The sequence below is a fragment of the Schistocerca piceifrons genome, chromosome 2 (genome assembly GCF_021461385.2).
Source record: "Schistocerca piceifrons isolate TAMUIC-IGC-003096 chromosome 2, iqSchPice1.1, whole genome shotgun sequence".
Lineage (NCBI taxonomy): Eukaryota > Metazoa > Arthropoda > Insecta > Orthoptera > Acrididae > Schistocerca > Schistocerca piceifrons.
Genome location: NC_060139.1, coordinates 161,296,491 through 161,440,669, shown reverse-complemented (window position 1 = coordinate 161,440,669; position 144,179 = coordinate 161,296,491). Strand labels below are relative to the sequence as shown.

Sequence of the window (144,179 nt, the reverse complement as noted above, 5' to 3'; positions counted from 1 at the left end):
ATCTTGCTTAAGATCTGGGTGTGACAGTATCGGTGCTTCCGCTAAGCCGTACTTGTCTGTACTCCCCTTCTTTTCCTGTGACCGGTATTAGACGTATTTTGTCAGTTAATACTACTGAAACCTGGTAAACAAGGGAAGGCAGGATTCAGTTACGGTTGTGGACGGCGCCGGAATCAGTTACCATTGGTGGTTGCCTTTTACAGCTACACACGATGTATTTTAAACCAGTAATTCCAGACTCAACAATAAATAAAAAATGCCACACGTTGTTATTGCAGGTATTAACAAATGTGTAAATAATAGTGTTTTCAGTGAGTTACAATTTAGCAAATCACCATTAAATACAGATACAGCAGATAGTGTTTTGAAAGCAAGCCACCGTGATCTTGGCAGAAGGACTTACACGCCAGGAATAGCAATAAATTAAATATTGTTTAAAACTTGCTGCAACTTACAAATTACAGTTATTGAAATATTAAAGGCAAGTCGCCACAAACACAGCTGTCCGCATCAGAGCCAGGAATGGCAGTAAATAAGGTTTTAAAGGCTTACTGCGGAAATACAAATACTAAATTAGAATTTTAAGGCAAGTGACCACAAACACGGCTGAAGGCCTTACACACCAAGAATGGCAATAAATTAAGAATTGTTAAGAACTCGCTGCAATCTGCAAATTACAGGTATTGAAATACTAAGGTAAGTAGCCACAAACACAGTAAAAGGCATCATACGCCAGGAATGGCAGTAAATAAGGTTTTAAGGCTTACTGCTAAATTACAAATACCAGATTAGCATTTTAAGGCAAATGACTACAATCATGTCTGAAGGCCTTACACGCCAGGAACGGCAATAAAATAGAAAAATTTAGAAATCTGCTGTAAAACAGCAAATACCATAGCGAAGGTTAATTAAAGAAAAACAAACAACTGATTACCTAACGGGTGACACAAGCTGATGGCAAACTTTGTAACACAACCCTTAACATACACTGAACACTGCACTGTTAGATTTATCCCAGGAGGCGACTACATCTATTAACGAGGCATATATAACCTTTAATGCAGGCATTACAAGGTATTGTTATAAATAAAACACAAATAAAACACAAGGATCAGTATATAAGTTCCTTGAAGGGAACTGAGGCAGATTATACCCGCAGAAGTCGAGGACTGAAGCAGCTTTACACTGAACTACTGGTCATCAGACCTCCTTTTACAACACACATGTCTTAAAAGAACCAAGGGGCCACAGACGGTGCTCTAGGAATCGACCTCTGAGATGGTCCAGCAACAAACACTTTCGCGAGTGATGAGATAGGCAGCCAAGAGCTGCATTCACTTCACAAGACGGTAACTCAGACTAGTGGCAGTCTAACGAATGACTAATGATAATCTTGCTGAAGCTACCTGACGTCCGATAAACCAAATGCAACGGTGGAACAATACCCCAAAGGTGGAACCGGTGGTCTGCACTACGTCCCCAGAATACTGTGTTTAGAGCACCCAGAATGAGAAAAGAATCGCTACCACCAGATAGAAGAAGCACCAACCAGTCTACAGTCAAGAAAGCTGTCGTAACCAAACGCCTTACTGGATAGCAGCGGCAAGGCGAGGAAACCTACACTGCCGTTAATACACTAGTCCCAAGGCAAGTAACTGGGGCGTTAGTAGCTACCAGGCAAGAAATATTACAGCTGGTTGAACTTAGCAAAATTCTAACAAGTTGAACGCAGTAAACAGTAATAAGAAGTCGAGGAAAGCTAATCAGATCCGTCATCCTCAAGCACTCCACTCGCTGCTCTTCGCCTCAGCGACACTACGAGCAGCAACACGAACCAAAGTCACTGGAGAATCCTGAGAGATCACAATGGGGGAGGTTTCTATACTTGGATGGAAATGCACTCATCTTAAAACTTGCTGGATCCGGTTTACGATGAGGTCGTACACCCTCTTGACCACAGCCATTGCATCCGGGAGTCCATGCGTGCCGCCAGCGGCCCTGGCGTGTTCTGGCACTGTGCGGACCTGGCAGCTCTTGAGTCCCCAACCGAACTGGCCCACTCACACCACCCGGAGAAACAACGACGTCGTTCCAAAGATAGGGCGGCAGCTACTACATACCGATAACCGCCGCTGCTGCTACCAGCGGACAGGCAACGCTAGCGAAACCGAGTGGCCCCAGTCAGCACGAGAAGAGGACAAACAACCGAAACCATGCCAACCAAACGATACCGTCTGACTTGCAACAGAGGTCGTAAACCTACAAACAGCAGCCTTGTCGACTGGCCAATGTAGGACATGCCACATTGGCAAGGTATATTGTAACTCCCTGTCTCCGTGAACCCAGGTCGTCCTTAACATTTCCCACCAGTCCCCCAATCTTGCTGAATGGACAGAAAACACACTTCATATTGTTTTTACGGAGGATCCTACTAATTCTGGCAGAAATAGAGGGAGCATAGGACAAATACGCTCTGCTTCTGGAACTTGTGGTGTACTGGCTTGTTGGCTTGCCATCTCAATTTGTTTCAATGTATATCCATTTTTGCACAACACTGTTTTGAGATGTTCTATTTCTGTCGGTGGACTTTCTTGGTCTCACAGAACATGTGTTCCATGGACCAATGTCTTAAGAACACCGTTCTTCTGTGCAGGGTGGTGACAGCCACTCGCCTGCAGATATAAATCAGTGTGTGTGGGTTTTAGATACACACTGTGGCAGAGGAAGTCCACCGAGAGACTTGTAGGGCACTCACCAACGCCACGCCTCCAAAATCGAACATCACATCTAAGGAGAGGCTTGCACTGAACAAGCTCCGGGAAGACATCGATATGGTAATACTTCCAGCAGACAAAGGGAACTCTACAGTCATTTTACAGCGGGTGGGAATATGATGAGAAAGTACGTCAACTTCTGGAGGACGCAGCATATGCAACTTTGGGGTGTGACGCCACTGACAAGGTGGACGAGAAGACCAGGGCTCTCCTGAAGGAGAAAGGTATGCCTGAGAAAATCATCAGACAACTTTGGGCAAAAGCATCAGAGGCACCTAGACTGTATGGTCTGCCTACAATACACAAGGAGGGCGTGCCTCTACGCCCTATTGTCAGCTATACTGGGGCACCTACGTATGAAACATCCAAGTATTTGAAAAATCTGCTCTCTCCAAAACTAAGAAGACTTCCTGCAACGCGTCGAGCAACTACACATCACAGATTCGGACATCATGGTTAGTCTTCATGTGGTATCAGTGTTCACCAGGGTCCCACTGAGAGACTCACTAGAACCGATTGCAGAAAAATTTTACGGTTCTTTGCTGGACCTGTTCAGGCATTCACTCATATCCACGTGTTTCCTGTACGGGAACCAATATTACGAGCAAACTGAAAGTGTAGCTTTGGGTAGTCCACTGTCACCTGTGGTTGCTAACATGTTCATGTAGAGATTTGAGGAGAGGGCATTAGGAACACCTAGATATAGACCCACATGATTCTTCATGTATGTGGATGACACCTTCGTGATCTGGCCTCATGGGAAGGACAGGATCAATGAATTTCTGGAACATCTTAACTCGTGCCACCAAAATATCAAGTTCACCATAGAACAGGAGAATAATGGCCAACTGCCGTTTCTGGATGTACTAGTGAAAAGAAAAGCAGATAGATCAATTTGCCACAGCGTGTATCGAAAACCCTCACACACCAATTTATATCTGCAGGTCAGTAGCGGTCACCACCCTGCACAGAAGAACGGTGTTCTTAAGACATTGGTCCATGGAGCACGTGTCCTGTCAGACCAAGAAAGTCTACCAACAGAAATTGAGCATCTCAAAATAGTGTTCTGCAAAAATGGATATACACTGAAACAATTTGAGTTGGCACTCCAACCAGCCACTAAACAACAAGTTCCAGATGCAAAGCGAGATGAAGGAAAGAAGGTGACGTATATGTCCTATGCTCGCTCTATTTCTGCCAGAATTGGTAGGATCCTCTATAAACACAATATCAAGTGTGTTTTCTGTCCATCCAGCAAGATTGGGGGACGGGTGGGAAATATTAAGGTTGACCTGGGTTTACGGAAACCAGGGATTTATAATATACCTTGCCAATTTGGCATGTCCTACATTGGCCAGACGACAAGAATAGTAGATATCAGATGCAAGGAACATCAGAGGCACACACGATTAAGACAGGCCACAAAATCAAACATTGCTGAACACTGTCTAGAACTACGTCATGCCATGATTTATGAAGAAACCTAGTTTCTAGTACAGACGCCCAGATTTTGGGACTGTGTTATAAGGGAGTCAATAGAGATAAAAGTGACCGATAATATTACTAACCGTGACAAAGTGTACCAGCTAAGTAGAGCCTTCGATCCTGCTCTGGAATTGCTGAAGAAACAGCGGGGACAGCTGCAGCACTCCACAAATAGAGGAACTGAAGGCGTGGACATGGAGAACGATCCCCATATAGTGTTCCAGGCGCACCAGATCGAAGATGGATCGCCCAGGGTCGGGTCCGATGGGCGCGGACTGCAGAGGGAACATCTAGAGCCACAGCGGACCGAAAATGGAATGGCAACACTCCAACAGATCACAGTGAGCCAGTGAGCGGGAGAGGAAAACAGGTGGAGTGCCTGGTACCACAGACGGGATTCCAAACGCATCAGACTGAAGATGAAACGCCCAGGAGCGTGTCTGGCGGGCTCGGACCGCAAAGAGAACACCCAGCACTGTAGCGGATGGAAAAGGGAACGGCAATGCTCCAGAACATTGGAGCGAGCGGGCGCGGACCGCAGAGGGGGCGCCTGGTGAGGGAGGAAGGCCACAGGCATAAATACTGGACCAGGTCCACTCGAGGAGAACAAAAAATAGAAAAAGTAATAATAAAAACAACATTCAGCCAATGTTTTTTTTAATCATTTTAATGCAGAAGAAAGTAAGACAACCAAAAAGCTAATGCTTTAATTTCAATATGTTATTATTGAAGGTGTAGCCGCAAGGCTTGAACTTCTATTTTCAGATTGAACAATCCAAGCTGCCCCAATAACTTCAGCAGCGGCAGTGGCGACTCGAGGAGTAGTCTCAGGTCGCACCTGATGAAGGTAACGAGCTACGCTGCCGAAATATAGAAGTACGACGCTGATAACAGGCATAACATCCGACAACGCAAGAGAAATTTCTTACTTAGGTGTCGGTAATCAACAACAGGCCGGAAGTACCGCCCCTGATCCTTAGGGACGTGGAACATAGGGGGAGGCATTAGCGGATGTAGAAGGCCTAATAACTCGCTGCTCAAGCATTTTGGAGATATTTCCCCTTAGTACCTTCATCTTAGGTGGTGAGAGACGATTTGCGGACTGCCTGACAGGAATATGGTCAGACAGACGAATATGGCAGTCAAGAACATTAGTAACCCCCAACATATCACAGAGAAGCTCTGGGAACCTCTCCAACAAAGACCCTAGTTCAGAGGCCTGCTGGGAAGAAAGATGGGTGAGATCAAACTCACTAACCTTAGCATCAACAGCCAGCATTACCGCATCTCGATTCACCTTACGTTTAGTACACTCACAGCACCCAAATTTCTGACCAGAAGCGAACTTACAGAAAAAGGTGTACTGCAAATAATAAAAGACAAGACCAGTTTTACCGATAAAATCACACCCCAAGATCAAACCGACCGTCAGTTCCTTAACCATGGCCAAACACAAGGGCCACGAGAAATCCGCAACTGAGATACTCCCTCGGACCTAACCATGCAGAAGCAACACCTGCCCATTGGCAATCCGACATCTCTGCACTGAAGAAGGGCCCGGCCTGTCTCACAAGATGACGAAATTCAAGAAACCATTCCAAGCTCAACAATGAAAACGAGCTAGCAGAATCCAAAAGAGCACAAATAGGTTAGCCACCTACTCGAGAACAAATACAGGGCAGTGGGGATGAAGATCAAGCAGCGACACGGGCGCACCAGCGGGGTTGCTGCCCAGCCGGGCGTCATTTATTGACTCTGGGTGTCCGCGGCTGAGCGCAAGTACGAGCTAAATGCCCTGTTCGACAGCACCAGAAACAACGCCGCGATTCCCCTACATCAGACTCAGCTGATGTTGATAATCTGGAGTTCCCCTCGGTGACGCCCACGGGCTGAACTTTAACCTGGCAGTCTCTATCGTCCGAGAGCATCAACGCGGATATCGCCACAACGGCGGCACAGAGTTCTTCCCAAGAGGAGGGAAGACCACGAAAAACAAAATGTGGTTTTATCCGCCGCTCGCATACACCTCAGGACAATTGAAACTAACTCCCGTCCTGGCAAGTCGACTAACAAGGGCCGGCCGAAGTGGCCGTGCGGTTAAAGGCGCTACAGTCTGGAACCGCAAGACCGCTACGGTCACAGGTTCGAATCCTGCCTCGGGCATGGATGTTTGTGATGTCCTTCGGTTAGTTAGGTTTAACTAGTTCTAAGTTCTAGGGGACTAATGACCTCAGCAGTTGAGTCCCATAGTGCTCAGAGCCATTTGAACCGTTTGACTAACAAGGCCAACCAGACCGTCTTAACTCTTTGCACGTATTGATGCAACTCCTCTCTATCTTGCTGCATCTGCCAAATATAGCGACACTCGAGCTGTTTACGAACTCCCGTGGTCATTCTTTCGCTGATCACAAGCTCCCTCAACTTCTGCAGTGAAAACCCTTCTGCCACGTCCCTGGATACCAGAGTCCTCAATTCCCTCTAGTTAAAGGGTACAATAGAGACAATATTACCTGATGCGAAACACCAAATGCATCAGCGTGTTCCTCAAGGCGAACCAAGAACCATAACAAACTTTCAATTTCCTCGAGTCGGTCTATAGCTAATTCTGTGATGTCTTGAAACAGATGCACCAGGCGATTAGGTAATTTAGCAAATACCTCGGCTAACCCGTCGGAGGACATAATAGCGTTATTCCGGGGATCGCTAGTGCACTGCCCGGAAGGTAACAAATCCTGCTCCCCCATCCTCTTCCCATCAAGCTCTAAACATGTGACCTTAAACTGCAATTTATTAACCAAGGACCACAACTCAACGGTTGATTCCTTATCATGATCCTCTAACTTTAATGCCCCTAAATCAGATATCTGTTTGGCTAAATGTATCAACTGTGCCCGGAGCCTCTCTAACTTCCACTAGGTTGAGTGCCCTCTAAAAAGCCGATGTTGTCCTCAAGTCTCCTAACAGCTTTAAACAAAAACCAAACGGCTGCCTTTGTCTCACCCTCAAAATCCGGCGTGACGTCAATTGGCTGAAGAATGGTAGCACGCAAGCAGGCTGCTGCTTCTTAAATACTACCCTCAATAGGCTTGTGTCTTATCGCCAGCTCATAATAGAGGTGGTCCTTCCTCAATAGGCCGATCTTGGGGCACTGTGTGACCGCCAATACAGAGTTGATCACCTAAAACAGAACACAGTACCAAAGGTAGAAATCGTACAACACTAACACAGTTTAACAAATCAAACCAAGAGCAAGTGAAATGGCGATATTACAATAGTAACCACGCTCTGCTACAAGTAGAAACCTGGTAGTAAAGGGTAGGTACGAACCGGTTACGATTGTGGACGTGAGCACTTCGATTTCCTGCTGCTAATAAGGCGAGTACACCGTTCGCTTGTTACACATTTTTACGAGCTTCAAACAGGTACAACTTATTTTCAGTTATCTGGGTAGTTACTATTTTATTTTTGTAATTTCTTGCGTGTTTGAGTGCCTACTAGACACAACCTTTTATTTTAATAACAGTGTAGTGTACAGTATCGCCGTTGCTATCGACCCTCGTATCGTACAGGCTTTTGTTTGTTTGGTTAGAACAGCTCAGTGTCGGTTAGACCGTCAGTGAGAGAGCACTTCGATTTCCTGCTGCTAATAAGGCGAGTACACCGTTCGCTTGTTACACATTTTTACGAGCTTCAAACAGGTACAACTTATTTTCAGTTATCTGGGTAGTTACTATTTTATTTTTGTAATTTCTTGCGTGTTTGAGTGCCTACTAGACACAACCGTTTATTTTAATAACAGTGTAGTGTACAGTATCGCCGTTGCTATCGACCCTCGTATCGTACAGGCTTTTGTTTGTTTGGTTAGAACAGCTCAGTGTCGGTTAGACCGTCAGTGAGAGAGCACTTCGATTTCCTGCTGCTAATAAGGCGAGTACACCGTTCGCTTGTAGGGTAAACATAGTCATGTGTAGGGACTGTGGTTGTTGTGAGCGGACGCAAGGAGAATTGGCCACTCTTCGGGGGCAGGTGGAGGCTTTGTCTGTTAGGCTCATCGAGCTCGAGGCGCAGGCGTCGGCTCGTAGTGGCGTTGGGGCAACTGTGGTGAGACCTATGCCTACTTCGGTGGCCTTGGAATCGCATGGAACCCCTGATGTCGCTGCGTCCTCCGGCAGTGAGCATCTTACCGGTCAGCCATCACTCCAGGGTGAATGGCGGACAGTGGTGGGCTCGCGCGTGCCTGGCCGAAAGGCGAAGGTGGGATCTGGCCGCGTGGCAGCTGCCTTACCCCTTTCCAACAGGTACGGGGTGCTTCCTAGTGGTGATGACATCGTTTCCGAGCCACCACAGGATGCCTCGCCTGTTGGGCCAGTGGCCGATTCTCCGGCAAGGTCCCGACAGTCACAGAGGGCGGGCCTATTAGTTATAGGGAGCTCCAACGTTAGGCGGGTTATGGAGCCCCTTAGGAAAATAGCGGGTAGGTCGGGGAAGAATGCCAGTGTGTACTCGGTGTGCTTGCCGGGGGGTCTCGTCCGTAATGTGGAGGAGGCCCTTCCGGCAGCTATTGAACGCACTGGGTGTGACCGGCTGCAGATAGTAGCACATGTCGGAACGAATGACGCCTGCCGCTTGGGTTCTGAGGCCATCCTTGGTTCCTTCCGGCGGCTGGCTGATTTGGTGAAGACAACCAGCATCGCACGCGGAGTGCAAGCTGAGCTTAATATCTGCAGCATAGTGCCCAGAGTCGATCGCGGTCCTCTGGTTTGGAGCCGTGTGGAGGGTCTAAACCAGAGGCTCAGACGGCTCTGCGACTATAATGGTTGCAAATTCATCGACCTCCGTTATTGGGTGGAGAACTGTAGGGCCCCCCTAGACAGGTCAGGCGTGCACTACACACCGGAAGCAGCTACTAGGGTAGCAGAGTACGTGTGGCGTGCACACGGGGGTTTTTTAGGTTAGAGGGACCCCCCTTGGGCGAAACGATAAAATACCTGACGGCTTACCAGAGAGGACATTATCATCGTTGATAAAGAACGTCCGTCCTCAGAGACCAAAAACAGGAAAAGTCAACGTAATATTGGTAAACTGCAGGAGTATCCAGGGCAAGGTTCCTGAATTAGTATCTCTTATTGAAGGAAATAGTGCGCATATAGTATTAGGAACGGAAAGTTGGTTAAAACCGGAAGTGAACAGTAACGAAATCCTAGACACAGAATGGAATATATACCGCAAGGATAGGATAAACGCCAATGGTGGAGGAGTATTTATAGCAGTAAAGAATTCAATAATATCCAGTGAAGTTATTAGCGAATGCGAATGTGAAATAATCTGGGTTAAGTTAAGTATCAAAGGGGGTCAGATATGATAGTCGGATGCTTCTATAGACCACCTGCATCAGCAACCGTAGTAGTTGAGCGCCTCAGAGAGAACCTGCAGAACGTCGTGAAGAAGTTTCGTGATCATACTATTGTAATAGGGGGAGACTTCAATCTACCAGGTATAGAATGGGATAGTCACACAATCAGAGCTGGAGCCAGGGATAGAGACTCTTGTGACATTATCCTGACTGCCTTGTCCGAGAATTACTTCGAGCAGATAGTTAGAGAACCAACTCGTGAAGCTAACGTTTTAGACCTCATAGCAACAAATAGACCGGAACTTTTCGACTCCGTGAATGTAGAAGAGGGTATCAGTGATCATAAGTCAGTGGTTGCATCAATGACTACAAGTGTAATAAGAAATGCCAAGAAAGGAAGGAAAATATATTTGCTTAACAAGAGTGATAGGGCACAAATCGCAGAATATCTGAGTGACCACCATCAAACGTTCATTTCTGAGGAAGAGGATGTGGAACACAAATGGAAATAATTCAGAAACATCGTCCAGTACGCCTTAGATAAGTTCGTACCGACTAAGGTCCAAAGCGAGGGGAAAGATCCACCGTGGTATAACAATCATGTACGAAAGGTACTACGGAAACAAAGAAAGCTTCATCATAGGTTTAAGAGTAGTCGAATCATAGCTGATAAGGAAAAGCTGAACGAAGCGAAAAAGAGCGTAAAGAGAGCAATGAGAGAAGCATTCAACGAATTCGAACATAAAACATTGGCAAACAATCTAAACAAGGACCCTAAAAAGTTTTGGTCATATGTAAAATCGGTAAGCGGATCTAAATCCCCTATTCAGTCACTCGTTGACCACGATGGCACCGAAACAGAGGACGACCGAAGAAAGGCAGAAATACTGAATTCAGTGTTCCGAAACTGTTTCACTGCGGAAAATCGTAACACGGTCCCTGACTTCAGCCGTCGCACGGACGCCAAAATGGAAAATATTGAAATAAACGATATCGGAATTGAAAAACAACTGCTATCACTTAGTAGCGGAAAAGCATCCGGACCAGACGAGATACCCTTAAGATTCTACAGTGATTATGCTAAAGAACTTGCCCCCTTTCTATCAGCAATTTATCGTAGATCGCTGGAAGAACGTAAAGTACCTAGCGACTGGAAGAAAGCGCAGGTCGTTCCCATTTTCAAGAAGGGTCATAAATCAGATGCGAATAATTATAGGCCTATTTCGCTTACGTCAATCTGTTGTAGAATAATGGAACATGTTTTGTGTTCTCGTATTATGACGTTCTTAGATAATACAAATCTCCTTCATCATAACCAACATGGATTCCGCAAACAGAGATCATGTGAAACTCAGCTCGCCCTATTTGCCCAAGAAATTCACAGTGCCGTAGACACTGGCGAGCAGATTGATGCCGTATTCCTGGACTTCAGGAAGGCATTTGATACGGTTCCGCACTTACGTTTAGTGAAAAAAATACGAGCTTACGGAATATCGGACCAGGTTTGTGATTGGATTCAGGATTTCCTAGAAGAAAGAACACAACATGTCATTCTTAACGGTTCAAAATCTGCAGATATAGAGGTAATTTCGGGAGTACCGCAGGGAAGCGTGATAGGACCTTTATTGTTTACAATATACATAAATGACTTAGTTGACAACATCGGTAGCTCCGTGAGGCTATTTGCAGATGACACGGTTGTCTACAAGAAAGTAGCAACATCAGAAGACTCGTACGTACTCCAGGAGGACCTGCAGAGGATTAATGCATGGTGCGACAGCTGGCAGCTTTCCCTAAACGTAGATAAATGTAATATAATGCGCATACATAGGGGCAGAAATCCATTCCAGTACGATTATGCCATAGGTGGTAAATCATTGGAAGCGGTAACGACCGTAAAATACTTAGGAGTTACTATCCGGAGCGATCTGAAGTGGAATGATCACATAAAACAAATAGTGGGAAAAGCAGGCGCCAGGTTGAGATTCATAGGAAGAATTCTAAGAAAATGTGACTCATCGACGAAAGAAGTAGCTTACAAAACGCTTGTTCGTCCGATTCTTGAGTATTGCTCATCAGTATGGGACCCTTACCAGGTTGGATTAATAGAAGAGATAGACATGATCCAGCGAAAAGCAGCGCGATTCGTCATGGGGACATTTAGTCAGCGCGAGAGCGTTACGGAGATGCTGAACAAGCTCCAGTGGCGGACACTTCAAGAAAGGCGTTACGCAATACGGAGAGGTTTATTATCGAAATTACGAGAGAGCACATTCCGGGAAGAGATGGGCAACATATTACTACCGCCCACATATATCTCGCGTAATGATCACAACGAAAAGATCCGAGAAATTAGAGCAAATACGGAGACTTACAAGCAGTCGTTCTTCCCACGCACAATTCGTAAATGGAACAGGGAAGGGGGGATCAGATAGTGGTACAATAAGTACCCTCCGCCACACACCGTAAGGTGGCTCGCGGAGTATAGATGTAGATGATGTAGATGTAGACTGTAATCAGTTACTGTTGGTTGTTTTTTACAGTCACACACAATTAATTTTAAACCAGTAATTCCAGACTCAACAGTAAATAAAAAATACCACATGTTATTAATGAAGGAATAAACAACTGTGATTATAATGGTGTTTTCAGTAAGTTACTATTCAGCGAATCACCATTAAATATAAAAACAACAGATAATGTTTAAAAAGCAAGCCACTGTGATCTGGGCAGAAGGCCTTACACGCCAAGAATGGCAATAAATTAAACATTGTTTGAAACTCGCTGTAACTTATAAATTACAAGTATTGAAATACTAAAGGTAAGTCGCCACAAACACAGTAGCCGACATCAGACGCCAGGAATGGCAGTAAATAAGGTTTTAGGCTTACTACTAAAATACAAATACCAAATTAGAATTATAAGGCAAATGACCACAATCACGGCTGAAGGCCTTACACACCACGAACAGCAATAGTATAAAAAAATTTAGAAACATACTGCATAACAGCAAATACGATATCGAAGGTTAATTAAAGAAAAACATGCAACTGATCACCAAACGGGAGACATAAGATGATGATAAACTTTGTAACACAAAGTGAGGCAGATTATACCAGCAGAAATCGTGGACTGAAGGAGCGTTACACTGAACTGCTGTCCATCAGACCTCCTTTTACACCACACATGTCTTACAAGAACCAAGGGGCCACAGACGGTGCTCCAGGAATCGACATCTGAGAAGGTCCGGCAACAAACACTTTCCCGAGCGATGAGATAGGTAGCCAAAGGTTGCATTCACTTCACAAGATGATAACTCAGACTAGTGGCAGTGTAACGAATGACTAATGATAATCTTGCTGAAGCTACCTGACGTCCGATAAACCAAATGTAACAATGGAACAATACGCCAAAACCGGAACCGGCGGTTTGCACTACGTCCCCAGAATACTATGTTTAGAGCGCCCGGAACGAGAAAGGAATCACTACCACCAGATTAGAAGAATCATCAACCGGTCTAACATACACTGCCGTTACATACACTAACCCAAAGGCAAGTAACTGGAGCATTAGTGGCCACCAGGCAAGAAGAATTACAAAATTGTAACAAGTTGAACGTCGTAAATAGTCATAAGAAGTCGAGGAAAGCTAATCAGATCCGCTTCCCTTAAGCACTACACTCGCTGCTCCTCGCCTCGGCAACACTATGAGCAGCGACACAAACCAAAGTCACTGGAGAATCGCGAGATATCCCAATGGTGGAGGTCTCTCTACTTGGATTGAAATGCACTCATCCTAAAGCTTGGTGGATCCGGTCTACGACTAGATCGTACACCCTCGTGACCACAGCCGTTCCATCGTACCATGCGAGCCTCCAGTGATACGGGCTTGTTCTGGCACTGCGCGGACTTGGCTCCTCCTGAGTCCCCAACCGAACTGACCCACACACACGAGCTGAAAAAACAACGACGTCGCCCCAAAGATGGAGCAACAGTTGCTACCTATCGATAACCACCGCTGCTGCCACTAGCAAACACGCAACGCTTGCGAAACCAAGTGGCGCCAGTCAACACGAGAAGAAGACAAACAACCGAAACCATGCCAACCAAACGATACCTTCTGGCATCCAACAGAGAGCGGAAACCTACAAACAGCACCAAAGCGAGCCGCAGCACGACTAAACTATCGTCTTGATCAATCACAGCGTCAAGATTACAATAGGATATGTATTATGCTGCTGAAAATCGATTTTCGTCTATGTACAATGAAACATCTTCACCATATACATTAATCCTTCGTCATAATCAAATAGTACATTATTAGGTATTGCTGGGAGTTCATCCTCATCGTGAACGTCAGTAGTACCCACCTTGTCCCAACACTTGAGTTATGACATCCTCCGAATTCGTAGTATCTGTGCGGATACATGTGATGATCTTTCTGTCGTTCCTGTTACCAATTCCGACTCTTGTACGTCACACATTAAATTATTTATTGCTGGGGACGCCTTTTCATCAGTTTCTGCAGAAAGTGTGTTACATGCTTGAACTCCTGCAATACCTAACGTCAGTCAATCCTCACGCTTCCCAGGATTTGGTAGTCTTGATTCAATCTCCATCTGTGGTTCGTTTCTCTGGTAAATACCTGAAGTATTTTCCTGTGGCTGCGTTCTCGTACCACCTCCCCATCTACTTTCTCTCCGAGGACCTGGAGATGCCTGATTAAATTCAGCCTGTCGGTTATCCCGAGTTCTGCAGTTTCCTTTCCTTTTTTCGTCTGTAATCCGCCTGTTCCAACCACTATTGAAACCACATCCATTACGCTGTTGTCTAGTGTTTCCACTACTCCCATCTGCGTAATTATTCCCATTTCGTCCGAAATTCAATCCCAATACTAGCCTACCATTGCTACCGTTATTGATATTTTCCTTACTATTACGCGTTCTTTCAGAATTACTCTGTCTTGAATCGCGACGTGTTTGAGCGTCGTTTTCATACCTGAATGCTACTTCTCTCAAAACACCTTTGAAAGTTTCTCCATTATCACTTCCAAGTCCTATCAAGCCTTGTAGATACTTCATTCATAGTTCCGTTTTGAATATTTGAATCAGTTCTCCGTCGCTATATGGGTTATCTAAGTATAGTTTCCTTTTAACCATATTCTCAAAGAATCTGACTGCTGATTTCTCATGCGAATTTTCGAATGAGACATTTTATTCTCATCTGAGCCTCAGGAGACCACTATCTTGCTATAAAGGCAACTCTTAACGGATCATACGAATCGTAAGTTTGTAACCTCCCCGTGAAAATACGAAAGTCAATAACAGTGAAAGTGTAACCTCCCCGCAAATTAAAAGACAACGATAATGTTAATGAAAATGTGGGTGATTTAGTCTTCTCACAAAATTGAATAATAAAAATGAGCCAAGCGTAACCTCCTTGCAAAACTGAATGATAATGCAAATAGAACCAAATGTTAGCTTCCCACAGTAATAAAGCTCAATGATGATAAAAATGTGCAAAAATGTTAAGTCCCCACAAAATTAACGTTAAGATGAACCTGATAAATTTTATAAGGGCAGCTGCGTTGACCTTCGGCCCTGTGCAATAATTAAACCTGAACACAAAACCAAAATTCTGACCTCAGTAAACTGCATCTATATCTGCTCTTATTTTTCGGCACAGCTCCGTGCAATGCTGGCCCGTATTTAATTTTGATTCTTGGAGGGAATGCATAGGAAATATTATTTAACTTGAAATGAATCCTTTTGTTTTAAAACAGTTACTTTAAAAGAAAATTATTATTAGGGCAATTCTTGAACAAATTAATTACAATTAACATATGTTATTAGCTGAGCGCAATGCTGCTTCATTACCTTCGATAACAATATACCTCGTCCAGAACCGTGACCAGAGACCCTTGTCGACGCCCGCTCAGTACAACCGTCCATTCGTTACAAGTGCTGCCGACTGAGTGCAGCTCGCAACTGACAACTCGCTCTGCCGACTCCACACACACAACTTCCGACAGAGTCCAACTCACAACTGAACACTCGCGCGGTCAAGCGCAGACTAGCAACGATAAATAACTCTCTGGTCAGAGATTCTGTCATGCCTCGCCATCGCTGGTATTGTTTCAAGTTTCTGCTATCTTCTGCATAGTTTCAGCAACACATCCATCCATATGTGCGCGAATAAAATCTAGTTATGTTTCAGTGGCCAATGTGTCAGTATTCCTACTTTAAATTGGTCAATAAATGTGCGGGGGTGGAGAACATTTGCATCTTCCTTATAGTGTTGGTATTTCCGCACTGTAAGAAAGTGGTTTTCATCATAACCTCTCGCTTCTCTCTGTGATTTATCTGCTGGGTTTTGAAGACTCGAATTCTGTACTTGGTTTGCGGCAAATCTACGCAACCGTGTGTAACTTGGTTAATTCTGTGACATTTGTGCCGTAGATTCACTTGCAGGTCTCATTGTGCAACATGGGTGCATAACGAGCGCTACCGGCTCTGTCTCTTCGCGTGTAAGCAATTCTGGCTCTTTAGACACCGTACTGCAACCTTCGGTATTCGTTCTACTGGTTGCGGCGTTGCGTAATGCGTCACCATCTGTAATCAATAAAGGAAATAATTTTAGGCCTGAGTTCCAAGATGGATTTCCCCACGGCTCCAAAGTCCACATGAACCAAAAATCTGCTTATATAAACAAAGAAATATTTCTTAAGTGATTTAAGGAAGTGCTTCTGTATCGGAAAGTGCAATGGCATAATATCTTAATTCTCGATGGACATTGTTCCCACGTCACATCAATCGCGCTCCTTAAACTCGCAGATGGTCAAAATGTCTCTTTGCTCTGTTTACCCCCTCACACTACACACAATCTCCAGCCTCTTGATAAATCATTCTTCGCCCCATTCAGAACTTATTTCAAAGCAGCAAGCAACACCTGGGTTGGGCTGAACAAATTGTTGGCCGGAAGCTGACTCGGTACCAGGTTGGCCCTATACTTTGTGGGGCTTGGGGACAAGCAGCCTCCGTAGGCAACGGGACCAGTGGATTCAAGGCTACAGGAATTTACCCTCTAGCCAAGAATATTCTTCCGGATTACCTCTTTTCGATATCAGATAACACTGAGCCTAATCCCGAGGCGATATCTTCACAACCTCAAACCGCTTCTTCATCCACGACTTGCATCTCACAACCATCTGACAGCGAACCATAACCAGGTTCCAGCAACGACAGCGTCGGACCTGAGCCCGAGGGAATTCCTTCATTATTTCTAGCTGTCATTTACCCCATACGTAAACTAAATCAAGAGAAACCCAGGAAAGGAAAGAAGAAGCGGCAGGTTTGTTAACTTCGAAAGAAAACAGAGATGAGGTGAAGAAGAGGCTAGCTGAAAAGGCTAAGAAAAGAAAACTATTCTAAGGCTAAAGCTCAGATTGGGAAAAGGAAATTAAATCTGGAAAACCTCGATTCAGATCCCGACGGTCTGGATTACGACAAACATAGGCCTAGGCCTACATAAAAAAAAGCTCCTCTTGATAAGGCATCATGTCTGGAGTGCAAAGAATTGTATTTTGAAACCATTAAAAACGTGACTGATTATGCTGCTTTGCATGTAAACTTTGGGTACACGAAAATTGTACAATCTTTGATACTTATTGTGTCGACTGTGGCTGAGAAAATAGCAATAAAAGCTAATGATGGAGATAACAAAATTAACAAAAATAAAGGATTTGTTTGCCAATTCTTCAGTGCTGATTTTTAGTCCTCAACTTTTTAATCATAAACTAGCATTTTAACCATACTTTTATTAAAAAAATTATAAATTTCAACAAATATCATCATGCGGAATGTCACCCATAAGGGCGCGGCGTCTCACCCTTAGTGTAAGGGATGGATGCCGCAGTGTGAGGTCTTCTTAATGGTCAAATATGACGAATGCGTGTATGAAAAACTCTCAAAAAATTATATTTTAAGAAAAACTGGTTTATTCACTTCTACAATAAATTATGTTGACTTAAGTGCATCATGGGATTTTTTATGAATAATTTTGAAAATGTGCGCCATCTTTCCTGGATTTACTATAACTCTTAATTCCTTAGTACTTCCGTGTGCCACTTCCTTGCGCATTGATTCTTCCTCACTAGTCTCTTAAACTTCAGCCTACTCTTCATCAATTCTAGACTCAGACCTGGGTGTATATCTGCTCCAGGGTACCCCTTGCAATCCAAAATCTGAATTCAGAATCTCTGTCTGACCCTGATGTAATCTAAATGGAATCTTCCCGTATCTTCTGGCCTTTTCAAAGTGTACCTCCTCCTCTTGTGATTCTTGAAGAGAATATTCGCATCTACTAGATGAATTTTTTTCCAGATCCCAATCAGACCTTCTCCTCTCTCAGTCGTACTGTCAAGTTGATATTCCCGGGTAATCCTTTATTCTAATTGTGCCCCTTAACAGCATTCGAATCCCTCATGACTGTTAGGTTTTCATCTCCCTCTGAGTGCTGAACTGCCGTTCAGTACCCTCATACACTTTCTCTGCCTCTTAATCATCTGTTTGCGACGTCAGTTTGCTCACCTGAACTACTGCTGTCCACATTGATTTGCTGCTGGTTCTGATGGAACCACCTTAGTACCTGAACTGTTCTCAGCAACTCACTCTCTGCCCTGCCTTCCAATTCATAATGAGTCCTACTCCCATTACAACATTTTCGGCTGTAGTTGATACTACACTGTACTCGTCTGCCTGAAATTCTGTTTTTATTTCCATTTCACTTCATTGAAGAAACATGAGAAGAAATATTTCACTTGACCGACGATAGAAGGAATCACAAAAGTGTGCAGGAATATAGAAATGCAAGTCACTCAGGAATGAAACGCATAGGACATAAGTCAAGTGCCAAATGACTGCATGGAAAATGTGAAGAAATCGAAAAAGAAATTATTGTTGGAATTGCTGACTCAGCATACAGAAAGATCAAAACAGTCCTCGGTGAAATTAAAAGCAAGAGCGATAGCATTAAGAGTGCAATGGGGATTCCACAGTTAAATGCAGAGAAGGTGAAAAGAGTACGTAGAAGGCATCTCCGGGGGGAAGGTCTTGTCGGATGAAGTGAAAGAAGGAACAGGAGAGAACAGGGAAGCGATAGGGTATCCAGTGGTAGTATCAGAATTTAAGAGAGCCTTGGACGACTTAAGACCGAATAAGACAGAAGGGATAGATAACATTCCATTAGAATTTCTAAAATAGTTGGGGGAAATGGCAGGAAAACTACCTTTCACGTTGGTGTGTAGAATGTGTGAAACTGGCGATATAGCTTTAGACTTTATGGAAAACATCATCCACAGAATTCCGAAGGTAGTAAGAGCCGACAAGAGCATGAATTATGTCACAATCTGCTTAAAACCTCATGCATCAAAGTAGGTGACAGTGATATATAGAGAAGAATGGGAAAGTAACTTGAGGTTCTGTTATCTGATGAGTTTCGCTCTATAAAAGTAAGGGCACGAACGAGGCAGTTCTGACGTTGCGTTTGATAATGGAAGCAGGACTGAAGAAAACTTCATACACATTCATAGGATTTGTCTACCCGGAAAAAGCATTCGACAATGTAAAGTAGTGTAAGAGGTTTCAAATTTTGTGAAAAGTAGGGGTAACATAAAGAGAAAGGCGAATAACATATAACATGAACAAGAACGAGGAGGGAACAATGAGATTGGTAGACCAAGAACGCAGTGCTCGAATTAAAAAGAATGTAACACAGGGTTGTAGTCTTTGACTTCTACTGTTTTATATCTGACAGACGTAAAATAAAGGCTCAACAGTGGTATTAAAATTCAATTTGATAGAACATCAGCGATAAAGTTCGGTAATTACATTGCTACCTTTACTGAAACTGAAGAGTGAAAGTGCTGTTCAACGGAATGAACAGTCTAATGAGTACCGAATATGGAGAGTAAATGAAAGAAAGACGAAAGCATGAGAAGCAGCTGAAATGAAAACAGCGAGGAATTTGACATCAGAACTAGGGATCACGAAGCAGACTAAGTTAAGGAATTCAGCAGACTAACCCATCAGTTATGGAGGAATATCGATAAAGACAGTAACATACGGAAAACATAAACAAGAAGGAGCAGGATGGTAGGACATGTGTTAAGACGTCAGTGAATAATCTCTTAGTACTAGAGGCAACTGTAGAACATAAAAACTGCAAACGAGGGCAGACGGAATACACCAGCAAATAACTGAGAGCATAATGTGCATGTGTGACAGTGAAATGAAGAGTTTGGCACGGGAAGGGTATTCGTGGACTGCCGTATGAAATCACTCAGAATTCAGATGTCTCAATAATGTGATCATGGAGCGGAACGATGAAAGGACACCATGGAGTTCTTGGAACGATGGAGGGTCACCATGTGATTCACACGTTTCCTCCCTGTCGTAATAGCCATTTTTCTTCCTGTCCCTCTGGAGATGAATGTAGTACATCTTTGATACAGGAAGTGATACAGTTAGCTTCTGGCGCACAATACGTATCAGTTCGTCTCAATTAAAAGTTTATTGCGTATTACACCTAGCTCTCTATAAAACATAGAGCGATTACTGCATTACTTCGACGGCCCTGTGAAAGGGATTTTCTGCTAAATGTTGGATGTGCTATGGAGGCTGTGTAACAGTTACTAGAATTTTCATTTTCCTATGTAAGGACAACAACGATATACAGGTTGGCAACCGTCACTATTGATTTAGTTTTGCATCATTTGTTTTCGTTCATGCTGTACTGTTGGCAATGTACGGAATACATTAAAGAAATATCTGCATTCAGGAACAGAAATATGCTTTCGTTCTCGCAGGTAGAAATTGTTTGCGGAAAACGTTAATAAAAGCTATTCGGTTTTTATACGTAATTTTGTCGCACATGATCTATGACTGTGTTCAGAGCCTCTTGTGGGTTCCGAGAAACTTTTTGTCAAACGTATAACAGTCGTGTTAATGGTGTTTACAAGCTGACAGAAACGGCAGAGTAATGGGTTTTATTAACACGAGCGCAGCCCGGGGTTAGCCGAGCGGTCTTAGACGCTGCATTCATGGACTGTGCGGCTGGTCCGGCGGAGATTCGATTCCTCCCTCGGTGTGTTTGTCCTTAGGATAATTTAAGTTAAGTAGTGTGTAAGCTTAGGGACTGATGACCTTAGCAGTTAAAGTCCCATAAGATTTGACACACATTTGAACATACTAACACGTGAGGTTGCAACTAGTTTACGTGAAGTTACAGTTGTACATACTTTGCAACTGGTCGATGTCCTTTCAATACCTAATCACGAACGACACATATGGGACAGTTCAGCTGACCCTACCGACGGATTTTTTGCAATCTGCAATGTCTTCAAAGGCGAGGCACAAACTTTTCATAATCTCTCGCTCGCTATGGGCAGACTGCTAGTGCTACACACAATATTAACGTGACTTTCTTGTATGTAATTTAATGTAGTTACATTTTGTGCTGTGTTAAGTTTCTGCTACAGGCTGTAGTCTTTGAACAATTCAAGAAAAACGTAACAGTGACCTTCACACTCGTTTTTATTGAATAACTCGAAAACCATTGCTTCCACGAAAATGCATATCATTACAAAATATAACTACATTATATTTCCCACAAACAGGTCCTTCTCATTTTTTTCTGTTGGATTTACATTTTGCACATAGCGAAGGAGAGAAAATGAAAATCGCGCATGCGTGGTTTCTGAATGCGTTATGGGCTTCATAAGATCAATTAGGAGGGCCTGCTGACTCACGCTATATATGGCCATTTTCGATACTTAATTCCACAGTTTCGAGCTGAGGTATCCGCTTCCAGTCTTTGTCGAATTATTTAAGACTTACTCAAAACAAAACAAAAGCATTACAGTTACGTAGATGGTGTACGTTATAGAACATTGTAATATGATTAAAAATTTTAGTTGACTAAGCAATTATCTTCAGATCTGAGAACAAGCAAAGAACAGGAAATTGACACAAATTGTACAAATCCCGATTTTACAAAAGTATGAAAATGAAGGAATCAAACGTGCAATGTACCACTCATGATAAATTTATATGTAAGTTCGAGGTTTAGCTCGTAACATTTAACATCAGGTAACTTTCTATTCTTTGCTTTTTCTCAGACCTGATGATGGTTGTATGGGCAACCGAAAGAAGTCATCACATTTTAATGGTTTAAAATGGCTCTGAGCACTATGGGACTCAACATCTGAGGTCATCAGTCCCCTAGACTTAGAACTACTTAAACCTAACTAACCTAAGGACACCACACACATCCATGCCCGAGGCAGGATTCGAACCTGCGACCGTAGCGGTCGCGCGGTTCCAGACTGAAGCGCCTAGAACCCCTCGGCCACACCGGCCGGCACATTTTAATGTCTTATAATATAGGCGATCTACATATTTATAATTTATTTTTAACTTTTTAATTGTAAGAAATGTATATTTGGTCATTTTTCCCCGCTCTGACAGTGAGATGTAACTAACTTCCGAATTATCGTCAGCTGGAGTTAATTAACGTAGTTGACAAGTCATTCGCCCTTAGTTTTGAGAGTACGTTAAAATATAATTTACCTTCGTTCTTCACCCGTCCTTTTCATTCCTGAGTATCTGCAATCACAGTGAATATGACACCGCTGTTCATAATAGGTAAACAGTGTCATATATTGCCAGTCTGGGGCCAACAAGCAGTCATGAGATTTCCCAATGAGGGTGATGTACTGATTCTTCCGAATCTGGTGTGTGTATTCACAAAAATGAGACATTTTTCATCGATATTTACTTCAGTTAAGGAATATGGTATGGAGTTGGCCGATCCAATCAGTAACGACCGCGTTTTTGACAGCCTGCAGCCGTTACAGACGTGAAAACGGCACGCCATCAGCGAAACTGGAGAAGGTAAACTGTGCAACAGCATCGAAGGTATTGGGCGCGCCCTTAAGGGAAACGTGCTCAGCAAGCCGGAACCCTTCACTACGTTAAAGCGCTTCCGCGTAAAAACTCCCGTGTGTTTTACCCGGCGGTGGAACAGCGATACTTAAAACTAAAAGCCCTATTCTGCAAACCCTCGGCTCCATCAGCTCGGCGGACCGTACGTGCCAACGGCGTACCAGCCATTCGAGCAGCCGCGGCCCGCAGGTTGCCGGCCGCTGCCGCTAGATGGCACGGAGGGCAGCGCGGCAGAGGGCAGCAGCGGCGCCGCCGCCCGGACATCGACTAAAGAGGGCTCAGTGCGGTGACGGCCAGCGACCGGTAACGGTGTCGCGCGGTGCAACAAAACGGTGCACGGAAAGGGGAAAAAAAGGAGTGTTACAGGAGGGGCTCGGCGGAGGACAAGGTGCTGCAGCGAAATGTTTGTCGAGTGCGGGTAGGCGCGACAGAGCGGGCCATGCGCAGCGGCCGGCCCGGCCGAGCAGCGCGCGCCGGGTCAACGGAGTGCGTAAGATCGTCGGCGGGCGGTTGGATGCTGCGCCTCGACTGACACGTCCACGGCTGGACCGCCATGTGACTCGACGCCGACTACGAGCGGATAGCTCAACAGCGATCTCGTACGCCTCATCGTTAAAGCTTTTTCGTGAGAACACACAACACCATCGAATGACTGCATTCCACTATAAACACATTGTTTATACTTCTGATCCGGTGATTCAGATGGACCACAGCTCTGAAACCCACCAGTGTTACACCACAGGTTGCCTCGATTGTCGCCCTACCACTTTTCTGGCAACAATTCTGTGTGTGAAGCCAACAATGAGCCCCTCTAACAACTGTGTTGTAGAAACTGAATCTCTTAATTCGTTGCTTCCCATAAATATTACCGTCGGCGTGTGATATGACGAACACAGTAATGGAGCTTACCTTGAAACATGTGCGTCTGGCGCTCTATAGTCAACAATGGTATTGTTGAAATGTACTGCTTAAATCTCTATTTCAAAACTAATACCTCTCTTCCTTCAGTTGGTCATCCTAAATGGGCAGAGAATACCTTTCCTACAGCGGCGCTATGAATAACGTTAGCATTTCTTCTGTAACGAAAATATACCGCTGGGGGAAGAAATGGCCGCCATACCACATAAGGCGACTTCTGTCATGTTCTGTAGTGCAACTTATTCAGGTTTTGCGTTGACAAATGTGTGACTATCAACAACTATCTCAAAATGCTTCTAAAGCATGAGAGATGAACACTGAGCAGAAACAAAAAACAAAACAAAATGTAGATATGTTGGCGTTGCGTAAACAGTCTCCTCGTGGAACCAAACTTTCATTATAGATGTCGCATTTCTAATGCTGTATCATCTTTTTACTTTGTACATTTCAAAGCTTATGAGTACACGGCTGCTCCCGCAAAATTGGCGTGTGCAGCATTCAGCAAGGTGTTTTGAGTTGCGAGTAGGTGTTTTCTTAATTTGTGGAACTGTGACTAAGAGATTCTGAGAGAATTATTCCGAACGAGGCCGTCAAAAGTTTCACAGTAATTTTGAATTTGCGGAAATGTACGGTCTCGTTTTGAAGATAGTGTGTTGAATCTCGGAGCGTCTCAAATATAATCGCCTTTGTTAACCCGCATCACAAGAGGAAAGCAACGTGTGGCATCGTTGGAGGGAGACAATGAAGAGTATGTCACTAATTGTTAAGCCGTTGAAAGTTTTTATTTTGCGGATATGAACAGTTTCGTTCTGAGGAGTGTGTGGTTGTGCTAGAAGGTACTGAGTGTAATTGTGCTGCTTAAGCGGTATTACAGAAGGTACTGACTGGAAAACCGTCTTGTGGGTATATGTGGATGGAGACTGTGGATACTGGCCGCTTCTGAATTGTTGAAGCATTACGTGTCGTTCTGAATAGTGCGTTGGGGCTCGAACCGTCTTGAGAATCCTCGTGACGCACACAGGGAGGAGGTGAACTTTTAGGCAGCTGCCAGATGGCGAGGGTCGATTTCTGGATTTATATTGCCTGATTCTGAGGAGGGTGCGTTATGGTTCGAAACGTCTTCAATGTGTGGCAGTTTGTTACTAGAGACATGTGTTACTTCGCATAAGGCGTGTTTTGAAGTGTAAGGGTTCGGAAGAAATAAAGAAAAAAATTGAGGCGGCAAACCGGTTGTGTCATCAGACAAAAAAGGAGCTTTTGGTGGAAGGAGCGTCGTGATAGCAAAGATAAGGATTCGTAAAGCATGGGAGTCCGGATTTTAGAGAGGTGGCAGAGAGCAAGATGGTGCAGAAACACGCGGGTGCTCTTCGTGTGGACAACGCTTGCGATGCTGAGCTGCCTCGACGTCCCGGCGACCGACGCGACGGCGTCGGCGGCGGCGGCGCCCGGCTCCGTGTCCGGAGGGCCCCAGCCCGACCCTCTGCCTGCTGCGAGTCCGGCCGCGTCTTCAGCTGCCTCCTCGGGATTCGCCGGTAGCGTCGGCGGCGGGTCCCCAGGAGGCCCGGCGGCGGCGCCGGGGGCGGCGTCGGCCTCCGCCTCCATGGTGGCGCCGCCGCCCCCTCCGCCCCCCGTAGCCTCGGCCGCCGCCCAGACGCTGAGCTCGCGAGTGGTGCGCACCAAGTACGGCGACGTGAGCGGCCTCATCGTGACGTTCGACTCGCGCCACCTGGAGCCGGTGGAGGTGTTCCGCGGGGTGCCGTACGCGTCGCCGCCTAAGGGCACGCTGCGCTTCATGCCGCCCGTGTCGGGCGCGCGCTGGAGCGGCGTCAAGGCGGCCGACCGCTTCGGCCCCGTCTGTCCGCAGCGGCTGCCAGACATCAGCAACGAGACGGCGGCTCTGCGGCGGATGCCGCGCGGGCGCCTCGAGTACCTCAAGAGGCTGCTGCCCTACCTGCAGAACCAGAGCGAGGACTGCCTCTTCCTCAACATCTACGCCCCAGCGCAAGGTAGGCTGCGCTGTGCTACTATGCGGAGTCTCACCGCTAGTACTCACCCGACGCCTGATTCTCAGGCTGCCCCCAGATCTTTAGTGATACCATGGATTGTTCGGTGTAACCATTACGCTGGCCAAAAATGTCAATATCACTGCGAACAATTGGGAACATATCGCTATTCACTTAAGAAACATTCGAGTACAGTTTAGTTCCAGACAGAGAGATGGTAATCAGCCGATGGACTAAAGGGACGCCGAACTATACGTTTCTAAGACATTCAGCGACGTGTACTGCATTGTTGCACTGTTGTTTCAACTTCCACACTCTCCCCAACCCTCCCCCCCCCCCCCCCCCACATCCTGGCGAATGGCCACGACTTCTCCTGTCTCGCCTGTTGGTATTGCATTTACGGGTTTGAAGTGTGCTGAAGCTTGTCAAAAATTTCTTACTACCAGCATAATTTTGGTCCTTCTGATGAACAAGGAGACAACTGTTGCAGAAGCCTACGAACACTTCGAGCCACTCATATACTTGGGAACCAATCCCGTATGCTCGTACCTTAGTTAGGAGTCTGCAGTGGGGCACCGAGTCAAACGCTTTCTGGGAGTCAAGGAATATGGTATCCGTCTGATACCCTTCATCCATGGTTCACAAGATATCATGTTAAAAAAGGGCGAGTTACGTTTCGCAGGAGCAATGCTTTCTAAATCCGTGATGATGCATGGACAGCAACTTCTCTGTCTCAAGGAAATTCATTATATTCGAACTGAGAATATGTTCGAGAATCCTGCAACAAACCGATGTTAAGGATATTTGTCTGTAATTTTGAGGATCCGTTCTTCTACCCTTCTTATACACAGGCATCATCTGCGCTTTTTTCCCGTCGCTCGGGACTTTACGTTGGGCAAGAGATTCGCATCCAGTACTCGAGAGGAGAAAATCTCCGACCGGCCCAGGAACCGAACCCGGATCTCTCACATGGCACTCCGCCGCGCTGTCCACCCAGATATGGAGGCAGACAAAGACGTCAGGATTTACCACCAAGAGCTACTGATAACATTTCTTTATTGCACATACGGTTCCGATCCATGGACCATCATCAGGATCGTAAAAACGTTTGCAACGCCGGACTAGGCTACGTAAAATCAATGGCGTCACATAATGAAATCGATGAACACATCATTTTTTTAAATTATGTGACGCCATTGATTTCACGTCGCCTATAATGGCGTTGCAAATGTTTGTATGAATTCATGGATTGTGTTTTGTGATCCCATTGACCTTATATCACCTAGCCCGATGTTGTAACTGCTTTTATGACTCCGATGATGATCCGTGACCTGAAAGAAATTGTTCACTATAAAGAAATTGTATCAGCAGCTCTTGGTGGTAAGTCATGACGTCTTCAAATATTTACGAGCTGAAGGACACCATGGTTTTAAAATTGTTCACTACACATTGTAAGGAAACATTTTCGTCTTCTTTGTTTTATATTTTTATGCACCTATTTTTATGTACCACCATTTTTTTTTAAATACACTTATCACCTTAAAAATGGATTAAAAACTGTCTCAACAGCAGTAAAATATTAATTTGCTGTGGTTATTGGTTTCGGTCAAAATGTGACGATCGTCAGACCATTTATACCATGATGGTAGGCGGTGGCAGTGAACGGAGCAGGTATTCTGACTTCACCAACGTCAACAGCAAGTGCATGCCAAACTGTACATTTCAAAAATAGTCACCCACGTTTGTTGAGTTATTACCATCACACCTCTGTGTTAAGAGCAATGTTTCAACTTACACTCCCGTTCAGACCTATCTCCTGGCCACGAGTTTTGGTGTCTCACCTATTAGTAGTGCTTTCACTTTGTTTACATGTGCTGAAGCGTGTCGGAAACCCTTTACCACCTGCCTAATTTTCTTATTTATGATGAACAGCCCCACAACTGCATTACAAGTGTACAAACATTGCTCGTTATGAAGGATGGTACGATTCATCGGCAAGAGCTGCTGATAAAATTCCTTTACTGAGCAACCAGTTTCGCTCCACAGCTTCATAAAAACGTTTACTATGCCATACTAGGCGATATAAAATCAGTGGCGTCACATAATAAAGTCGATGACTTGTCACGACATTCATCGATTTCAGTATGTGACACCATTTACTTTACATTACCTAGGATGGTGTTGTAATGGTTTTTATGAAACTGGTGATGGTCCGTGGACCGAAATTGGTTGTTCGGTAAAGAAATTTGAATAGCAACCCTTGGCGGTAAAGCATGAATTTCTTCAAGTATTTACGAGCAGCCTTCAATTGTTCATTATGTATTATAAGGAAGTACATATCTAATGATCGAAGAATTTTGTCTTCTTTGTTTTGTATATATATGCGCCTATTTTTGGGTATTTACAGCGCCGATTTTGTAGATATACTACTGAATCCTCGCATATTAGGCTGGCTAACGCCGTTGTTTGAGGATTCACTGCCCTCACCGACGCCTCAACGGTCGTTATGAAACGGCTTCACATTTTGTCGCTCTATATTAGCCACATCTACTTTTAAAAAAATGAAAATTTATGCCGGACCGGAACTCGAAACCGGATTTCCCTCTTGTCATGAGCAGTCGCCTTAACTAAAGCGGCTGTCCGAGCACGCCCCGAGTGTCAGTCAAGATCTCCATAAGTCACGTAGTCACAACCTTAATGCTCGCACATCCCTGAAACTAAGAACAGGAAGACCTCATTTATGTTATGTCATTGAAGCAACGTCCGGTGTGATTATATCATTAACGGCGACGGTGTCTGAGTTTATGCTTACATCTATGAAGAACATCGTACTGTAATAAACGCAGTTGCTGCATAAACACAGACACTCTCGCTATTAATCATTTCAACGGTCTTCTGCTTACTACTGTAGGCGCAATGTAAGTTGACACTCGGCGCGGTGGCTGGTGGGAGTGACCATGGAGGCATTTCCCATTCACAGTCGCTCCCATCAGCCACCGCGACGAGTCACAACTTATTCTGTGCCGACAATGCAATGGTTTTCCGACATTCGACCACATCATGAGGCTCAACAGAGACCAACGTTTCAGCTACTGTGGCAGACCGACTTCACGAGGCTGGCTGTTGTGTTATTTTATGATTACAGTTTTTAGGTAAAAATTTTAGTAGCAATGGATGTTTTGACACGATACATTTTCTGAGGACATACTACTGCACTGGCTGTAATTGGTTGGTGTCACATTTACGCTATGGCGCATATTAGGCTTCCTTACGCTGTTACGCTAGGATTTACTGCTCTCACTAATACATCAACGACCCATTCCTCACTCAGTAAATGTGTTTTTCTACGTTAGATCAATTTATGATGGACATCATAGGATGGCTGATATCGCTGGCTCAACCCTTTTCGGTTGTAACGGTTTTTTAAGTCTCCAGTTTAACCGTACTGTTCAAACTGTTCAAAATAACCAGATTCAGAAATAACCGATTTTCGGTTTTTTGTTGCTGTTATTTCCAGTAAGAAAAGTAGGCTGCGAGCAAAGATTGCCACAAAATTAAGAGTTCACGTATTATCCCAAGTTAATAGCACAACAATAAAATTACATGTATATCAGTGAAATTTACCTTCTGTTCCAAGAAACGTTATGGATGATTTCTCCTTATTTGATGTCGCAGATTTGTTATGTCTCTTCCCGTTTCTAATCTTTTAAAGAAAATGCACCATTTTGCTTCACTGCTACAACATTTTGTAAAATATAGTATCATTCTCCTATACAACACATGTCCGAGGATGACAGCGAGAAATTAACGTGTAGACCACGCAGGGGAAAATGTTGTACACTGCGCGTAATCGTGTACCGTCTAAAAGGCCACGTTACACGGCAGCAGATACGTTACTGTCTCAGCAATGCTATACCGATTACTATGTCATGTGTTTGTTGCTAATTTCTAATGGTCGGCGACCTTTTTAAAACAGGACTCTTCGCTTTTCGCCATGTTCTGTAATAAACCAGTATTTAATATAAATGGAAATTTTAATGAACAAACATTACTTGTTTAAAAAAATACTTTAAAACCAAAAAGTCTAGCGCTGCTGCTACGGCAAATTAGTATGTCAGTTTTCTTACCCGGTTATTAGTGAAAAATATAAAAACATGTTATAACCGAGACTGAACACATACCGAAAAACACTGGCTGTTTAGAACTAAACACCGATATCTATTTTAGCCGGTCGCTTTTTCCCGCCCCTAGGACATCGACGCCCGACGTTTAGGTTATTGTCGCATACATTATTCATGGGACTGATTATTCACTTTCTTTGTGAGTGCTGTTTCTACAAAATTGTACTGGCTTTCCAATAGCTAGACCGTTGTCGGTAAGTGTTCAGTGTAGCGTCTGGCAGGATGATCAGTAACCAGGATGGTTCAATATACGCCGGTCCCGTGACGCCATAAAGTAATTTCTCTTTTTTGTTGCTCGTCTTACAATTAACATCAGATTTGAAACATGTTATGCATATATTCTAAAAAAAAATCATGCATTATACAACAGCTGTTATGTCAGCATCAGTTTCGGTCAAACAACCATCATATGGCACAAAGAAACACCATTAATTACCAAACGTGGTTTTTTGTAGCTGAGGCTGTTCTGTTAGTTGAGGAAATCTGGCAGCGTCAATAAATCAGCAATAGCTATTCCGCCAAATCATGATTTTTCAGAAATACTTAAAAGCTAAGTTGACGACAATGAGGAACGATTTTAATGAGAGTTGCAATAGATTTAGAATTTTAACGCAGTCCAGACCACCCTCAGTCTCCATAGTTAGGATAGCTGACCTGCCATTTTAATACAGTTTTGGGAAATTATATTTTTGTAACTGTGAATGCAATAAATATGTATAACGTTTCCTTTGAATAGGTGAAACCTGGTTTACATAATCTTAAAAATCTTGTTGTGAAATATTTAAAAGTAGTAGACATATGAAATGTACCTTGTACACGCTATTGTTACACACAGTTTGCCAGTGTGTGGTATTATTTGAAACATCAAGGGCAAGAAGAGCTACATCACAATCTGAACACCATCAAGATATTTCTTAACGGCACGATTTACTTTCTGGCTCGTATAACATCGGAACACGCTTTGCAGAGACGAGTTTTTTACAATCTATAAGAATAAAAATGAAATACTGTTCGTTGGTAAGCGAATCAGTTGAAAATGGCTAGACCGATTTCTTTATTTTTTTTAAAAAAAAAGATCATATTAGTCATAATAAGGTTCCTAGGGAATGAAAAATTGGGAAACTTCGGCGAAAAATTGGACGATTCTGGAAATCCTGAAAGTTCTTTTTTCCATGCGGTTTTTGTGAGAATTCAAAACCATAACACACGACTGAAACGATTGATATGCGTAAGTATTTTTCAATTAAAAAAAGAATCTGAAAGAGCAGGAAAAACATCTGGGAAAATCTAATTCAACCTAAATTAGAACAAAATATTTATATTTGCTTTTTTTAATTACAATCTCTTCAACAAAAGTAGTTATTTAATTTTTATTCCAATTAATTTCGCTACTACCTACACAAAAGTCATTTGGCAGCTAATTGTAAAATTGTGACTCAAGCCAATCGATTACACAGTGACGAAAAATTGATTCAGTTGTTTATTTTCAATCAAGTTTTGATTATGTTGTAAATCCATTTTCAGCTTAATTGTGGTTACTCGTATCACACATTTTGTCGTACCGACGCAGCTGAATTAAATTGTCACAATTTGATAGCACTACAGTGTCTCCAGTAAGACGCAGCAATTTACGTCATCTAACCAAAAGGATGTCTTCAGCTATCAACCGAAATTTAAACTCGCAGGAATTGTCAGGATTGCCTCCTAACAATCACCAACTGAAAATCGGATCGGTTATCATAATGTTGAGAAATATCAACCAGCCACTTCTTTATAATGGCATCTTGATATTACGAATCCCAATGACTCCAACTGACGTGCCATTTGCCTTCAAAAGTTGGCAGCTTCCGTTGCGATTTGCATTCGCAGTGACAATAAACAGATCACAAGGGCAGTCTTGAGTATTTGTGGCATTAGAGTTGAAAATTCATGCTTCTCTCATGGTTAGTTATATGTCGCCTGTTCCCGTGTCGGAAAACCATCAGCTTTGTTGCTTACGCGCCAGACAATAACAACTACAAAAAGTGTACCATAAAGCATTGCAATGAACGAAATGATGATATCACAACAAAACATCACAGCAGACCAATCGAAACAAAGAATTTCTTTGATCTGATTGATAATTTGAACATCGATCTTGCAATGGAAATCGAAATGTTGAATAAATCCCCTTGAAATTCATTGTGATTTCAATTGAATGGAAAAAAAATAAATCATTTGGTTGACATGAAATGTGATTTAATTCAGTTGAGATTTAAAGTTTAGAATAAAGCCGCATGTTTCCAAGTCGATCGCATTCCATGCACGTCACGCTTTCAGCATTTCAGTGTTGGAATGCGGATTGAATTCATCTCGCGTCTCATATTTTCCACCGAATGTACTCCTCCTCAAACTGAATATCAGTGGCTACAATCGTTAATAGACATAATGATCCCTCAAAAATACGCTTCCGATTTTTGCTTTTCTTACACATTTCCACTACCTTCTCACAAATTCACAAAACGATCACAAACAAATTTATTAAAACTTGGACAGCATATTTCAAACGCCTTAGTTCCTATTTTCTTTTATTTATTACTTACCTGCCCTTCTTGCAACAAAATAACTTTCCCTTCTGAGTAACGGTTCCCGTACTATGACATGCAGAGGGAGTATACAGTATTTTTAATATTTTGGAAGACGAATAGCGACTTGTAATCACCCAAAAGAAAGAAGGTTCTGCTCCGGTCCTGTTAAAACCTGCATAATACCGACTTTTAAATCATTTTCATGGAAGAAAAACATCTGAATACACTAAATATTTGTCTTTCCCTGAGAGCTAGGGATGGGTGATGGTTACTCTTGCCACCGGATATGGGCACCCTTGCTTCTGAACAACACTCTGCTTCTATATCGTTCTCCCCAAGCCATCTAAAGGTGTGAGCGGAGGGTACTTTTTGTGCCACTAGCCGAGCCCTCCAACCGTGATACATGAACAATGCTCAAGAATCAGTCGAACAAGCGCCTTATAAGCCTCTTCCTTCTTGGATGAGTTACATTCCCTTAAGACTCTTCCTGTGAATCTGAGTCTGGTGTCAACGTTTCCCACTATTTGTGTCATGTGATCATTCCACTTAAGGTCGCTGTGGAACGTTACTCCTAGATAGATTTACGGCAGATACTGTTTCTAGTGGTTTGTTATCAATAATGTGGATTTCTTTTTCTATGTGTGCGGAATGTGTTACGTTTATTTACGTACAGGGTCAATTGCCAGAGTTGGTATCCTTTGGCGTTGCTACTTTGTTATAGACAACCGCATCATTTGCAAACAGCCAGTATCTTTTTGCGGCATATCGCTATCATCTAAATTCCCTGTGTAAAATTAATCTAGAGAGTGAGCCGTGAGCTAGCAAAGATACAGGTAGCAGGCGAAAGCAGTAGGGGACTCAGAGGATACGTACAGAGGTCTTTTGTGGAGCAGAGACAGTTCAGAATTAGAAATCTTCATGGTAGGACAATACATTGGCCCTCCCTTGTGCAGTCTACATGGCTACCAACAGTGTGCAGGTGACGCAATGTTAGCTACCAATTTTTCCTCATGGGAGGGGCAAGAGTCGGTTGCCGGCCGCCCAACTACTGCTGTTGCTCGAGTCCTACTGGTATTCCATCAACAGTGTGTTAAGCAACCGTAAAATGCTTTCGAAGGTCTTACACATAAATGAGTAAGCAGAAGCTGCATTCCTCTCATCAAATAGTGACGCGTCGTCGAAAACAGCAAGACGAGAATATTTGTCCCGCACAACGCTCACTCAGATTTCAACCCTTACAAATAAAACTACTACAACGCGATTCTGCGTGAACTGTATATCTATAAAGTCTTCGCCACAAAAATTTAATGAGCAAATTCGGTTGATTAGCTGTTTTCAAGCCATAAAATGTTTGGATTGCAGTCAACACTTACGCTGCTCATATATTATTGAAATCATCATGGTGGTTAGACTTAAAAAAAGGAAAGAATGACATAAGGTGAGTCTTGAATAGCTGTGACGTAGTATACCGAATTTAAATAAAATAACAGAATGGCTCTGAGCACTATGGGACTTAACATTTGAGGTCATCAGTCCCCTAGAACTTCGAACTACTTAAACCTAACTAACATAAGGACATGTCACACATTCATGCCCGAGGCAGGATTCGAACCTGCGATCGTAGCGGTCGCGCGGTCCCATACTGCAGCGCCTAGAACCGCTCGGCCATCCCGTCCCGCAATAAAATAACACTCCGAAGTAAGTTTCACATGCAGGTCACACATTTTCATGTGACGGTTTGTACCATAGACTAGGAACGGCCTACGCAGAAGAAACTGAGCGGCAGCGAAAACGACGAAATACAACAATAATGTAATCATCGTTATGAAAGCGAGTGCAGTAGATTATTGAAGTACAATATTGTGGAACCCATTACAACTAAAACACATACCTTAAGATTGTAGTTTTTAGATATGTATACAAGCTCTGCAGCAGTAGTAGTAACCGTAGGGTCCACAGCCAACCGATATTTTCTGAATGATATTATTCTGCTGAACTGGCTATCATAGTTGGGTCAAAAAACCTCTTTTTCATTCGCTGGTTCGTTGATTGGGCTTTGTCGAATAGTGAAACCGACGAAATAGATAATAAAAGAAAACTTGGTACGTAATAAGCGTTATTTAAATCGTTCAGTTAGCTAATTTCAATCATAGGTCATAGGTATTGTAGTTGTGAAGTTATTTTACTTCACGCGTACAAAGCAGACGTCATATTCCATCAGGAATGTAATGATGGAATTGACGTGTACTTTATATGTGTAAAGTAAAATAATTTGATAATTGCAATACATAATATGCAGTATCACACATGTGTTTGAAAAAGACCAACGGTCGAAATTAGCTATTAGGGAGATAAAATTTGCTTACATCATAGCCTACTAAGCAGCATGTTTTCTTTTATTAAGTATTTAGAGGCAGTGAATCCACACAGAAACAAACTATCGATGCAATTTCTGTGACACAGGTGTACAGTGCGCCAGAGGCATTCATCAACTGCAGTGTGACCTCGACTGTAAACCAAGTTATGTCCTTTGGCAAAACGAGATTTTGTGATTCACTAATTATCCTCTTTTTAACCCTTTCACCGCTGAGTGCGCCGTAACGGCTTGTGTGGTTGGACCACTCCACGCAGCAGCGGGCGCCGTGCTATGCGCGATATGGCGATGAGCACTGCGGCACCTGCTGCGCAAAGCTGTTATCGTTGGAGTTTCTTCTTCACTTGTTCTCACCAATAAGTGCTTAAATTCTTTGGGAACTTTGAATGTTATTTTCTGCTGAAGTTCCTAACACCAAATAACCATTTTCGAAAGCTTCTTGTATGATATACGAGTATTTCTAAGCAAGAAACAACACGTGTACCACACCCAATTATAACGCGATTCCTAACGCTTTTCATTTTTGCAGCACCTGATGCATCCCCAAACAGGTCCCAGTTGTGTTACTGTCCGTTCAGTGATGCTTGGAAAGGGATTTCTTGAAGCCGCAATGAATTTTCCTCGTCTGATCGATGGCTTCTTGGTGCTTTCCAGTCTTGGTGGTTTTTCTCCAAAATCTCACGAATGAGGCCGAAACGATATTCGGCGACTGAAGCATTCTTCCTGGTATGAACCTTTTCAATAAGACGGAAATTTAGAACGCACATGTCTAAATAGTGAGACAAAGTTTTATTGCACCATAGCAGTATTTTGCGAACATGATTCGTTGAGATACGTAGCACGTCGTATTCCCTACATCCATAGACTTATTGTAATCAAACATACAATTTCGTTTAAATATTTAGGTATTAGTTTTTTGGTCCACAGTCACATTTGATTTCGTGAAGTTGTATGAGGTGTTGTCAACATTCGTACGTTCTTTTTGTCGTGCCACTTCAAACTCAACATAATATCTGTTGACCAAAATTCCATCTCACCTCTCCGCAGTTTGTCTTCGAGTTGTACCTTTGCCGTTCATGGGAACTGTATTTACTTCATTAATTCTTCTTTAAGCAAGCTGTATAAAAGAGATGGACTTCTGTACCATTTGTCCACATACAGCGTGTGTTTTATAGCGCATATTTACCAATTAAGTCTCGAAACTTATATATGAGACGTTAGCTCTCCTGGCACGCCTAACTACTGCCGGATATATACGTCGTTAGCAATGGAGGCACAAGGACTGTGCTCGGATATACGGTATACATTGCTAGCAGTTAAGGGTTTAATGATCTAGGGAAAACAATCACAAAAACTTTTTCGTATAAAGTTGCGGGTTGGAAGCAGCCGTCGTACATCATCATTACATTTTTTAAATGCAGAGGCTGCAAATGATTACACAAGGTTTCTGCATTTCGCCGTCAACATAGGTATACATGGCGCTTCAGTTGCCTCTACCGCTCTGGTATTATGCAGCCCACAATTTTACAGCTGGCCTTCATGAACCTCTCGCGACGTTTACATTTTCTATCGCCCTCTAAGCTCAAACTTTAGCCTTAAAGGAAGAATGAACAGAACCATTTTGTAGGAAATTTTATTTAGTTTCAAGTAGTTAGAGGTCACAGTTCTCGAATTATTCAAGAAAAACTTACAAAACTGGACAAACGCACCGTTAACCCCACGCAGAGCTCCCACCGGTCATGATTTCTAGTATGTTGTTCATGTCTTTCCCTGCTACCCCCGTATAAATGTGAGTGACATCGCAAAATATTTCCGGCATTCAACTATTTTTGGTCTTCACCTACTGGCCTCTTAAACTATTGGTAAAGTCGATCACTTACAAATTGTGAAACTGACGTTTGCAAATTTTACCTAACAATTTTATGAATTTTAACAGCATAAAGTAAACAGCTAAATCGTTGCATTCGTCATGTCTTGTGACTACGGTCTACTGCGATTGTAAGGTTTAAGTTTAGATCGAATTTTTAAAGTATCCGAGTGTGCTGATGGCGTAATAATCTAATCAGTAGAGACCAGAAAGGGTAGAGTATGGGGAATGTTCGTGTTATAGGAAATTTTAGTATAATGGTATAGAGAACCTGCTAGGTGAGGCATGAAAGTGACTGGAGATGCGCTTGAAGATCACTTTAGTGTGTTTTGCTTGAATGATTGAAAACGGTGATCTCCATCGAAAACATATCTCAGTACAAAATTTAGCTATATTAGATTTCCTACAAAAATGTCCTTCTCACTTTTTCTGTAGGTCTAATAGTTTGCACGTTGCGAGCAATAGCATATGAAACTCTCATGTGCGGATTATGAGCGTTAGCTACAACTGCGCGGGTTGCATAAATCGACAGCGGCAGGGGCAGTTGAATTACCCAGTATAGTTATGTATACACATCTGTGTATACAGTACGGTGACGATACAAAGGGAACGTTACGTAACTGCGTGCATTTACATTGTCTGATGATGGTCGTTGGTTGGTTTCTTTTGCTTTTCTGTTTGTTTCTGCAAGAAACTAAAATAAACCAAACATGTGCTGCACCACATGATTTGTGGGAGATGAATATGTAGATAACTCTGCGCATTAGTCACTTCAAAATAAAGAGATGTTGTTAATCGAGCCAGTGACAAACAGTGATCATCTTTTTTCATCTTTCCTTTTTCACAGCTGTAGCTTTACGAATAAAATTTATAGAAGATACTGACATTATCTACACGTTATTGGCTGTGTTGACTAAGTAATACGTTGTACGCAACTTTGTTTCGCGAGCCGTGGCACTATCCGAACATCCTCATGGACAGATTAACAACGTCACCTTTCAATCTTGTCCGAAAATGTAGCTCTGGTGAGAAATGACAGATAGTCCTATTCGTGTCCCATTTCATCACAAGTAATGTACCACGTATAGTCAGAATTACACAAGGCGGTGTTCCGTTTAACGCAGCGTTTCCAAAATCACCTGTGTAGACTGACTATAACAAACTATTGACCAACGAAACCGTTGTATTAAGTCATTATATCTGGTGTAATTGCTTGTGGTCGTGTTACACTGGTCATTAGCATTTGCATATCTTATTTTACAGCCCTAGAACTACGAGGAAAAATTATGTCTGCACATATAACAGAAATTAAAAGGCTTTTGCCTTGTATCATATGTCGCCACTTTAGGTCATGGGCAATCTAAGACAAAGTCAAACTGGGAAGTAACATAAGGAAGCAGTTTATCCCATATACTTTTTAATATCTATATTGAAGACATACTGACGCAACGGATAATTCAATTAAGTTTTTGTTCTTTTTAATTCAACGAACGAATTTTTTTAAAGAAATTACTGTTTGCTGCTGATCAAGCAATGATTGCTGTAAGCGAGAACACAAAGACCTGCTTGCTTTTTCCACGATAGGAAAGTTGCATAATCTATCAGTACAGAGAAAACGAAAGTTACTGCTTTCGGGGCCGAGGAGCCAATTCCCTGCAAAAGAATAAATGACCAGAAAGTAGAAATACGAGAGAGTGACATGAAGGAGCAAAAGAAAATACAAAAATGTAATTACATTAATAGAATAATCAAGCTAAAGTAAGAAAGGAACTCAACTTCTAGAAAACGATGTTATTACCAACTGTGACATATGGAAGCGAGTCGTATAGTGTAACAAAATGAAAGGAAGAAAAGATACAAACATCGGAGATGCGACACCTAAGAATAATAGAAAGGTACACACTATCCGACTGGAGGAGGATTACTGACGGCAAAGATCACCTGGCAGTAGAAAGCTTAATGAGCAGATTAAGGTATACGGGAGCAATTGGAAGGACCATGTTATAATTAGGGAAGACGACAGAATACCAAAATTAATAATGAATTATTATCCAGGGCGAAAAATCTTTAGGAAAGCCAAGGAGAAGGTGGAAAGACAAATAATTTAACCAAGATGCGGATCTAGGAAATGCCTTATGACGTGGAGACAGAAGACAAAGATTTATTTCTTTAGGTTATTTGTGTATTGATTACAAGGCAAGTTAACTGAGTGCCATATCGTGATGGATTTTGCGAGCGGTCTCACTGTCCGAGCGCGTCCCATGGATTAACGTTTTTCCCATGGGAACTTGAAGCTTTGATAGCGAATGGCTCATGTCTTTGTGAGTCCTTATTCGTGACATCTGATTTTTCTATCTCTGTTGATCCATTGTGGACGCGGAACAGCGGCTAGTCAAATACTTAACAAGTAAAACCACTAAACAGCGGTATATATTGAGAAGTTATTTTATTTAAACAACCAGTTTCGACATCACAATAATGGACTCTTCAGGCCCCATATGCACTTCATGTACAGACAAATTATTGTCAATACTCCGGAGGAAACACTCGAATAACGAATTAACGGTATCCAGATACTGATGACTCTAGAAAGCTACTATCGATTCATCTGATTGTCTATACATGAAGTGCATATGGGGCATGAGGTTGGCATTACTTAGAGGCCGAAACCGGTTGTCTAAATAGAATAACTTCTCAAAACGTACGGCTGTTTGGCGATTTTCCATGATTTATATCTGATTTTTCACATGTAATCTGAACTAAATTCGAATGTGTTCCGTTTACGATTGAATGCTATTTCATCAGTATAAACAGAGCGAGGTGGCGCAGTGGTTAGCAGGCCGAACTCGCTTACGGGAATACGGCCATTCAAATTCGCGTCGGACTGTTTGCAGTGAGTTTTTCTATGATTTCCCTAAATTGGTCAAAGCTAATGCCGAGATGGTTCCCCATCGTCAGTTCATTCCGAGTTTGTTCCTCGTCTCTAATGACCTTGACGTCGACGAGATGTTAACTCCTGACCCCCGTCCTTCTTTTCAAAATAAATTGTGTGTGATAAAAAACTCATTTACTCTGTTCGATGTAGCAAAAGGTGCAACTGTGATGTAACTTCTTCATTTGTGTAATTTGTTATGAATCAAGAGATTCCGAGCTCACTAATTCCTGGTGGCGGTCCGAGAGTGGTATTAGAGACGCCTAAAAATGATAATAATAAAATTATTATTATAACAATAAGCATTACTGAGAAGGCAGTTGATAGTGTGCATGTCGTGGTCATTCTTCTGTAAAAAAAGAAATACATTTCTGGAAGAATGTGACTTTCATCGGTGAGCTTTGCGAAAAAATGTCTACCAGTGACGTACTAAGGAACTGAAATTGGCCAGTGTGATAGCCTGACTATAGTGATGCAAACACATAATTACGGTAGACTGACAAGCTACTATTTTACTCATAATGAAGAGATCGAAGTCATCATGAAGTCAACCAAAAATGTAACCACGGCACATATTGTGAGGAAGGAAAACAGGTGTTAGTTTGGTGAAATGTTAGTCGAAGTAGTTGTGGCACAACAAAATGTGTCTGCGCACAAAGGTGTTACTGGGGAAGTCAGTAGTATTTTCATGCATAAAAATTTTTGTAATTATCATACGGTGTAGGTTCTACGTCCAGTATTTGCGTTCTCAATGATTTTTTATAAGCATTAGGCCGTGGTCCAATGCGTATTTCTCTGACTAATGTTTCGTCTTCTACTGCTGATTTCGTATACAGAGAAATATGCCTTCAACCACGCCGCAATTCATACAAAACAAAAGACACCCAGGACATTTTTGTATTTTTTGTCAGGTCGTGAGCATTTTTCTACTGCTTGCTGGTTCTAAAAGCTATATTATCGCTGATATCTACAGCTCATTACATTGAACTGTACGCTACACAATAACACATCTAATTAGAGTGAAAATCAGTGAAGTATAAAGGTGGCGTTACTATTGCATGAATTCGTACAGCATTTCTGGTCGCGGATCTTGTTTACTCGATGCAACTTGAGTACATCAAGCGCAATGTTATCCTTATCAGTTATTCAATCTAATTCTGTTTTGCATCTTTCCGCATTATGGTTTACGATAAGGACAGACGTCTCCTGCACTTCTACATCCAAGATTTTCTCTTATTAAATGTCTGCGATATATACATCCTCTTATCCTCGTTCATCTCCTATCCTTCGTAACATCAGTGTTCACTTCCGCAGCTTCTGACTTCGTGTTTCTACTGGCATCTGTCGCACTGCAATCACGTAGTAACGACGACTAGAGGCTGTCATCAACGAAGTTCTCGAAATTCTTCGATTAATCCGCTTCGTTCACCATCCGTCGACAATGTCGCGCCACTTCTTTTTGTACGCGTACAGGTTAGCCCCGTTACATCTTTACAGATAACTCTAAAGAGTAGCACATGCGTAAAGAGTGCAGTGAAAAATTTGTTATATCACGGCCGAAGCGTAGCGTGAATGTGACAGCAACGAAAATAATTAAGTACCAATATTTCTGTATTCTTTTTCAATTTGAGATAGTATAAATCATATAAACAATGCTGGCTTCTTAGTATTTGATCACATACACGATAGGCAGAAAATACAATTTGATTTGCGAGAACCCACAGGGACCTTCTAAACTTCTAGCGTGGCATGGGAAATTGTAGCGGGTCAGTTGCTTTTAATACTAACCTTAAATATATTTGTAGGTGATTTTTTTTTGTTTTTGAAGATAAATATGTATAGCTTACGACTTCGTACAAAGCGTCCTCTTTGATAATCAGTGACGTTCTTTGTTTCGATTATTTTGATATGCCAAGTAATATAGTAAGTAACACACCAGTATGTCCTACGTGATGCCATCTTCCTTTCCCAACGTAATTAACGATCGTAATTATTATATCACAGCTGTTGCTCCTTCACCCGTTATAATCTAGCTGCAGCCTGAAGATACTCTTAACTGCCGAGAGAAATTAAAAATTATCATGTTTAGCTGTGACGATATAATAGCCCATGACTTGTGTACGTATTGCTAAAGTGGAAATTATAATAAAATAAAGCTCTGCACATACCAAAATGTAATAGCAATTCAGATTGGCAGCGTTGGTAACGTATAGTGATATTTGATTCCAAGAATATATACATACACCAAGAGATATAGTCATGAGTATTTACACTTTTCATACACCGTTTCGATAGATTCATCTTTAAAGTATGCCATTCATGATTTTGAAAGTATGTTCATACGACGATAACGTACAAGGATAGCCGCGAACAGTCTAAGGAAAGATCTAAAGCGTGTTTAAAGATAATTAGAGAAAATCGAAGACAGACAAGTTAATAACATTTTCAAATAAATATAAGATATTTGTTAATTGAAACTGGTTTTGGAAAACGATATATCCAATAAAAACCGAAAAGTTTTAATCATGCCTTTATTCGACGATAAATGAGTTTAGCAGAAGGATGGGGTTTTGGGAGAATATCATTTCCAGTGATCGTTTTGAAATTAAATGTACAGTTTCCGGTTTAAGCGCAAACACCGGTAGTTCAGAGTGATTTTGGATGCCTGAAACACACTCACTGACTGACATAACTATGTAAAGAAAAAAAAACAGAAAACAGAACAAAGGCGCACGGTTTACCTGCCAAGCACATTTAGCGTGTAACATTTTAAAAGAGCTGTATGTGTAGTAACCGTTATTATTTAAGAAAATTATTGGGTTTGGGAAAAATTTTAATTTGTATTAGATCAGAACGGATAGAGTAGACATGCTCTATGAAGGGGAACTGGGCCCACGCACATACACAACTCAATGCAAATGTGGTGTAACGCATGCGACCGTTGTTGCGCGAGTGATTGACAGCTTAGATAAAATCAGATATCGCCGAACGGATACTCTGATTACAAACTTGATTGAGCAATTAATCACTTATCAATGACAAAGCGGTTTCGATCTCGGGTAGTTCACGCCGGCAATGAATCTCTGACGTATACCGGCACGGCTTGGAAAGATACTCGTACACGCCCCGGGTCCAAAACGTCGCTTTTCGACAACATTTGTGAAAAAAATACAGCATTGCGAGTAGTTTACGGTACTCAGAATCTACTGCGATTCTGGAATGTGCATAAAACAGTTCATGGTCAAGTTACAATGGCAGAGTGTTTGTGCAACAATCCCTAAGGACTATTGTTACCGAGGTGTGACCATGAACATGGAGATTGCTATGTTAAAGAGAGGAGATGAGGAAACGTTTCATATAACTTTGCATAACACGTTAAAATAAGTGATGAGAGTAAGATACTGTGCAACATTCAAAAACACATGAAAACGAAATTCGAAATCCCATAAGATGACGATAATGTTATCGCTTCGTAACTAAGACAAAAATGAAAACAGTAATCAGGCAACCTTCCAATTGGAATATACTATGTGCTAGGAAGGAAGAATAGACATTGCAGCATTTGGTGAAAATGCTCAAACAGATGGCACAATAGTACAGTATCTGTTAGTTCAGTGAACATAAGAACAGTTTCGTTGTGTCAAGCGAGAGACAGTTTACCTTTGGGTGGGATCGATGTACAATGCGCTAAGGTTGTACTGATTCATACCATAACTTTCTTGACTAACAGATGAGGTGAATCTGCATGGAAGTGAATCACAGTGGAAAACTGGTTCTTCCCTTTTAGGCAGTTTCGCAGGTCTTTCGGTTTCTGTACTGGATTTGTAATGGCAGTACACATGGTAGCATCGTTTTCGATTTTACTGCTATTAGTATTAGTTTTTGCAGTATATATTACGTAAATGATCAACCGGAGAAGAAAATAAATAAAACGCGACTGTTGGCGTTTTTCCCAAAAATTTATGCCCCGTAGAAGGACATAAAAGCAAATCTAATGCGAACGTAAACAAATCAGCCTTTCAGTAAATAATGTGCACTTTTTCCATTTTCGTTGTTAATGGTCATCTTCCGGAATACAGGCAATAATATTCAGGGTGTCTCGCTCTGGAGCGAAGTGTGCGATGATTTGGAACTTCCTGACAATTTAAACTGTTTGCCCAGCTGGGAGTCGAACCTGGGAACTTCGCGATTCACGGGCAAGTGCTCTAGCGACTGCGCTGTCCAAAAGCGACTCACGACCCATCCTCACAGCTTTACTTCCGCCACTACCTCATCTTGTACTCAATTTCGCAGAAATTCTCCAGCATATCTCTCGGGTGTAGCCCTCCTTGAAGAAAGCGTGTGCGGTGAACTGGCTTAGCCATAACCTGATTGTTTTAGGAATGAATTTTCACTCTGCATGTGAGTGCTTGTCCCGCAATGTCAGCAGAAGAACTTCTCTTTGCAAGGCAGGCGAGGCGTTCGGGCGGAAGTGAAACTCTAAGGTTCAAATGGCTCTGAGCACTGTGGGACTTAACATCTTACGTCATCAGTCCCCTAGAACTTAGAATTACTTAAACCTAACTAACCTAAGGACATCACACACATCCATGCCCGAGGCAGGATTCGAACCTGCGACCGTAGCAGCCCAGCGGTTCCGGACTGTAGCGCTAGAACCACACGGCCACCGCGGCCGGCGAAACTGTAAGGGCAGGCGGCACGTCATTCTCGGATAGGTCCCGAGCTCGAGGCCTGATCCGGTACACAGTTTCTATGTGCTAGGAAGTTTCAACATTAAGGGTGCTGAGAAATCTTGGTGGTCGGAATTTGCTGTAAAGTAGGGTATTCTAAATTGAGTACTTTCTTCTTAGTATCTGATGGTCTAAAAGTCTCTTTATTGACATAAAAATTTCTCATTATGAAATTGATCGTACAACTTAATACACTGACAGATGTGAAAGTGGACATTATTAAGTTCCATTCCATGCTCAAATAATGATTTATTTTCCGAATCCTCTTATACTATTTCAATACCATCTGATCCGAATTTCTGTCTTGTGCCAGCCTCTTGTTTTCAGTAGCACTTGCACCCTAGGTCCTCAGCCATTTGTTGAATGTATTCCAATGTCTTCCTTCCCATAAAGTTTTTACACTCTCCATCTACCTCTTGTACTATGGGACCAATTCTTTGGTATTTTAACGCGTGTCTTATCATCCTGTCCCACCCTCTTGGAACAGTTTTCCATATGATCATTTCTTCACCGATACTACGAATAAGCTCCTTCTTTCTATTATCAGTCCACATAATTTTCAACATTTGTCTATAGTATCACATCTCAATAGCTTCGACTCTCGTCTTTCCGGTTACCTTAAGAGTCGTGGTTCACTGCCACACAAGTCTGCCCACCAAACGTACATACTAAGAAATTTCGTCCTCATATTTAGATACACATTTGATACAAGAAGGCTTCGTGGTCACCAGTTTTGATTTTATTATTGCTCACATTTCTGCTACTATTCGTTACTTACGCCTCTCTTCAGTTCTTTCTCTCAGTCCTTGTTGTGAACTCGTTAGACTATTCATCCCTTTCCACAAGCCCTGAAATTGTTCCTCACTTTCACTGTGGATATTAATGTTATCACCAAATCTTATGGTTGATTTTATTTCACTGTGAGTTTTTTGTGCGACTCGTGAAACTTTATTTTATTTCCATTGTTGTTTCATCGAAGAACTATAGGGGGGAAACACTACACCCCATTCTTATATCAATTTTAATCCGATCACTCAATTTTGTTCTTCCGTTCTTATCAATCCTACTTGATTCTAATACACATTGTATATTATCCGTCTTTTCCTATAGCTTCCCCTGTATTTTCTCATACTTTCTAACATTTTGGACCATTTCACAATGTTGAACGCTGTTTCCAGGTCAAGTAATCTTACGAATTTGATTATTCTTTTGTCTTGCTCCAGTATAAATCGATATGTCAGAGCTGCCTCTCTGGTGTATTATCACAGGGGAGCAATTATTATTCCGATAGTAATGTATTCTTCGATGTCAGCAGTCATTGGCAAGTAGCTGGGAAATTATTAATGGGTGTGTTCCCAACAGTCCAACATCATCTCTTCAAATTAATCTGTCCCAATAACTCTTTGTGGAGAATAATCGCCTGTTTCAAGTGGCCCGAGCGGACCTATTCCTCTTTGTATTGACAGAAACATTTGCTTCCCTAATCTGGACTTGTGAAGCTTTCCTCTGTAAAGGTGGTTATCTTTCCGGGCACTAAATCTTAATGTACAATACGTTAAGCTCATATAGCCCCTGTGACGTGTAATGCACCATCTTCGCAGGTCAGTCTAGTAATGCTACCCGTTATGAACTTACTGAAAAAAGGTGGCGTTTTACGCTTCTGCCGTGATACAATTATTGCAGCGAAAGTGCAAAGTGCCACCTTTTTTAAATACATTCATTGCTGTGATATCCGCTATGAATAAAATGTAATGAAGTCCACCTTGCACACAATACAGGCGATTTTGTATCGTTTCTCATGATAGCGCTGTCAGAGACGATGTAGCACGCAGTTGTTGAATATGATGTACAGGGCTTCGTACCGCGCGAAACATTCCTCTTAGATTATTGGAAACTCATCCTAGAACACTCAGGATCCTCTTCCGTATATACAATTTTGCGACAACCTATATTTTGCATTTCGTTGAACAGACATTATGAATTATTATTCCAAAAATGGTTCAAATGGCTTTAAGCACTATGGGACTACTTATGAAGTCATCAGTCACCTAGACTTAAAAATACTTATAACCTAAGGACATCAGACACATCCATGCCCGAGGCAGGATTCGAACTTACGACCGTAGCAGCAGCGCCGTTCCAGACTGAAGCGCCAAGAACCGCTCGGCCACAGCGACCGGCAATTCTTATTCCAGTAGGCATTTTGTATTAATTGTTCATACCAACGAAAACACAGCAAGTACTTGATAGAGTCTCTCTTTCCTACGCGTTCACCCATCTTACAGGGTTCGTCATTCTCGTGATTTGGCAAATATAATTTACTAGAAGAGCAAGCGGTGTCTTATATGTCCATCTATCCTCCCCCCTCTTTCTGTCCGTCTCATCTATTACCCCACTCTGTCCACCTCCAGCCCCCCCTCTCATTGTCCTTCTCCCCGTCTCCTCCTCCTCCTCTCTCTGTCCATGTACCCCTCACCCTCTCTCTCTGCTAACCTCCTCCTTCCCCCTTATGCTTATCTATCTACTCCGTCCACCTCGCTGTCTAGCCATCTGCTCCTCCCCTTTCTACCTCCACGTTATCATCTCATCTTAATAGGACGCTGGAAGTTCTTACCTCCTCCTACACCGCCCTCCCCCCTACCGCCGGATTTCTTTCCACATCGTAACTAGTATGTCTTGAAAAGAGGATACAAGATGAACATCAACAAAAGCAAAATGGTATGTAGTCGAGTTCACTCGGATGATGCTGAGGAAATTACAATAGGAAATGAGACGCTTAAAGTAGTAAATGAGTTATGCTATTTGGAGAGCAAAATTACTGATGATGGTCGAAGTAGAGAGGATATAAAAAGTAGACTGGCAATGGCCAGGAAAGCGTTTCTGAAGAAGAGAATATTGTTAACATGGAGTATAGATTTAAGTGTCAGGAAATCGTTTATGAAAGTATTTGTATGGTGTGTAGCCATGTATGGAAGTGAAACGTGGACGATAAACAATTTATACAAGAAGAGAATAGAAGCTTTCGAAATGTTGTGCTACAGAAGAATGCTGAAGATTAGATGGGTAGATCACATAACGAATGAGGAGGTATTGAACAGAATTGGGGAGAAGAGAAATTTGTGGCACAACATGACTAGAAAAAGGGATCGAATGGTAGGACATATTCTGAGGCATCAAGGGATCACCAGTTTAGTATTGAAGGGCAGCGTGGAGGGTAAAAATTGTAGAGGGAGACCAAGAGATGAACACACTAAACAGATTCAGAAGGATGTAGGTTGCTGTAGGTACTGGGAGATGAAGAAGCTTGCACAGGATAGAGTAGCATGGAGAGCTGCATCAAATCAGTCTCTGGACTGAAGACCATAACAACAACAACAAGTTGTATGTATTCCTAATTTGGTTGACATGGTTGTAGGGGTTTCGGATGAACATTTTATATGGGGTTTGCCCGCGTACGCACATGTCTAACATCGTTCAGAAATATTTAACGCATGTGATATGTATTGGTACATATATTTCACCTATAACTCAAGCGAATTCCGCCAATCAGTTTGATTTTCACGCAGGTTAACGTTTATGAAGTCATATATCCTGTACAATGTGCCGTAGAGTAATATAATTTTTCAGGTACATCCAGTGCGATATGCGGCTAATATCTGCGTAATGTGAACAGAGTTAGTAGTAAAAAAAAAAAAGTGATAAATTAAAACGTCATGCGTGATGCGTCAGTTTTTGACGCATCAACGTGTTCAAGACATCATGTCTCCTGAACTATGTGTCGTAAAGTGATATACATATTTTTGTAGGTACATTCAGCGGCATATGTTTATACTGTCTGCGAAATGTGCTGCGAACAGAGTTAGTAACATCGAAGTAATAACTTTAAACGTCTTGCTTTATGCAACGATTTCTAACGCACCTCCGTTTTTATGACGTCATATCTCTTGAACTACGTATCGTACAATGACAGAATTTTGCTGGTACCTGGGGTAGTATAAGTGAATAATGTCTGAGAAATATGTCAGGAATACAGTTGGTAGTAAGAAGTGATAGATGAAAACATAGTGCTTCAGGCGGCACTTACACTGCATGAACAGCGAAACTGCAGTAAGATGTAAACTTTCCTCCTTTCGTCATTTTTTGGGGTTGTTCAAAAAATGGTTCAAATGGCTCTGAGCATTATGCGACTTAACATCTAAGGTCATCAGTCGCCTAGAACTTAGAACTAATTAAACCTAACCAACCTAAGGACATCACACACATCCATGCCCGAGGCAGGATTCGAACCTGCGACCGTAGCGGTCGCTCGGTTCCAGACTGTAGCACCTAGAACCGCACGGCCACTCCGGCTGGCTTTTGGGGATGTCAGCGAGAAAACTTTTAGCAAAACTTTCGAATTATATGTTAAGTTTGTTCTAAGTCGCCAAGTGCTCTCATTCCCAAATACTGGATGACTAAATTATGGCTATTCGTACGTCGTGGGCTACACTGCTTTTTCACCACCACAACCACCTCCACCACCCCTTTAGTAGGTAGACGGTTGTAACCCTCCACAGCGATGGTTTCCTGCCGGCCGGTGTGGCCGAGCGGTTCTGGCGCTACAGTCTGGAACAGCGCGACCGCTACGGTCGCAGGTTCGAATCCTGCCTCGGGCATGGGTTTGTGTGATGTCCTTAGTTAGGTTTAAGTAGTTCTAAGTTCTAGAGGACTGATGACCTCGGGAATTAAGTCCCATAGTGCTCAGAGCCATTTCAACCATTTTATTTATGCTTTCCTGACGGTAAGTGATATGAGTACCAATTTTCTTTGATACCGGTTAAGTGATTTAGGAGGAGATGTGGAACAAATACACATACGTACAAATTTACGTCACCGTACGTATGGATTTTAAATTTATGTGGTCGCGTGCCGTTCCTGTCGCCACAGTCGACAGGTAAATTTTTTTGCCGGTGGGATATCCACAACTCTTATTTCTAACGTTTATGATGATATCAACCGTTAAAGTTGTAAAATTTGTTAATTTCAGTATATAAGTAATTTTACAACAGCAACTTATGATTTCATCACGAACATTACATGAAGTAAGTCGAGTGTGCTACCTGCCTATTAATCGTGAAAAGTTTGTTCAATGTGTTATCGTGTTCTAAGTGCTTGTGTATCGTATTTAGTGAAGCGGAGGTCGCTGGCCGGCCCAGTATTTGCCTAAACGAATATGTAAAACAGTGTAACAAGTACACATAGGCTGACTAGTGTACCAGGCCAATGGTCTTAATTCCGAAAAGTGTATTCTGTCCGGTCTGGCTTAAATCCCCGTCTCGGAAACAAGCGCGCTGCACGATAACCTGTACGAAAATATCTGAGTCTCGGGCTAATCAGGCGAAATTAAAATTTAAATCGGTATTTGGCTGGAAGTCTAAAACTGATATGCAGTAAAATTCCCTCCCTTACGGAAGTAACAGCGCTAAAAGTAAAACCGAAGACCGTTTCGTTTGTCTATAACTCATAGTGACACGATTTTATGCTACACTCGACTTAAAACATTAAGAACGAAACATGCGTGAAGATAGAGGGAGAGAGAGAGAGAGAGAGAGAGATGTGATATTCGCTGGATAGAGTTAGATATGCTGTGTCCACTCACATTAATATGACCACCTGTCAAACGTGTCTTTTGCAGCGCAATACGTGCAGGAAGAGAGACACTGAGTTTCTGGACGGAACCGACTGGGATATGAAGCCGTGCCGACTCCATTGCCGCGGCCAAATGCGATGGATACACTACTCAATCAAAGTTTCAGGACACCTGGCTGGAAATGACTTACAAGTTCGTGGCCCCCTCCATCGCAAATCCAATAATTCAATATGGTGTTGGCCCACTCTTAGCCTTGACGACAGTTTCCACTCTCGCAGGTATACGTTCAATCAGTTGCTGGGAGGTTTCTTGGGGAATGGCAGACCGTTCTTCACGGAGAGCTGCTTTAAGCAGAGGTATCAATGTCGGTCGGTGAAGTCTGACACGAAGTCGCCGTTCCAAAATAAACGAAAGGTGTTCTATAGGATTCAGGTCAGGACCCTGGGCAAGCCAGTCCATTACAGAGACGTTATTGTTGTGTGACCACTACGCCACAGGCCGTGTATTATGAAAAGGTGGTCGATCGTGCCATCCCCGAATTGCTGTTCAACAGTGGGAAGCAAGAAGTTGCTTAAAAAATCAGTGTAGGCCTGTGCTGTAATTGTGGCACACAAAGCAACAAGGGGTGCAAGCCCCCTCCTTGTTAACACCATCGCCTCCGAATTTTACAGTTGGAACTACACACGCTGGCAGATGACGTTCACCGGGCATTCGCATTACCCACACACTGCCATCGGATCGCCACACTGTGTACCGTGATTCGTCACTCCACACAACGTTTTTCCACTGTTCACTTGTCCCATGTCTACACTCCTTACACGAAGCAAGGCGTCGTTTGGCATTTATCGGCGTCATGTGAGGCCTATAAGCAGCCGCTCGACCATGAAATCCAAGTTTTCTCAACTCCCGCCTAACTGTCATAGTACTGTGATGCACTTAAGAATTCCTGTGTGATGGTCTGGATATATGTGTGCCTGTTAAACATTACGACCCTCTTCAACTGTCGGCGGTCTATCAGTCAACAGACGAGGTCGGCCTGTAAGCTTTTGTGCTGTACGTGTGCCTTCACGTTTCCATTTCACTATCAGATCGGAAACAGTGAACCTACGGATGTTTAGGAGTGTGGAAATCTTGCGTACAGACGTATGACACAAGTGACACGCCAACACCATAAACGTTCGAAGTCCGTGAGTTCCGCGGAGCGCCCCATTCTGCTCTCTCACGATGTCTCATGACTACTGAGATCGCTAATATAGAGTACCTGGCCGTAAGTGGCAGCACAGTGCTCCTAATATGAATTTTGTGGGTGTCCGGATACTCTTGATCACATTGTGTGTCTCCGAAGATGATCCATGGCGCAAACAGTGAAATCGAGGTGGTCCCACAGATTCTCGATTGGATTTAAATCCGAGAAGGCTGACGGTACGGTCAACTCATCACACACGTACACTGCGAGCTGTGTGACACGTTGCGTTGTCCTGCTGGTGGATGCCATCGTGACGAGAATAAGCCTGCTGCATGTTGGGATGCTCCCGAAGGATAGATGCTTACTTGTGTTGATCCATTACGCCTTCGAGAAAAATAAGGTCACGCAGTGAATGTCTCGAAAACATGCCGCAGGCCGTAACGCACCCTCATCCGGCCTGGACACTTGCGGTGATTGTTGCAGGGTGCTGCTTTCAGTCCGACGGAACATAAAACGTGATTCGTCTGAAAAGGCCACCTGTCGCCACACAGTGGACGTCCGATTGCCGTACTGGCGTGCCAATTGCAGCCTTAGTTGCCCATGAACTGCAGTCAGCATGGATATAAGAAACAGGTGCCTGCTGCGGAGTCCCATCCGCAGCTACGTTCGCTGAACGGTCGTTGGGGAGACACTGTTGGTAACCCCTTGATTCATTTGACAAACGTACGTCTATTCACACGTACACATTTCCGCAGCTGTAGTTCACACCTGTAATCTGTGCCCTGTGGCGCACCGGTGTTGTCTCGAAGTCGGACAGTGTCATTTTGACATACACGGTGGCCCGCCAACGGTTTACACACTTAGTCGTTTCGGAAATATTTCCACACGTGGCCCTAAAACCAACAATCATGCCACATTTTGGATGTTAAATAAATCTCTCCGTTCCCCTAATACGATAACGACTGCACTGCTTTGCACGTTGCTCCCCCCTCCCCCCCCCCGTCCTCCCCACCTCCGACACGTTTTATATACCCTCCGCTGCTAGTGCTGCCACATTCCGTCTGTGGCTGTTAATTGCACTTTGACATCGAACATACGCGGCCGTCACATTAATGTGACTGGACCATATACGTGCCGTACCCGAGTCCATGCTAGGAAACCAGTATTTAATAGACGCTATCCTCACAATTGGTGCATCTGAAAATATGTTCCGGATTGACTATCAGCTCCAAACTCCCACCGATTATCTTACACCGAAAGGCACGGAAGAGTGCAAGGCGGAGGGTACATTCTGCCAAGATATCGAATTTCTCTCCTACTTCATTCGCTGAGCGTGCGAAAATTCACATTAAAGCATCTGTACGGATCCTGCTCTTTATTATTCTCGTGAAACGTACGCGAGATATATAACGGGAATGGCATAATGGTCGCCCAGTCTTCTTCGAACAGAGGTTCTCAGGACTCACCCACTCAGGTTCCGCGCGAGATACGTCATCTCTCGTCCAAGGATTTTCGTTAAGTTCTCAGCGCATTTCAGTTACACTCTCTCATGGGCTACATGTCCGCCCCCGGTGGCTGACTGGTCAGCGCGACAGAACGTCAATCCTAAGGGCCCGGGTTCGATTCCAGGCTGGGTCGGAGACTTTCTCCGCTCAGGGACTGGATGTTGTGTTGTCCTAATCATCATCTTTTCATCCCCATCGACGCGCAAGTCGCCAAAGTGGCGTCAAATCGAAAGACTTCCACCCGGCGAACGGTCTACCCGTCGGGAGGCCCTAGTCACACGACATATTTTATGCGCTACATCCACCTGTTACGATCCGACCGTGGATCTTTGAATTCGTCAGGTGGTTCTTCTCATGCCTGCTGAATCAGAAGTCCAAATACCCGAACAAAACTGTAGTATCTATCCCATTATCGTGTAGTACGCGATCTGTTTTACAGATGCACCTCATTTTCCCAGAAACCTTCCATCAAATCTTTCACTCGCCTTCCCTAAGACTTACTTTACGTGATCGTTCCATTTCGTATCACTTCTTAGTGCCTATATTATTAAACGGCTGAGACGATTATAGACCGAATACAGAAGATTAAAACATCATAATCTACTCGTAAAGAGATATAATTTGACAATGAAGGTTTGACACAGCCAATTATTTAAGTTGCAAACTGTGTCTATACCTTCAGGTAGTATAGCCCACTGCACCCAAATTGCCTAAACAATTTTCAGTCATTATTTGAGAACGAATTAGTGATTTCCAAAAGATTTTATACATAATTCCAAATCTTGTGAAAACTATTTCACCCTTACACCTGCCGGCCGGGGTGGTCTAGCGGTTGTAGGCGCGCAGTCCGGAACCGCGCGACTGCTACAGTCGCAGGTTCGAATCCTGTCTCGGGCATGGATGTGTGTGATGTCATTAGGTTAGTTAAGTTTAAGTAGTTCTAAGTTCTAGGGGACTGATGACCACAGATGTTAAGTCCCATAGTGCTAAGAGCCATTGAACCTTACACCCCCCCCCCCCCCCCCCCACACACACACACACAAAAATTACTTGATGTAATAATCATCTGTTACGCAAAATACTATCCTTTCATATAGACCATGAGAGGTTTGAGCATCTTTGTGCCATCCTCACTGTGTTTTCATTATTCAAACCTTAGTTTTGCGTTACAGAGTTATGCAGGATTATGTAGGTGTTATCGAATACTGCCTCATTGCCATCTGCAAATTTATCTTTCGCAAATCCTTCTTTATTCACGTGAGTAGTTGAGAAGCACACAGAAACACCATACATCATTTGGCGAGCTTATTTTGTAAATAACACTTTTCAGCAGTGAATGCCAATTGGGACTGATTTGAATAAAGAAACGATGACATAAAGGTGCTGAAACGTGTTTGAGGCTCTATGAAAAAACCGTTTTTTTTCATAAACAGGCAGACCTTACATCCAATAATTTTATCTGCAAACACGGCCAATGTAAGAGCAACAAAAATAAATGAAGAAAGAAAAAAAAATTAACGCTCACTACATTTTCGCTCTTCGTGCAATAAAACTTCATCAGCAGGGCACCACTCTTCTGGTTTGCCACTATTATCTTTAATTTTTCCATAAGTTTATTACTCATAATCCAAGCCGGCCGCGGTGGTCTAGTGGTTCTAGGCGCGCAGTCCGGAACCGCGGGACTGCTACGGTCGCAGGTTCGAATCCTGCCTCGGGCATGGATGTGTGTGATGTCCTTAGGTTAGTTAGGTTTAAGTAGTTCTAAGTTCTAGGGGACTGATGACCACAGATGTTAAGTCCCATAGTGCTCAGAGCCAGCCATAATCCAAAATTATGATACCAACATTTTTAGTTTTTTGCGTTTTCAAGCCTAATGTAAAATATTGAACATATTAACTCATACGATAAGAAGTAATCAGACGTTTGAAGCTGCTTTATAAATGGGAGCCCCATTGATTGAAGAATCCGAGCTGGGCGGCAGTTATTGTTTGCACTTAAATACTTATATAATGTGACGTGCTCAAGATGTTCACTCCTAAAATTCTAATGAGTTATTAGAGGGTTCTTTTTCTTTATTGTAAGTATTAGCGGAACTTTATCCATATTTAAAGAGAGCTGCAATTCAGTAATTCAGTTTGGCATAGATCCTTCTGAAACTGCTTGCAATTGAATTTCAGGCATAGAAAATGAAATAGATCCATCAACTCACAAGCAAGCGCGGTGGTAATGCAAAATGGCAGCAAAACTTTCAGTTACTCAGCAACGTATCGAAGAGGTGGACGTGGGTCGAGCTAATTCCATCAGCCTAAGAGCTGTAATATTAATGTGTTGCAACAACAGCACTATTATCTGTGTGAATTAGTTTTATTTAATTGCAAGCAGTGTCTGCAATACAATGCACCACTTTCAGCCCCCTCTACAGCGCATGGTTGTCACATTTTCAAAGGGAAACATCACCATATTTCTAGTATTCTTCTTCTTCTTTTGCTGCTGCCTTGGTCCCGCATCGTGCGTAGGGTCGGCAGGATTAAGTACGGATTTGGCATGGTTAAATTTTAAGGGGTAGCCGGATGCCCTTTCTGCCGCCACCCCATACCCCCCAGGATGGAATGAGTGTACCCCAGCTGTCTGCATCAAGTGTAAATCATGACATAGTGCGAATGTGTTTCAAATGTCTGCCAGTCGTGTAACTGAGTCGGGCCGTGGGGATCAGCCTAGTATTCACCTAGTGGAAAGTGGAAAACCACCTAAAAACCACATCCAGGCTGGTTGGCACACCAGCCATCGTCGTTAATCCGCCGGGTGGATTCGATCCGGATCCGGCGCGCCTACCCAAGTCCAGGAAGCAGCGCATTATCGCTCTCGGTTAACCTGCCGTGTTGATCATCAGCATATTTCTAGTAAGAGGACTAAAAACCATAGGTGTTCGCAGAACTTATCGTGTATAAATGAAGTGATGTGCTGCGACCAAACCCACTACACACAATAAGTTCCGTGGACACCTACGGCGGCCGCCATGTCATCCTCAGCTTATAGGGGATACTGGACGCGGCGGATATGGAGGGGCGTGTGGTCAGTACACCGCTCTCCTGGCCGTAAGTCAGTTTCCGAGACCAAAGCCGCTACTTCTCTGTCAAGTAGCTCCTCAGTTTTGCCTTACAAGGGCCCGCTTGCCAACAGCGCTTGTCAGACCGGATGGTGACAAATCCAAGTGCTAGCCCAGCCCAACAGCGCTTAACCTCGGTGATCTGACGGGAACCGGTGTTACCACTGCGGCATGGCCGTTGGCATGGATTCTAGTCCTTTTACTGGAAATGTCATGATGACGAATCCCCTTGAAAACGTGATAACCCTGTGCGTAAAGAGGCTTGTGTATGGTTGATTGTATTACGGAAATCAATTACAATTAAATAAAAATAATTGTTGTGTACATAGTTCGGTATAGTCAGCGCGTACACAACTTTCCCACTAGAGCGCGCCCCGCTAAGCACAACAGCGCAGGCGCAGCACTTGCCCGTCTCCGCTCTACGAGATGGCGCTGCCATATAGACGGACCAAATTCTGCTTCCGCCGATCCGCATATTAATATGTAACGCAGCCAATGAAATTGCTGCTAACGTAGAACCTTTTCTCCTCGCGGATCACCCTCGCGCAGTGATACCTGAACGCGCGAGGTAATATAACGAGTGTACAGACCTCCGATCAGTCAATCTGCTACTCTAAGCGTGCAAGTGGCATTTCTATCGTCTGACCAAACGGCAGAAGATAAACACGCCACGATAGGACCACGAGACGTATTTCTGACACTCGCCGAAGGTCTTACAGTACGCACACCACAATAATATACACAGCTGATGTTGTTAATTGTTTCTGCACATTAATATAACAGTGGCTGCCTGATCATCCACTAGAAGATGACTGTACTGAAAAGCTGTTATATTAGCTGTGCGAAAAGTCTGCGTTGTGTTGGGTTGCCGCGACAGAGGTGGTAAATCCAGGCTTTGGCTCTATAAATGTAAATGTATTCCCAACGGAACTTAAGAGAGTCTGGTGTGCGGCACGTTCTATAGCAAAGTACGGTAATCCGATTATAACAAGCAAGAGACTGTAACTCGTATGAATTTCTCCCGTCTTTGCAGCGCGTTCCACTAACGAGATGAAAGAAGCTGCGGATTTAGCGTTGACGGTGCGAGGTAAGAAGACAAATTAAACAACACAGTGTGAGGAGGTTAATTAGGGCGGCTGCCCCAGCGCTTTGTTCCTGACGTCACGCGCGCGCGTGCTTACTCCGCCCGTGCGCCCGCCACAAAGGCGGCGCGCGAAAAGCACGCGTTTGATAGCGATGCGCCGGCCACGGCTGCAGAGACTCTCTTACAGTGTTGGGGATGGCGCGTGTTCAGATATCACTAGTGGTTTGTGTAATGTCCCTACAGACAAAGTGAATTTACACATACCTCACGATAGGAACGTTAGCAAGCGAAACATGACTAAGGTCGTGTGAACAAAACAGTTGGGGGAACTTACCCATTTACGACTATTTAGAAATAACATTCTTGTTATTCGTTAAGTCTGCTTCTATTTTAAAACATTATACACTGTCGGAATAAAACACAACACAAAAAAACAGTTCATGGAGAGTAATGAAATGTAGGGGATACCTTTGTCTAGGCACCATATTGAATAGGTTAACGGTTGCAATTTATGTTAACGTAAGCTTGAGTTTGTAAATCTAAAATTAATAACATGTATACTACCAGAATGCATGCATTGTGTCGTACAGGTGCCGAATGTCTACATCTACATCTACATCCATACTCCGCAAGCCACCTGACGGTGTGTGGCGGAGGATACCTTGAGTACCTCTATCGGTTCTCCCTTCTACTCCTGTCTCGTATTGTTCGTGGAAAGAAAGATTGTCGGTATGCTTCTGTGTGGGCTCTAATCTTTCTGATTTTATGCTCATGGTCTCATCGCGAGATATCCGTCGCAGGTAGCAATGCACTTCTTGACTCCTCGGTGAAGGTATGTTATCGAAACTTCAACAAAAGCCCGTACCGAACTACTGAGCGCCTCTCTTCCAGAGTCTTCCACTAGAGTTTATCTGTTATCTCCGTAACGCTTTCGCGATTACTACATGATCCTGTAACGAAGCGTGCTGCTCTCCGTTGGATCTTCTCTATCTCTTCTATCAACCCTATCTGGTATGGATCCCACACCGGTGAGCAGTATTCAAGCAGTGGGTGAACAAGTGTACTGTAACCTACTTCCTTTGTTTTCGGACTGCTATTCTTAGGATTCTTCCAATGAATCTCAGTCAGGCATCTACTATACCGACGATTAATTTTATATGGTCCTTCCATTTTAAACCACTCCTAATGCCTACTCCCAGATAATTTATGGCATTAACTACTTCTAATTGCTGACCTGCTATATTGTAGCTAAATTATAAAGGAACTTTCTTTCTATGTATTCGCAGCACATTACACTTGTCTACACTGCGATTCAATTGCCATTTCCTGCATCATGCGTCAATTCGTTGCAGATCCTCCTGCATTTCACTACAGTTTTGCATTGTTTCAACCTCTCGATATACTACAGCATCATCGGCTAAAAGCCTCAGTGAACTTCCGATGTTATCCGCAAGGTCATTTATATATATACTAAATAGCATCGGTCCTACGACACTCCCCTGCGGCACAGATGAAATCACTCTTACTTCGGAAGACTTCTCTCCATTGAGAATGACATGCCGCGTTCTGTTACACAGGAACTCTTCAATCCAATCACACAGTTGGTCTGATAGTCCATATGCTCTTACATTTGTTTATTTAACGACTGCGGGGAACTGTATCGATCACCTTGTGGAAGTCAAGAAACACGGCATCTACCTGGTAACACGTGTCTATGGCCCTCTGAGTCTCGTGGACGATTAGCGCGAGCTGGGTTTCACACGATCGTCTTTTTCGAAACCCATGCTGATTCCTACAGAGTAGATTTCTGGTCTCCAGAAATGTGAGTTTGGGGGATGGAGTTCCATGCCTGTTGCTGTACTGGGTCGGTTAACGCTGGTCGTGGATGACGCTGGAGTTCTCATCAGATGACGTACCAAACGTTCTCGATTGGGTGGTATGTGGCGGAGCGATATGCTGTTTTAAAACACCCACTGGTATGCTGTTCATGAATGACAGCGCAATAGATCGAATCACCAGACTGACGTACAAATTTGCAGTTAGGGTGCGTGGGAAAGCGACTAAAGTGCTTCTGCTGTCACGCGACATCTCACCCCAGACCATAACTGCAGGTGTAGGTCCAGTGTGTGCAGCACAAGTTGTTGCAGGCGCTCCACAGCCCTGCTCCTAACCACCACACGGCCATTACTCGAACCGATGCACAACCGCTTTCGTCGCCCTCCAAGGAACTTTTGCGTGACACTGTTGAAGTCGCGAACTACGGTCAGTGAAAAGCACGCTTAAGGGGGTCAGGCTCTGAACTGTCCTTGAAGTGTCTGATTTGCAACAGTTCGTTGTGTCACAGTGGTACCAACTGTGGTGTCATATGCCGAACACGTTGGTCTCCCCTCACGATAGCGCAACGTGGTCTTCCGGTTGGCTGGTTGATTTGGGAGAAGGCACCTAACAGCGAGGTCATCGGTCCCATCGGTATGGGAAGGACGGGAAAGGGAGTCAGCCGTGCTCAAAGGAACCATCTCTGCATTTGCCTGAAACGATTTAGGGAAATCACGAAAAACCTAAATCATGATGGCTAGACGCGGTTTTGAACGGTCGTCCTCCCGAATCCGAGTCCAGTGTGCTACCCACGCGCCAACTCGCTCGGTTGGCCGTTCTTGACCACCACTGCCAGGAATCATGTTCTGCGTGTGGCTCTTTTCCTGCCAAGTCTTTCTGTAGTATAACGAAATGGATATCCAGCTTCTCACAGCCCTCTAACAAGATCTCATTGTGTTTCTTTGCATTAACGACGTTCTTGACTGGTATCAACTCACAACGTCCAGTCTGAAAGGAAATAATACTAACGATCGTTAAGCAGGTATTTGAATCAAACGTGATTTGCATCCTCGTAGTGGCGCTACTAGCGCCTCTCTTATGCGACTGGCGTGAAATCTGAATGGACGTCATCTTTCATATGTAGAAAGACGCCTAGCAACTTTCGTTACTCTCGCACGACCCTTTCGTGGTGTCCGAGTTTTCTTCCGTCTGTAATTCTAATGTTCGAGTAGAGCGTGCGTTTCAAAACCCTACTGCAAATCGATGTCCGTGAACTGGTCTGTAATTCGGTGGATTTATCTTATTTCCTTTCTCGAAAATCGGTGTGACTTGTGCGATTTTCGTCTTAAGGTGTGGATCTTTCGCCGAGCGAGTGATTGAACTTGTTTTCTAGGTATAGAGCTACACACATCAGAAAACGTTTTGCATCAGCTTGGTTCCGAGAGTTCCGCAACCTGTACAGAAAATTGGGGCGGAGATCAACATAAACATCATTTCCTCCCTTTTCATTGTTCATGAAAACCACACATTGCATGTTGTACCACCATAGAGCGAGACCTTCAGAGGTGGTGGTCCACATTGCTGTACACGCCGGTACCTCTAAAACACAGCAGCCTTTATTCGTCGTGGCATACTATTCCACAAGTTCATCAAGGCACTATTGGTCCAGATTGTCCCACCCCTCAACGGCGATTCGGCTTAGATCCCTCAGAGTGGTTGATGGGTCACGTAGTCCATAGACCGCCCTTCCCAATATAACCCAGGCATGTTCGATAGGGATCAGATATGGAGAACATGCTGTCCATTATGGTCGAGCGATGTCGTTATCCTGAAGGAAGTCAGTCACAAGATGTGCACGATGTGGGCGCGAATTGTCATCCATGAAGACGAATGTCTCGGCAATATACTGCCGATATGGTTGCACAGTCGGTCGGAGGATGGCATTCACATATCGTACAGCCATTACGGCGCCTTCCATGACCACCAGCGGCGTACGTCGGCCGTACATAATGCCACCCCAAAACAGTAGGGAATCTCCACCTTGCTGCACTCGCCGACAGTGTGTCTAAGACGTTCTGCCGACCGGGTTGCCTCCTAACACGTCTACGATGATTGTCTGGTAGTAGGAATATGCGACACTTACCGGTGAAGAGAACGTGATGCCAATCCTGAACGGTCCATTCAGTATGTTGTTGGACCAAACTGTACCTCGCTGCATGGTGTCGTGGTGGCAAAGATGGACCTCGCCATGGACGTCGAGAGTGAAATTGCGCATCATGCAGCCTATTGCATTCAGTTTGAGTGTTAACATGACGTCCTGTGACTGCACGAAAAGCGTTATTCAGCATGGTGGCGTTACTGTCAGGGTTTCTCCGAGCCGCAATCCGTTGGTAGCAGTCATCCACTGCAGTAGTAGCACTTGGGTGGCCTGAGCGAGGAATGTATCCACAATTCCTGTCTCTCTGTGTCTCCTCCATGTCCGAACAACATCGCTTTGGTTCACTCCGAGACGCCTGGACACTTCCCATGTTGAGAGCCCTCCCTTGCACAAAGTAACCGCGGTATTGACCGTCTAGGCATAGTTGAACTACAGACTGTGGTGTCACCGCCAGACACCACACTTGCTAGGTGGTAGCTTTAAATCGGCCGCGGTCCAGTAGTACATGTCGGACCCGCGTGTCGCCACTGTCAGTGATAGCAGACCGAGCGCCACCACACGGCAGGTCTCGAGAGACGTACTAGCACTCGCCCCAGTTGTACACATAGTTAGCATAGCCTTCAGCTAAGTCAGTTGCTACGACCTAGCAAGGCGCCATTTATCCTTTGCTATGTATCTAATGAAGCATGTACAGTAGCAAGACCAATGTTCACCAATTGTGGATTAAAGTTGAGTATTCCAGCAGCTACGTACTTTTCTTTATAGCATTCATTACGTATCCTGTTTCAGACCTCACGCCAGCCTGCGTGAGTTTAAGCGCGTGCATTTCGGCCTCCTCTCTCAATTAGTGTGCGTAGTGTTGGCTAACTGCCAACACTACACAGACAACACAAGCCGTGTACCTCCTTCCTCGTGGAATGACTGAAAGTGACCGTCTATGAGACTCCCAAGGCTTACATCTTTGGGCGGGTTTAGTGACATCTCTGAACATTCAAAGCGACTGTGTCTGCGATACAATACCCACAATCAACGTATATCTACAGGAGTCCTTGTAACCGGTGTGATAGAAAACTTTTTTTGATGTGTGTATTATATTGGGACTTCTTTTTCGTCTATACGATCTGGACATTGCGTTGCCTGACAAAAGTAATGAAAGAGCAGAAAACATTGTGGGATGTTCATGGAACGTCAAACACGTACAAACCCTTGGTAGGTGTGTGAATGATTGTAGCTGCAATTCTCTGTCACAGTCAAACGGCATTAGTGCATTAGTGTTATTCGTGTTTTGTGTTGTTACTAAGCCAGGTAGGTTTTATAAGGGAGTGAACAGACTCAGATGTTGGGAGATCACTATGAAGGACACTGGGGTGCCACGTACTCGTATGAGACAGGGTTGCTTCAACAAATCCCGATGTAGGCCACTGATTTTTCCGAGATTTTTCTAGTGTACCTTCAGCGGTGTTATCCCACGCTGGAGCCAACTACTAAATCACATCTTTTTCTGTAATTTCCCTAAGTTTGTACAGGACAACGATTTTATTTTCATCCTGTTCAAGCGACATGCGATGCAGTGTTTTATTTCTGTATTTTTGATTAGTGGTCTGCATCACACCTTGATCCATAGGCTGAAGAACTGTAGATATATTTGGTGGCAGAAAAACTGCTTTACTGTCTCCACTGACAAATTTCGATTTTGCTGGTTGGGACGGAGCATTGGCTATAAACAGCAGAGCACGATTAGGCAATCCATTTTCTCTATCGAACGCAGTCACTTCAGGGGCAAAATGGTATTCGAACAATTCCTTGAACAATTTGCGCTCTATCCAAGCTTTCTTTTTTTTTATTTTTTGTTCTTATATTGCACAGGAAGTGAGTTGACGTTAATGTTTTTGAACGCTCGTGGTTCCGCCGATTTGTCTATTACCATCAGCAAAGTTTAAAGTTCTTATTTTCATTCTCTCTATTATTTAATGAGCGTTTTGTTAATGTGATTGCGTATTATTATTTATTGAATTTTTTTATTTATGGTTTGGTTTAGCGATTCCTTTTTACTGTTTGCTCCTTTTATTCGAGTTCTTTGAACTATGGTTATGAAGTCTATATTGCTTACAGTTCTCCGTGAGTCAAAGAATACGGTAATACCATATGCGTTTCGCAACAGCAGATCTCGTTGAGTCTCCTTACTGGAACTTCTCCACCTGAAATCGCTAAACATAATTTATCGCTCTTCGGAAACAACCAAGTGCTATGCTTTGTGTTGTGTATGGAATGTGGCGTCCTAATTTGGTTCGTGAAATTATTTAGGTCTTCGGAGAAACATTCTCGACGAATCCCAAAACCGTGTAAAACTGCAGGTTCGCACCATCAAACCACACAACACTTCCGAACGAATTGCGTCTTCATAATCACTGAATATTTCTTTAGAAATGATTAAAGATTATGAACTCTACATACCTGATACTCCTTTTGTGCTTTTAGATGTATTTATTTTCTTCAATACGATGAAACATAGATTACTGCCTTAATGGAGGCTTCCAACCATGTCCTCTCAATCCGACATTAGATCATTTCTCTTCCAATGTCCAACATGGAATAATTATCTCTCTGCCGTAGCTTAATACGGTCTGTATATCTTCGTTATCTAGTTCGCACGGAGATGCTTAAATTCCACAGAGTACTTATCTCTCGCGCAGGTATTTTACATTTATCGTCTTGTTAATACTCCGTCGCACTGAATTCGGCATTTTTCAACGATACAAGGGAACCGTTGCCGAGGGATAGATACAAGATGAGACAGAGACTTTCTGGCCATGCTAAACCATGGCTCACGGCTTCTTACGAAGCAAGAATGTTAGTAAGACAAGCCATCAAATTCAGTCCGGTTTCATCCACGTTTTAGCTTGATACTGGGAGCAGTCTTGTAAAGAAAGAAGGCCCTTACATTCTTTTAGGTAATTGGCAGCTGCTTTGTTGTCATCTGACAGCTTCGTCCCAGCAATCGTGAGCTAATTCCGTGTCTTTTCTTCCAACGATCCAAAAAAAAGGAACATAGCTAGCTGGAAACGATGGGTTACCACCCAGTAGCCTGTTCAGTTGAAACGCCTTTTCTTTTACCAAAGGATCAGAAATGGGGATTCCTTTCTGTCTTTCCTGAGTAAACGACATGAATAATTTTTTTTTTTTTTGCTACTTTACAAGAGTTATTTCTCTTGAAGCAGAACAAAAGTCATCTGTCTTTACGCGATTTGTTTCAGTCATTAGTCGTCGCGTTTCCGACATCATATTCGAGTGATAATTTAGTAGCACTTTCTCCCTTTTCCAGTCTTTTTAATACTTCAAGTTTTTATTTTGAAGTACGTTAAGAACGACTTCGTTTACTTTCCATGTTTAGTGTTTCAGACTTGACGTCAATGGCCACGGGCATGAATAAGAAAAAAAGGCGCATTGGCTCGGTGAAGTAACTCAACACTCACCGGGAAAAAGTTAACAATAAATTTGGAATAATGTGTATGGGACGCGGGGTACAGAGGGATATGTAGGGGAACTGCGCTGAGTCGTCGAAGGTTACAACAGATGTCCCTGTGCTTAATTTACGCCGTAACAAGTCACTACGTTGATATTATTCATGAAATCCGCCTATTCCGAATTCCCGCCAAACCGAACGGTGTTCGATCCCAATTAGACGGGAATAGCGGGACTCTACTGTAATGGACTCCGTACAACATTCTGTGTCATCCCGCACCATTGATCGGAGACTAGCTGTTGGCTGACTAGGGGCTGCCATTAACACTACAACACAAACGGCTGAGTTTCAAGTAGTGCTGTGATCGGGAAGCACGGACTGCTGTTTAATGACGGCGTATTGTGTTCAGCGATGAACTGCAATTTTGCACAACAAGCTTGGTGACCGTCGTCGGCAAGTCTGGCTACGACATGAGGAGAAGTCCCATTCTTTTAGATTTGGAGAGGCACAGCAATACTGCTCATGGAGTCATTGTGCAGAGAGCCATCGGGGGTAACTGGTGGTCGTTGAGAATACATTGACGCCACAACCGTACATCTCGATCATCCGGCGTCCTCTGCACATAACACCTATCAATTGTCTGCACTTTGCTGAGGTACTCCGATGGCCAGAATGATCCCTAGACTTGTCCCCGATAGAACATTCGTGGGACCAGCTCTAACGTCAACTACCAGCGCCAGTATGAAGGATTTCAATGACCAGTTACAACAGTTGTGGCCCAGCTTGCCGCAGAAGAGAATAAAACTGCTTAACGACAACCTTTCTATGGTGCCCCGTTCGTCTCTTGTGGTACATCAAGGCGATATTCAAGATGTGACCATGTTCAGGTAAGCATTGCAGCGTGAACATATGATTCCTTCACTGATTCGTGCTCGAGCGCTAGCAATGTTATGACTGGCGTAACCCCACAAAAAGAATTCTAATGGCGTGATACCGGTGTAATGCGAATTCCATGCGATGGAACCGTCACGACCCATCGACCACTAAGGAAATGCGTCATTCAGTAGGTCCTGCACGTTCAGACTCCAATGTGATGCTGCGTTGAAATGCAGTTTGCAAGTGATTGAGACACAGGGCTTTCGAGGAAGGCTTTTAACAGGGCCTGCCTCTATAAAGCTTTTGAACCATTTCACTGTGCATGGTTTTGACGTTGGTGTCCCCCAATACTGGCGTCCTTAACACCGTAGTAACGTTGTCACAGATTTGGATTACAGATGACATTGACTTGGCCTGATCTCTTGCCGTTTTGATGCTCTCGTGGTCAATCCTGCAACAAAGGACCAAGGATAACTACATGGGGAGCTGTTAAACGTATTACAACAATCTCTGTTCTCTACCTGCAAGTTATGATTATTTGTATGATAGTGAGATTCTATGGGCCCTCCCTGCACGAATGTTTATAGCTTCACGTTGGCTAACGCCGACCGTATTTCAAATTCTGTCCCATTATTTTTCTTATTGCACACTTTGTGTAACTTTCTCCTCTGAAGTAGTTGTTTCCTTTCGTCCATATTCACTGCAAATTTCTTACAATTTCTGCACGTTTATATTTATAAATTTATTGTTGTCACTACCTTAGGACATGTCTCTATATAGATTCAGATATCTGTAACCTCAAGCTACACCTGTGTTCTGCTAGTATAGCACTTCATCTGCCAATTATGTCATGTCCCGCAATTATGTCAAGTCCTGCACTTGGCAAACAAAGGGAAGTTGACTTGGTTGTAAGTCCTGGCACATTAACATCTAAATATATAATCTCCAAGACATCTTTAGGTATTAATTCTTCCCAGCTGTTGTTACATTTACAAATCGAGCTCGAAAGAGACGCTTGTGGTGAGCCTCCGAACGGGACTAAGTTTCTCTCATTTTTGCCGTTTTGTTGCTTTTGTGAGATAGGCATAGGACGAAGGTTGGTTGGTTGGTTGGTTTGGGGAAGGAGACCAGACAGCGTGGTCATCGGTCTCATCGGATTAGGGAAGGATGGGGAAGGAAGTCGGCCGTGCCCTTTCAGAGGAACCATCCCGGCATTTGCCTGGAGTGATTTAGGGAAATCACGGAAAACCTAAATCACGATGGCCGGACGCGGGATTGAACCGTCGTCCTTCCCAATGCGAGTCCAGTGTGTAACCACTGCGCTAGGACGAAGGACTATGATGTATGCTGGTAGGCTCTTCTCAGAATTTTAACAGTAAACCTCAGTACGACGCACAACTCCTCTCCTGCAGAGTCTGTCGCTGGAATTGAATGAAAATCTTCGTCAAGCTGTGGCGCTTAGTAATGGAACCCGAATGAAAATGTGCTGTTGTTCCTTGGATTTTCTCTCTTATATCGTAATCCGATACTTCTCTACTGTTTCTCACTGTTTGACCGCAGCTAGTGTCTCAACTGCACTGTTAAATATTGCTATTATTTTATTAATTTTCAATACACGTTTGATAATACATTCTGCCAAAGATGTTCCCAAGCGTGACAGTGTCCCTGAAAACGATAGCTTATTATCGTGTGACGAGCCTATTCTGAACCGAAAACTGATACAATGGATTAATAGCCAGCGTAGAACACCTCTTATGTGTCAGTTCATTGTTTTTAAGTTTCTCATGAGATTATATCAGTCATTCATCCTTTCCAAATGCGTCCGTTACTTTTCCTCCTATAACACTTGCGTATAAGCGTTCAGGTGCATTATGGTCTAAACTGCGGTATTCAGCCGTAGTTATGATAAACCAGTTATCGATTTGTGTTAGTGAAAATGTTACTGTCGGTAGTCCATTTCTCGTCTCCTTTTAACTATCGTTTAGTATTGATCATTTGCCACAGCTTAAAATTTGTACTGGTAGTAGACGCTGGACGTAGGACTTTTCCGATTACAGGTCTGTGAATTGTCCCATTTGTCACTGCCTTCTCAACGTTCTAACCGAATATCACATTGGTTCTGTCGAGTACAGCCGCCCTAAACAGTAAATGTGATAGTTAGGCTGACTTATCGATAACCACAGAACTGTAACTGATTACGAAATCCTGCCCAACCCATTGTCTACACATTCAATGTGAACCTGTTTTCAAACACTGATTCTACTTCCGAGAAGATGGTCAGAAACTATATTTATCATCTTGAATGAGTTTCGTGTGCTTTATGTCACATAGATTTTCTTATTAACCTGACGTTAGATACAGCAAGTGCGTTCGAGATTAAATATTACATTCCTGAAACTGAGATGATAATAGCAAAATTACTACAACACCCAGTGGATAACTTACAAAACAATGATTTAACAGCCACTGATGACATAGAAACCTAAATAAAACTCTTTTACAGTACAATTGCAACTTAATGAAAGTAACGCATGTTACTGCAAATTAACGGTTCAGTGATGTGCAAAAGGTAACATCTAGAGTAAACGGAAAAACATTTTTCAGTGGTACCAGAGCTGTATCTGACTTTTCCCTTAGATATCCTTATATCTAAGCGAAAAGTCGGATGCAACTTTGGTACCTCTGAAAAATGTCGAGTCGTGTCGGTTACAGATGTTGATAAGATATCTTAAACTTTTCTACCTGTCCACAACACTCAGATTTTAAATAACTTTCATAAAGCAACACTTTATAACAATGTTTTAGTGTCATATGTTGACGGTGTGGTAAATATTCGTCCTCGCAGAAGTAAAAGAAACAGTAGAACCAATCTCGGTCTGTTGTCTATATCTCGACTGAACGTCAACCAGATACGAAAATTAATTACATCTAAACATACGTAAGACGTTAGTCGCTTAGGTGTTAGCCTTTAGACTGCCTCGACACGATGGAAAAACAGCCCGACCCAAATCCTGTACCACGTTAGTTCATACCGATATATAGGGGGATAATTTCGACAAGCTGTGGCGCTTTAAATGTGAAACTTCTACTCCAGGATAGTAACAGGGAAAAAAGGAAGACGAAACACACATAAACTGTCAAAGTTTTTAGAAATGCGGTAACTTTTATTTTTGAGGGAATACATAATTTTCTTATTTTCAGAAAGAGAAGTATGTGGGACATCCATCTGATTGAATTTTATGTGACCTGCTTTTTTCAATAAGGCACTTTGATTTTATTCTTGAATTGTTTCTCCCTATATCTTCTACTACATTTAAGAACTGATTATTAAACATACCTGCTACCTGCAAACGACCATTTATAGCCCTTCCATTCAAATAAATACTGATGCTATCCTGTTGTGTCGCCTGTTGACCCACGTCTCTTTCCACTACATTCCATACCGGTTTAAGACTACTGTCGTAATTACTGATTTATGACGGAAAATAAAAATATTTTCTATCAAATTTTACCAGTATACATTAAGAGACGTAAACTGATTGCTTCAGTTTACGTCTTGTTTGGAAAGTAACGTAGCAGTTCAAATAATGTTGATATTTTGCCAATGTGAATATTTTGCCAATATTGCTTAAAGAATCTGTACTTGGATTGTTTTTGGTTCCATTCGGCAAATAACGTATATTATCTTTGACATAAAATCTTACGCGCCCCCTATCCGTTATTTATTTGAGGCAACCACGACAATATGGCTCATTATTAGCTTAAGGGAATCAGGAAAACAAGACTCGGACTGTTTAATGTTCCTGACAACACGCCATTACACTGTGAAGTGGAACAAAGGCATTCGTGATTCGCCGGCGTTATGTATCAGATGGCGCCGTGCCACACTACGAAATGCATAAAATAACTCACGCCACCTTGTACACGTCTGTTTCATAATCTAAACAGAAAATACCAGTTATCCGTTCAAACGACATAACATTATGCATCTAACGCTCCATACGTTCCTTTTCACTCGCTCATTCAGTAAACACCTGGTTATAATAAATCACATAACCATGCAACATACGTGACGTTGTTAGTTAATACCAATAATAATTTCTATTGCGTTATATGCGCTACCATATTAACCACATATAGCAAACAAAAAACAAAAAGAAAGAAAGTCGTCGTGAATCACTGAACCATTTAGGGACTACTACCGGAGTTTTTTTTTACGTTCCGCATGATCACTAATTAAATTGGTTCATGCAGTATTACCTTCGGCAGTTGGTAGGCTTAAGTGATTAACAGAAACTCGCTGATCCTCATAGTATGTCCTGTGTATCGGCTTATCTCTTCTCTGATGTATATCCATTACAACTATTTGAAAATGTCACTCAGAAAGGCCGTGTCTCGGGCTAGATGAGCTGGTAAAGCATTTCCTCTGAAGCGTAAGCGCTCTTTTTACCTGGTCGAACACAGTGTTTCAGTTAGCCAGTAGAATTCACTTCAGAGTGCTTATCCTTGGAGAGTGCTTCAGTCTCTATTCACGTTATTCATATGTTACATGCGAAATGTATAAGGAATGAAAGGGATGTCTTCCAGTAAGTTACATATAATGAAATCTAAAACACTACGTATTTTCCAGGAAAAAGTTCGAGATTAATTCTTAGGAACGTCTATCAGAGGCCGTAAACCACTTACAGACGACATTAGTTGCAAAAATATGGAAGAGCGTCCAGAAACATAAGGAAAATTGGGCAAAAATGTACAGAGAATGGTATTTTGCTTCTCCATGGGAACAGTATATCATTCCTGGCTCTCATAAATTCAGGGATATACGAATAACTTCACGGCGAAAATTTATTCTGCATGTCCTTCTTAAAATTAAGCAACACGGCCCAAAGTAAAAACTGACAAATCTCAGTGTTGAGCCACATCTTGCAAACAACCAGCAAACTATGACCTCAATTTGTATTCAAAGCCTTCAGATCTGATAAAAATTAGTTGAAAACCATTCTGTAAATACATTGTATAAGATTTATGTTTCGCTTTATTCTCACTTCACATTTATCCGTTTGCATATTTTATCCCACTGTTCGTCAAAACAGCTGCGATACGTACTTTTAATATGTGATGACGTCGATTAATCGATGTAGTAGACGTACATAAGTACACAGATAAGTACATCCAATAGGACAGAAGATTCGGTAAGCAAGGTAGCGAAAGTGGTCCAGGGAGAATCAGTAATTTGGGACCACAATCGCTCTCGTACCACTACGGTGGAAAGTGACATATATGGACAACTTAATCGCTTTTGATATCAAAACATACATTAAACTACATAGCTGTATTCAATACCAGTACGGGAAGCGTGCTTTCTCTCAGATTACTTCCTTATACATCATTTATTCTGCCACTTGGGAAAACGTTCTTCAATACTGAATTGCACATAATATATTCTTCTAAAGAAGAGAGGTCTTCGCGTAAAAACATCGCTCTTAATTCGCTCCAGTTTAAAGCAGTGATAGGAAAGGCAACAAATGAATAGTAAATCACAGATTTCAGAAGAGCCGCTCAACTAAGAATGCCAATTACCCCACCACTCACCAAAGTTCACAAGCGTTAAATAACAAATATCAAAGCTGTGCATTTTCTGTGGCCTGTGTAAAGTATTTGACTCTGTGAATCACAATATCCTCCCAGAGAAACAGAAGTTTTGTGGAACTGATGGTATAGCCAGCCAATGAAATGTGATAAAAACTGAACAAAACTCCGTCCTGAGACGCCTCGGAAGGCCGAACCGTGCCGATCGGCCGCCGTGTCATCCTCAGCCGATTGGCGTCACTTATTCGAATATTGAGGTGCATGTGGCCAGCACACTGCTCTCCCTACCCTTGACAGTTTTCGTGACTAGAGCCACCACTTCTTAATCGAGTGTCTGCTGAACTGGCCTCACAAGGACAGAGTACACCCCACTTGCCAACAGCTCTCGGCGGCCCCAGACGGTCATCCATACAAATGCAAGTCAAGCCTGACGGCATTCAACGTCGGTGATCCGAAGGGAACCAGTGCTACCACTACGGCAAGGCTCTTGGCAGATAATGTCATGTCTAACAAAAATAACTAAGAAAGTTCTATTTAATAATTCAACGAATGTAAGCAGGAGTGTTTCTTCTGACGGGGGAGAAATTTCCTCAATCTGAGATCCACTATTGTTTCTGATACCTGTAAACGGTCTTCCGTCTAACATATAACAAACACAAGTAGGTCTTTTTGCGGGTAAGTTTAGTGCTGTAGTCAGTCCAGACTTACACACAGCTAGACGTGGAATGGTAAATAATGATCATAAATGTATGAACTTGTTTCCTACTTATGGTCTCACCCTAAATTTCGGAAAGGCGGAACGTATTCAGTTCCGCACATCTGGAGTTACTACACCGATGGTAGGTGTAAGACATGGTGATGAATTAATACCGAGGATGGAAACTTCAGAGTCCTTAGGTATTCATATTGATGGGAATTTAAAGAAGAGAAAACACATTTTATAACTCCTAAAACAATGTAGCACTTGGAATCATTGGAAATCTTGGAGAGAAAGAAGTCAGTAAGATGTCATACACTGAGCATTTTTATTAGTAATGTCGTGTGAAATAATGTTCTGGGGTAACTCAACCTTCAGAAAGAAAACGTTCATTCCTCAGAAACGCAATGGAAAGACGACCTGTAGGTCTCACACACGATCATCTTGTAAACATCGGTTGAAGGAGTTAGACATTTTGACTAATTCTTCACAATATATTTATTCCCTCATGAAATTTGTTGTAATTGGTGCACTGTAGCTCATAAAAGACAATGATGACATAATTACAATACCAGAAGAAGCAAATAATCTGCAAAATGTCATCATGTAGTTGTTGTTGTTGTTGTGGTCTTCAGTCCTGAGACTGGTTTGATGCAGCTCTCCATACTACTCTATCCTGTGCAAGCCTCTTCATCTCCCAGTACCTACTGCAACCTACATCCTTCTGAATCTGCTTGGTGTACTCATCTCTTGGTCTCCCTCTACGATTTTTACCCTCCACGCTGCCCTCCAATGCTAAATTGGTGATCCCTTGATGCCTCAGAACATGTCCTACCAACCGATCCCTTCTTCTGGTCAAGTTGTGCCACAAACTTCTCTTCTACCCAATCCTATTCAATACTTCCTCATTAGTTATGTGATCTACCCATCTAATCTTCAGCATTCTTCTGTAGCACCACATTTCGAAAGCTTCTATTCTCTTCTTGTCCAAACTATTTATCGGCCACGTTTCACTTCCATACATGGCTACACTCCATACAAATACTTTCAGAAATGACTTCCTCACACTTAAATCTATACTCGATGTTAACAAATTTCTCTTCTTCAGAAATGCTTTCCTTGCCATTGCCAGTCTACATTTTATATCCTCTCTACTTCGACCATCATCAGTTATTTTGCTCCCCAAATAGCAAAACTCCTTTACTATTTTGTGTAGTTATAGTAGTTATAGTTACATAATTCTGAATGTGTAATGTTAGTGTAATTAGACTCGTTCTCAATACGATTAAATGTACAGATGACACATGGAGCTGGCCTTTGTGGCCTAGCGGTTCTAATCCTGTCTTGGGCATGGATGTGTGTGATGTCCTTAGGTTAGTTAGGTTTAAGTAGTTCTAAGTTCTAGGGGACTGATGACCTGAGATGTTAAGTCCCATAATGCTGGGAGCCATTTGAACGACACATGGAACCAACCAACTAAACATGAGAACGCGGGGTTTTCTGGTGTTTTTAACCGATGAAAACTTGTTCGATTGTTGGCCGAGTAACTCTTGTTAGTTTTCATCTGTTCAGGAGTAGCAGAAAAATTGTAAGAAAGCTGTTAGTAATCGGCACTGTTTCAGGGCTGATTAGCTGGTAATTTTCAGATTATTATTTTTTTACGCTAAAAAATAATATTTCGTTATTAATGAAAATTTATCTGTCTTTCATGCCAGATATGAACAAACCAGGCAATGTTTTATGTCATAAAAGCTACAGATGTGATTGCAAAACATTTCTAGTTTAGCATATGACGATTTAATATCATTACTTCATACCACACCATGTATCGATGGGGTTTAATACATTGGCTGCGTACTCTTTGAAGACGCTGCTTCAAATCTCCACCAGGCTATCCCGATTAAAATTTCCTTGTTTCCATAAATCGTTTCAGGTGAATGCTTGCATGCCTCTTTCTAAAGGAACACTGCTGAATCCTCATTCGTTCTTCGGCAAACCATGCTTTAGTTCCGATTCCAATGATCTCGCGAGACCTTACCACTCTAACCTTCTTTCTTTTCATGACAGAATGCTACTAGAGTACGCCCAGTCGTATGTCAGCGGGTTCCAGCAGAAGTTGTTGTACTGGACAGTTTCGATAGTCACTATATTAATTACAATAATAGCACTGCGTCATTGTACATCTTTATATCGTATCAGGTATGTTGAGGTATCGTTTCTAAAAGCAACTATGGGCTCAAACTAAATAAAATGGTAACAAAAATTTCACATTAAGGCTGTGTATCAGCTATTCTGTACATCACATAAAATAGCGACACTACGTAACTGATTACTGAGATTGCTGTGAGTGAAACATTTGTGTGATTTCATTAAGTGTGGTTCACATTTAGGGCAACGGCCATGCCGCAGTGGATACACCGGTTCCCGTGAGATAACCGAAATTAAGCACTGTCGCGCGTGGTTGGCACTTGGATGGGTGACCATCCAGGCCGCCATGCACTGTTGCCATTTTTCGGGGTGCACTCAGCCTTGTGATGCCAATTGAGGAGCTACTCGACCGATTAGTAGTGGCTTCGGTCAAGAATACCATCGTAACGACCGGGAGAGCGGTGTGCTGACCGCACGCCCCTCCTATCCGCATCCTCCACGAGGATGACACGGCGGTCAGATGGTCCTGGTAGGCCACTCGTGGCCTGAAGACGGAGTGAGTGGTTCACATTTAAAGGATTTACGAGATCAATTACTAAAATAAATATTTTGTATATATTTATGTAAACTGAAGGTAATAATAGACCTCCAGTAAAGTCTTACAGCAATGATTCAATATAATAGTCCCCTAAAGAAATACCATGTACCACCACTGAAACAGACGAAAATGAAAAAAAATTACGCTAAAAACCGGTGGCTCAATCCAATTAAACAAAACCTACACCTTTACAGTAATACTGTACGGAAATCATTAAACGATTTCGTATCTCAAATACAGCAGACCTGTGATATGCTGATGAGTGTTATATGTCAGTGATACCAACTACAGAGAAATGTATGAGGTTGAAGTTAGGAGACAGGTACTGGTGGAAGTAAAGCTGTGAGGACGAGACGTGTTTGAGTAGCTAAGTTGGTGGAGCACTTGCTCACGAAAGGCAAAGTTTCTGGGTTCGAGTCCTGCTCCACCACTCAATCTTAATCTGCCAGGAAGTTTCGATTACAGAGAAAGTATGGCAGTCTGACGCCATAAAAGGTCCATTTATTTTTAGAAAGGCCATGGATACACAATAATATTTAAATTTCTATATGAAATGGTACTTCACATAACTTTAATTACTGGTCACTGTGGCCACTAAAGGTACGTCTGCTACTTAAATTTTCAAACCGTTTACTTGCTGTAGTACACTATACACATCGATACCACGTTGTTCGCTTACAGAGAGCTTCTGCAAAGCTTTTTAGCATCCACATCGACTTTAGATAGTAGACACCTCCTATCTTATCGTAACCTACAACGGAACTGCGTGACATGAATTCACACATTTAAGTCACATGTTTCATTACTGTTTCATCGTACGTGATCACATATTCTGCATTACAAAAGCGAGAGCACGCTTGAGTCTCAGCCACAAGAAACTGACTACTACTTGTCGAACATTCCTAGTTAGATGGACTCCTTTGTTCTGAGCAGGTAGAAATTCCTAGTTAGATGGACTCCTTTGTTCTGAGCAGGTAGAAATTAAAATAGTTTGGACCGTAATGTTTTGTTTGGCCACTGACAACATTAGGGTATAACAATGTCTCGATGACTCAGTGCAGTAGCCCTAACATAATGCATGACGTGATGTGTTTATTTCCAAATGAGTGATGAAGCCATTTCAGACCCACAGCTGGGGCAAATAGAGCGAAATAAAATTCTCATGCTTGGAAGCTGCAATATGTTTCCTCGTGTACTAACAGTACAAAAATGTCTGAAACAAAATTTCGACTCATACAAATTTTCCGCAGAAAAAGGAGGTCAAAGAAAGGTAGTTCGGCAACCGCTTTACTCACAAGCGTAGTAGGCACCTTCATTCAACATTTTAAGGATGTGCTACCCTATAGTGCAGTGGACAGAATTTCTTATTAGAATACTTGAGTTCGAGAGTTCTGTCGCATGTCATGGTGATTTTTTCTTTAATTTTGTAGCCGTCACCCGTAGCAGCAGTCGCATGTGAGGCACTTTATTGTCAATAGCAGAGTAATGACGTAGATGTAGATGTAGATGCAGATGTAGTTTTGTTACGATGAGTGATGGTGCCCTCACGTGTCTGTTTGTTTGGGTAAGCACAGCTTGTGATAATCGCAAGCCCCGGCCGAGCTCTCCCGAAGCCACCCCTGTATTATCTAGAACATATCAACCATTTTTCACAACTATGACAAAGTTCAAAAGCAAGAGTAAATAGCTTTTCCAGGGAGTACATATTTTTGCGTAGCTCACATAGTGTTCTTCGAATTAATAATCATCTCGTACTACACACTTCCTAATTAAGCCACATGATCCTTCTCAGGGTTCAAGTTGTCCCCAAACCAAATTTCATCAAAGTAGGTTGGGCGATTAGAATGCGAAAAGGTAACAAACAGACACACTTTCGCTTTTATAATATTAGTATTGATAGAATGAATTGTAGATGCCGATGTTTAATCGTTATAAAGCAATTAAACCAGATCTTATTCAAAACGCGTGGGTACATTTAACAGACGCGTTTTGTCTTTAAACATTTACCCCGTTCTCTTCCGTGCACTACACACCTCAATGCTCTCCGGTGCATTGTCAACATTGCTTCCCATTCCTTTTGTTATTCTTATTCCCCAACAGAAAGAAAAAAAAAAGAACTTAATATCTTAACACATGACGTTCTTATTTAATATACTATGCTTGTGTAACATATCCACATTGGTAAGTTTTGTACTTACTCGTGTCCTATGGCAGGGAATGTATGTTTAAATTGATTTTGAATACTTATGACATATCTCACCAAGAACTGTTATTTTCAGGGGGAGAAGAACTGTAGTTGAACGATATGTATCGTGTACTACAACTTTGTTATAAGGATAATAGAGATTTAAAAAATAAGTAAATAACTAAATAAATATTCATCACTAATAACATGCACATTCAGTTTTATAAATTTTATTTTCCGATAAAACGAGAGCACAATCAGGTTTCAGGGAAACGTTCCATTTCAGGTGCATAGAATATCCATACGAGTCAACTAAAAGGGTGTAATATAGTGATTCCCTGGCACAAGGCATGCAAGCAGAAAATTCACCTCATACATTGCATGGCCGCGCAGAAAACAGTTCAGCAACTGGACAATGGTCACGCCTTAGTCTTGTCATTAATATGCGCTCCCATAACGTGACGTAACCAGACTTCCGCACACAAAACCGCATACGTGGCCATCGACTACCATACCAACGGCACAGCGATATTAATATACAAACACGAATTAAATAATTAAGTAGTCGAACTCGAGTACTTTTCTGCCTTCGGTTAACTGCAGTTACAGTACACTGTAGAAAACAAACTTGCAACACTTCCACGGACAAGGTCATTTTATAGATAAGTGAGATGACAGGCAGCTCACCATTGCAGCAATACATGATACCAAGTTTAAGATCTTATGAAAAAGACATGATTAAGTCAAGGACGACCAAACAGAAGAATCGTTATCCAGTATTCCCCTCTCTGGAGCAGCGCAGCCCTTATTCTCGCAGGCAAAAGATCATAAAAGTGCTGAATGCTATCCCGCGATCGATTATCCCTCTAGCGCCTTTTGTCGCAATAATGCTATTTTTCTTGCAAGCTCTGGAGAACGAGGGAGTTCCCTCTTCATTATGTCCCACCATATTCAATTGGCTAGAAATGTGGTGATCTTGCTGGCCAAGCAGTCGTTGCACAGGACGAACAGCATGTTGCCGTATGTCCACGTGCACTGCCCTGCTGAAAAATCATGTTCACACTGTAAAATGTGAAGACTTGAAACTGTATGACATCTGGATCTATAGACCGAGCGACGTGGCGCAGTGGTTAGACATTGGACTCGCATTCCGTGATATCCCTAAATCCCTTCAGGCCAATGCCGGGATGGTTCCTCTGAAAGGGCACTGCCGATTTCGATCCCCGTCGTTCCCTAATCCAATGAGACCGCTGACCTCGCTGTCTGGTCTCCTTCCCCAAAACAACCCAACCCCAACATCTGGATCCCGATGCTGAAGAATGTGGTTCAAAAAAATGGTTCAAATGGCTCTGAGCACTATGGGACTTAACATCTATGGTCATCAGTCCCCTAGAACCTAGAACTACTTAAACCTAACTAACCTAAGGACAACACACAACACCCAGTCATCACGAGGCAGAGAAAATCCCTGACCCCGCCGGGAATCGAACCCGGGAACCCGGGCGTGGGAAGCGAGAACGCTACCGCACGACCACGAGTTGCGGACTGAAGAATGTGTGTACGAGTCTCCCACCAGGGGCAACAGCGGACGACGGTGACCCACAACGACCAACGGTCAACTGCGCCCCAGAGTTCAAAGCATGTGACGTCACGCCACTGCGCGGGAGCACGCATAAACGAAATTTTGTTGCAGTCAGTAGCGAGCCTGGGTGTGAATTGCACACTCAAAGAAGCTACGATCCCTCTTATAAATGTACTCCGTAGATGGGTACGAAACAACGGGCTTTAATGTGAAATCCATCCGACCACAACCCGGAATATTTAATTGTGACGTTTTCACTTTGTCTCGCGCTTCTCCTAGGTGAACAAATTATATGAATGATTTCTCTTAATTCTTGATTCCATTCTCACTGTAAAGTTAGAACTGCATCTCTGGTGCCTTTGCCCTTCCTTTGTACTGTGTATTTTTCTTGTTAGCAAATTGGATGCTTGAGCTTTTAATCTAATTACGCGACGATTCCCGTACTTACCTATTCTTACGATACCAGGATGAATCCTGATCTTAACTCTGTATTAAATATCTTATTTCTTTGATAAGCGGTGCTCTACAGCTGTGACTTATTGGTTGAATGGCATCGTTAATATCTCATTTTTCAGCTGCTGAATCAAACAATTTCATTCAGGGATTATTTAACCAACTGCTGATTGAAACGTTGACATAGAGTAACGAATATCACCTTTTGTACCGGAAAATGATCATGTTTACTGAAACTGCTGGCGCATGAAGTTGTTTACCTCATTACGTGAGGGTATTTTTTAAATCGCTGTTATTCCTTCATCGACGAACTGCACTGGAGCATGAAAACTCACTTGTTTTTTCCTCCGTGTTTCAGAACTGCCCAGCAGGCGATATCTAACGATGTTAAGGATAGCACATAAGCAGTTTTGTGACATAATCAAATAGTGCGGTCCTTTTGGTGTGGTTTATTGTCACGATACTGGATGAACAGTGCAACCGAATGAACCTCTTGTTTGGCGTTGCATTCCACGCGTAATGATTCGTGTACACTGGCCTTTTGCTGCCGCCGCAGTACTATCATTGCGTGTGTTTTCGCATGCAAATGTTGGAAATATCGAACACTCCGCAACGCAATGAATACCTCTTCGGATCCCTTAATGCCATATGTAAATTTAGTCCTCGCTAGGCTCTGACTCGGAAGTGTTTTATGAAACAAAGTAATCCATATTCAGCAACACCATCGAGCCACATACAAAACTACGCTTTTCACAGGGAATGCCGGTTATTTATTATGTGGTTATTTTACTGTTTTGATTTGTTTCAAGAATTTAACTCACTATAGAGACCTCGGATGATTACATACTCCACGCGGATACGTACGGGCACTGAGCAGCATGATCCGTTGAACTGAAAATATACACTTCTTACTCTAGAAAGCCAAAACGTTGTGCCACACGACGGTTAAAACTTGATGCTTGTATTTTCTTGTAGCCGAGGTTAGCTACCCTTCCCAGAGTTATTAGCCAGAAAATTTCACAGAAGAGTCCGTGCGAAGGTTGGAAGTTATAGGTAGCAGCTCAAGTTTGAATAGTTCAGAGAAGTAATATCAGTGTCAACAGATCAAAAATTAGACATCAAACAAAATGGCATTAAAATGCATATTTAAGTTTGTTATCTACGAAATAGTTGGTTAGGTTGTATAAATTACCGGTTGTTCATTAGTTTGAAATGCCATCTGTTTATTAGCACATTGCACTTACGTAATCTCGGAATCTAAGGTATCATGTTTGATATGAGTAACAGTTCACAAACTTCTTCTTCATTTTCACGTCAAAATTCTGTAGCTGTAGGCTTCTTGCTGAAAAAATATTTCTTAGCATACTGCTCCAACCTGATACTTATGGCATTTCCATTGCATGTTAAATAAAATTTTTACAAGTCTTGTCCCATTGTGTCTTTTTCAATTTTGGTCTTATCTATATTTACAGTGGCGGCTTGGGAGTATACATTTTGGGTATTTAGATATTTTTAGATTCAGGTAAATCGTAGAAAAAAATGATTCAAATGGCTCTGAGCACTATGGGACTCAACATCTTAGGTCATAAGTCCCCTAGAACTTAGAACTACTTAAACCTAACTAACCTAAGGACACCACACACACCCATGCCCGAGGCAGGATGCGAACCTGCGACCGCAGCAGTCCCGCGGTGCCGGACTGCAGCGCCAGAACCGCTAGAGTAAATCGTAGAGTGTGAAATTAATAGCATCTGGTGTATAACAGTTATCTTATCAACAAATTTATACAACTACAGCCACTGCCAATACTAATGACACCATTAATAAAAATATTAATAATATTAAGATGAATAACTTATCTAACAAGAGAAATAATTGTTTTTGTGGAATTTTGCTGTTTTGTACATAATTAAGTGTAGTTTAGGGCAATAACGAAATAACGTGTAAACTCTCGCAACTCTCCATTTCGCATTTTTGTGTAAATGGGAGTTTTCGTGCTTTCCCAGTTCTTCGATGAATTGTACGAGGGCCATTCAGAAAGTAAGGTCCGATCGATCGCGAAATGCAGACTACAATGAAAATCCGATGAAGCTTTGCATACCCATGTTGGACATTGTCTCTGATATGACCATCGATCGCGTCACTTCTCAACTCACACTTCTGAAGCCTGGAAAACGTTGTGTCCCGCCAAGTATGAGTGCCCTGAGAGATTTCGCCTGATTTCATGCAGCCCACACAACATAATTATCATGCGTTTCCTTCTTCATGACATCCACGGCCGCATACTGCAGGGGCAATGAGAATGCTCATGCAGCATTTCTGAGGGAAGTGTTTCGTCATTCACCGTACAGAACGGGCTTGGCTTCCTCAGAGTTCCTTCTATGGTTACATGAACTGTTGGAAATGAAGACAACGTTTTGGCACAAACAACAAGCTGCAGATCAATGTAGAGAATTGGTAACAAGCACAGGCGGCTGCCTTCTATGACGAGGTTATTGGAAAGTTGGTACAATGCTACCACAAATGTCTAGGTCAAGGCGGATCTGTGGAGAAGTAGTTGGAGGGTGTAGCTAATTGATGCAAACAAAACATTTTTGATTTTCGCTGTGATTTCCATTCCACGATCGATCGGATCTTACTTTCCGAAAACAGCCCTCGTACACGATCCATAAAGGATGTATTAATTCACGAAATTATTGAAGGGCTGAAAAAGCATATATTCTAACCCTGCAACAACACAAGCAACACAAGAACATGTGCCAACTGTACACTTCTTTGTTAAAATTTCGCTTGTAGTCACATTAATTTTTCATTACTCTCTCAATCAAAGGATCTGTCCCTTGAGACTAACTTTTACTGGTAATTTACTTTCCTATTCCTAGAATGAGATTTTCACTCTGCAGCAGAATGTGCACTGATATGAACTTCCTGGCTGATTAAAGCTGTGTGTGGGACTGAGACTCGAGACCTTTGCCTTTCGCGGTCAAGTGCTCTACCGGCTGAGCTACCCAGACACACCTCACTACGTATCCTGGCAGTTTCACTTTTCTGCTAGCATTTAAAACAGATTCAACAAAGTTCATGTTTACATTACACGCGAAAGGCAATTCCCGCACAATAAACAACCGACTCCTAACACAAGGCATCGATTGTGGAAATGATTGAACTCAAATAGTGGTGTCAAACAACATCGTCACTTCATTAGAATACAAATAAGACGCTGAGACCCATAAGGGCCTAAAGAACACTGCTGTCGATCCCACATTTAAGTGAACATCAGAGAAAACAGTGATACAGCTTTTCGTGAATTTTCATGTATGCAATGAGGGCCTGGAGCACAGATAAATCTGACTCACCATAGCATCAACAGATTGGGGAACCATGAATAAATGCTACACTCGATGGTGATGTGCTTGAGGTCCTAATCTTTCTCAGCACCTCAAATGGATTACGGTATGATAACACTCATAACTTACTATAACTCATTCAGTAACCCCCAATATAGGTTTACTGTCAGTACATCTTTAATATATACTGACGTCTGATCTAATTTTCCGACAGTATATTGTGAGTCAATTAGCGTATTTGAGGACTGTGCTATCACCTTACAAGATTTATGCCGAGCGAATGGGGATAAAAGTCTACCGCAGTGTGCTACCACGTAGCGGCCTTTACGTCAACATCTAGTTGAGTGACAATGACTCACTGTGCACGTTGTTTATAAAACCCATATGCATTTGGCCCATAAGGCAAGTATGTCACGCAAGTTCCGCATGCGTAGAAGATCGTTAAAACGTACACAACTGAAGGTGTGCTCACGACCCTGCTGCCTAGTTTCCGGAGTCTAGGGGAGCAGTAGCACGGTAGATTTAAGTCTGTATCTTTCAGATTGCAACAACTATGTTATGTTTAGCAGCATAAAAAAAACCAATAAATCTGCAAGGTGTTCAAAGTTAGGATGTTCACGTGCTCTTGTGCTCTTACACAGCAGCTGGACCTATTTGCTATGCAAAGTAATATGGCAATACCATTTGGAAGGTAAGATATTAATAATGCCATAACGGGTTACAATACACCCCCATTCCTACAAATACATAACGTGAGTCTCATCACACGTATGAGAAATTTTAACCCATACCATCGGTCTAATTACCCCCTAAGGCACGCATATCCACAGAAGGGGTTGCGGGGTTGGGTGATCTTTTTCACTTGCGATTTGCAGTTTGGGTATAATCCTTCCATTAAGCATATTCTCTGTACTTAAAGTGAGAAACTGAAGCCAATTTCTAACAATTGATTTCTCCACTCTTAAACAATTATCTGCGAACCATGGATATGATTTCTATCACTAGCAGAGTATTTTGTGCTGTGCATCCATGAAAAACATTAAAAGCATGCATCTGCCTGGGACTAGAAAAAATGAATTTTGCGTTTTGCATGCTTCTAGCCGTGCTAGTACTGTAGTCTTTTTCGTGAAGCTGAATCTCTCATGTGTGCCATTTAGAGCGAAAACAGAATATTTTTATTGTTAATGTCCTACAGGGAGTTATGATCTGAGTATTAAGTGTATAATCAGGAAATATTTTTCTATCTTGCCTACAACTGAAGAAAATACTATTTTGATGACTGGTATAATGCAAGAATCGAACTTACTGACCCAATTCATGAGTTTTTCTGCCTGTAACTGCTAATTATGAACAACTTCTCACTTAACTTAATGGGTTAACCACACGGCCTCGAAGTATTCCGGAAAAATAGTCGCTCAAAGAAATCGGAACCCTTCCGTACAGCAGCAGGGGGTAATTTAACACGCAGCAGCATCTTTCCACCAAAGTAAGTCGTGGACACTGTCATCATTAATTGAGCGATATTGCTGTTGGTTGCATGACGTATGCTTTCTCAAATTATTTTATTTTTTGAAGAAACATAACCGGCTTCAGATCCCTGTACTGGTAACATTGCTCTACATTTTCGAATCCTCAGTTACCATAAAAATATAAAATATGTCGATTTGATAGCATCTTTGAATTAGTGTTAAAGAGCTTACATGTCGGTATCGTAATCAAGTATCGATCTGCGTGAAAAAGTTTGTCTCTCTAGTTTAGAACGTATGACTTCTAGACTCGCAAACAAAACTAGCTTCTGAACTCGGCGCCCCACATAACGCTTAAAGTACTGTTATTCAGTACTTTCGTGTCGCACGTGCTACATTAGCTCGTTTTCTTAGACGTGACCTCAGGGAGTAACATTCTCCAACTTACAACATTTTCTATCTCGTTATTTGCCTCTTACACTAACTTTGCAAAAGTTGTGCCCATATCGCATGAAATTTATGGGATAGTAAGTGTAGTACAATTGCTAAATGTTGATGGTAATAAGATCCTTAGGAATATGACCGTAAGTCACGGAAAGTGTCAGGGACTTCAGACAGTTATTGGGTAATTGGAGCAGTCTTTTTGTTGTGCCTAACTGCGACTCAGCGTCTCCGCTATAGCCGTATGGTCAGTAGCAACTATCATTTTCGTAATATTGTTACATTCTATCCTGTTTTTTTTTTTCGTTTTGCCTTTCTTCCATCCCGTAAATCAGTTCTTTTTTACTTTGTTACAATTTTCTAATGTGTTACTATACTCGGTGTCCGTCATTCTCTCTCCTCTTTCCTGTTTTTCTCTTGTTGCCTTACAAGCTGCACAGCTTTCTCTACTTACGAGACACACTATATCAACGTCTTGGCCACGCACAGCGGCTTACAAGACCGCGCTGATTGTTGGCGCAGCATCTCATGTCTGAAATGACTCCAACCGATATCTTTAATCCTACATCTACAAATTAATGACTCGTCCTGGGTCAGTCTAATGTATTTTCGCGTGTTTTCTCCCGCGCCACCCGAACTTGTATCTCATCCTACCAATCCCTTCCCCCCTCACCTTCTCCTCTCTATTCCATTTCGCACCTACTAACTTCAACTACTCTAGTCACATCTGCCGTTCCTCTTCTTCACACTTAACCACCCACAGACCTGCAAGCTGCAACCCACGTTACTATCTTTTTATTTTTGTTTTCTTCAATCTCATTGTGCCTTCACGCCAGTTTCGGTTGGTTTTCGCCTTTAACTATCGACCTACTGCTTCAGATTTCATCTTGTCGCCCCTCACTTTGTAAGCTTGTTTGTCCGTCGCTGACATAGAAGACCACAAACTTTCTTTCCTTCCAGTCTGGGCAAGCTGTGCAGTGACTAGAGTACATGGAAAGCTTACTGGGACAGGGTAAATGCTATCTACAATGAAGTCGATAATTCGACTGTAATACTGGCATTTTAATTTGATATTCCGTACAACTGACAAAATTTACAAAAAAAAAAAAAGTGGAATTCCTTGTCCACCCACCCACTCCTGAGAATGGTAGATTCACAATTTGTAGTTACCCGCCCCTATTACCGGTGGCTACGTTGATAAATACTCGGCATCTCGCAAGGATAATTTCTAGATCGAGAATATTAGGTAAGTTGTTGGAAGTCGTTAGGCGTTGGTGAAAATCTCGCTTCTGAGCACACAAAGAGCTCTAACCGCAGAACTCTGCACGGAACACGCGTTGGTTCAGCACTGCTATACAGACCGTATATCTCCCTTCGAAGACGATGGCCAAGACACCAAGTCCGCACCGCTCGATGGCTGTAGGCGAAGTCCTCTCCCCCAATTCTCTCGTCTCCCACGCGTGAGAAAACGCGGCGGAAGAATACTCAGTTTCGGCCAATGTCGAACGCTCTATCATCGCCGAAATCCCTCCACTGAGATCTACCCAATGATCGAGTAGGTCATAACGCCCCTAGGCAAACGAAATTCCTGTATTCGCCACGTGTTGGCCAGCAAAGGTGGCTCCGGATGCCGGGCTATCCCCAAAAGCTCCGTATTGTCCCGCGTTTCCGGTGACCGCTACCTGCGGCCCACGGCGGCCCGGCGAGCTACGGCCAGCTGCAGACGCATACCACCATTCTCAACTTCCGATACTTTTCACCAGCGCTTTAAGTTAGTGGCTCAATCATGCAGACATGCAGGGAATACTGCTCGAGAGTGCCTCATATTTATTATAATTCAATAGAGTCATGATCTGATGCCCTTGCCAGTCCCTTTATTATTAATACTAATATTGGTAAGCTAACGTTTAAGTGCACATGTCCTGGCACCTTACAACTTCACCTGAAAGAGACTGGCTCAACAGCCAGAGACTGTGGTTATTTGTGTGTGTGAGTTACGTTGGCGTGAGTTTGCGTGTGTATGTTGTCTATTTCCGACGAAGGTCTTAGTGGTCGAAATCTCTTTCTTCTGATAGTTTCTTTATGCCTATCTGAGATTAAGCAAATCTGCTATACGGTGAGAAGAGTAGCAACCATCCTTTTCAAAATATTGATATTATACAGGGTGAGTCACCAACTATTGCCAGCTAGAATAACTACGAAAGTATGATAGTAGCTGATAAGTTTAACGGACAGAAGTTGCACAGGACAACGGGGGGCATAATATGACGTTGGTTTCTTGTTGCTATATGAGGTCACGTCAGAGATGTGAAGGTCAACTTGTTTTTTTTTTTAATGTGATATTATAGTTTGGTACTTATTTTTTGACAGTGGCTATTGAGCATGAAAACATAATGCAAGAGGTATGAGGAAGAAAGGCAGTCTATTGCTAAAGATTTCTATAATTACGAAATACACTGCTGACAACTGAAATTGCAAACTACAACACCAGACATGACGGCAACTTTTTTGTCGTCAGTCTACTGGAGTGTTCGATGTGGCCCGTCACGAATTTCTTTCCTCCGCCAGACTCTTCGTTTCAGAGTATCACTTGCACTCTACGTCCCCAATTATTTGCTGGATGTATTCCAATTTCAGTCTTCCCCTCGGGTTCTACCCCGTAAATTTCCCTCCACTACCATGGAGGTTATTCGCTAATGCCTTAACTGATTTCCTGTCATCACCTTCCTTATTTTTGTCAGTGTTTTCCATATGGTCCTTTCTTCGCTGATCCTGCGGAGAACCACCTCACTCCTTATCAGACCACAAGATTTTCAACATTCTTTTGTAACATCACGTCTCAGACGCTTCGATTCTCTTCTATTCCAGTTTTCTCAAAGTCCGTGATTCACTACCATGAAACGCTGTGCTCCAAACGTACATCCTTAGCAATTTGTTCCTCAGTTTTCTCAAGGTCCGTGATTCACTACCATGAAATGCTGTGCTCCAAACGTACGTCCTTAGCAATTTGTTCCTCGGTTTAAGACCTGTGTTTGATGCCAATAGACTTTCCTTGGCCTGGATTTCCCACTTTGCCTGTGCTATATCGGCAAGGGTTATTTTGTTTCCATGGTAGTGTAATTCCTTAAATTCATCTACTTTATGATCACCAATTTTTATGTAAAGTTTATCGCTTTTCTCATTTCTGGTAGTTCTCATTACTTTCATCTTTCTTCAGTCTATTCTGAGTCCATATTTTGCACTCATTAACTCATTAGACTGTTCAGCCCATCAACAGATGCTGTAATTATTCTTCACTTTCATTGAGGATAGTAGTATCATTAGCGAATCTTATCATTGACATCCTTTCACCACGAATTTTAATCCCACTCTTCAAACTTACTTTTATTTCCGCCACTGTTTCATCGATGTATACATTGAACAGATTGATTTAATGCAATAACTTGGTTCCTGGTCTTCAGGTCTTGTTGTTCCCGCTTGGTTGTACTGTACATATTGCGTATCGCCAGTCTTTTCCTGTGGCTTAATCCTATTTTCCTCATAATTTGGAACATCGTGGTCCATTTCATAGTGTCGACCGTTTTTTCTAGATAAACAAATCCTACGAACGTTTCCAGATTTGTCTTCAGTATTTCTTCTGTTATCAACTGCAACGTCAGAACTGGCTCTCTCCTGCCTTTACTTTTCCTAAATCGAAACTGAATATCTAACAGATACTCAATTTTATTTTCCGTCTTTCTCTATATTAATCTTGTTAACAACTTGGATGCACGAGATATTAAGCAGAGTATGCGATAGTTTTCCTTGCCATTTTAGGAACTGTGTGGATGTTTTCTTTTTTCTTTTTTTTTTTTTTTTTCGAAAGATGACGCCACGTCGCCAGTCTCGCAAATTCAATAGGCCAATTTCAATAGTCGTTTGGCTGCCATTGCCGCCCCCCCCCTCCCCCACAAGGTTTCGTAAATTTCAATAAAATGTTGTCTATCCTTTCTGCTTCATTTGATCTTAAGTCCTCCAAAACTCTTGCAAATTCTGAGTAAAATATTTTATCCCCTGCGTCTTCTTTATCGACTCCAGTTTCGTCTTCCATCATCCGAGAAATCATCCCAGTCCCAGAGTCCTCCAATGTACTCATTCTACCTATCTGCACATTCCTCAGCGTACAACAGTGGAATTCTCATTGCACACTTAACGTTACTACCCTTGTTTTTAGTTTCACCGTAGTTTGTCTTGACTTTTCTACATACTACCCTTCCGACGATCATCACTTTTTGCCTTTCTTCACATTTTTCCTGCAGCCATTTGGTCTGGGGAGCCTAGCACTTCGTATTTATTTCATTCCCAATGGATTTGTATTGCTTTACTCCTGTCTCAGTATGAACGTTATTGTACTTCCTACTTTCGTCCATAACTGAAGTACTTATTTTATTAGCCATGGTTTCTTCGAAGCTCCTTCCTTGTACCTATGTCTGACTGTCCAGCATCCATGACTGTCCTTTTCAGAGACGTACACTCCTCTTTGACTAACTGCCTACTGTGGTATTCCTTATCGCTGTATCCACATCCTTAGCAAACTTCAAGTGCATCTCATCTACATCTACATCTACATCTAGATGGTTACTCTGCAATTCACACTTAAGTGCCAGGCAGAGGGTTCATCGAACCATTTTCATACTACTTCTCTACCATTCCACTCTCGAATGACACGTGGGAAATAGGAATGGGGAAAATAGAACACCTAAATCTTTCCGTTCGAGCTCTGATTTCTCTTATTTTACCGAGCGAGGTGGCGCAGTGGTTAGCACACTGGACTCGCATTCGGGAGGACGACGGTTCAGTCCCGTCTCCAGCCATCCTAATTTAGGTTTTCCGTGATTTCCCTAAATCGTTTCAGGCAAATGCCGGGATGGTTCCTTTGAAAGGGCACGGCCGATTTCCTTCCTCATCCTTCCCTAACCCGAGCTTGCGCTCCGTCTCTAATGACCTCGTTGTCGACGGGACGTTAAACACTTACCTCCTCCTCCTCCTCCTCCTTCTCTTATTTTAATATGATGATCATTTCTCCCTACGTAGGTGTCTGTCAACAAAATATTTTCGCGTTCGGAAGAGAGAGTGGTGATTGAAATTTCGTAAATAGATCTCGCCGCAAAGAAAACCGCCTTTGTTTCACTGACTGCCACCCCAACTATCGTCTCGTATCATATCACTGACACTCCAACACCTATTGCACGATAACACGAAACGGGCTGCCCTTCTATGCACTTTTTCGATGTCCTCCGTCAATCCTACCTGGTAAGGAACCCACACCGCGCACCAATATTCCAGCAGAGGACGGACAAGTGTAATGTAGGCTGTCTCTTTAGTGGGTTTGTCGCATCTTCTAAGTGTTCTGCCAACAAAGAACAGTCTTTGTTCCGCCGTCCCCACAATATTATCTATGTGGTCTTTCCAATTTAAGTTGCTTGTAATTGCACTTGCTAGGTATTTAGTCGAATTGACAGCCCTTAGATTTGTGCAGTTTATCGTATACCCCAAAGTTATCGGATTTCTATGAGTACCTATGTGGATGACCCCGCACTTTTCTTTGTTTAGTGCCAATTGCCACTTTTCGCACCATACAGAAATTCTCTCTAGATCATTTTGTAATTGGAATTGATCGTCTGATGATTTAACTAGACGGTACATTACAGCATCATCTGCAAACAATCTAAGGGTGCTGGTCAGATTATCACCTAGATCATTTATGTAAGTGAGGAACAGCAGAGGGCCTATGACACTACCTTGCGGAACGCCAGAGATCACTTCTGTTCTACTCTATGATTTACCGTCTATCACTACGAACTGTGACCTCTCTGAGAGGTATCCCACTTGCTTCCATGCTGATTCTTCTGTACGATTCTCGTAGAGATCAGACGAGTCTTCATCATTACTAAACTATGACCTGAGTCTATTTCGTCTCCCGTGAATGCCTTACAAAACCCAAATTTGATTTCGGTATCTCTGTCTGACTATGATGTCATCCAGCTCGAATATTCCATTGTCTAAGGGTCGTTTTCAAACATACCTCCTGCACCAAATATACCTCCTCCTCTTGTGATTCTTGTACAGGTTATTCGCTACTAACATCTGAAGTTTGTAGCAGAAAATAGTTCAAATGGCTCTAAGCACTATGGGACTTAACATCTGAGGTCATCAGTTCCCTAGACTCAGAACTACTTAAACCTAACTAACCTAAGGACATCACACACAGCCATGCCCGAGGCAGGATTCGAACCTGCGACCGTAGCCGCAGCACAGTTCCGGACTGAAGCGCCTAGAACCACTCGGCTACCGCGGCCGGCTTTAGCAGAAACTTAGTTTGTCTCCTCTCTCATTACTATTGCCTACCACATAGTCTGCAGTAGTTCTTTCTTTCTATTCCTTTGCCTGCAACCGCGTTGCAGTTACCGCTGATTATTAGATATTAGTCTTCCTGTACTTACTGAACTGCCATTCAATATCCTCATTTACTTTTTCTGTCTCTCCATCTTCTGCTTATGTCGTCGGCATGTATACCTCAATCATCGTTGTCGACATCAGTTTGCTGTCGAATCTGATGAGAAGAACTCTATCACTGAACTGTTCACAGTAGATGACTCGCTGGCGTACTTTCCTCTTCATAACGAATCCCTCCCGTTACACCATTTTCCGCTGTTGTCGATGATAGCAATTTATAAAACTTTATTTACATTAACGACATGTTAGAAGGAAAAATAAATAAACTTTCAGATAATTTGCAGTATAAAGGGAGCAAATGCTGTACAAGGAGCTGTCACCTCTGACAATGGAGGCCGCTGTGGCCGAGCGGTTCTAGGCGCTTCAGTTCGGAACTGCGCTGCTGTTATGGTCGCAGATTCGAGTCCTGCCAGGGGTATGGATGTGTGTGATGTCCTTAGGTTAGTTGGTTTAAGTAGTTCTAAATTTAGGGGACTGATGACCTCAGATGTTAAGTCCCATAGTGCTTAGAACCATTTGAACCATCTGAACCTCTGACAAAGCCGTGGTTCTATCCCTGCTGGACAATGCGTCGAACTGAGAATGGACAACAGATACAAATACGTCATTCCGCTCTGCTTCAACTATTGTGCATCTGTGGCAGCGGCAAGCGAGTAGTAGAATACGAGTCCCTCAGCAGCCAGTGCATAGAGTTTTCAGTGCTTGATAGATCTGCATAACGCCCTGACCCTGCCAAAAGTCGAGGTAGCTCAGCACAGCACGGGAAACACGCGGAATCGCGGTCTTGTTATGACATCACGAAAACCTCGACGATACAGCATAGCCCCCCGGCTTCAACTCTTTCAAACCTGATGTTTTTCTGGAGGAAGGTAAAATATTCTTTATGTGTCAAGACCCTTAGGTGATTTTTTAATGATTTTAGATGCAAGATTTATACAAACCTATGTACCCGTTTTGAAAACACTCTGCATACTTGGCTTCATTTTATGGATTAAATTAACTAACTACATAATATTCTCTATTGTAACATATAATAAAATGATTATTGAATAATTACCACGCAGATAACAATAACAATATTCAGTTATACAGTGGAATATAGCGATCCAACCATATACGTGTAGAAGTTTCACATACGTGTATTTTGGCGGCAATGAGTTACTGAATACTGCTATATGGACTTGTCGATATTTTCTTAGTGATGCTCAACAGTTGACAGTACTTTCACATGATTAAAAGTTTGAACGTTCACAAATGTGCTTCTCAGGCTTCTAGTGGGAAAAACAATTCTGTTATAGCTAGGACACAGTAAAATTAACGTACCCCGCTATAGCCAGAGTGTCTGAAAGGGTTAACACTTCAGAAATGTAACAACTCCTCTAGATTTTCTACATTACGAGCATTGCGAACCACAGATGCTCGTGTTGTTGTACGACGGTGGTTTGAAAAGTTCTCTGTATTGAATAGAAAAAAAGTACCATTTGTATTTTTCGATGTAGTGTCCTTGTAGATTAATTCACTTGGTCCAGCGATGTTCCAGTGCCTTGATCCCATGTCGAAAATGAGTTTCCTTCAGGCCTGCTCAGTAGTTGTCAACTCCAGCTATCAATTCTTCGTTTGAAGTGAATCTTCGTCCACCAAGAAAAATTTTCAGTTTTGGGAAGAGATGGAAGGCTGACGGAGCCATATCAGGTGAATAAGGCGGGTGTGGCAACAATTCATACCCTAGTTCGTGCAATTTTGCCATGGCGATAGCACATGTTTTTGATCCAGCGTCAAGAGTCGTGGCACCCATCTTGCAGATAATTTTTTCGTTTCTAATTCTTCAGTTATAATTCTTCAGTACTCTTTCAAATGACATCTGGCAAGCGTGAGAAATTTCATGCACTCTCAATCGGCTATCCTCCATGACTATTTTGTGCACTTTTGCAATGACTTCTGGAGTAGTGACACATCTTGGCCGACCACTGCGCGGATCGTCATCTAAGCTATCCCGACAAAATTTAAATTCATTTGTCCACTTGGAACTAGTGGAATATGAAGGAACAGAGTTCTCCAGTGTATTCTGGAAATCGGCATGCTTGTCCTTTGCTTGCATACCTTTCTTTAGAAAGTACTTAATCACTGCTCGGATGTCGATCTTTTCCATATTCGCTAATCACTACACGGGAACAACAATGGAGCCACGACACGGCCGCAGCTCTCTTCCAAGTACAATGATGTGGTACGTGTTTGCAGGCTACAGTCCAATGAATATCACGTGAACAACTCGTTGCACTAGCGCTGACCTCCCGTGGTGATTCCGAGAATTTTTCAAACCACAGTCGTATCCTGTATCATTATGCACGACGATTACGAATGTAGTTTCAGCGTTCGGTCACATCGTTAAGTCCACAAACGGATATTTCAGCCGTAATACTATACGCAGAACCGACGTGGTGATGTTCCTATGTACAGTTGTGCCGTTTTGGCACGACTGCCTTTGGGCCTCACTCTCTCTTTCATACTGCGTCAAAAAATGGCGTAACAATGGTTTCCGTGGTGACACTTTGTTGTCCTCCAAATGTCGTCGTACTGTCCGTATGGTTACCTGTCCCAAGGCAAACAAGCTCATTTTCGAACCGAAGGTGCTTGACGTGGCTACACAGTGCTGCACAAAGAACATGCCTTTCGCCGCAGGTGCTGCTGGCATGGGACCGTTGAGATTCTCCGTGGTGTTGAGTATCGCCCCATGAAGTCATAGTCTGTTTGCGTGACTAATGTAATCCCGAGCAACGCGAGTAATACACTCCTGGAAATTGAAATAAGAACACCGTGAATTCATTGTCCCAGGAAGGGGAAACTTTATTGACACATTCCTGGGGTCAGATACATCACATGATCACACTGACAGAACCACAGGCACATAGACACAGGCAACAGAGCATGCACAATGTCGGCACTAGTACAGTGTATATCCACCTTTCGCAGCAATGCAGGCTGCTATTCTCCCATGGAGACGATCGTAGAGATGCTGGATGTAGTCCTGTGGAACGGCTTGCCATGCCATTTCCACCTGGCGCCTCAGTTGGACCAGCGTTCGTGCTGGACGTGCAGACCGCGTGAGACGACGCTTCATCCAGTCCCAAACATGCTCAATGGGGGACAGATCCGGAGATCTTGCTGGCCAGGGTAGTTGACTTACACCTTCTAGAGCACGTTGGGTGGCACGGGATACATGCGGACGTGCATTGTCCTGTTGGAACGGCAAGTTCCCTTGCCGGTCTAGGAATGGTAGAACGATGGGTTCGATGACGGTTTGGATGTACCGTGCACTATTCAGTGTCCCCTCGACGATCACCAGTGGTGTACGGCCAGTGTAGGAGATCGCTCCCCACACCATGATGCCGGGTGTTGGCCCTGTGTGCCTCGGTCGTATGCAGTCCTGATTGTGGCGCTCACCTGCACGGCGCCAAACACGCATACGACCATCATTGGCAACAAGGCAGAAGCGACTCTCATCGCTGAAGACGACACGTCTCCATTCGTCCCTCCATTCACGCCTGTCGCGACACCACTGGAGGCGGGCTGCACGATGTTGGGGCGTGAGCGGAAGACGGCCTAACGGTGTGCGGGACCGTAGCCCAGCTTCATGGAGACGGTTGCGAATGGTCCTCGCCGATACCCCAGGAGCAACAGTGTCCCTAATTTGCTGGGAAGTGGCGGTGAGGTCCCCTATGGTACTGCGTAGGATCCTACGGTCTTGGCGTGCATCCGTGCGTCGCTGCGGTCCGGTCCCAGGTCGACGGGCACGTGCACCTTCCGCCGACCACTGGCGACAACATCGATGTACTGTGGAGACCTCACGCCCCACGTGTTGAGCAATTCGGCGGTACGTCCACCCGGCCTCCCGCATGCCCACTATACGCCCTCGCTCAAAGTCCGTCAACTGCACATACGGTACACGTCCACGCTGTCGCGGCATGCTACCAGTGTTAAAGACTGCGATGGAGCTCCGTATGCCACGGCAAACTGGCTGACACTGACGGCGGTGGTGCACAAATGCTGCGCAGCTAGCGCCATTCGACGGCGAACACCGCGGTTCCTGGTGTGTCCGCTGTGCCGTGCGTGTGATCATTGCTTGTACAGCCCTCTCGCACTGTCCGGAGCAAGTATGGTGGGTCTGACACACCGGTGTCAATGTGTTCTTTTTTCCATTTCCAGGAGTGTATTTCGCGTGACGATGAACCGCCGTCTCGATAGACGGCTATGTAGCCGCTGTATAATTCCGACACTTGCTAGTCGAAGTTCCTCTGAGGCATAACGCGATCTTCGGAGAAACATCAATCATTCAAATGTTATTTATTAACTAGCAATCCGTTGTGCAGTATACAGAATATCCTACGTACGAGGGCTTTTCGGAAACCAATGTCCGAATCCAAGTCGCTTTTTTAAGTTCTGAGTACACAGTGAGCACCTAAAGATGCCCAGAAGAATAGTATATCCCTCCAAGTATGGTTGCCCGCTGCGTTGTTTCGCCCCATTTCACTCGAACTCCACATAACGTACCTGTCACGCATTTCCTTCTTCACGACTATTCTCGGCCGCACGCTGCAGAGAAATGAGGATAACACTGCAACTTTTTCCATTGGAAGTGTTTGATCACCCACGATACAGCCAGGGCTTAACTCCCACTGATGTTCATGTCTGCTCACATGAACCACTGGCTATGAAGACTTTTCGGCACAGACAGAGAACTGAAGACAAGTGTAGAGAAGCGACGGAAAGCACAAGCGGTTGGCTTACATGGCGAGCGTATAGGCAAGCTGGTACAACGGTACGACAATGTCTAAGTCGGAACGCGACTACGCAGAGAGGTAAGGAAGGGTCAGGCAAACTATGGCAAATAAAACATTTTTCATTTTCACTGTGGTTGTCATTTCGCGAGCGATCGGACCTTACCTTACAAATAGACCTCGTACTTTGTGTAACTGCACTTAAATGTTAGTTGCGTATCAAAGTGGATAATACACTTTATTCCTGTCTGCCGTATTTTGCGTTCCATCTTTATGACCAACAGTGTATTTTGCAGTCGTGGTGGTTCCGTTTAAAGTAGAACGCATTGTTGGGCTCTGCTTTCTCTGCTTCCAATGGGTATCTGCGTGTAAGGCCAGCCCGTCTGAAATCTTTTGCGCCACGTTGGACATTTAGCATTCCTTTGCATCTGGTCGTGGACAGGACTACCATGGTCAGCATTCTTCCAGAGACAGGGAAATGGTTGAGAATGAAGATCCTCATCATTTCGCAGCGACACAGTAGACGAAGGACGCCCATCATTATTACTTTGTTACAATGGGTTTCATAGAAAGTCGATAAAAATTATTATCTTTTGCTTTGTATTCATGTTTATAAATGGCTGGTTACTTAATAATACAGTCCCAGAAAAGAACAAAACTACCTTTCTTTATATTCGCAGACGATGCCTACGGTGATAGAATTTTTATTGCAAGTAGCCAAAGTATGCTAGAATCACCTTCCAGCCAGCATTCAGAATTCACCCTTGCACTGTCACACGTCACTGAAACGTATGTGTTTTCCAACTGGGTCGATGTCTTGTTACTACTTGGGTCAGGCTTCTTTGCTTCATCCATTATATATAAGATATTTCCTTATAGGATCCAGAATTGGTTTTGCAGTTAGTTATGTCCTTATGCCATTCTTTTGGAAGTTGCCTAGGAGAAGCCATCCCATGATACTCCTATGTGATTTTGTCAGCTCGAGGTTCGTCCTCATTAATGTGTCTACTCTGCTCAGTAGAAGGGCAGTGCCGTAGTTTACGTTTTCCTTCAATGTTTTATTTTTGAACATTAATTACTACTCCGAAAATAACTCTGAACTTCCATAATTCTTCAGTTGTTCCTCAATTTGTTTCATAGCTCATATCACACTCCAAATCTTGGAATTCTGTCCCTTGTGGCTGAATATTTACGTTAATTTTTATCTTGCTGCTTAAAACCTCTTTGTGATTTCTTATGCAGATAGCTAACTAGCTAATTACAAGGAAGTATACTTTCGCTAAGGACAAAGTGTGGCACCTGCCCTAACTTGGCTTTTTCATCAAGAAGGAACTGCTCTTGCTCATTCAGAATAATCTTATGAGCATTTTCCTTATCCCAGTTTAAACCTCGTAGAAGGTCTCAGCTAACTCTATTTATGTTCCTACAACATTACTGAAGTTTTTTGGCAGTTTCCTCGTCCTAATATGTTCGTGTTGTCATATTTCGACACTATTTCGCCAGTTTCCGGCCGGTTGACCCTTTTACGTTGTTCTCATGCAGAGTTCTAATTATCCAGGCGTGTTGCCTCGTCGTGCACAATATGAAGCATTTCCATACGTGCCAGGTCTACTGTAGCCGCCGCGACAAGTTTGAAAGTTCTGCGAAACACTAAAAACTTTTGCGACGCCACGTACTCAGCTACTCCTGGCGTGTGATACTCAAAAGGGGAAGTGAGAAAAGGCGTGAGAGGTGGCAAAAGACGGGAAGGGAAGGCGGCCTCTGCTGTTTAAACTCAGACGTAAAAATTCTTGCCTTTGGAGAGAAAACTCGGAAATGCCTACTCCGTTGAAACGGCGCCAGGAGCGCGGAGCGCATTTCGGGACGGATACGCGGCGTTTCTTTGGCCGAGATAAAAGCTCGCGCCGGCGGAGAGCGTAAATTCTTCCTCTTGGCCACTGTGCGTGCCCGCGAGATGCGTGACGCGTATTTCAGCGGCAAATTATGTAAGGCGGGGCAACGCCGCGTCGCCACTACTTTCCGAAATGAGCAGCGCTGCTCGGATACTTCCTCTCTCGTCGCACGTTGCGTTACGGGCTCGTTACCAGAAACAAAACGTGATGAGAAAGGGGAACATTTGCATTTGGCAGAAATTTAAAGGCTGTGCCTCAGTTGGAGGTAAGCGAAAGGTGGTGAACTTCCGCAGCTCTTTTCTTTTGCTTTTTTTTTTTTTAATGATCATTTACGAGCAGAGTCTGAAACGTGGCACTACACGAGCTCTTTGTATGTCTCTCTCTATCTCTTTCTCTCTCTCTCTCTCTGTGTGTGTGTGTGTGTGTGTGTATGTGTGTGTGCGCCAGAGAGAGAGCGAGTGTCACCTACTCATGCATGAGATGCCACAATTACTTACTAGACTCTGTTTTCTTGGATAGTGACGGTTATTGAATGAAAGTGTGTGTAAACAGCTGTTAGAGTATTCTGAAGAACAGACGAATAACTACTGATGCAGCATCAACTCCGCTGAACGTAGAAAATCTACTTCATTTACGTGATAAAGTCCTCATATTCTTGAAGAGTACCTTCTCTGAATCTTGCCGTATAATATTCGTCTTCGCTGCATCACGTGCCCTTTTCGTACACCGTGACACCGAAGAAAAATTCTGTAAATTACAGCACCAGTCGCATAATAGACGAAATACGAGGGCTGTCCACAGAGTTAGTTACGATTGATCGCGAAATGAAAATCACAGTGAAAATCAGAAAGGTTTCATTTGTAACAGTTAGCTACACCTTTCAGCTGCTTCTCTACGTAGTCGTCGTTCTGACTCAGACATTCGTCGTAGCGTTGTACCAACTTTCCAATACCCTCATCATAGAAGGCAGTCGCCAGTGCTTTCCGCCAATTCTCTACGCTGGCCTAAAGCTCGTTGTCTGTTCCAAAATGTTGTCTTAATAGCCAGCGGTTCGTTTGAGCAGAGATGAAACTCAGTGGGAGACAATTACCGGCTGTATTGTGGGTAACCAAACATTTCCAATTGAAACGATGCAGGAACATCTTCATTGCCCCTGCAGAATGAGGCTGAGAATTGTCTTGAAGAAGAAACTGCACGACAGTTATGTAATGTTGGTTGCATAGCTTCAGGGGAAAATTCTCACCAGGCTCTCGTACTTGGCGGGAGACACTATTTTCTATAACATCTTTACGCGCTCACTGAGAGCTCAGGAATGAAAAGAGCGACATAATTCTACCTAGAGTCATACTAGAGACACTGCCCAACAAAGCTTTATCGGATTTTCATAGTCGTTTTCATTTCGCGACCGATCGTAACTTACTTTCTGGACAGCCCTCGTATATCTACGGAGCCCGTAACCTTCACTAAAATACTCGTTTCTTTTTTTTTAATGGGTGGGGGGTGGGGGAGGGCATTGTAGGGGGAGAATCCTCAGTCTCCTGATGGTTCACTGTGACTCACAACCACTACCTCCCCTGTGCTAACCACTTCTTCTCTATCGCTTACACCCATTGTCTTGAATTACGGGAGGCGTTCACTAAGAAACGCTACACATACGAGGATTATTCGGAAATTAAGAAACGATCGGTCGCGAAATGGAAAATACAGTGAAAATCTCATGAAGCTGTGCTCAGATGTGGGAGGCACTGTGTCTACCACGCCTGTCGATCGCATCATGTCGCTCTTTTCAGTTCTGAGCTCACAGTGAGACCGTGAAGATGGCTAGAAATTAGCGTGTCCCGCCAAGTATGAGGGCCTGGCGAAAGATGTCGCCTGAAGCTATGCAATCCACATAACATAACTGTCATGCGGTTCGTTCTACACGACAATTATCGTCCGCACTCTGCAGGGGCAATGAACGCAATTAAGACGCTCCTGCAGCGTTTTCGAAGGGAAGTATTTGATCACCCACAATACTGCCCATAATTGGCTACCCTTGAGGTTCATCTCTGCTCAATTGAACCACTGGCTATGAAGACTATATTTTGACAGAGGCAACGAGCTGCAGTCCAGAGCAGAAAATTGTCGAAAAGCACTGGCGGCTGTCTTCTCTAACGAGGGAATTGAAAAGTTGGTACAACGCTATGACAGATGTCTAAGTCTGAGCGACGACTGTGTAGAGAAGCAGCTGGAAGGTGTAGCTAAGCGTTGCAAATATAACAGTATTGATTTTCACTGTGGTTTCCATTTCGCGACCTGTCGTTCCTTATTTTCCGAATAGCTTATTTCAGTCGAAAAAAAGCTAAAATTGTTATGAGACAGCCACAATAGTTCCATGAAGTTATGATAGGTGGCAGGGCTCTGTTAAGCATTAAAAATGGCGTATGTAACGGACTTGGGTTTCAAGCAGACAGTAGACTTTGAGCTTCGTTTGGCCGAAAACCAGAGCACCGCTGATATTCATAGGCGCTGACAGAAACTCTACGGAGACCTGGCAGTGAACAAAGGCACGGTGAGTCGTTGGGCGAGGCGTCTGTCATTATCGCAGCAAGGTCGCGTGAAACATGCGATCTCCAGCCCCACTTACTGGCCGGCCGCACGCAGCTGTGACTCGGAAGGAAACGTACGAAGCCGCATCAACAAATGGTGCAAATGGCTCTGAGCACAATGGGACTTAACATCTGAGGTCATCAGTCCCCTACGCTTAGAACTACTTACACGTAACTAACCGCAGGACATCACACACATCCATGCCCGAGGCGGGATTCGAACCTGCGACCGCAGCAGTCGCGCGGTTCTGGACTCAAGCGCCCAGAACCGCACGGCCACCACGGCCGGCGAAGCCGCATCCTTAGTTGCTAAAGTCATGGCGGCGGTCTTCTGGGCTGTTCTGTTTGATGTTCTACCAATGGTGCAACGATCAACTCTGTAGCGCACTGTGCAGTTCTAACGAAATTGAAGAAACGACTTCAGTTCGTGCTTCGCCACAAAATGCAAACTAACTTCTCCTTGTGCAAGACAACGCAAATCAGCGCACCCGAGAGGAGCTGAAAAACGTCATTGTACTGTTCTTCCTCGCAGCTTCCGATTTACATCTGTTTGGCCTAATGAAGGATGCACGCCGTGGAAAGCAGTAAGTGGGTGATGGGGAGGTTATTGTTGCAGCAAGGCGTTCGCTACAACGTCGACCAGCAGAGTGGTACCACGAGCGCATACAGAGCCTGGCAGTAAGATGGTTTACAGCTGTCTCTTTGAAGGGAGAGTATGTTGAAAAATATGGTTTTGTAGCCAAAAGAGTGGGGAATAATATGATGTATTATGTTCCTGAATACAAGAAACCTGCTTTCAGAAAACAGGTGTTGCATTACTTATTGAATCCCCGTCGTATTTGTACGATATATTCAAATTCCTATCACCTACACTTTACACTCGTCTAATGTACATATTGTATATTAAACTCCTTTCTCTATAGCTTATTTCTACTTTTCTTAGAATTTCGAACATCTTGCACCACTTTGCAGTTTCGAATAATTTCTATTGCATTATGACTATTGCCTCTGTGCAGGCTCTACCTTCCCTTAAGTCAGCATTTGCTACTAGTACTACAGACTTTATTCTCATGTGACTCAACACGTGTCAAATCATCCTGTACCTTCTTCTAGTCAGTGTTGTCCATATAGTCCTTTCCTCTACTTCGTGGGGAAGTTCATTTCATATTAGCTTCTGTGACACTACATCTCAAAAACGCATCGATTCTATTCTTCTTTGGTTTTCTCATATTCTATGAGTCACTTGGAAACATTGATGTGACTCACATACTTAGAAATTTCTTCCTCAAATTAAGGTATATGTATGATAGTAGTACATTTCCTGTGATGAGGAATGCATCCTTTGCTTGAGCTAGTCTGCTTTTTATATCCACATTGCCTCGACGGTAATGCGTTACTTTGCTGTCAAGGTAGCAGAATTCCTTTTCATATCCTACAGTCCTCAATTTTGGTACGTTTATCTCGATTCTCGTTTCTGATACTCCTCAATACTTTCGTTTGTTAACTCTCAGGGCACATTCTGTGTTGATGAGACTGTTCCTTCCATTCACCAGGTCATACAACTCTTCCTCACTTTCGCTGAAAATGGAAATGTCATCTGAGGTTTCTTCACTGACGTCTTTTCACCCTGAATTTAATCCAACTCCTGATCTTTTCTTTTATTTCCGTCAGTTCTCCATTGTAGGATGTGAACAGCACGAAGAAATATTGCATCCCCGTCTTGCGCAAATTTTGATCCGTGTGTTTCTCACTTTTGGTCTTCCATTCATATTTTCCCTCTTGAATCTTGAATGTTAACCGTCTTTCCAATAGCTTGTACCTATTACAATTTAGAAAATCTTGCGTCATTTTGCATTGCCGAGTATTCTTCAGTCTTATGTAAGTTTCGAAGTATTTTGATTTTTAATTTTTTATCTTTTCATTATAAATTTTTTAAACTGCCTCTCTGGATGCTATACCTTTCCTTAAAGTATGCAGTTGTCTTAAACAGATATTCAAATTTCTGAATCATTCTTGTGCATTCAATTCGTTTGACAGCCGTGAGAATGTGTACAAAGATACTACTACTTATGAAATCATTACTTTTATGCAGCAAAGACCAAAGTGCACGGATTAAGGAATTCAGCCTCGTTCTAGAGAGTGTTGCTGACGCAATCCTGTCAAAATCTATGTCATTATAACCGATGAAGTAGCACGATTGGACATGAATTTGAAAGCAAGTTACTGTGTGCACGTGGATATCATCAGTCCTCATTACGTAAAACCGAAATATTTATTTGTCGTCGAGGGCCAGCTTCAAGTCTGCTATAAATGCAAACCTAGTGTCTTAATCATAAATCTGAACACAGATTACCTATCGCGTGCTTACGTTTTGAATTAATGAAGTGATTATTGCTGTAATTTGCAAAGACAGTATGCTATGGAAGATATCAGGTTTCTTGAGAAACAAGCTGCCCTACGGTTGGAAGTCATTGCCGAACCCAACATGAATTTTGTCCATCGCAATTTCTTATACTAAACAAACGGAGCGACTTGTTATCACCAGAAATAGTACCCATATAGCAGTCAGCTATTCGTAAACAGGACTATGGAAACTTGCTCTACTGATATTAATGAATGAGAAGGACAGTACTACAATCGCAACATGTCGATGTCTTGATAAACAGTTGATCCTCTCCGAAAATATCCATGTCTTACAGAAGATTACCGCTTCACACTAGTTAAAGCGCTAACACGTAAGTTTAGCTCGTTTGTAGCTACAGCATGATCGCAGTTTCACCTTCGACCGTCTCACATTGCTGCATAGCTCCCATCTTCTGTCGCCAGGAAATTGCCAGCTGCCACCCGGAAGCCATAGTCCCGAAGGGTACATCCGGCGCTGGATTGCTCTCGCATTTCATTCACTAGAAGAGCCTGTGCGAGGCACCTCAACGTCCACAATACGTGAAAGTTTTCATTCATAACTTGAATTTTCTTTTATTCTTGCGTAATGCTATAGTTTAATTTGCAGATACGTTTCTCGGTACCGTCGTTTATAAAAATGATTCAGCTGAAATTTCTTGTCTCTCTGCGCTTTATTTTGCGTGTGCTTTATCACGTAAAACACTTTACTGGCGATCAGGCAGTTACTGGAGACTGATAACGTTGAAACTGTGGTGATTATTGTTGGAAGCACTGCCTGAAAATTTTGGAAATACGTGATGAGTTCCTATGGGAGCAAACTGCTGAGGTCATCGGTCCTTAGACTTGCACACTACTTAATCTAACTTGAACTAACTTACGCTAAGGACAACACACACACCCATGCCCGAGGGAAGACTCGAACCTCCGACAGGGGGGGGGGGGGGGGGGGAGAACTGCCTGATTTATAGATTATCACTGAAGTGCGTCATATAAAAATCTGGATTGAAATATATGCCGGACTTTCTTAAGTGAATAGGAAATGAGTTTCTTAAACTACGACTACATAAGGGGAAACACAAAGTGTCGGCACAGGCCAGAAGTAATTGCACCAGCTCGTCTTCAAAGTAAAGAAAGGAGAAATGCGTTTAGTTTTTAAACTATTTAATTTTTAACCAGCAAAAATGCCACAAGAAAATGCTACTTTATTTACCTGCTACGGAAAACAGCCGCAATAAACGTGAAGGCTAACTATTAGTAGCATACAATGTCAGACACTAGGTAAGATCCGGCCTGAATTAATCATTCTTACTCATCACTTTATAGTGACTCTAATTTCAAAAGCTTTGATGCTAAACTTTTGCTTCGATAATTTACAGGCATAAAAGTACATTACTGCTCATAGAAGAGATGTCAAAACACATCTTTTCAACTACTAATACACGCTGTCGAATATATATACCTCTAGATTTGCACATTGCGGCAGTTCTCTTCATCCAAAGAACATCTAAAATTGTATGAGACCATAAAATTATTTCTGCTTTCTAATAAGTGTACTTATAATTTATAAGCTATTAGTGGATGTGGATTGTGGGACGAGAGAATCGGTATTCATGGAAAATAGCGACACAGAAGTATAGTGTGAGAAAAAAGAACTCGCTTTACTGTGTTTGAATCCTACGTATTTTTTAAGTTTATGCTCCTCTCAGTGGGCTACTAAATTCCACATCAGGAAGTTAAAACGGAGACATCATAGTTTCTTACCATAACGCCCAGAAGATGACCCCCACGTCGGGTTGAAGCCGGTTTGCGGTGTAACAATAATAAATGCGATTAAGACTGTTTTTTAATAACTGATTAATAATACTAATCGCTGCTTCATCTCCACAACCATGTTGTCCATAAAAGGGAGACAGGTTGACAACATGTGATGGCAGACCGTCGTTAGTATGTGCTGTTGACCACAGACCTTTTTTCTGCATGTAAGTATGTACTTGCAAGAAACTTCCATTGACATAAATGATTGCGCTAGTTTTGCAAGATCAGTCGTGCAAGTCATTATTGACTACCACTTTCTACCAAAGCCTTATGATTTCCTAACGCTTTTAGTTACATATGCCTTTGTCGAACTACCTACGGTACTACAGTCGAATTAATAATATTTTTAATTTAAAGTTAATTTTAATTTAAAGTACGTCTCATCTCCTCATTTTCGTCTATCGATTTTTACCTTAATACGCAACTCGTCCTCAGTAATAGAAAAGAGCCCAACTGCAAGTTACATATGTAGCGTGCGACAAGTCGGGAATTAGGGTTCGGCAGGAAACATACTTGGATAGCCAAAGCAAGTCGGTGTGGGGCGTAGTCAAATGCCAAAGAATCGAATGAATCAATTCCAAGATCACCATTCACCAAATGGTAGCGTCCTCGTTTCGATTCCTTATTTGCGTATTTAAGTTTATAACAGTAACAACACTTTCTATTTGTTCTTATAGGTTACACTTCCGCTATTACTGACTGTTGCAGATATGCTGTACGTACTTTATCAAAATTAAAGAGAATGTCACAGTGGCAAGAGAGACAACTGAAAGAAGCAGAATGTAAAATATGAGAGCTATGCTTCGTGTGACGTTTCTGGATCAACGCATGTTTGAAGGTGTAAAATTTCTGGCGCTATTGTTTGTAATATAATCACCAGGTACGTGCAAGCCAGTTATTTCACAAACTTATAATATGCACCTGCATCCTGTTACCATCTCTTCTCATTGTGGTTACTATCTCTGTATCGCGTTTTCTAAGAAGATTGACCCATGTTTCGTAGTTTTAATTATGTGTAACGTTCTTTCCTTTCCTTGGAGCTAATCAGTTTACTACTGTTGCTGAAAATGCAGTACAAAATATAGAGACATACTTAAAATAGAACTCATTGGCCACGTTAAAGCTCTACCGGTGTAATAAATGCTTATGTGCTGCTTAGATTCATGTTTTGTATTTTAATTAGAAGTATTCTAACATTCTGCGTAGTGTCTGTTTGTTCCAAGTCGTGTCTCCCAACCACTTTCGCTCAACGACGCTCTGAGCGTGTTTTTTTAGGGAATTGACTAGTTTGAACCTGGGACCTGTTGCTGGTAAGGAGACGCCAGACCACACATGACAAGTAGAGTTCAGAAGAGTTCAGTGAGACTAGCGATGATATAATCAAATACTTAATGATTTCAGCGTCAGCTCCAGTGCATTCTCTGTAAAAGAATCTTAATACTACAGGGCTATTACAAATGATTGAAGCGATTTTATAAATTCACTGTAGCTCCATTCATTGACATATGGTCACAACACATTACAGATACGTAGAAAAACTCATAAAGTTTTGTTCGGCTGAAGCCACACCTCAGGTTTCTGCCGCCAGAGCGCTCGAGAGCGCAGTGAGACCAAATGGCGGCAGGAGCCGAGAAAGCGTATGTCGTGCTTGAAATGCACTCACATCAGTCAGTCATAACAGTGCAACGACACTTCAGGACGAAGTTCAACAAACGATCCACCAACTGCTAGCTCCATTCGGCGATGGTATGCGCAGTTTAAAGCTTCTGGATGCCTCTGTAAGGGGAAATCAACGGGTCGGCCTGCAGTGAGCGAAGAAACGGTTGAACGCGTGCGGGCAAGTTTCACGCGTAGCCCGCGGAAGTCGACGAATAAAGCAAGCAGGGAGCTAAACGTACCACAACCGACGGTTTGGAAAATCTTACGGAAAAGGCTAAAGCAGAAGCCTTACCGTTTACAATTGCTACAAGCCCTGACACCCGATGACAAAGTCAACCGCTTTGAATTTTCGGCGCGGTTGCAACAGCTCATGGAAGAGGATGCGTTCAGTGCGAAACTTGTTTTCAGTGATGAAGCAACATTTTTTCTTAATGGTGAAGTGAACAGACACAATGTGCGAATGTGGGCGGTAGAGAATCCTCACGCATTCGTGCAGTAAATCCGCAATTCACGAAAAGTTAACGTGTTTTGTGCAATCTCACGGTTTAAAGTTTATGGCCCCTTTTTCTTCTGCGAAAAAAACGTTACAGGACACCTGTATCTGGACATGCTGGAAAATTGGCTCATGCCACAACTGGAGACCGACAGCGCCGACTTCATCTTTCAACAGGATGGTGCTCCACCGCACTTCCATCATGATGTTCGGCATTTCTTAAACAGGAGATTGGAAAACCGATGGATCGGTCGTGGTGGAGATCATGATCATCAATTCATGTCATGACCTCCACGCTCTCCCGACTTAACCCCATGCGATTTCTTTCTGTGGGGTTATGTGAAAGATTCAGTGTTTAAACCTCCTCTACCAATAAACGTGCCAGAACTACGAGCTCGCATCAACGATGCTTTCGAACTCATTGATGGGGACATGCTGCGCCGAGTGTGGGAGGAACTTGATTATCGGCTTGATGTCTGCCGAATCACTAAAGGGGCACATATGGAACATTTGTGAATGCCTAAAAAAATTTTTTAAGTTTTTTATGTGTGTGCAAAGCATTGTGAAAATATCTCAAATAATAAAGTTATTGTAGAGCTGTGAAATCGCTTCAATCATTTGTAACAACCCTGTAACTAAATTTAGTGGAAGGGGTTCAAGGCTTCCCTATTTTTAGTTAGCTAGTAAAATGGCGTTGAAAAATCAGTTAATTTTACCATTAAAAATTTTATTCTACTCACAAAACATTGTTTATAAATTGCACTATTGATAAAAGGAAATATTTTAATACAGGATGATGAAAACCAACTGCGTTCAACAAAAATGTGAACGAATATTCTCTGAATGGGTTTCCAAGTTCTACAATGGGTCGAAGGATGACCTATGCCATATCACATCTATAATCTAGATTTAAGTTAAGTTTCATAAAAGAGAAAACTATCAAAATGGTCTACAGTGACCCTCAATTATCTTTAATTACTCATCTAACTTGTAAATTACAGTGGCTGATGTGGCTTCTCAATAATTATATAACAGAAAAATCATCGCGTTTCAGATTTTTACTTCAAGTAGCAAATGTGAACACCATGAGATTTAATTGACGATCGACACTGGTATCACGTAAAAAGGGGGTGTAACAGATGAGACTTCTGCAGTTCTGAGTGAAGCCTTATGTGCTCTTATGCGGCATCGTGTGCATTCATTACCTTGTCGGTGATTAGGCAGCTTAAGGGGGCGGCGGGCGGCACAGCTCCACACAGCTCGCCGTCTCGGAAGCAACTCTCTCCTAGCTTCTCCTTACTACAATTTACAGAAGTTGGATTAAAGAAAGCTATCTGGCTGTTTTTTTCAACTGACCAATCAGGGTCTCAATGTTAACCTTAAGCTGAACCTACAAAAATTCTGTCTATCCAATGAGAAACGTTATACTTTTCGTGATGGGGCAATGTTTTTAACGTTTGCAACGTAACAGAGACGTGAAAAAGTCTCACGCTGAATCTTGCAGCTGGTGTGGCCCTTTTAGTGTTATCTTAAGATCTATATTGTTCTTCTGGAGGGCTCTGTCTTTTATCATGGGCTGGGAGGGGGGGGGGGTTAGTCCTGGTGGTCAGCCGGTGATGTGGGTGTCCGTCCCTAATCGTAGGGCCTTCTAGCTTAACACGGTTCTGCTCTCGGCTTCTGTTCTCGTTTTCCCTTCAGAACTGCGTCTGTTTCGCGGTGGGAAGGTATGACATGCATTTAGGCGTTCTTGTGTTAGTCTGTGGTACTCCATTTGCTCACTCGTTGATCATATTACTTTGGTTAATTTAATGTCAGGATTTATTCGGAGCTATGTGACATACTGTCAAATTTGCTATCATGTCAGTATGTTTAACGTTTCAGTTCTCCTTAGTTCCCTTCAGTAGTCTTACATAGCTGAAAATGCAGTATAAAACGCTGAGACAAACCTGGAACGGAATTTATTGGCCACGTTAGAACATTATCGGTGTGATAAGTACTAACGTATTGTTTATAATCGAATAGACTTAAAAAGAAAAGGAAACACATTTCTGCCACAAGGCGAGCGTCGCAGACCAATCACGTGCTATAGAAACATTATGAAAAATAAAAAAAAACATAAATTAGAAACTAGATTGAACATGACGAAACTGAAATTCCAGCATTACTGGTAGCCGTGGTGACAAGAGAAAAATTGTGCCGGAGCGGGACTCGAACCCAGATTTTCCACTTTACGCGAGAGGTCGCGTTAACCGCGTTGGCTATCCAAGTACGTTTGTCGAACCCAAATTCCCAACTTGTCGCACACTGCATATGTAACGTCTCCTGCCATTACCTTCACTACTCGCAATGTCGGCAGCTCGTTGTTGTCTCTGGATCACGGGGCCCCGGGTTCGATTCCCGGTCGGGTTGGGGATTTTTTCTGCCCGGGGACTGGGTGTTTGTGATGTCCTCCCCATTTCATCATCGTCATCATTTGTGACAGTGGCTACATTGGCCTGTGTAGAATATTGGACTGTGAAAAATTTGGGACTTTGTACACGCGCTGATGACCACGCAGTTGAGCGCCCCACAAAGCAAACTTCACCATCATTACTCGCAATCTAACGCTTTTTGCCGCAGGAGGTGACACAAAAGGTGCTTCCGCACTGAACGATCATTAACCGCCGTTAAGACGCATATATATGTGTGGTGTCTGTTCTTCCGCACACAACAGGCACTACACATATAAAAATAAATTTTTCTTGATAATCGGGAATGCATATCAGTATCTAATACTCATTCATAAATGCTGTACACAGCACAGGACTTTGAGTGTCATTACACCGAAACTGAACCATTATGTCAATGGATTCCACTCTTAACACTACTATGCTTAAGAGTATTTAAATATAACTTGCAAAATAAGCATAGTTTTCCCCCCTAAACTGTATTGAATCTCTTCATAGGGTCATAAACGTCAACCGTTTGCCAACAATACAAAAATATGAACGTGTTATTGCTGGGAACCGAAACTTGGCCTTTCACCGTCAAGTGCTATACCGACTGAACTATCCAAGCACAACATACGTCTCGCCCGCACAGTTTTACTTTCACTAGGACTTCATCTACTACCTTTTAAATTTGAAGGAAGTTCTTCTGCATATATTCCGGGACAGCTCCTGTGGGATTTGGATGGTAGGAGCTGAGGTACTGCTGCAAATACAGCTGTGGGTGCGGGTTCTGACCCGTGAAAGGACAGCACAATTGCAGGACAATACCCGCGAAAGGCAGAGATAACAGTTCCGGGTTGCAATCCAGTCACATCCTTAATCTGTCAGGAAGTATCAAATCAGCGTTAACTCTGCTGTGAGGCGTAAATTCATTCTGGTCTTACGAGTCGTTTCAAGGCACGTAGATCTTTGTGGAAAAGATCTCTCCTACAGGTGACACGCCAGATTTTCCTTCAAGCCGATGTAAAGTTCTCCATAACCATAAAAAGCATTGAAATTACAGGATGAAATTATTATTTACATTACTATTTTAATGACTAATAAAACCCTTACCATTTTTTCCACCTAGTAAATGGTGTTGACGTCTATATGACTACCTACTTGGAGAAGAATGTATTTTATACGTTCCACCTCTGTGATGTGTTACACTCGTATTGATAAATACACAAATGAAAAAAGTTTTGCATCATCACCTCGGTTCCGAGAGTTCTGGAACCTGTGCAGAAAATTGGAATAGAGATCAACATAAACATCATTTCCGCAAGATAAACATAATTTCCAGATTGCTGTACACACCTGCGCCTCTAATATCCAGCAGCACGTCCTTTTGCATTGATGCATGCCCCTATTCGTCGTGGCATACTATCCACAAGTTCATCAAGGCACTGTTGGTCCGAATTGTCCCACTCCTCAACAGTGACTCGGCGTAGATCCCTCAGAGTGACTGGTGGGTCACGTCGTTCATAAACAGTTCTTTTTCAATCCATCCCAGGCATGTTCGGTAGTGTTCATGTCTGGAGAACATGCCGGCCACTCTAGTCGTGCGATGTCGTTATCCTGAAGGAAGTCGTTCACAAGATGAGCACGATGGGGGCGCGAATTGTCGTCCATGGAGACGATTGCCTCGCCAAAATGCTGCCGAAATGGTTGCACTATCGGTCGGAAGGTGGCATTCACGTATCATACAGCCGTTACGGCGCTTTCCATGACCACCATCGGCGTACGACGGTCTCACATAAAGCCACACATAAACATCAGGGAACCTCCTCCTTGCTGCTCTCGCTGGACAGTGTGTCTAAGGCATTCAGCCTGACAGCATCGCCTCGAACGCGTCTCCGACAATCGTATGGTTGAAGGCATATACGACACTCATCAGCGAAGAGAACGTGATGCCAATCCTGAGCGGTCCGTTCAGCATGTTGTTGGGCCCATCTATACCGCGCTGCATAGTGCCGTGGTTGCAAAGATGGACGTCGGGAGTGAAGTTGCGCATCATGCAGCCTATTGAACACTGTTTGAGTCGTAACACGACGTCCTGTAACTGCACGAAAAGCATTATTCAACATGGTGGCGTTGCTGTCAGGTTTCCTCCGAGCCAATCCGCAGGTAGCGGTCATCTACTGTTGTAGTAGCTCTTGGGCGGCCTGAGCGAAGCATGTCACCGACAGATCCTGTCACTCTGTATCTCCTCCATGTCCGAACAACATCGCTTTGGTTCACCCTGAGACGCCTGGACACTTCCCTTGTCGAGAGACCTTCCTGGCGAAAAATAACAATGCGGACGCGATCGAACCACAGTATTGACCGTTTAGGCATGTTTGAACTGCATACAACACGAACCGTGTACTTTCTTCGTGATGGAATGAATGGAACTGATCGGCTGTCAGACCCCTTCGTCTAATAGGCGCTGCGCATGCATGGTTGTTTACATCTTTCGGCGGGTTTAGTGACAACTCTGAATAGTCAAAGGGTCTCTGTGATGGAATATCAGCAGTCAACCTTTATGTTCATGAGTTCTGGGAACCGGGGTGATGCAAAACTATTATTGGTGTGTGTAGTTTGTGCCTTCCTTAACGTACTGTCATATTATAGACGTGAGTTACAATTAAGTAAACTGAGACCTGCATCTCATTTATTAGTATTCCTGTCGTCTCTTGGCAAAAGAAGCTGTTTATATCCTTTCTTATGCCCAGCGGTGTAAACGTTCATGATATGGTTCATATGGCTCTAAGAACTATTGGACTTAGCATCTGAGATCATCAGTCCCCTAGACTTACAACTACTTAAACTTAACTAACCAGAGGACATCACACACATCCATGCCGGAGGCGGGATTCGAACCTGCGACCATAGCAGCCCCGTGGTTCCGGACTGATGCGCCTAGAACCGCTTGGCCATAGCGGCCGGCAAACGTTCATCTCTGTTATCATATAGAATCCCAAATTATCGGTAGTCACCAGCCACAAAATTTGCCGAGCTTAAAAGAATGGTTCCATGTTTTTGTACTGTAACAGAGAACGTCGTTTTTCTCTCATGCTTCGTTTGTAGAGCTTTTGAAACAGCTCTAAAACACCTACTAAAGTTCTGGGGTATTATTTTCACTCACCAAAGGAGTAAGAATTACAGGTACTTAACCGTGCCCAGTTTTCAGATGCCGGAACTATTAGCGTTACTTGAGTAGTAACGAACGTAATGGGTGTTTATAACTTACTTGAAGATGTATCTAGTGCGGCAGTGCGAGCTGTGTTCATCGCAGGACATTGAAACACCGTAGGAATGTTCATTAATCAGGGTGCTCGAGGAGTATGCTGAAAAGAAAAATAATACGAGTATTTCCACTTCCTGCCACAAAGTGAATGTATGCCGCTGTTACGACTCAGGATGTGAAATATTTCCCGTTTTGACGTCAGTATGCTCTTTGTCGTTTGGCAATGCGTGTCTATTTCCTTTGTGAAGTGACTGTTGGTGTAAACGGTTAAGAAGGTTGAAGTTTTCTATACGAGACATAATGGATGGTGAGAAAAGAGACCGTGTACTATTTGTCAGAACAGCAGCAAGAGTAGCGCTACATTGTGGGATTATCGCCGACAGAGGTCCGATATTATAAAGTGGGTTAAAGAATATGACAAAGAAGTTTTAAGAAACAGATGGATTAGGTGGTGCAGCAGGGAGAGGGCCGATAGATTTCTGGGGCAGCTGGTGATGAATTTGTTATTGCAATAGTTGACCTTCCAGCACAATCCGTAAATTTTGCAGCCAGTGCTCGAGCTGTGCCACGGGAATTGTCCCTGCCCTGATCAACAGTTAAGAAGATTTGCCGCCACATGTTGTGGGGGAACATCAACTGCACTCAACGAATGTGATTGTGTGGTCTGGTTTCACAAGCTCCTTCATTCTCGGTCCGTTTTTCGTCGATTTGATGACACCTCGCGGCCTAGTTAGGTGTACAGTGATATATCCACGTTAGAAGGACCTCCATGTGCATAACGTGTTACCAGCTTTGCAGTTGTCAATGCAACGTGAAGCGACACCAGATGTCGCTTGCCAGGTGAAAGATTTGCTTCGAGAAACCTTCAGTAACGACTGAACCATCTCTAAGCAATTTGAAGACGTGTGACCTTCCAGTACCCCCGACCTAAATTCACGTGACTCCTTGTTGTGAGCCGGCCGCGGTGACCGAGCTGTTCTAGGCGCTTCAGTCCTGAACCGCATGACTGATACGGTCGCAGGTTCGAACCCTGCCTCGGGCATGGATGTGTGTGATGTCCTTAGGTTAGTTAGGTTTAAGTAGTTCTAAGTTCTAGGGGACTGATGATCTCAGATGTTAAGTTCCATAGTGCTTAGAGCCTTTTGAACCATTTTTAGTTAACTGGTGAAGCATCCTCAGTCGCTACGTCCTTAACTTTTCAGTTGATGCGTCTGTCATACCACACTGTCATACCACATGTGTTTAATCTTTTCTTCACAATTTCTATTTTGTAAGCACAATTTCTCAGCTGAGTCAAGACGGAGTGCTTCGTCATCTTGCCACGATGTGTCCGTATAACAGCACGAAAGTCCTCATATTGTTGAAAACATATGAGTCATTAGTTCTACAAGCGGTAATTTCTTCGATACTACTAATCAAATTCTGAGGAGTGTAACGCCATTAAATTCGTTTCTCTTAGAGCTACGACACTGAAAACAAAAGCCTTGCTGATAAACAGCTGATGGAAGGTACGACTTTAATGCAAGATGGCGCTCCAACGCATATTGCTACACGTGTGAAGGATCTCTTCCGCAATTCGTTTGGTGAGGATCGCACGCTGAGCCGCCATTTCTGTCATGCTTCTCCTTCCAGGTCCTTAGACATCACTAAATGTGAATACTGTTATTGAATTTATCTGACGTCACAAGTCTACCATTATTGACTTCATTAGGGCTGCTAAAAGATAACGTCAGACCGATATTTCTCACCGTTCCTGCTGATCTGATGTACAGTATTGTTCACAATATTGTCCCTCGAGTAGGGGTAGGCTAGATGTAAGATGGCCGTCAGGATGGGAATTTTTTGTAAAGAACATCGTCTTTGCTAAACGTCAATTGTTATGCTAATTATTGCTTTCGTATCACATGGTCATTTGTGCACTGTTTTTGGTTTCGATAAGACTCCGAATCATTTCAGGCATCACTGTGTCAAATTTTACCTCTCTATCTACATTATACCGTGAAATATGGATTTTACTAATGATAACTGACTTTTGTGTCACACTATATTTCTTTCTGAACTCAAAGGCGCATCTATTAAAACATGAAATTATCTCGCATTGGCTTATTTGTTGACACATGTTTACTAGAGCGTTCTTGCACCTGTTATCGCGTGCTTTCACTGACGTCACTTTTTTGTTAATTATGATACACTCTGCACTTCTCCTACTCATTGTACTTCGAAATACTATCCGAATCGACATTGTAAGCCTCTTTACAAAGAGTAACTTATGCCCATAGACCAGGCATGCGGCCCAAAAGAATGTGTCATGCGGCCCAGGAAGTGGCCTCATTTCACACGATCGATAAAAGAAAACTACAAATTTCCTTTTAAGTAACATTACTATAAAGTGAATATTTTCATTGTTTAGCTCCCGCCATATGACATCATTCCCTCATTAGTCTCAGTCCTGCCTGTGCTATACCTGAACACCCTGAGTCTCGTTCACATAACTGGCCAGACTGGTCAGACGTGCTGGTCTCTTATCTTATGCCTGCTTCAGTTTCAAGTGACAAACTAGAGATTAAAAAGCATAATACACAGCCATAGCTTTTCGACTTGATGCAAGGAATTGGAGATCGATTTCTGGATTTTCAAAAAAAAAAAAACAAATAATATAAAAATTTCTGTTTGTGCAACAACTTTAACAAACAGTAGAGATACGTCACCAGAAGATTTTCATGTGGAATGCATAGAGCTGCAGTCAGAAATCCAGCTAAACGAAAAATTTCGTCATGTACGAAGGTTGCCCAGAAAGTAATGGTTTAAATGGCTCTAAGCACTATGAGGCTCAGCATCTGAGGTCATCACTCCCCTAGACTTAGAACTACTTAAACCTAACTAAGGACGTCACACACATCCATTCCCGAGGCGGGATTCGAACCTGCGACCGTAGCAGCAGCGCTGTTCCGGATTGAAGCTCCTTGAACCGCTCGGTCACAGTGGCCGGCAGAAAGTAATGCCCCGCATTCTTTTCCTCACCAATTCATTGTTGAACATAATCAGAATTACACACTCGAAATAATAGTGTTTTATCTACACACCCAATTTTTCCATGTAATCTCTATCCTGTTTTATGGCTTTCCTCCAGCGCGAAACAGGGGCGTTTATACCCTGTCGGTACCAGCCTCTGTCCTGGTGGCAGAGCCAGTGCTTGACTGTCACCTCCTCATCGTCCTCAAAATGTCTTCCACGAATGACATGCTCTAATGGCCCAAACAAATGGAAGACCGAGGGGGCTAGGTCAGGGCTGTCAGGTGTGACAGCCGTGGATGGTCTGCCCACCCGCTGCAAATCGTGGAGCTCTGCCCCACCCCCCGTGTCGAGCGACTAACTGTACTTCTGCCGACAGCAGATGCTCCACAGACTTTGCACAAGTGTTTGTGAATATTCTTTCTCTGCACTGAGAAATTCAATGACGCCACGTTGCTTGTAACTTACATCACCTACAGACGTATTTTGAAACTGTCATGCGGGCCGGTGTGGCCATGCGGTTCTAGGCGCTTCATTCTGGAACCGCGTGACCGCTACGGTCGCAGGTTCGAATCTTGCCTCGGGCATGGATGTGTGTGATTTCCTTAGGTTAGTTAGATTTAAGTAGTTCTAAGTTCTAGGGGACTGATGACCACAGAAGTTAAGTCCCATAGTGCTCAGAGCCATTTGAACCATTTTTTTTGAAACTGTCATGCAGCTACGCTATCTGTCGAAAGAGACGGAATCTTGGCGCGCTCAATCAGGAGACTTCAAATTATATATAAGTAACGTATCGCATTCGTAGCATTGTTTTCGGCTGAGAAAAAAATGCAGTGCATTACTTTCTGGGCAGACCTTCTTATCTTTGTTGGGTTTTCGCATATCATACCCGCTCAGAGACAAATATCCCTTGCTCCGCAGTCATGTGTTATATATGCCATCGTTGTTTGGAAGCGCAAACTTTTATAAACAGTTATTTTTCATGAGCAGAGCTCAGAGAGAGTAAAAATAGAAGCAAAATCTCAGACGAGCACCTTGAGGACACGAATCGAATTGCAACCGCCTCAATCGAACCAGATACGATTTGTTATTACTTACATACAAAAAACTTTTCATGAAATCTCATGGTAAATTAACTGTGTTTTGCCGCGCGGAGTGGCGGTGCGGTAAGAGGCGCCATGTCACGGTTTGCGCAGCCCCTCTCGCCGGAGGTTCTTAGCATAAGTCAGTTTAAGTAATGTGTAATTCTAGGGTCCGATGACATTTGCAGTTTGGTCCTTTAGGAATTCACACACATTTGAACATTTGAAATCTGTTTTGCTTGTTTAGAATAAAGATTCCAGAATTAGTAAATTTTAAATTACTTAACTGTGTTAACTACACTACTGGCCATTAAAGTTTCCACACCACGAAGATGACGTCCTACAGACGCAAAATTTAACCGACTGGAAGAAGATGCTTTGATATGCAAATGATTAGCTTTTCAGAGCTTTCACACAAGGTTGGCGCCGGTGGCGACACCTACAAAGTGCTGACATGAGGAAAGATTCCAACCGATTTCTCATAGACAAACAGCAGTTGACCGGCGTTGCCTGGTGAAACGTTGTTGTGATGCCTCGTGTAAGGAGGAGAAATGCGTACCATCACGTTTCCGAATTTGATAAAGGACGGATTGTGGCCTATCGCGATTGCGGCTTATCGTATGGCGACATTGCTCCTCGCGTTGGTCGAGATCTAATGACTGTTAGCAGAATATGGATTCGGTGGGTTCAGGAGGGTAATACGGAACGCCGTGCTGGATCCCAACGGCCTCGTATCATTAGCAGTCGAGATGACAGGCATCTTATCCGCATGGCTGTAACGGATCGTGCAGCCACGTCTCGATACCTGAGTCAACAGATGGGGACGTTTGGAAGACAACAACCATCTGCACGAACAGTTCGACGACGTCTCCAGCAGCATGGTCTATCAGCTCGGAGACCATGGCTGCGGTTACTTTTGACGCTGCATCACAGACAGGAGCGCCTGCAATGGTTTACTCATCGACAAACTGGGTGCACGAATGGGAAAACATCATTTTTTCGGATGAATCCAGGTTCTGTTTACAGCATCATTATGGTCGCATCCGTGTTTGGCGACATCGCGGTGAACACACATTGGAAGCGTGTATTCGTCATCGCCATCTGGCGTATCACCCGGCGTGATGGTATGGGGTGCCATCGGTTACACGTCTCGGTCAGCTTTTGTTCGCATTGACGGCACTTTGAACAGTAGACGATACTATTCAGATGTGTTTCGACTCGTGGCTCTACCTTTATTCGATCCCTGCGAAACCCTGCATTTCAGCAGGATAATGCACGACCGCATGTTGCGGGTCCTGTACGGGCATTTCTAGATACAGAAAATGTTCGACTGCTGCCCTGGCCAGCACATTGTCCAGATCTCTCACCAATTAAAAACGTCTGGTCAATGGTGGCCGAGCAACTGGCTCGTCACCATACGCCATTCACTACTCACGGTGAACTGTGATATCGTGTTGAAGCTGCATGGGCCGCTGTACCTCTACACGCCATCCAAGCTCTGTTTGACTCAATGCCCAGGCGTATCAAGGCCGTTATTACGGCCAGTGGTTCTGGGCGCTACAGTCTGCATCCGCGCGACCGCCACGGTCGCAGGTTCGAATCCTGCCTCGGGCATCGATGTGTGTGATGTCCTTAGGTTAGTTAGGTTTAAGTGGTTCTAAGTTCTAGGGGACTGATGACCTCAGCAGTTAAGTCCCATAGTGCTCAGAGCCATTTGAACCATTTGAACGGCCAGTGGTGGTTGTTCTAGGTACTGATTTCTCAGGATCTATGCACCCAAATTGCTTGAAAATGTAATCACATGTCAGTTCTAGTGTAATATATTTCTCCAATGAATACCAGTATATCATCTGCATTTCTTCTTGGTGTAGCAATTTTAATGGCCAATAGTGTATATACCTATTTGTCAACGGCTGTTGTTGGTGTTGAGTGCATTATGACAACCTAGAAATACCAGTCTTCTTCCAGTACGACCCAGGTAAGCTGAAAGTTGGGGACATCCCTGTCGCAGACGTTCCAGCGCAGCTGCACAAAGCTATTATCAGGAGTTCACCGAATAGACGTCGTGTCTGACCTAAGACTGCTGGTGAGGCCCACAGGGAAGTTGTTGACAAGAAGCCGTTGGGACCCTTGTGAAGCCTCACTAGCTTCCATCTCCCGTTTGGAAGATTCTCGGCACTTCCGTCGGCGTGGTCCGCTTGCTCAGTGCGTGAGGAATTTTCCGGTAGGAGGCCCCAGGGCGAAGTCATCTTTGATGCGTCCCGCTTCTTCTCCGTCCGGGCCCCGAGCCGCCACGGCACGCCATAGCGCCCGTCCTGCTAGATCCTTTCTCCGGCCTTGTAGCAGAGCGGCACAAAGGAGAATTATTCAGAGAGCGCGCAGCTAGTAATTGGACGACCGACAAGCCAGCCGTTGGCAGCGGCGTCGCTCAGGATCTCGCCGGCAGACCTCGCCACGGGGCGATGGCTCCAACAGAATTACAGCGAGGCTAGGAGCGGCACCTAACGTCCTATAAGCTGACACTACCCCCCCTCTCCCCCGGCTAGTACTGGCCCCTTATATATTTAGAATTATTCGCCAGTAACGGAACATCCCCCTTACTCGTCGCAGCAACGCCTTCCGTTACAACCCTGGAGTCGCCACGGATGGAGACAGTAGGGTGTTTCTAGAGCGGGTGGGTGAGAAGCAAAGGGGGGAAAGAACGTGGCAGGCGCGGGCCAAGTCGGGCAGAACTCATTACCGATAAAAACTTTGGAAGCTTATTAGCATGGGATATTCGCCGTCCAGCCCTCCTGACTCGAAATCTCTTCGTTCTGCGTGCTTGCCCCGCCATTTCTAAATAGGCTTTTGTCCGCCAACCTCTCAGTTTAACGCGATATAAAGATAAAACTGGAAATGTCTCTCCGGTTTCATTTCAAGTATAAAGTTGGTACGAGCAGATGCGACAGAGAAAGTTTGATGCGCTTAAGCCTACGGAAAATCCTCTGCGACATGTAGAACTTTTATTTCGTTCGGGACGTTTTTCGAGGTACCACAGCAATCACGATATTGTAAGAGGCAGTTCGATGAAAACGAGGCAGATGGAAAAGGTAAGTAAACTCCTCAATATTTCGAAAGTAATCGCCACGCCTGTTGTAGTGACCTTTCGTGGGGCCACATCTGAGGGTTCATTGGTTGTTCTGAGAGAAGGCTCATCACATTCGATCACACGAAATGCAAGTTCGCCCTGTTGTTGTTGTGGTCTTCAGTCATGAGACCGGTTTGATGCAGCTCTCCATGCTACTCTACCGAGAAAGCCTCTTCGTCTCCGAGTAACTACTGCTACCCACATAATTCTAAATCTGTATAGTGTGTTCTTCTCCTTGTTCCCTCTGCGACTTTTACCCTCTACGCTTCCCCCCAATGCCAAATTGGTGATCCCTTGATGCCTCACATCGTGTTCTACCAACTCATCTCTTCTTCTAGTCAATTTGTGCTACAAATTCCTCTTCTCCCCGATTAAATTCAGTACCTTCCCATTAGTTACGTTATCTACCCATCTAATCTTCAGCAATCTTCTGTAGCGTCACGTTTAGAAAGCTTCTGTTCTCTTCTTGTCTTAACTACCAATCCTCCATGTTTCACTTCCACACACGGCTACACTCCATACAGATATTTTCAGAAAGGACTTCCTGTCAGATCTATGCTCAATGTAAACAAATTCCTCTTCTTCAGAAATACTTTCCTTGCCATAGCCAGTCTAAATTTTATATCCCGTCTATTTCAAGCACCATCAGTTATTTTGTTGTTCAAATAGCAAAATTTATCTACTACTTCAAGTGTCTCCTTTCCTAATCTGAGTTCCTGAGTATAACCTTATTTAATTCGGCTACATTCCATTGTACTCGTTTTGCTTTTGTTGAAGTTCATCTTATATCTTCCTTTCCAGACACTGTCCATTGCGTTCAACTGCTTTTCCAAGTCCTTCACTGTCTCTGACAGAATTACAATGTCATCGGCAATCCTCAAAGATTTCGTTCCTTCTCCCTGGACTTTAATTCCTACTTCAAATTTTTCTTTTGTTTCCTTTACTACTTGCTCAACATACAGATAGGCTACAACCCTATCTCACTCCTTTCTCAATCACAGCTTCTCTTTCTTGCGCTTCGACTCGTATAACTGCTATCTGGTTTCTGTAAAAATTGTATATACCCTTTCGCTCGGTGTATTTTCCGTCTGCCACCTTTAGAATTGGAAGGAGAGTATTCCCGTCAACATTGTCGAAAGCTTACTCTAAGTCTACAAATGCTAAAAACATAGGTTTACCTATCCTTAACCTATTTTCTAAGCTATGTCGTAGAGTCAGTATTGCCTTGCTCGTTGCAACATTTCTACGAAATCTAAACTGATATTCCTAGAGATCAGGTTCTACCAGTTTTTCCATACGCCTGCAAAGAATTCGTGTTAGTATTTTGCAGCAGTGACTTATTAAACTGGTAGTTCGGTAACTTTGACACCTGTAAACACCTGATTTCTTTGGGATTGTAACTATTCTATTCTTCTTGAAGCCTGAGGATACTTCGCCTGTCTCATACCTCTTAGTCGCCAGATGGGAGACTTTTGTCGTGGCTGGCTCTCCCAAGGCTATTAATAGTTCTATCTGAATGTTGTCTACTCACGGGGCCTTGTTTCGACGTAGGTCTTTCAGTGTTCTGTCAGATTCTTCATGCAGTCTCATATCTCCCACTTCATCTCCATCCACGTCCTCTCCCACTTCCATAATATTGTCCTCAAGTACATCGCCCTTGTTTAGATCCTCCGCATACTCCTTTCACCTTTCTGCTTTCCCTTCTCTGCATAGGACAGGTTTTCTTTCTGAGTTCTTGATATTGATACAGGTGGTTCTCTTTTCTCAAAGGTCTCTCTAATTTTTTGTAGGCAGCATCTGTCTCCCCCTAGTGATACATGCTTCTACATCCTTACATTTGTCCTGTAACAGTTCCCGCTTAGCCATGTTGCACCCCTTGTCGATCTCATATTTTAGACCTTTGTATTTCTTTTCGCTGATGTCTTGTACTGGGCAGATAGATTCTGGTGGTCCGACACTATGTTGACCTCAGCGTGAGGGTGTTTCTATTACAGAGGGGAGAAGTGTTATCTTCAGGGGTGCCTCCCACACTTCGTTGCAGACTGCAGCCAGCCCTCTCTAATGTGTGTGGTATAGATTCGCGATGCCAACTTTGGCGTGGCTATGCGATCATTGTATGGTACCACACCTGTTAATTCATTTTTCCCAGTGTGAGACAACACGATCAGTGCCTTCAAAGAAAAAACATTTGCGGTTACGTACGGAGCAATGATTCTACGCAGGCGTGCATCTCTTCGTCCGAAGCAAATCGACGGCGACGAACGTCTTTCGTCAGGGCTCCAAATATATGGATATCTCATGAGGAAGCGATGGGGACTGTATGTGCTTCCCAGTGAAATTGCTGCAGCGTACTTGACTCGACAAGGCAACGTATTTTTCGAGCCGTGAAGACATATTTATGGCTATCGATTTGCCTCGAAAGAAGGCGTGCACTCCTAGGTACAATATTGTTCCGTAGGGAACAGCAAACATTTCTCCATGAAGGCATTGTCCAACTTGTATAACAATGAGATAAATGTATTAGCGATTTTGGCGATTACATTTGAAATAATAAGCAGTTTACTCATTTTTTTCTATGTGTCTCGTTTCGATTTCACTGCCCCTTATACTAGTTTAACAGCGCTTTTATTGCCCTTTTCTCTGTATAACATATAAGTGTGGGCGTACAAGACCCAGTGATCATAGAATGCTTTTATATGCCTACATCATACCTGAAGTACAAATCTGTTCTGAACTGAATTTACAGGAAACACAAATAAAAACAACAGTTTCATGAATTAATTAAAATAGAACCAAATATTTCATATCAAAGAAGAAGAGAAAAGAGATCCAACGTAAAAATTAGTGCAATGTGTATGTGTTGCAAGTTTAGCCACGTGTGTTGAATTCCAAAAGATATACAAATAGCCAGGCTTGTGTTCAGCTTCAGTAGATGAGAAAAATCGAGATGAGTCGATATTTCAAACTGATGAGATACGCACCACCTTCTTTTACTGAAGTTCCATAAGCCGAATATGCTCAGTTCATCTTAAAGTCAGATTTATGACCCATCACTTGTACATGAGAAACAAATTCAAAATGTCCGTCAGGAGCGTGTTGTTGAGGAAAAACTTGAATCGAATCCGATATATGTTCCCGTCATTCTTCCCTTCTTCTGTGAATCCCCTGTGCGTGAAACTGTGGCGAGTTGGTATAGAAAGGGGCTAACAGTGAGTGGGGGTGGGAGGGGGAGGAGGGCGAGTTGGTATAGAAAGGGGCTAACAGTGAGTGGGGGGGGGGGGAGGAGGGGGTGGAAACTACGCTGCTGCATATCTGTACGTGATTATTACGCTCGTTCCAGGAGTTGGAAAATAATGCTCTAACATCACGCGACATCGCCTTCCGTTATTACAGTGGCGGTATGTCGAGTTCCATTTGTCACGCTAGTCAGAACCAATCTAACTCGCCGTTTCTCTGTCAATGACGTATCTCCAGGAGCGGCTGCTCGCTAACTGCGTAGCGCCCGTGATTCGACGCAAGCATGAAATTAACTGCGGCGAATGTTTGTATTAACAGTAACGAACATTTCAAATTTGATAGCTTCCCTGTTGAGTTGTACCGTAATGTAAAGGACTAAATCTAAGTATTCTGAATGTAATTAATTCGCTGTTCTACTTCTGCTTTAACTTAAGTTTTACTTCCAGCAAACTCTTCTTGGTACCACAATCTTAAAACTACAGCTACAAAAGCACTAGGGTGGCAGTGGTGACCGCCAAAAGTGGAATGTGGGAAGAGGCTAGCTGAAGCATTACTATATCCGGGCCGTTGAAACATGAAGCACAGATTATAGACGGCATTATAAATGAAAACTAACAATTAATGATTTCTCTTAATGATGATGAGGATGATGATGATGACGAAGACAACAGTTTTGGCGCCGATTCCGTTGATAGTGGAGGAGAAGTGGATGGATTTTCACCGTTGACATCGTAAATTGGTAAGTGTAAATGTATACAGAACTAATTCCTTCTCTCGGCAATCAGGTAGGCTATGCATGTTTTGTTTTATTTCTTTCTATGAGTGTGGATAGCGTGTTCTTTGGTATGCTTAGATTTACATTATTATATGACGTTTTACGTTCAGCTATTACGGTAACAATTTGGAACGGCTTTTCATAGATATTGTCATTAACTTCGGGTGTTTTTATTTCCCCGTTTCATATACTATCAAACGCTTAGTTTCCGTCATCGTTCTCTCCATTGTTAGTAAAACGTACTTTGTTGTACTTAAGGTATAAACGTTGATTGTAGCTTACATTTACAAAACCTATTTCGGAGTTGTGGACGTGTGCGGTGGCGGCTATTGCTACCTCACAACCGCAGTATAGCCAACCATACGCGAGCTGTCAAGTGACATGTTTCACCGGCTCAGGTAAAAATTCGAAACTGATATGTGAATAGGGACGATTAGGACTAGTATATTACTGGAATATTCCAACTAGCTGTCTTTATTTATGATGTTCATATGTACGTTATCGATTCGGAGATACATGCCTCTCATTGAAGATCAGTTTGAGTTCCGGAGAAATATAGGAGCAGGTTAAGTAGTACAGACCTCACAACTTCTCTTAGAAGGCAGATTGAATGAAGGCAAAGCTATTTTTATAGAATTTATAGATTAAAAAATATACTTTTTAGAATACTGGCTGTGGCAAGCTCTTTGAATGGTATCCGGGATAAAATATAGAGAAATGTCATCTATAGCGCCTTCAGAAACCAGATTAAAGTATGAGAGTCGATGTGGATGAAAGGGAGGCAGTAGACGAGAGAATAATGGGACAGGTTTGCAGTTTATCCCCCGTGTTATTGTCTGTAGATAGAACAAGGCGTAGAGGAAACGAAGAGAAATTTGAAAAGAGAATTGAAGTTCTGGGAGAATAAACCAATTCTTCTGAGTGTGCCGATCATACAGTAACTATATCGGGAACAACAAAGGCCTTGGATGATCAACCGAGCGCAGTGGACAGTGTCATGAAAAGAGGTTATAAAGTGAACATTAAGAGAAGTAAACAAGCGTAATGTAGTGTAGTTGAAGTGACGTGATGCTGAGGATATCACATTAGGAAGACATACACATTTATTGGTGAAAAAACTAACTAATGACGGCTGATGTGAAGAGGATATAAAAACCTCACTTGGAATAGTAAGAAGGGTTTTGGTGCTCTCCACGTGTATACAGCCGCCGTCATCGACTTGACGACACGATATTTCGACGCTCCCACTGGCCGCCATCTTCAGGTGAGACTGCAAGTGCACAATCACGCCGGAACTGAAGTAAGATCAAATACAGCTTTATATCCTGGGATTATGACGCTGCGCTTGTGGGAGACGCGGAAGGACTGCTATGCGAAGAATTGCAGCGCCGCCGGCGGTATACAATAACAAAAGTTATGATTCGCAAATTAGGATGTAGCCTATCGAAATCCAACCGTTAATGTTTTAGATGTAATACAATAGGATTCCATATCTTGCTCAAAAGAAAACCCTGTGTCTCTTTCAATAATGTCATCCGATAATCGTATTTCGATGGATGCAGTACATAAACACAGTAGCGTGAAGCCGGAGCAGCAATTCGCATCTTCTTAAACGACACGTTATACCCTTTATTGAGACAGTGTTCAGCGACGGTAGGTTTTTCCGGCTGGAGAAAACGTGCGTGTCGCTGATGTCTCACACATAGGTCATGAACTGTACGAATATTCTGTACAGTGTAAGCTTTTCTTCACTGCCAGACTTCTTCAGTCCCAAATCACAAATAACAGATCCAAGGAGGGCTTCAGTTTTGGCCAAATGCAAAAAGGCACTTTTAATATCGTCTGAAGTTTCTTCAAATTTTCGAAGAAATATTCCTTGCAAAGGCCACGCGGGATTAGCCGAGCGGTCTAAGGGCGCTGCAGTCATGGACTGTGGCGCTGGTCCCGGCGGAGGTTCGCGTCCTCCCTCGGGCATGGGTGTGTGTGTTTGTCCTTAGGATAATTCAGGTTAAGTAGTGTGTAAGCTTAGGAACTGATGACCTTAGCAGTTAAGTCCCATAAGATTTCACACACATTTGAACATTTTTTGAACTCCTTGCAAAAGCTAAAAAAAAACCTGATTTACAAATATCCATTATTGGTTCATATTGTGGTTCAAATTGGAAAGCACCAACAAACTGATGATCAGTATATCCATTCTGCCTGAAAACAAGCTTAAGATAATCCATAAATTGCGTCAGATTATCAAAATCCGAAATAGCATAAGCTCTCTTGACTAATGTACATAAAACCCCCATGCGTTGACGGGGCGGATGGCAAATAGTGGCATGGAAGTAGCTGTCCGCATGCGTAGGTTTACGGTATACACTGTGTCCCTAAGTCACATTCTCTTTTTTGTGTACTAAAACATACAAAAAGGTAATTTGCCATCTTTTTCAATGTACAGCGAAAGTTGGTGTATGAAGACAGTTAAAATGATCTAAAAACCGATGAAGAACTTCCATTCCATGTGGCGAAACGATAAAAATGTCAAAACTTATTTCAAAAAGCATGTTGGTTTAAAAGAAGACTTCCTGAGCGGGTATCTTAAAAATCTCCCATGAACAGATTGGCGACAAGAGGCAAAACAAAACTCCACATTGTCAAACCGTTAGTTTGTTCAAAAAATGTGTCATTAAATACAAAATGTTTCGCTGTCAATACTTGCCGACCCTGTTTTGTATTTTTATCCTCCAAAATTCTGACCCGTTAACGACGAGGACACCTTCAAAGGTAACCCAATAAAAAGAGAAACATAGTAAAAGGTGAGATGTTCCTAGGCACAAAATCCGTCGAGTTAGATATGTCCACATTTACAACAGAAACAAGATACTTGTCCAAATTATAAATAAGATCGCCCAAATAACTGACTATTCGACGAAAGGAAGATCCAGTTTATGAACTTTGGGCAAACCATGAAACCATCTTAATCTGCCGGTGGCGCTGCAATTCTTCCGTTTTGCAGAGCGCAGCCCATCTGTTTCTCGCGCATGCGCAACGGCGTGTTCCCGGGCTATAGATGAGCCACAGATCTGATGTTAGCTTGGGTGTGTTTGTGCGCCAGCTGGACTGTCGAAATATCTTGTCAGGTCCATGAAATACGGCTGCATACCCGTGAAGAGCATCGAAATTCACTACGCCGGGAAAATCTATGTAATCACAAGAAGATTTTTAATTAAAAACCTAAACTTAAGTTTAAGGGTTAGGAGCGTTTTCTTAAGTATTAGTCCGGAAGCGAAAAGTGGATGATAAACAGCAGAGAAGTGAGTATGATGTTTTGAAATGTAGTGTTACTGAATAATCCTCAAAATTAGATTGACAGATGGTATAATTGATGAAGAGGTACAACATGAGGCATCAAACAATAGTTAATTTTTTATTTAACGTAAGCGGAGGGCAAAAATTTTCAGACTACAAACCCTTGGCTACAGCAAGTAAGTTCAAGTGGTTGTAGGTTGCAACATTTACGCAGAGACGAGGCTTGTGCAAGACTGATTAGTGTGGAGAGCTGCGTCAAACTACTATTAGGACAGGAAACAAGAGCAGGATCTGAAACTTCCTGGCAGTTTCATATCAGCGCAAACTCCACTGCAGAGTGAAAATCTCATTCTAAGAGCAGGATCTACAAAACTGTGTTCTATCATACCCCGTTTTGGGTCCTGGTCCGGAACATAGCGGCAGTGTCTGAATTTTTTTAATGTTTTAATTCGTATCGTAGTACAGAGTCGACAACAAAATGGAACAACTCGACCGATACCTGCCCTGCTCGGTGAAATGATAGAGTCTGAGGCCGCCCCAGGAGATGTAGGCTCCAGATAAACTGTATGCCAGAGGTTCTGAGCGGTCGGTTGTATTCACACGTTTGGCAGTGTGTGTGTGTGTGTGTGTGTGTGTGTGTGTGTGTGAAGCGTTTATTGTCCCATCAGCAACACCAAGACTGTCATACGGATGAACATTAACACAATCAAGTGCGAGCCACCACGGAAGAGACGACCGCTAGTGATCATACACCACGTGCCAGACACAATCAGCGACAAAGACTTTCTTGAAAGCCTCTATGAACTGAACCTTAGTGAGGAAGTTGAGAAAGAGGCTTTCCTGAAAGAGACAAAAATCAAATTCCGAACAGGACCAAGAGGGCGGGGATACAATCATCAAGTTATTGAAGTCACGCCGAATCTGCACAAAATTTTGACAAAACGGGATAGAGTCTATATAGATTTCCAGTCTCTAACTGTCAAAAATTTCGCCCAAGTCCCCACCTGCTACAAGTGCTGTGATATTGGACACACCACAAAGCAGTGTAAAGACACCGAAATCACGTGCTCCAATTGCAAAGGGAAGGGCCACATAAGAAATCAGTGCAAACTAGCAGAACAAGACATCTGCATCCCCTGCAGAATCCGAGGCAAATTGTGTGCCAGACGAAGAGGTCTTGATTGTCAAACACATAAATTCCTCCAAGATCGACTGCTACAGAGCTTCGATTATGGAGAATGAAAGCAGCCCAACACTGCCCCAATCAAGAATGCAAAAAACGAACTATAAATCACCATCGACTATTAATCGAAACCACCAAAGAGCTATAAGCTGGCGCAGGCAGATGGGACTGCTTCCCACTCACCCCACACACACAGACGATATCCCATCTCTTCAAGGTATGCACGCATTACATGACAGTTATATAAATACCATGGACTTCATCGATGACATGGTACTTAATGGAGCTATACATTATAACATAGCCAAACAACTTAAAAAACAGATGCAATACTGGGTCAGCTACCAGCAATCACTGCAGGCAAGAATTGACGAGCTGGAATTTGAAGTGCTATACAATCCACACAACAACACCGATCGAATACAAAACAATAGCACACAAACAAACACGAACACAGACAAGTCTGTAAACCTAAACAAACACACGGAAAACGAACAAATGGACAATACACAGAAATCTCACGCAACACCTGATTATGCCAAAGCTAGCAGCGAAGAAAGAGTAAATGACAACACACCAAAAAGGTATAATACAAAAAGATGTATAGGACATATAAAACCAGTGAATTTTGTATCTGGAGGGATAATTAACCCTGCAGATCATACACAACAACGCATAACACCTCAACAACATAATGAAACACAACAGATGACCGGATGTAACGAGACATATAAGAAAAAGGTAGTAGTCCTTGACACAAACCTACTTACGGGTAATCACGATAGTGACGATGAGTGTACAGATAGTGATAGCAAAAAGAAAGGTGACGACAGTGCAATAGGTAGTGTAAACATAAGAAAAAGTAAAGGTGAAAGAAGAAGAGCCGCAGGTAACAGCTCATCAGCCTCACCACCATTGAAGACGGAACAAGACACCACACCGGTGACATCTGCACTTCGAGATAAATATAGCGGAATCATCCCATATGTAGAAAAAGAGCAGAAGAGAAAAGTCGGCCAAACACCATGGCATGCTGACTACAACAATGTAGAACTAAACTTAAGACTAAGTAGGCTAGAATATAAGGATACTTTCATCACAGCACAAAGACTGCTAACCAGACTACTTCACCCATTAGGCAGCTATGTATGCTTCCCGACCACTGAACAATCTGACAGAATGACTTTAAAGACCGCAAACATACCTACAGACCCAGCAGAGCTAGAAAAATTAGTCATACTAGCGTGTAGTCGGAGGGGGGAAACATATAACCCACACCAAGTGTACAAGGACCAAGTGAGGGCACATGGCAGAACTGACTTTGACTACTCGCAAACAGGACACAAATTCTACCTTCATGTGAAACACCCATGAAAATAATACAACTTAATGCTAATAGAAGCACACTCGTTAGTGCAGAACTGCCGCGAGTAGCTCTGGACTTGCAGGCGGATATTCTTTGCCTGCAAGAACCTTATGTGACAACCCAGGGAAACTTAACTAACCTACCCTGGGACGCTGTCACAATCTCAGACAGACGAAACTACAAGGCTGCCATAGTTGTCCTCAACAAAACTTTAAATATCACTAAGATTACGCAGCTATGTAACAGTCATCTGGCCACAGCAGAAATAACTAAGGGTCGAGACACATGGGTGGTCTCATCACTATACGCACAGTACAGTGACGACATAGAGCCATACCTACATATGATACAAGACATTGCTGAATACTCTAGAAATAAGAACCTAATTATATGTGCAGATATCAACGCTAAATCCACACTATGGCACTCGGACAGAACGGACGACAGAGGACGGAAAGTCAACGACGTCATACAGGAGACACAACTACATATTATAAACGAAGACGGACCTACACCTACATACAGAGGTCCAGGCGGATCTGCCACCAAAATCGATATTACTCTGGCGAATGACAGAACATTAGGACGACTGCAAAGATGGACCATACACGACTCTCTGACCACAAGTGATCACAACATAATAGAAATAAGTCTCACAACAAACAATTATCGCACCACACACAATACGACACACTTCAACTTTAAAAGAGCGAATTGGGACAGACTACAACAAATTGTTCAAAATGAGAATATATACAACATACAGGGAAGCGTGGACTACAGAGCACACAAACTGACACAAATCATCCAAACAGCACAAGAAACAGCAATACCTACGCACACACACAGCAAACAACGGGAAACACCATGGTCAGACGAATTAACCAGACTCAAACGTGACATGACAAGGAAACGAAAACTATACCAGAGGACATGGATACAAAGAGACAAACTACTGAGACTAGCTGCATATAGGGAAGCCAAAGAACTCTTCAAAAAGACATTATTTAAGACCAGGAAACAACATTGGGAGAGCTACTTGACCACACACACACAACAGAATATCTGGGGGGAACAATACAAGATCCTGACAGAAAAAATAAAGACCCCATTGGCATTAAGCACGCTACGGCAGGAAGACGGCACAATGACAGTGGGATGGAGAAACACAGCACAATATCTGCTGAACAAACTCCTCCCGGAAGATGCCTCAGACTCAGACACACAGGAACAGATCACACTCAGACAAGAACTTCATGAACAGTATAACACCGACGCCGTCACCTGTCCCTTTGCGCACGAGGAAGTTGCGGTAGCGATAAGAGAGCTAAAGAATAAAAAAGCACCTGGACCCGACAGGATCCATGCAGAAGTGCTTAAGAGGCTAGCACCACAGATCACCCCATACTTAACAGAACTACTAAACGACGCCTTAAGGCTAGGCCGTGTACCGACAGTCTGGAAAACCTCAAATGCAGTCATCATACGAAAATCATCAGACAGAGACCAATCAGATCCGAAATCCTACAGACCAATATGCCTCATAAACACCATGGCAAAAATCCAAGAGAGGCTACTGTGTGACCGCTTGCAGGCTCACAGAACCCTACTTGGAATGAATCCCCACCAGTTTGGATTTCGGAAAGGGAAAAGCATCGATGATGCAATAAACAGAGCTTTAGAAATCACACAAAACACAGATAAAACATACTCTTTGGCAATCATGATAGACATCGCAGGAGCATTTGACAACCTGTGGTGGCCAGCACTGTTTCTGAGGTTACGCCAGATGGAAGTACCCGCAGCCCTATACAACAGTCTTTTAGACTACTGCAGAGACAGAATAGTGGAATGGCGCGTGGGCAACCGGAAGGTAATAAGGAAAATTACCAAGGGATGTCCGCAGGGATCGATCTGTGGACCCATCTTCTGGGACATAATTTTTGAACCTCTCCTGCAACTGCTGGAGGAGGATATGAGGACAGACGGTGCTGTCGCCTATGCAGATGACCTACTGGTGGTCATCTCAGCAAATACAAGAGCCCAGCTAGAGGAGAAGGCGAGTGGCACACTGCAGACAATAACACAATGGTGCAACACAAACAAACTCAAGATAGCGGGCAACAAAACCACATACACACTGCTCAAAGGGCAACTCAGACGCAATCCATCTATTAAAATACAGAACAACAACATAAAGAGAATGACGGTAACCCGCTACTTGGGCGTATACATAGATGAGAAGCTGAACTTCCATGAACATATCAGAATAACAACAAACAAGGCAGAAAAATTACTACATAAACTGGCAAGGATTAATTCAGGACAATACAGACTTCCTCTGTCAGTCACACGAACTTACCACTGCGCACTCTTCGAATCAGTGCTAAGCTTTGCGGCCAGTACATGGGCGCACAGACTCAACCTCGTCACAAACAGAACAGCGGTTAGGCGAGGGCAGAGAAGCGTCCTTCTGCGACTATCGGGAGCCTTCGGCACTACATCAGTTGAAGCACTGTGTGTCGTGCTAGGAATTTTCCCGATAGATATCACAATCAAATATCGGGCCGCTCTGTACTGGTTAAAGATGGGTAGACTAGACCAGGTCAACATATTGACTGGTTCCCCGCTGAACAATAAGCGGGACCTCAAAAAATGGAAAATCGACACATGGCAACAGGAATGGGGCACAAGTGATAAGGGACGGAGAGTCTATACATTTTTTCCGAACATAACGGAAAGATTAAGAATGAAACATGCCGATCCTAGCCGCGGCATGGTGCATTTCTTGACTGGCCACGGACCTTATCCCACGCACTTAAATCGCGTGAGTCTTAGAGACACATCAACGTGTACATGTGGAGGTATGGGAACCCCCGAACACACAATCCTATTCTGCGGGAAATACAGACAGCACAGGAACACACCTGGGATACAACACTTACAGACAGAGGAACACATATACGACGCGATCAGAACACCTGAACTTTGGGACATACTGAACGCACTAACAGACAAAATTTCTGACGAATGCCACAAAGAATACAGGAACAGAAGACCACACAGACAATAAACCTATATGCAGCACCCAGACAGACACCATAGTGTGGAAGAACTAAACTAAGTCTCAATATAAAACAACTGACATGCAATAGACTTACATAAGTAGACCTAAAACTGACAATAGATTAATGTATAAAATTAGACATAAACAGTGTCGGCGCACCGTCGCAATTGCCATCAGCTACCACGGCACTCTAAACCTGTATACAAGTAACCAGATAGAACATAAATAGAGATATCAAACGCCACAACTAGAATAGAATAGAACTTCCTAGGCTAAGGTTAGGGGACTGAGGATCAGAGGCTTGAAGATAAATCCCAAGACGCTCATCCTCAGTCCCCTACGGTGGTGGGACTATCATCTCTTCCTTTCCTATCGTCTTTTCTCCTCTTCAGACTAAACTATTCCTTGTATTTCCTTCTTCCAATTCAACATTAATTTTTGTAAAATTTTTGTTAAATCGGTTTTGGGAAAGCTGCCAAAGTAAAGAAAAAAAAAAAAAAAAAAAAAAAAAAAAAAAAAAAAAAAAAAAAAAAAAAAAAGCACAGACCCGCCTCCACGTGGCGGGACACGGGCAACGGTGCGACCGGATGCGGGAACTGGTGTGAGTTTCATCAACTACATCAGAGTCCGCACACCGGTCGTAGCGGCCAAGTGGTCAAAATAGACCCACCTTAAGCACTTAGGTGGTGGGTCGTAAAATCAGGGCGGCAAGTGAAAAAAAAAAAAAAAAAAAAAAAAAAAAAAAAAAAAAAAAAAAAAAAAAAAAAATGGTTTTTTGAAGCTGAATCTCGATTCGCCTTGTAGAACGACTTTCGCCGTGCGTTCGTGTGGAGGGTTAGTGGCAGCAGGTCAAAGACACTGACGTCACAGGAAGTGAACAGTTTGGCATCCCAGAGTATATGTATAAAACTGGATGGGGACATGCACTGAACACACACGATGCTGGTGGCATTCTCCAAAGTATAGCGATGCGGTGCTGTAGAGATAGTTCCGACGGTTCAGGGATGCAGTAGACGTTAATATCATTCCGCTTCATGGCAGTAAAATATTGAGCTGTTAGCGATTTGTTGTAATCGTATTCCTTTTTCTGCCCTCTTGTGAAAAGAGTTTCAAGTTACGTTAATTTCTGTTGTAATCCATACCTTCGATTGCAGGTCTTTTCTACTTATACGTTTTGGGAACTGCTGACTACAACGCTAGTATTTTAAAATCTGTTCATGAAGTATATTCTCCTTTTGACACAAATATACACTACCGGAAAAAATTAGTACATCTTCTTGGAGTTTTGTAATTTACTGAAGATTTATTGTTGCAACAGTCCATATGCAGTACATGAAATGATTGCATTTACAGATCAGTAGCACTAGCGGTTCGGGGTACCAGGTATCGATCCCTGTTGAAACACCGTGTTAGTAGATGGTACAGATGTCTAATGTGTTTGAAATCGTATGGGACTTAACTGCAAAAGTCATCAGTCCCTAAGCTTACACACTACTTAACCTAAGTTATCCTAAGAACAAACACACACACCCATGCCCGAGGGAGGACTCGAACCTCCGCCGGGACGTGGTGCAGCCTCCACAGACGGCAACTGAAGTTGATCGTACAGATGGTGAACAATGTTCTGGCTTCCACGCTTCCTTGACCACCTCTTGTACATCTGTAAGAAATGTTGGTTGAGTAGTCGCATGAGTCACATCTGGTCCGATCATATCACACACATGCTAGACTGGACACGAGACAAGAGATAGTACTGGCCAGGAAAGAAGTTGTTGTACGTCTTGCAGAGCACGCTGAGTTTCGCGGGCAGCGCATGGGCTAGCATTATCCCGATGGAACAAAACATCACCTTCCCGTTGCAAGAACGGCAGAAGAACGCGTCAAACAACATCTGCACTTACGGAGCGCTTGTTAGCGGTCCCTCCAAAAACACCAAAGGAGAACGACAGTTGTAGCTTATCACATTACAGACCGTAAGGCTTGGGGTGGTGTTAGTGTGTCTTGGACGATAGCTCCCTACGAGACAGTGCTCACTAGGTCCACGTCGTACGCGCAAACAACTATCAGTTGTGCGCGGGCAGGATCTGCTTTCATAGCTGAAGACCATGGCGTCTCATCCCATTTTACAAGTGATCCTCTGACAGCACCAGTAGAGCCCTGCACGTCGATGCTATGGCATGAGTGGAAGACAGGCTACAGGTGTGCATGCCCGCAGTCCTGCTGCTAATAACCGGTGCGTAACAGTACGTCTTGACACGTCTCAAGCCTTCTTATCTGGGCTTCGGTAACTGTACTATCAGCCATTGTTGTCCTTACAATAAGTCGGCTGGTGTGGGCGAGCTGTTCTAGGCACTTCAGTCCGGAACCGCGCTGCTGCTACGGTCGCAGGCTCGAATCCTGCCTCGGGCGTGGATGTGTGTGATGTCCTTAGGTTAGTTAGGTTTAAGTAGTTCTAAGTCTAGGGGACTGATGACCTCAGAATATTACTGCAGAAGTTGGACCATTATGGACTAAGGGGAGTAGCTTACAATTGGTTCGCCTCTTACTTTAAGAACAGAAAGCAGAAGGTAACTCTCCGCAATATTGAGAGTGGTAGTGATGTTCAGTCCCACTGTTAAGTGGGGCGTTCCCCAGGGGTCGGTGCTGGGGCCACTGCTATTTCTTATTCAAAAATATTTCTGTTTGCTGATGACACCAGCTTGGTAGTGAAGGATCTTTTGTGTAATATTGAAACAGTATCAAATAATGTAGTTCATGAAATAAGTTCGTGGCTTGTGGGAAATAAATTGATGCTAAATCTCAGTAAGACTCAGTTTTTACAGTTTCTAACTCACAATTCAACAAGAACCGGTATTTTGATCAGACAGAATGGGCATATTATAAGCGAGAAGGAACAGTTCAAGTTCCTAGGCGTTCGGATAGATAGTAAGCTGTTGTAGAAAGCCCATTTTCAGGATCTTGTTCAGAAGCTAAATGCTGCTTTATTTACCATTAGAACAGTATCTGAAATAAGTGACAGTTCAACACGAAAAGTAGTCAACTTCGCATATTTTCATACGCTTATGTCGTATGGTATTGTTTTTTGGGGTAATTCTTCTGATTCAAAAACATTATTTTTGACTGAAAAACGGGCTTTCCGAGCTATATGTGGAGCAAGTTCGTGAACCTCTTGTCGACCCCTATTCAACAGTCTGGGAATTCTGACATTGCCCTCACAATATTTTTTTTTATGTCGTTTGTTGTTAGCAATATTAGCTTATTCCCAAGAGTTAGCAGCATTCACTCAGTTAATACTAGGCAGAAATCAAATCTGCATATGGAATGCACCTCCTTGACTCTTGTGCAGAAAGGAGTGCAGTATTCTGCTGCATCCATTTTCAATAAGCTACCATAAGAACTCAAAAATCTTAGCAGTAGCCCAAACACTTTTAAGTCTAAACTGAAGAGTTTCCTCATGGCTCACTCCATCTATTCTGTCGAGGAGCTCCTGGAAGAGCTGAAAAATTAAGCAAATTCCAGTGTTACATTGTTGATTTTCTTTATTTAAACTTACGACTTGTCGCCTGAATATATTTCTTATATTTCGTTTTATCTGTTTCTAATATCGTGTTATAATTTCATGTATTGACTCGTTCCATGACCCTGGAGACTCCTCCTTAATTTCGTCCCACGGAACAATAAATAAATAAATAAATAAAAATGAGATGTTAAGTCCCATACTGCTTAGAGCCATTTGAACCATTTGTCGTTACAATACGGCGTTTCTGGCAGGCTTCTGTGCTGCGTGAACGTTCAGAATCTCATCTGCGGGTGTGACCACTGATACCAGTCCCACTGCACAACTGACGCTGCACGTTCAACTTCAGAGGCAATTCTTCAAAAGGACCATCCTAGTACTCGGAAGGCCACAATTTGACCCGTTTCTAACTCGCTCAGTTGTCTGTAGGAAGCTCGAGGACGTCTCGTGGCATGGTTGCCTGTTTGCTTTGCTTCAGGACGTTTGCAACACACTGAGTCTTCTAGCTGTGAGCATTCCCTATTGAAGGGTATCCATGCCACTACGTTATGTGTTGGCGGGCGACGTTGAAACCATTATCCGTACGTCTGCAATCCCCCAGGTTGCATATGACGTCATAGGATCAAAATCGATGTCGTCGTTGCAGGTGTAAAGTTCTTTTTCTTCGACATTGTATAAAAATCTGAAAACATGCCGAATGAATATTGTAAGCGCTCTTGAGGGAACCAGTGGCGTAATGCTCTCAAATAACCGTGTATATCAAACCACAATAATCAGAAAACAGCAGGTCTTTATCTTACAGCAAGGATATCTTTCAGAACCTCAGAAATTGCTTCAGTTTAATAATAAAAATTGCACGAAGTTCTGTAACATTTTAAATGTGTTGGTGAAGAGTTAGAGGACACATTTATACAAATACCCATACTTTTCCTCTCATATGTTCTTAAAATGCTTTGTTACACGTGATTCATCAGTGCAAGTGTAGTCATAACTGTTCGGCTGATTTTTGTCCTATAAAGTTTATAATATTATTTGTTCTTGCAGCGGGGTTGTGTTAGTTTTCTCTGACAAAAAATGGAAAGATAGATGTTTAATTTTGCTAGCTTTCATGTTGCTGTCTAATGCAGTTTAAGAACGATTAACAGTAGATGTTTACTTTCGGATGTTCCGGGGAGATGAGACTTCACGTCACTCCCTTTACCTGTTTGTTCAGAGGGAGGTCGTATGCTACTCACAGTTTTAGCAGAGGAAAAATTTCACCGTTGTTCTCATCCCCTTCCCCCCCCCCCCCCCCCCCCCCACGCGAACCTGCTACTATTGGTACAACCCACTTCTTTCCCGGGACACATAAATCGGTCCGCTTGACGCTAAAGATGTCGCGATAACATGGCGCTCCATTCTACATTTTCACTTAACTTACCTTCTCAAAAAGTTAATTCATTACGTATTTTTTATCTACTGCAGAGAAACTGAGGCAACTCAGAACGCCTCTGCCGTACAGAGGCGTAACCGCTGCGGAGGTAGGAAAAGCCTATGCGTGAATCAAGCTTTAATCCTATGAGAAATATCTGTATTTCATATAAGGATTTTTGTGGTTATCGCATATAATTTTCTTCCTGTTCGGTAAAACGTTTCGTATTTTATAGTACATTGTTAAAACGCTTATCGAATTGGGTATACCTGTTCAAAGTCTTTGAGGTGAACTGAGGAAGTATGGAACTGTAACTGCATTTTATCAAGTTCATTGTAATTAATAACGATAAGGAGAGGTATTTCTGTGAGTAATGCGTGAGTGCTATTGAAAATGAGCAGTGATGACGATCAAAAAGAGGCTATGAGGTTATCTACAGTTGGTTAGCCTTTCATACGGTTTCGAAATACACGGTCAACAGTGCTTCATTACTGACCTCACTTGTGAAACGTTCGCCTTAATACTTGGCAAAGAATGTGATATATCGATGACGTGGTGGGCCTATTCCTGGGCGCTGTCCAAGTTGAAATTCAGCTACAGGGGCAGCAGCCCGAGGGATAGTGTTCGATAGTGCTGATATACGAGATATGATGTTCACTACGAAGCAAATCGGCGACCACTTACAGCTGCGCAGAACTGAATGACCCCATGTTTCAACTAAAATGTATGACATGCCTTATGTTCAGCCAATGGCCTCGCCGCATTGGTTACACTGGTTCCCGTCAGATCACCGTAGTTAAGCGCTGTCGGACTGGACAAGCATTTGGATGGGTGACCATCCTTTCTGCCGAGCGCTGTTGACAAGCTGGGTGCACTCATCCGTTGTGGGGCAAACTGAGGAGCTACTAGACTGAGAAGTAGAGGCTCCAGTCTTGTAAACTGACGTAGAGCCGGGAGAACGGTGTGTTGACCACATGCCCATCCATATCCACATCCACTGACGCCTGTGGGCTGAGGATGACACGGCGGTCGGTCAGCATCTTCCAATACCTGTTCGGGAGGAGTCCTTATGTTCAACATAAGTAATACATTTTACAAATTAGGACTTTGTAGTGGTATGGTGACATCCCTGTCTGCTACTTACTTTAAAACAAGTTTTTCTTTCTGACAAAATCACCGTTCATCTGTGCGTGAGCGAGGGGAATTATATAATAATATAATGAAATAGAGCAGATGCATGCATGATACTGTCAAGAATACAAGCTCTCACCAGAAAATTGTACGATAATTGTGCACATACTATGATAAACATTGTTAAATACCTTCATGTAGTCGTGATAACTGGGTGTTGTGTGTTGTCCTTAGGTTAGTTAGGTTTAAGTAGTTCTAAGTTCTAGTGGACTGATGACCATAGATGTTAAGTCCCATAGTGCTCAGAGCCATTTCAGCCTTCATGTAGTAGCACACGTGCAAGAAAAGAAATTATCAAATGAGAAGGTTAACTATTCACTTAAAATGTCTACGTTACAATGAGTTATATACATTTAATGTGTCTAGCATGGGATGTGGAATTTCCCTCTCATGTCGCTGAATCACCCTCTTTTGAATAAGAACTTCTAAAACTTTAACAGGTTCGGAGTTTAACTGGGTAGAAACAATCTACGACTTCTACAGAGTGCCCACAGTACATTTCACGACGAAATGAGTTGACATTGGAATCCGTCCAGCATAGCGGATCTCTTTATTCGTTAAGACACGAATTAGAAGTTCCAACTTTGAAACAGTCTCACGCTTCTGTAGCAACTACATCCGAAACATCAACAAAATCTCAGGCATAGCGTACACTGTCCCTAGTGGGTAAACCAATAACTTTCTGGCTACGAAAATGATACACTATCTGATAAAAAGTATCCAAATATCTATTAGACATCTAATAGCGAGCATTAATATGAGATGTGTCCACACTTCGGGAGATGACGACTTTGCTGGGGTCACTACCAACAACGAGCCTGAACGTCTATGGAAGAATAGCAGTTCATTCTTCAAGAGCCGGTACCAGAGAAGGTAGTGAATTTGGACACTGAGGCCTGGAGCGAATTCGACGTCCTGACTCATCACAGAAGTACTCCATTGGGTTCAGCTCGGCCAGTCCATTTCATTCATGTTATTTTCCGCAAACTACTGCCTCACAGATGCCAGTATACGATATTGTATATTGTCATACTGGTACGAAGAATCATCGTCTGTGAATTGTTCCCCTACTATACGCAGTACATAATATGTAAGATATGTTATTATGCTTCCGCATTTGGTGTTTCCTTAAAGGAGGTAGGACGTCAAACGGGCCGACATGGAGCAAGAGAGGCACCACAGGACATATTAATGTCCACTGTCTATTCTTCTACAAATAAATTCATAAAACTTTGTCTGCATGACCAGGAAGGATTCAGGATTCACACTCATAGCAGTGGAAGTTCAAAAACATAACAAAATGATATTTATTTACATGTGAAATGTCGTCATTTTTTGACCCACTATTGGCTGTGTTTGTTGCTATAGGTACACTTTTCTTCATAAGTAAGAGGTATTCTTGGATGAATTTTGCACAGCATGTAAACCATAATTACAGGTGTATGAAAATCTAGAATTTATTTAATTTATGAAAAAAGTGAATGAGCTGTGACATTTTAAAGTTAATGTTTAGAAGAAAACTCAAATTTTATAGTTAATTAGCTCAATTTTTACCACAGTTTTTAGTACATTTGGAAAATTCTAGAGTTTCATACACCTGTAAAAGTGGTTTGTATGCTGTGCAAAATTCATCGAAGAATCTATCTTACTTACGAAGAAGGTTGTACCTACAACAACAAATGTAGCCAGTGGTAAGTGAAAAAAATGATGAAGCTTCACATGTAAAGATACTTAATTTTGTTATGTTTTTGAACTTCCACTGCTATGAGTGTGAATCCCGAATCCTTACTGGTCATGCTCACAAAGTTTTATGAATTTATTTGTAGAAGTATAGACAGTGGAAATTGAAATGTTCTGTGGTGCCTGTCCTGCTCCAAATCGGCCTTTTCACGTCTTACCAACTTAAACATAATAAAGGGATCATACCCTAACCAAGAAAAACACTCCGTTACTGTAACATCAGTTGCTTCGTGATTCACTATTGGCCAACAACGACATTTTACAGAATTATAATGTATGGCCACATGAGCCACATGTGGCTCGCATGATTTAAAACCACAATAGGTATAGAACCATCGTTTTTCGAGAAATCGTTCAAACACTTACTTTGTTTGGTTATATTAGCTACATATAATATTATTTACAATTTTTTTTTTGTCTGACAATGTCATGAACAAAGATCGTAGATTATTCTACTTCTTCAACACAGCAATGTCATTGTCACTAAAACACTCTTTGAACATAAAACTGTCACATTTACAGCATTTAGTGTACACCCTCCTCCCTTTCTAAGCAGCATCCTTTCTTTGGTCTGTTCTTGGCAGGCGCTTATAACAGTCCAAACATCTTCTTCGACTATTCTGATTTGGTCCCTCTACTATCACAAGGCGATGGCTGTTATCTTCCTGGAACGGCTGTAGTGTTGCTCGTGGTTCTGGATCTTTGGCTTTCAGTAGCAGTAGAGTCAAGCGCTCCCTGAAAGGAATTATCTGTAACTGAGACTTTTATCCTTTGTTTGCAAAGTTTGTAGCATTTGAGCATTTACAACAGATGTTCCAAAAAGAATTTCAAAAAGGATCTTTCTGTACCATTTAACCCTTATGCCGAAGTTAGGAATCACCATGGCTACCAGTTGTAAAAATATTGAGTGCTACGAACATGACAGTGTTTAGTGGAGCCACCACTTTTAAATCAATAGTTGAAATGCATTATCTGTGAGCCCTAGGAGGCTCACGAGTCCTCTAAACACAATTCCGCGCGTGAGCCAGTTATGGCTCATGTGCCCCCACAGTAAAATGTGGCGTCACAAACCGTGTAACTGTGAGCCAACATTGGCTCACGTGGGCAAGTCAATGTGATAAAGAATAATCCGAGATACAAGGAAACCGATTGTTACAGACTGCTTCAGCAGCTATTTTCTTTTTAACATAACAGCGGTGTGGTTTAAGATTTAGTGGAACTCTTTTGACGAAATCTGGATTATTATCGTTTTGTTTGTAGAGACAATGGCTTTTAAGGACGCGGGAGCACCGCCCATTGATATGGAGCCACAGAAATTTGGAAAGCCGCCTCCTCTCCCCAAGCTGCCATACAACAGGCCGGATTTTTTCATGACAACGCTTGAGGCAGTGTTTTTCAAGCATACATGACAAGAGACTTGGCTTTTTGTCGCAAAAACATCGACCGGACGAGTACACGAGACATGTTCAAAAGTAAGCGTACTAGATTTTGATATATATTTTAGAAAAAGTGTATGGGCAAAAAAATTACAGTATATTGTTGATGCACTTGTTGACAATTTTTCCGCGTTATGACCATCTCGTTCAGTGCATGTGGTCCTCTGCGAGGAACTCTCTCGTCAGCACCATGGCACAGTTCAGAATGTCTTTCTGCATCTGTTCGTCGGTTGCAAATTTTATTCCGCTCATGAATGCCGCGCGGGGTAGCACACTGTCTTGGATGCCTGCCACGGTTCTCGAGGCTCCCCCCCATCGCAGGTTCGAGTTCTCCATCGGCATCGGTGTGTGTGTGTGTGTGGTGTGTGTGTGTGTGTGTGTGTGTGTGTGTGTTGCCCTTAGCGTAAGTTAAGATTAGATCAAGCAGTGTGTAAGCCTAGGGATCTCAGCAGTTTGGTTCCATAGAAAATTACCACTTCGTTAGCGGCACGAAGCCTTTCAGGGAGGTGCAAAAGATGATACTTTGAAGGCATCAAGTCAGCGGGAATACAGGAGGCAGATCAAAACATCCCAACCAATGGAATCCAGCTGCCCATTAGTGGCTAAAGCTGCTTGAAGACAGGCCTTGTTGAGCAACAACCACACTCCTCTCGTCACAAATCCCTTCCTATTGTTTTGAATGCGCCTTTTGAGATTTTTACCGACTGAAAACATCGTTGTCTGTTGATGGTTTCTGGGTGAGGCAGAAATTCGATCTAAATGAGGCCATGACATTTTTGCCAAAATTGTGGTTTTGAATTTCTTCGTATGTGGGAAATCGGTATGATGCCACTGTAATGACTGTCTTTCTGTCTCAGGCCTGTAGTGACCCACCCACGTTTCATCTCCAGTCACAACAGTGCTCAGAAAGTCCTCTCCTTCTAATTCCAGTCGCTTAGGAAACTAGCGAATGTTATTGACCCCATTTTTCTTTTGTTGCTCTGTCAGCTGTTTTGGGACTCATCTTGTGCACAGTTTCCAGTATCCCTGAGTTTCTCTGAGTGTCTCGTGTAAGAGAATTCTGGACAGCTGTGGAAACATCACAAACATTTCTTTCACTGTCAAACAGCAGTCTTGACGAACAGTTCCCACGATTTTTTTACACCAGCAGAAGCGATTTCTGGCGTTTACCAAGGTAATGTTATAGGTAACCTGCTGTTCCTAATCTATATGAACAGTTTAGGAAACAATCTGAGCAGGTATCTGAGATGATGCTGCCGTCTACTGTTTAGTAAAGTCATCAGAAGATCAAAATCAATTGCAAAATGATGTAGATAAAATATTTGTTGTTTTTGTGGTCTTCTGTCCGAAAACTGTTTTGATGCAGCTCTCCATGGTACTCTATGCCGTGCAAGGCTCTCCATCTCCGGTAATTACTACAACCTAAAGCCTTCTGAAGCTGCTTGCTGATTGCATCTATAGGTCTTCCTCTACCATCTGATGATCTCTTACGTCATAGGATGCCTCCTACCAACTGATCCCTTCTTCTAGTCGGATTGTCCCACAAATTTCCTTTGTCCCCAGCTATACAGGGTGTTACAAAAAAGTACGGCTAAACTTTCAGGAAAAATTCCTCACACACAAATAAAGAAAAGCTGTTATGTGGACATGTGTCCGGAAACGCTTGATTTCAATGTTAGAGCTCATTTTGGTTTGTTCTTCCACCTACGTTCAATGGAGCACGTTATCATGATTTCATACGGGATACTCTACCTGTGCTGCTAGAACATGTAGTTTACAAGTTCGACACAACATATGGTTCATGCACAATGGAGCTCCTGCACATTTCAGTCGAAGTGTTCGTACGCTTCTCAACGACAGATTCGGTGACCGATGGATTGGTAGAGGCGGTCCAATTCCATGGCCTCCACGCTCTCCTGATCTCAACCCTCTTGAATTTAATTTATGGGGGCATTTGAAAGCTCTTGTCTACGCAACTCCGGTACCAAATGTAGAGACTCTTCGTGCTCGTATTGTGGACGGCTGTGATACAATACGCCATTCTCCAGGGCTGAATCAACGCATCAGGGATTCCATGCGACGGAGGGTGGATGCATGTATCCTCGCTAACGGAGGATATTTTGAACATTTTCTGTAACAATGTGTTTGAAGTCACGCTGGTACGTTCTTTTGCTGTGTGTTTCCATTCCATGATTAATGTGATATGAAGAGAAGTAATAAAATGAGCTCTAACATGGAAAATAATCGTTTCCCGACACATGTCCACATAACATATTTTCTTTCTTTGTGTGTGAAGAATGTTTCCTGAAAGTTTGGCCGTACCTTTCTGTAACACCCTGTATTCAGTACCTCATCATTACGCAATCTACCTATCTAATCTTCAACGTTCTTCTGTAGAACTACGTTTCGAAAGCTTCTATTCTCTTGTTGTCTAAACTGTTCATGATCCATGTTTCACTTTCAAACATGGCTACACTGCATACAAATACTTTCCGAAAAGTTTTCCTGACACATAAATCTATACTCGATGTTAACAATATTCTCTTTGCTGAGAAGCTTTTCCTGCCATTGTCAGTTTACATTTTATATCCTCTCTAGTTAGGCCATCGTCAGTTATTTTGCTGACCAAATAGAAAAACTCATCTACTACTTTGAGTGTCTCATATCCTAATCTAATCTCCTCATCACCACCTGATCCAATTCGACCACGTTTCATTACCCTCGTTTTGCTTTTGTTGATGTTCATTTTGTATTATCCTTTCAAGACACTGTTCATTCCGTTCAACTGCTCCTCCAAGTCCTTTGCTGTCTCTGGCAGAATTACAATGTCATCAGCAAACCTCAAAGTTTTTATTTCTTCTCCGTGGACTTTAATTTCTACTACAAATATTTCTTTTGTTTTCTTTACTGCTTGCTCATTGTACATATTACATAACATCGGGGATAGACTACACCCTCATCAACCGCTATTTTCCTTTCATGTCCCTCGACTCTTATAGCTGCCAACTGGTTTCTGTACAAGTTGTAAATCGCTTTTCGCTCCCTACTTTTCACCCCTAATAACCTCAAAATTTCATAGACGGTCTATAAATGCTATAAACTTCGGTTTGCCTTTCCTTAACTTACCTTGTACGAAAAGTCGTAGATTCAGTATTACATCGGGTGCTACTACATTTCACCTGAATCCAAACTTATCTTCCCCGAGGTTGGCTTCTCCATTCTTCCACAAGGCGTTTGTGTAAGAATCTTGTAACCATGACTTGTTAAACTGATAGTCCGTTAATTTTCACACCTCTAAGCATCTGATCGCATTGGAATTAATATATTCTTCTTGAAATCTGAGGATATTGCGCCTGTATCATGCATCTTGCTCACCAGATGGAAGAGTTTCGTCATGGCTGGCTCTCCC

At 42.9% G+C, this 144,179-nt stretch overlaps 1 protein-coding gene across 1 annotated transcript; it reads left to right on the top strand.

Annotated features, from left to right (window-relative positions):
• Positions 1–24,917: 24,917 nt before the first annotated feature.
• Positions 24,918–140,743, top strand: LOC124775215 (neuroligin 4-like). The gene is made up of 3 exons (XM_047250054.1): positions 24,918–25,062; positions 25,165–25,575; positions 140,595–140,743. Exons 1-3 carry the CDS (start codon positions 24,918–24,920, stop codon positions 140,741–140,743), a joined length of 705 nt encoding a protein of 234 aa, XP_047106010.1.
• The last annotated feature ends 3,436 nt before the right edge of the window (positions 140,744–144,179 follow it).

Coding starts and splice junctions, on each gene's coding strand:
- LOC124775215 (XM_047250054.1), top strand. CDS start 24,918: ATGCTGAGCTGCCTCGACGTCCCGGCGACCGACGCGACGGCGTCGGCG. Junction 25,063..25,164: donor TGCCTCCTCGGGATTCGCCG/GTAGCGTCGGCG, acceptor CGCCCCCCGTAG/CCTCGGCCGCCGCCCAGACG. Junction 25,576..140,594: donor TATGCGGAGTCTCACCGCTA/GTACTCACCCGA, acceptor TTTTGTTTGTAG/AGACAATGGCTTTTAAGGAC.